The 115,344-nt window shown below is 38.4% G+C and overlaps 2 protein-coding genes across 15 annotated transcripts; one reads left to right on the top strand and one right to left on the bottom strand.

Moving 5' to 3' along the window:
- The first annotated feature begins 480 nt into the window (after positions 1 to 480).
- On the top strand, positions 481 to 56,896 carry LOC134826394 (high affinity cAMP-specific and IBMX-insensitive 3',5'-cyclic phosphodiesterase 8B-like). 12 transcript variants are annotated; one of them, XM_063838737.1, is made up of 20 exons: positions 481 to 569; positions 21,387 to 21,451; positions 23,741 to 23,812; positions 37,108 to 37,164; positions 37,315 to 37,505; positions 37,650 to 37,709; positions 38,406 to 38,463; positions 38,573 to 38,716; positions 38,913 to 39,001; positions 39,171 to 39,249; positions 42,297 to 42,395; positions 42,615 to 42,751; positions 42,869 to 42,938; positions 43,198 to 43,335; positions 50,325 to 50,492; positions 50,595 to 50,663; positions 50,839 to 50,890; positions 53,371 to 53,442; positions 54,347 to 54,473; positions 54,759 to 56,896. In XM_063838737.1, the coding sequence occupies exons 2-20, from the start codon at positions 21,392 to 21,394 to the stop codon at positions 55,711 to 55,713; spliced, it is 2,697 nt and encodes an 898-aa protein (XP_063694807.1). In that variant the 5' UTR covers positions 481 to 569; positions 21,387 to 21,391; the 3' UTR covers positions 55,714 to 56,896. The 12 variants fall into 12 exon arrangements, 10 of the variants coding, with proteins under 10 accessions (XP_063694807.1, XP_063694806.1, XP_063694813.1 ...); XM_063838736.1 differs by having other exon boundaries at positions 23,729 to 23,812; XM_063838743.1 differs by lacking the exon at positions 38,573 to 38,716.
- A 251-nt stretch (positions 56,897 to 57,147) lies between these two features.
- On the bottom strand, positions 57,148 to 96,244 carry LOC134826396 (solute carrier family 12 member 9-like). Of its 3 annotated transcripts, XM_063838748.1 has the most exons (20): positions 96,093 to 96,244; positions 95,620 to 95,713; positions 91,342 to 91,463; positions 90,640 to 90,840; positions 69,441 to 69,596; positions 69,022 to 69,114; positions 68,748 to 68,839; positions 62,796 to 62,930; positions 62,248 to 62,338; positions 61,557 to 61,686; positions 61,184 to 61,296; positions 60,796 to 60,957; positions 60,353 to 60,508; positions 59,946 to 60,129; positions 59,576 to 59,703; positions 58,938 to 59,101; positions 58,658 to 58,818; positions 58,320 to 58,475; positions 58,025 to 58,128; positions 57,148 to 57,737 (listed from the first exon to the last, which is right to left on the bottom strand). In XM_063838748.1, exons 2-20 carry the CDS (start codon positions 95,705 to 95,707, stop codon positions 57,537 to 57,539), a joined length of 2,637 nt encoding a protein of 878 aa, XP_063694818.1. In that variant the 5' UTR covers positions 95,708 to 95,713; positions 96,093 to 96,244; the 3' UTR covers positions 57,148 to 57,536. The 3 variants fall into 3 exon arrangements, with proteins under 3 accessions (XP_063694818.1, XP_063694819.1, XP_063694817.1); XM_063838749.1 differs by lacking the exon at positions 96,093 to 96,244 and having other exon boundaries at positions 95,620 to 95,716; XM_063838747.1 differs by lacking the exons at positions 95,620 to 95,713; positions 96,093 to 96,244 and adding an exon at positions 92,021 to 92,175.
- Positions 96,245 to 115,344: the final 19,100 nt, after the last annotated feature.

The raw sequence follows: 115,344 nt of genomic DNA, 5'->3' as shown, positions 1-115,344 counted from the left end.
CATCATATCACACAACTTAGAAATTATGTTATTGTCCATCCATAATATTGATTTTCAAAATAACACCTAAAGCTCCTCCACTCAAACGGTACTTGGTAACTGAACTGTGGTGTTTAGTGTATGCTAGATTGGACTCCTCTGATATTAGTAACATCATTTCAAATAATGAACCTACTCTGCAACCTGGTAGCTAAAGTGATTTAGCTATTATTATTTATGTATGAGCCTGTAAATCAAACCAATTTTTCCATGCTTTTATCACTTAGACACTTATTATTATAAAACCAATTCAGTGAAATGATAATTTATTAACTATGAATATTTGAACTTAATGTGTATTCATTGTGGGTATAAAATAAAATCTTTTTTTACTCTGTATCTCTTTCACCATCACCAATAATTCATGATATTATATAATGTGTAATAATCGACAATTTATTTTGACCTAGATGATTGCTGTAGTATTTTCTAATCGCAATTTTCATTCAGAAGATGATAATGACATAGCAATCTACTTTACAAAGATCTCAGACTGGTGTCTGCATACATGTCTTAAGTCAACAGTCTCGGTAAGCTACTTTATACTTCTACTTGGGGTCATACTAGTAGTATCATAATTAGTGCATTATATAACTTAAGTTTTTAGTAACGTTTCAATCATTCATTGCCAGATAGAGGATTCTGTTGATCAATGTTCGTACCCCTCGACGGCCCTCCGCTCCTCCCCTGGCCCTCCTCATCCAATACCATTGGATCTATACCTGCTTGTTACGTCATCACATAGAATTATAACTCATTTCTGCATCGTTTTGTCTTCTAAGCAGTAAGCATATCATTTACCTTTACAAACTGAGCTTGGCAAACATCTGAAAACCTCCATATTATTGCTATAATTTCATCATCAAAATGTGCAAAAATATCACATGTAATAATATATCAGACGAAGGACTGCCAAAAGTGCAAGAAATCAGGTCATTTCTCATACGATAACTTATAAAGCACTCCTGGTGTGATAAGTCTGGTCTAAAGTTCACGTTTCATAAACACACCACTGTTATAAGAGGCTATATCTGGAACTCTTGTACAATCTAGTGCACAACGAAATGAATTTGGCGTTGCGTTATCTATAAGTCTGTATTCAGAGAACTAATTATATTTAAGAAATATTGGGTGTAGCACACATTGCATCATTGCATTTCAGGCACACGATTTGTAATAGAATTTAATAGAATCGAGCTAAACGATTTTGAAACAACGAACAATCATTTAATTTCTCGTTATTATCATTGCAATAGAAATTGTGGTCACCTCTTTTCTAAGGTCATTTGTCATACAGCTGCTTGTGGGCATGGTGGTATTTATAATGGGTTACCCATAATACCGTTTTCTCACACTCTGTTGGTAATGGCCTTGCCTGCACTCGGCCCAGCGGTCGTGTGTTACTAAACGGTTGGGAATAATAACTGTTGCTTTTCCTAACCTCGTAACCCGTTTTACAATGTCTATTATATTGTGAGGTCTAGATCCAGTTTCATTTTAAGTTCCATCTCTGTTACCTGACCTATGGAGGAAATTAATCGTATTAAAGCCTTATTTGTTGCTTTAACGAGATTAGAAGCGCTAGATGAAGAACTACAAAAGCTCGTTCGTCACATTATTTACCAATGGGATGTGGTTTCCTGCCGTAATTAAAACAGACTTTAATAAATATCACATACAAGATATAGTAAAATTAATTCATACCAAAAATTCTGCCAATTTCCACATTTCCAGAGTTTAATAAACTGCTCCCAGTGTAATTACCAATATTATAGCATACAAATTACATTCACAATATACCGTCAGAACTGCTCTGGCAAGTAGCCAATAGCCATTGCGATCCAATTATATGAAATTAAGAAATTACGTGGATGTAGCCGGGGTAAATTCTTTTTGTTCTGGCTCAGATATACGGAAATAAGGAGCTGGGTGTACAAAGTGCAGGTTGCACTGTTGTAGGGTGAGGAATACTGCGGTCTGCGATATTATCTGTATTACCACATTATGACACAACTGTAAAATAATGGTGATATTGAGCGCAGCTTTGGAACATATTGTTGCATTTTATGATTATGTTTGTCTTGAAATTCTTGGAAAAACAGTGGACCACGCAGATTGTGCAGCAGATTGTTTACTGCAAATAATATTAATATTATGTTGTGTCGTCAGTGTTAGGATCAAGTCGTTCTTAGTGTTACGATTTATATGAGTTTATGTACCTTTTTAAATTTATCTTTACTGCATTATTCTTGGTACTTTAGTTCCGTAATTCTAATTACTCAGGACTAAAAATTAAGATCTTCCAACCTAGTGACCCTGACTTTCCTAACTAAAATACGTGACGTCACAGAATAGCCATAACGCACTGTTTACAACTGTATTCAAAGACAAGCGACAGTGTGCTCGTAGTAAATTACCACTGCAATTCCACACCCCCCACCGTTTAACTTTAACAAAATACTTAGAGAATGTGTGCGTGGTTATTGCTCGGTAGTGGTCCTTGTGACCACTGTTCTTAGCCTGCAAATATGTTTTAATCATTGTTTTTGGTAATGATCGTCTCCTTCATGCCAAGTACTGTTGTGACATTTGCTAATGAAAACGGCCATAGGAACGCAATTAACGAGGCTAATTGTAAACTCTCCATCTGTTTCACTGTTCATTGTTGTAATTAATTATCATGAGTTTGAAGGCTAATTATATATAATAAATAAGGACCAGTTGTTATGATCATGATAAATTCCTTGTCAGTCTAACAATTCTATTAAGTTCTTGTAAGAGCTCCAGTGCATTGTGCATGTTATTGTTACATTGTGTTTGAACACTGATTAATGACTGCAAGGAGAGAAGTCCAAACTTTGGTAGGTAGGTAGTAGGTACGGGACTGTATTTAACGTAACGCTGAAATTGAAGTATCAGTCAATCTCAATGAAAAGGAAGTAATCTGAGTCGGATTGAAATTCTGGACTATTCAGTAGAAATACACGGAGTGCTACCAACACAGTACGGGGTGTTACCGAGCTGATACTGATGATTAATTGTATTAGATAACAGACACTTTCCTGCCCAACTACATAGTGTTGTAACATGTACATATTTAGTACATCTCTTATCTACACTGTAGACTATACTACAAGTAACTAGTATACACCTAGTAACTCCTCCCCCTTCTTCCTCCCAGCACTCCTCTATATCCTGTATCTCCTCTGTGTTATCTCCTCTATTATACTCCTCTATCTATTCATAGCCTCTTACCTTTACTTGTTATAATAACGGCACTGATATGACTGTGGACCTCAGATTAAGTTGCAGTCGTTCTGCAACACTAGCCTAACATTATCTTACTAAACTAATTAAAATACACTAGCTATAATTTACTAATTTAAATATACTAATTAAGATGAAGCTAAGGTCATGGGTTTGGTGGCTCTTGACCTGCAGCATTATATAGTTATATTATTTGACTTAATACTAATTAAAAAAGATAAGGGTTTGGTCGTTCTGCGAGACCGGCACTGCATTATCCTTCTACGATAATTCAAATGGAGCCGAAGTGATGTACCGTGATAGTTCATCTTGGTTTAAATCCAATCACAATCCTATGTTAATGTTATAGCCAAGTTACTTTTTTCTACGATCTATTGTTTATGGTTCCAAGGCCCTTCTTAGTTTGACAAAGAAGTGTTTAATTATTTCATTGTGTACCCGCTTACTTATAACCTACTGTTACTAATCACACGTGTTTTGAGCTGTGAGTTGGTGGATAATTTCATAATAATGACGTAGGACACGTGACTTAGCAGTTAACACACGTGATTCAGTGACGTAAGACACGTGACGTAGGACACGTGATTCAGTGACGTAGGACACGTGATTTAGGACACGTGATTTAGGACACGTGTATCCACAATTTAAATTGTTACATTGTACACTCTCTATGTCTATACTCATCACGTACGCGATTAAAACTGGGCTTAACTCCCTCGCTCTCGGTATATTTAAGATGACCTGATCTGTTATTAACCAGCTCTAGTTTCTAGTCTTACAAAGTCTGAATATAACGGGCCCAGTTCAACAATATTTTACATTATCAGACTGCTAAATAGTATCACATTCAATAGAACTATAGTTGTCGTACAGCTGGCGGCGGAGGCTGGAGTCCCTCTACACACCATCCTACACTTACTGTCTACTTCACGGGAGATCACCCCACCACACCCCACCAAACCACACCTCCCGACTAAAGACACATGATTACTTGTGGGCTGCTGGATTACAGCTGCCCGGGTGTCTGCATGAAACACATTGTTACTTATGGTGGGGGGCTGTGCACATTGTACTCTAACAGAAGCTGTGTGTGTAGAGTTTCTCAGGTGTGCGTCCTGAACATCATGTGATGTTGGAGCACTGGGCGGGGTAGGATAGTATATCATGTGATGGTGGAGCACTGGGCGGGGTAGGATATAAATTACATGTAGTGTGCACCAGCTTGATGATATATAATAATTATTGATTATGTAGCTGTTACTTAGTTACTTATCGCTAATAATTATCATGGAACTACTCCTCTCATTTGAAAGATGTTGAGACATGTTTAGTTAAGATACAAATTTGAAATTGATCTGTATTCTGTAAACGTGTTCCATTTTACCACTGCCACGTAGAACAGACCTCGCACAGCGGGACTTATTGAAAATTTGGGATACAAGTTTCAGATCGAGGTAAAATATTTTTAAGGTGCTGAGTTATAGCTAAAGGTCTCTGGAATCTGAGACCTACACATTCAGCTATAATTGTAGCTTCGAGTGTAGCTGCAAATATGGCCTAGTCAAGTAGCTGCTGTTATAATTGCAGTGTGTAGCTTCAAATATGGCCTAGTCAAGTAGCTGCTGCTACAATTGTAGTGTGTAGCTTCAAATATGGCCTAGTCAAGTAGCTGCTGCTATAATTGTAGTGTGTAGCTGCAAATATGGCCTAGTCAAGTAGCTGCTGCTACAATTGTAGTGTGTAGCTGCAAATATGGCCTAGTCAAGTAGCTGCTGACTTGCATTTCAGATAAAAACCATGTAACCATCAAGCACTCGGTAGGATTAGTTCTTATATGGTCTAGGTATTCAGTATTCTCAGGCTGGGTGGTTGTCGTGCTGCAACAGTAAATAAAACAGGCCCATTATTTATATAGCTTATTGATTATGTTAAAATTGCAACTTTATCTTTACCCTGCGCAGTGCGCATCTGCAAATTATTTTCAACAATAAACTGGCGGAACAAATCTCAGATCAGTCACCCTATCATTGGAGTAGAGTATTGTAGAGTGTAGATTTTAAATATTATGTCAGTTGACAGTCTGGGAACGGAAGGTTACTCGAAACTAGAACTATGCCTTTCCTTGCATAATTAGCAGCGACAAGATCAAGATTCCCTAGCATAATTAGGTTGAACGAGCAGACGCGGACGGCTCTTTAAATATCTCTTAGAGCAGTTTAAACCTGCTCCAACATGTTCAACATGTCCAGCATGTTCAACAACGATGTCCGCTCCTTGATGGGGAGTGTATGATATTTCATCAGAACGTTATTTTTCGTGATAATAATAAAATGCCGTACGTAAGTGTTTAGTTTTTACTGAGTAGCAGCATACAGTACACTGTACAATACGATGCTTATAGCAGTATAAAGTGAGGGTCCTGCTATAGATTATATATAAGTGGTGTTACTCACTACAAGATTAACAGATTGAGATAAAGAGTGTCAATGTTGCTCAGTGTACACCAGTACATCTGTACTTGTTGTCATGGCAATCAGTTGGGAAAGATTGAAAACTTGCACTGACTTAATTCTTACTTATTATATGGTATGTGTCCATGTCCACTCGAATATTTCTGGCTTGTAACTTGAGCTTACCTTCTAGGGAGCGAGCCAATGACTTCCTGATTGGTACGGTACAGACTGTACCGTCCATTTACTATACCATTTAAACAATGGTTTAACTTCTTCAAATACTCTGTTACTCTCCATATTTCTAAATCTTGCAGGTGGATAACCTCCACAGCCTAATATTCAAGTTACGACTTACGATGCAGTCTTGTCTTCCAGAAAGCTTGCAGCTCTTGTCAGACTGCATTTAAAATGGTTCATATTTTCTTGGCGATTTAATCTTGTAATTGGCGAGACTTCTGTCGATGGCAATTTTTCTACCAACTTATAGCAAATAACGCATTTCCCGGTATTCTCTTGTCGCAATGGCATGGTAATGTGTATTTTAAAATTTGATTTCGAATTGGACTATACCATTTCCGAGTAAATCTTCGACAAATCAATTAGTTGGAATAAACTCTGCACTGGTGTATTCAGGGTTTCCTTGGAGGATGTAGTAGTATATATTTGCAAATGACATGTATTGAATGATTATAATAATTAATAATCTTTGATCGGGTTTACTGAGCCAGTATTGAGTATGATACCAAGATTGTTTTTGTCATTACGTCCTTTATACCGGACATTTAGTCTTCTACAATACACAACCTCAAATAAATTTAATGTATATAATATTTACTGGGCACTTATATATATCTAGTGTCATTGTCTATATTATGTAGTGTGGTCAGTGCGTGGTGGACGAACTTAGATTTAACGCTGTTAACATTAATGATAATACACAAGGTGGACCTACCCACGCGTCGAGCAGCACTATTGCACCACTTGATTACTCAACAGTGTAAATTATTAGATCTTAATTAACCTATGTACCTTAATTAACCTATGTACAAGCTAATTAATTAAAGCTTAATTAACCTATGTACAAGCTATTTGAATCGCTGACTGAGCCGGTTTGTAGCCCTATACCTGGTCTCATGGACTCAATTATTATTCAAACTAATAGACGTGTGTAGACTGTAGAAGCCCATGGTGGTGAAAATTCCTTATTTTATCCCATAGTGTATACGTAATAATATGTTACTGAGGTAAAATGTGAGCTTTCCTTCAAGACTACTTGGTGAACATTTTCTCACGAAAAAACGAAAGTCATGAGTCATTTTCGTTTCTAATTATTGTCTATTGTGAACAAATTACTTTGTTGAGACTGAAAGGATTATCAGTAGACTCGTATGTACAAACCCCAGGGGACACGGAGGGGGGAATGCAACGTCAATTAATGTCAGTATTCCATAAAAACCCCAAACTGACATTGACATTAATTGACATTAATTGACATTAATTGACATTAATTGACATTAATTGACATTAATTGACATTAATATGTCTTGAAATTTTAGATTATCATTATTCGATAAATATTCAAGATATTCACGTCTATGTAAGTTAGACCGGTTCAAAAAAACAAAATGTCCTTGAATAATTATGATTATGTTCTTATCTGTTGATCCTTAGGTTCAAAGACCACCAAAAAAAATTTCGGCTTCCAACTCTTCCATCTTCGGTCCCCACCGGCCACGCCCATATTTTATTGGTTTCTTATACAGGTAAAATATCTAGAATCGGCTTTTTTAGTATGAAGGAGTAATGTAGCTGTTGACGTTGCATTCCCCCCGACACGGACACATTATAAGAAGATAAAGCTGCACTCCAATCCCATATTATTATCCATTATTTTGATACAGCTAAACTCCTCTATTATAGTCTATTATAGTCTATATTATCTATTATAGTCTATATTATCCAAGGTTACCTCATCAGTCTGTGACCAACAAAAAGCCTGGCTCTTAGCTCTGAAAACCACTATTACAAGGCTCCGCAGTGAGTGAGCTACAGGTAATTAAATTGAAGGTGATAATGAACAATTTCCCCTACAAAATTTAGATCTGCACCATTTCTTGCAGTCCACTGTACCATTCCCCTCAGCTCCTTGTTTCCACTCCTTTAGCAGCTCCTTACAAATTTATTTAGAAAAGAAATTATTAGGCTGTCATTAATCGAAGCAATTGGTGCGGCTACCGACTCGAAATTTTAACGAGAGAAATTAATTTTACCACCAAACTTTTGCTCCTCATGATCATCGTGTACCTTGCTATTCATAGATTTATAATAATCTCGTAACTCATTTAATTTTAAATTTCAATTATCGCTATCTATAATTGTCCTAAATTGATGAGACGCATTATAGCACGAATTTATTAATACACAACCTCAAAACAATACTTCTATCTTGTTAATTAGTGTGTAATAAGGTCAAGGACACATTTACACATTTAATACCAGCTCGATAATTATGATATCTACGTCACACCATAATTAATCAATTAATGAAACAATTATCGAGTGAGTCGATTTTGAGAGAATTATTTTCATCCGGCGGAAAAGCACAGTATTCTTCAGAATGAAAGTTGATTGCTAAGACAAAGGTACCTTTGAGTTGTGTAGGGAGGCTTTTGTTCATTACTACAAAACACGTGGTATCAGCTGTATGATTGTATTAGCACACGCATTGTGCACACTTCACATGTGTACATCTCCTTAACACGCTTCACACTCTCTGTATCCACTGTCTAGCTAGTACCTACCTGTGTACTACAGTACTACCAGGTAGTATCCAGTACCTACTTCTTACTAGTAGTAGTGTACTACATTAGCCAGTACCTACTACTTACTAGTGCACTACAGTAGACCAGTAGCCAGTACCTACTACTTACTAGTGTACTACAGTAAACCAGTAGACCAGTACCTACTACTTACTAGTGCACTACAGTAGACCAGTACCTACTACTTACTAGTGCACTACAGTAGACCAGTACCTACTACTTACTAGTGTACTACAGTAGACTAGTAGCCAGTACCTACTACTTACTAGTGTACTACAGTAAACCAGTAGACCAGTACCTACTACTTACTAGTGCACTACAGTAGACCAGTACCTACTACTTACTAGTGTACTACAGTAGACCAGTAGCCAGTACCTACTACTTACTAGTGTACTACATTAGCCAGTACCTACTACTTACTAGTGTACTACAGTAGACCAGTAGCCAGTACCTACTACTTACTAGTGTACTACAGTAAACCAATACACCAGTACCTACTACTTACTAGTGCACTACAGTAGACCAGTACCTACTACTTACTAGTGTACTACAGTATACCAGTAGCCAGTACCTACTACTTACTAGTGTACTACATTAGCCAGTACCTACTACTTACTAGTGTACTACAGTAGACCAGTACCTACTACTTACTAGTGTACTACAGTAGACCAGTACCTACTACTTACTAGTGTACTACAGTAGACCAGTACCTACTACTTACTAGTGTACTACATTAGCCAGTACCTACTACTTACTAGTGCACTACAGTAGACCAGTAGCCAGTACCTACTACTTACTAGTGTACTACATTAGCCAGTACTTACTACTTACTAGTGTACTACATTAGCCAGTACTTACTACTTACTAGTGCACTACAGTAGACCAGTAGCCAGTACCTACTACTTACTAGTGTACTACAGTAAACCAGTAGACCAGTACCTACTACTTACTAGTGCACTACAGTAGACCAGTACCTACTACTTACTAGTGTACTACAGTAGACTAGTAGCCAGTACCTACTACTTACTAGTGTACTACAGTAAACCAGTAGACCAGTACCTACTACTTACTAGTGCACTACAGTAGACCAGTACCTACTACTTACTAGTGTACTACAGTAGACCAGTAGCCAGTACCTACTACTTACTAGTGTACTACATTAGCCAGTACCTACTACTTACTAGTGTACTACAGTAGACCAGTACCTACTACTTACTAGTGTACTACAGTAGACCAGTACCTACTACTTACTAGTGTACTACAGTAGACCAGTACCTACTACTTACTAGTGTACTACAGTAGACCAGTACCTACTACTTACTAGTGTACTACAGTAGACCAGTACCTACTACTTACTAGTGTACTACAGTAGACCAGTAGCCAGTACCTACTACTTACTAGTGTACTACAGTAAACCAGTAGACCAGTACCTACTACTTACTAGTGCACTACAGTAGACCAGTACCTACTACTTACTAGTGTACTACAGTAGACCAGTAGCCAGTACCTACTACTTACTAGTGTACTACATTAGCCAGTACCTACTACTTACTAGTGTACTACAGTAGACCAGTACCTACTACTTACTAGTGTACTACAGTAGACCAGTACCTACTACTTACTAGTGTACTACAGTAGACCAGTACCTACTACTTACTAGTGTACTACAGTAGACCAGTACCTACTACTTACTAGTGTACTACAGTAGACCAGTACCTACTACTTACTAGTGTACTACATTAGCCAGTACCTACTACTTACTAGTGCACTACAGTAGACCAGTAGCCAGTACCTACTATTTACTAGTGTACTACAGTAAACCAGTAGCCAGTACCTACTACTTACTAGTGTACTACATTAACCAGTACTTACTACTTACTAGTGTACTACATTAGCCAGTACTTACTACTTACTAGTGCACTACAGTAGACCAGTAGCCAGTACCTACTACTTACTAGTGCACTACAGTAGACCAGTAGCCAGTACCTACTACTTACTAGTGTACTACAGTAAACCAGTAGCCAGTACCTACTACTTACTAGTGTACTACATTAGCCAGTACCTACTACTTACTAGTGCACTACAGTAGACCAGTAGCCAGTACCTACTACTTACTAGTGTACTACAGTAGCAAGTACCTACTACTTACTAGTGTACTACAGTAAACCAGTAGCCAGTACCTACTACTTACTAGTGTACTACAGTAGACCAGTACCTACTACTTACTAGTGTACTACAGTAGACCAGTACCTACTACTTACTAGTGTACTACAGTAGACCAGTAGCCAGTACCTACTACTTACTAGTGTACTTCAGTAGCAAGTACCTACTACTTACTAGTGTACTACACTCAACAGTAGACCAGTACCTACTACTTACTAGTGCACTACAGTAGACCAGTACCTACTACTTACTAGTGTACTACAGTAGACCAGTAGCCAGTACCTACTACTTACTAGTGTACTACAGTAGACCAGTACCTACTACTTACTAGTGTACTACAGTAGACCAGTACCTACTACTTACTAGTGTACTACAGTAGACCAGTACCTACTACTTACTAGTGTACTACAGTAGACCAGTACCTACTACTTACTAGTGTACTACAGTAGACCAGTACCTACTACTTACTAGTGTACTACATTAGCCAGTACCTACTACTTACTAGTGCACTACAGTAGACCAGTAGCCAGTACCTACTATTTACTAGTGTACTACAGTAAACCAGTAGCCAGTACCTACTACTTACTAGTGTACTACATTAGCCAGTACTTACTACTTACTAGTGTACTACATTAGCCAGTACTTACTACTTACTAGTGCACTACAGTAGACCAGTAGCCAGTACCTACTACTTACTAGTGCACTACAGTAGACCAGTAGCCAGTACCTACTACTTACTAGTGTACTACAGTAAACCAGTAGCCAGTACCTACTACTTACTAGTGTACTACATTAGCCAGTACCTACTACTTACTAGTGCACTACAGTAGACCAGTAGCCAGTACCTACTACTTACTAGTGTACTACAGTAGCAAGTACCTACTACTTACTAGTGTACTACAGTAAACCAGTAGCCAGTACCTACTACTTACTAGTGTACTACAGTAGACCAGTACCTACTACTTACTAGTGTACTACAGTAGACCAGTACCTACTACTTACTAGTGTACTACAGTAGACCAGTAGCCAGTACCTACTACTTACTAGTGTACTTCAGTAGCAAGTACCTACTACTTACTAGTGTACTACACTCAACAGTAGACCAGTACCTACTACTTACTAGTGTACTACAGTAGACCAGTAGCCAGTACCTACTACTTACTAGTGTACTACATTAGCCAGTACCTACTACTTACTAGTGTACTACAGTAGACCAGTAGCCAGTACCTTCTACTTACTAGTGTACTACAATAGATCTTTACTTTGTCTTTACCGGATATTCATTGTGTAATGTGTATATTATTCTTCCTTTTCAATGGTCTCAATTCTAAAGCCGTCCTTTTCTGTCACGCACTATACGAGGAGCTGAAAACAGGGTATTGTACAGCGTGTATAACATTAATATAAGGTATCTTGTTTAATGTTTACCTTGCATTCCTGCACTTTCACTTTCCGATCAGAGTCGGGCAAATACCAGTGAGCGTGTCATTAGACCTTGTCAAAATGAACCGGTCCTATTAATAGTAACAGTGCAAAATTGAAATGCTTGATCAAGCTCTCGCTCCGCTCTATATCTTAATGGACTCAAGAAATAAAGAGGTCGGAGAGATCGTGACGTCAATTTAAACGAGAAGCATTTCAAGCATGGAGCTGATGTATCTAATTCATTAATCCTCATGTTAAAGCAAGGTCTGGAGTTCTACTTTCAGACTTGATATACATCAAACTGGGTAACTAGGACTGGTATGTACTGAATCTACTGATGTATAATAATTATATTCCCTGGTACTTGTGTTGTGTAAGATTTCAGCTAGCATCAGTTTCGTGGATGCAATCTTAGTTTTGCCATCCTCGAGTTCAATAAATTCCGTTTATATGTACATAGTTGTGTCACGCGTATATTAACATTCATTATTATATACAAACAGTGAAGCGCTACTTGTAGTTTTAAAATGTTCCATTACGGACAAATGAACAGAGATATTTACAAATAATAGGGGCATATAGATAGAAGTAACTAGGGATAGAGATAGAACCACGCAATCTGAGAGTTTAACATGAAATTTGGGCCATAATATCTAGACAAATTGTTACAATAGAGGTAATATTAGCATATTCTCCCAGGCATTCCTTCCACTAAAATATGAGCATAGTGTATGATTTTAAAACTCGTGATCACTGCTACAAATAATGTGTTATAGCAAGGAGCTGGAGGTGTTTGTTTTGACACGTGACATTGGCTGACCAACCAGTTTGCGGCAATGCAATATCAACCAGAGTGGCTGTCACGTGTTGGAATAAACACTAAGGAACAAGGGGTAGCATTTCCATAATATCACAGTCACCTCTCCACATGCCATTACCATGACCGGAGATAACGCTGGTGTGTGGTTGTACAGTGGGGGACCTGTGGAAAAGTACACATTGTCATTGTGTATATTGTATGTATACATATTGTATACATACAATACACCCCTATGCAATAGGGCTCCAATGTAAGTTTACGGAGAATAGATTATAATTTTTATAAGCACAGTGTTGCACAAGATGATATACTGAAACTCAATGCGTGGGAGAAGGAATGGCTCCTAAGATTCAATGTGAAGGATGGCAAGTGTAAGGTACTACATATTGGGCGTAACAATCCAATGCACGAGTACTTCATGAATGGGGAACGCCTCCCCCAAGTGAAGGCAGAAAAGGATCTTGGAGTTCTAACTACCAGAAACCTGGACTGGAGTGATCATATAGATAAGTCCGTGAAAAAAGCAAAGTCTGTTATAGGCTGGATCAAACGAAGTTTGATCTGCCGTAACAAATTTGTTATGCTAAATGTCTACAGAACTCTAGTTCGACCTCACATCGAATACGCTGTGCAAGTGTGGAATCTACCAGCAGAGCACGGAAACTGGAGGACTATTAAGAAGATAGAAGACGTTCAGAGAGAATTTACACGAATAATCGACGGGATTGGTATCCTACCATACGATGAGAGACTGAGAATCCTCCAGTTAACAACACTACTGGAGCGCCGTATGAGGGGTGATCTTATTGAAACCTTTAAAATAACGACGGGTAAAGTGGACTATGGACAAGATCTTTTCAGGATATCACGTAGCGGTACCAAGATCCTAAAAGATAAAAGAGGAAATCAGGTCCTCAGTAACCGTGTTGCCAATTACTGGAACAAAGTACCAAGTTCGGTTAAAGAAGCCAGTTCAGTAGACGCATTCAAAGCTCGACTTCAATGTTATAAAAATGAACTGATAGCGAGTGGAGCATCGTCAAAGGGTCACTTCTGGGATCTCAGCGAAACCTTGATGTCAAAAATAAATACATGTGAGCATGATTCATATGCACATTTCATGTCTAATAACCCATTGATTGCTAAATACCGAGGAATCAATGTTTCTTGATTGTTAAATTCAGAACTACATGTTAACGTCCTAAAAATAATTAATCATTAAATGTTCCGGATAGGAACATTTTTCTTTTTGATAATATTGTGCGAACTGCAATAGCGTAGAGTGCAGTTGGGTTTCAAGTTTTGTCGAGATGGCCATGTGGCCATAATCCTATTATTACTATTATTATTATAATTTACACATCTTGCGATGGTACAGTGACACAGTGTACGGGGGAAGCTGGCTGGTACATTTCACACAGTGTACGAGAGAAGCTGGCTGGTACATTTCACACAGTGTACGAGAGAAGCTGGCTGGTACATTTCACACAGTGTACGAGAGAAGCTGGCTGGTACATTTCACACAGTGTACGAGAGAAGCTGGCTGGTACATTTCACACAGTGTATGAGAGAAGCTGGCTGGTACATTTCACACAGTGTACGAGAGAAGCTGGCTGGTACATTTCACACAGTGTACGAGAGAAGCTGGCTGGTACATTTCACACAGTGTACGAGTGAAGCGGCTGGTACATTTCACACAGTCTACGAGAGAAGCTGGCTGGTACATTTCACACAGTGTACGGGGGAAGCTGGCTGGTACATTTCACACAGTGAACCAGAGAAGCTGGCTGGTACATTTCACACAGTGTACGGGGGAAGCTGGCTGGTACATTTCACACAGTGTACGAAGAGAAGCTGGCCCGGGCCCCCGTAATCCGTGTTGACAAGTGAGCTCGAACTGGGAGATGCAATGAGTCTATAATCTAGGTGTGATCAGGGCCCACGCTGTCTAATATTATAGCGAGCATATCATATCCTAGCGACTGTAATTAATTGTGTCGACCTGTTAACACACACTGGTCTCGGTGTTTCCCCTCTCGTAACACTACTCAGTACAGCTCTACAAGTAGCAACATACGCTCTCACGACTCACAGCTCCTGCTGTACCAAACATAAGAATGGTAGGGGCCGGGGGAGGCAGTTTCGATTTTTGGAATTGGAGACTTATTTAACTTTCAAATATTGGTCAAAAGTGAGATTGAAAAGGGTTACAATTTGAGACATGAGCTGCACTTAAATCGGCTTTTTTGTTGCTGTTAAAAAAATGGCTCCCGAGGAAGCTAGATAGTCAAAATGACACCCCACCACCCCCCCCCCCATCCACCCCATTTTATATTAGTTTAAGTTACGACAGAATTTAATGAGAACGTGCTACTGCTCCCGGTGATACTGCTCCTCGTGCTCAATTTCCTGCAGCCACCGAGCAATTTCCCCAAATTTCCCCGTGATGAGGATTTAATCAACTCCAACCCATGCTCTGATCAAGTTTCATGTTCACATGTACCAAATTGATTATCCAAGGTGTCGTGCAACTCTTACTCCGTTGTGGATCTGAGCTGAGACGAAGTGCTAACCTGAATCCGCCACATTGGACGTGGGCGCTGTGTTCTGTGCTTCATCACTTCTGATCATTGGCCAGAACTGTGGTCACATCCAACCGCACCATCTTTTAATGTTTTCAATATAATATGTGTTTTACTTTCATCTTACATCTGATGTCACTCTTATATATTAGATCATTCGTGCTTTAGTAATAACAAGCGGGATAGTTATAGTGGTCAGACAAGGAACAGCGTGCTAATGACAATTGCAATACAACATATTGTTGTGATAATCAAGTTTATACATCACTTGTACTGATGCTAGTAGAAATGTCAATAATATGTTATATGACCACTTCAGGGAGCACTCAAGTACTAGTACCAGTTACCACTGTCCCAGTACCGGTGCGGTGCTAGTACCAGTATTAGTACCAGAGAAATATAGCCCGCTCTACTATATAATATAATATATACTGGCTATATTATATAACAGTACTATAATTTTGCGACTAATACTATGTAACCACATCGGAGATGAGCTATCTAAATACTAATGAAGCTCAGAGCATTATTTATTATTAGTATTTAGTCCTCACCGTAGCTTAGGCCAGTACTAATAGAAAGTATAATAGTTGTAAAAGCATATGGTGGCTGTAGAGGGTGGGGTAGAGAGATAGAGCGGAGAGAGAGAGAGAGGGAGGGAGGGATGGAGGGAGGGAGGGAGGGAGGGAGGGATGGAGGGAGGGAGCAGGGGCGTGCACAGGATTTTTGAAAGGGGTAGGCGAGGAGTCGGCGCGAAGCGCCGGCTCCAAGGCTACCACCGCGAGCGAAGCGAGCGGCGGCAGGGGCCCGGGGGCGCAGCCCCCGGAAAATTTGTTGACTAAATTATAGAATTATATGCTAAGCCAATAGGATTAAAGGATATCATTACAGAAGGTTCAAAGCAGTTGATACACACTTGGTCATTAGAAATTGCTGAACTTTATCAGCCTAGATGCCAAGTGGATATCATCAGCCATCTAACATTGTACATGAAGATACTAGATCAAAGTAGATACTTTAGCTCCTCTTTCCCATATTAATCTGCCTCTCTCTAATCACTAATGACTAATCTCTTGACTCTTTTAAGCTTGAACTGTTTCTTAATGTGATTCCCACCCAACCATGAAGGAGTGGCTACTTAGAATTAGGGCAGCCATTCCATGGAAAATGTATGCACAAGGCATATGTAACGGCCTTATTCAATTAGTTCGAAATTAGTACATATGTTTAAAAAGTAATACTTGTGTTTGATGTCGTTTAATTTTTTTGTGAAAATTTTTATAAAATTTGTTATAAAAATATTTTTTTGCTATATAAAGCAATTTTCGACAAAAAATTATAGGTCAACATTTCAAAAAGGGGGCGGCGACCGCCTCCATCGCCACCCCCTGGGCACGCCCCTGGGAGGGAGGGAGGGAGGGAGGGAGGGAGGGAGGGAGGGAGGGAGGGAGGGAGGGAGGGAGGGAGGGAGGGAGGGAGGGAGGGAGGGAGGGAGGGAGGGAGGGAGGGAGGGAGGGAGGGAGGGAGGGAGGGAGGGAGGGAGGGAGGGAGGGAGGGAGGGAGGGAGGGAGGGAGGGAGGGAGGGAGGGAGGGAGGGAGGGAGTTGCAATATTGTTGATGATATTGTTGTATAGTAATACAACACACATAACCCCGGCATGCGCAGGGATTATATTTCAATTTTTCCCGCGACGCGCGGGAAAAATTTATAATAATTTCGAGTGCGGAGCACGAGGGATTATTATGAAAATAACCCCGACGTGCTTTAGCACGAGGGGTTATTTTAATATAACTTAAGCGTGCCGGTGTTATGTGTTATAAACCCCTCCGGGTTAGTGCTAGGACCAACAAATTTGACATTTTACTCTTAATTCTAGCTATATGAGATCATCATGGAAAATATGAAATGGAATTGGGGACTTCCAAATAAATACAACTAAGGTACTATGACTTTTGAAATTGGCGTTATATCTAAACATTATTCCTCAGTCAGAACGTTGAATGAATATGAATATCGATAAGGGGCGTCGAGTTAAGCCTGGCAAGCGATAAAAGCTAATAATAATATCGTGTCATGAAGTTCATCAAAGTAGACGACTATAATACATGGCTTATATCAAACTCGACAAAATTAACCGAACCGGACAAAATCAAATGTAACCGTCGAGACAAGTTTTGGAACTGGTCCAATTAATGTAAGAGTTTAAGTAATGTAGTGTGCTGGAGTTTTGCCAGCGCCTGCAATTAGACCGATACGTAGATCGAGTGTATTTATAGTTCTTACGTTAAGCCATAGGTCACGTGACATTTTTTACCAATGCGCGTCGTAGTAGTTAGTCACGTGATACACGTCATCAAAACACGTGACAGTACGCGGTTTAAATTCTCATGGAATATCAAAACAAAACAAATCTTGTTGAGCCAAATTAGCGGGGCGGGATTATAAAAGCTGTGCCGGGGTTATTTATTCAGCGGGAAAAAACTAACAGCGGGAGCCGGGATTATCAGAATCTATTTAGCGGGAGCCGGGATTATCAGAATCTTATTCTATCCCGGAGGGGTTTATAATTAGTTAATAAAGAACTAAAACAACTTTTATACGACTTACTTTGCCGTAAAACGGATACACTGTGAAGAATGATCCAGGATCTTCTAAGAAGCATTATATTATATTCATTATTATATACTGGTAAACTCGCAGTAAGCGTAACGCCAGTAGACTAAACTGATGTGCGGAAACGGAATGCTTTATAATATAGTTAGTGATATCGTTACCAGCTGGGACGCGATATCAGCATGTTTTATATCATTCGTGGTGGCAGAAATCTGAAGCAGGAGCTTAATCTTAAACCCAACTATATTTCTTGGCTCTGGCACAGACAAACTTGGCGGGTAGAATTACAAAACTGAAGTTATACGCTCTTTAAATTTATAGAGCAAGTATTTTAGTGACACTGCGACCAGCTCTAATCCTGACAATTAACTTCATCTTGATCTTGGAGGATGTGCATTGACCACTTGGTTTGTTTTATTGTTGGTCTGTATTATGTACATAGCTACATTTTAAGTATTACATTTATGAAGAATTAGTTGCAAATTCATTCAATTTTCAAATCCAACTCAAATTGTACAATTAGCAGTACAATGTAGTACAATGCAGTATAATTTCTTACGGAACAAAATTGAACATTTGCACGTGCAGTGACGTACGAACAAACAATGCTTCCCACGCAGATTCTTTCTCTTCATCTCTTGCTCTTCCTAAAATAACTGGAAAAAATCCCGTGCCTTGTAAAATATAGTTATAGTGAACACTTACATCATATAGTTAATTTTGCTTTTGCCTGATAATGGGAGGAATCTTGGAATCTTTTTGATGCGCTATTCAATATGTCTTAGATTTCATACAAATTGATAATTTGTTGGAAGCCATTTTCTCAGCACACTTAAGCACGGAGTCTTCGAGACCAAGTGAAGCTTGTAGATCTGGAACCTTCTAGTCGGTCAATTTTTGACATTCTCGGCAGCTAAATTCACACTAACATGACAAACGTTTATATTATGCGATTTAAAATGATTGTATTCTCAAAACAATCGCGAGGAACAGCGCCTGATACTATTATATATAGTATTGATATATAGTATTTATTATATATTAGTATTTTCAGTGAATCAATTTATTTTTAAGATTGTAAATTTTCGCTAACATTGTTATGATTGTTCGGACAGCTGGGTAGGGACAGCTGGGTGGGGACAGCTATGTGTTATTCCACATCCAGTTAGTAACCATAGTAAACAGTTAGTAACCATCCTAGTAACCATACACCAGTTTTTCTCAAGACCCGTCTAACATTCTTTCTTTCTGTTCAGTTCTACAGTTCGGAGATAAACATCAGATTACGAGCTCATTTTAACAAAGCATTGCTTTTTCTCCGTTCTAACAATCTAACCAGTTTTGAGCGTGACTAACTAGTTCCATTATACGTGTAGTGACCAGCCGGTTCTGTGACGTCATCAGTCAACTTCATATCATCCGATCTATATAGTCGGGGTTTTTGTAACTGGGGGTTTTAACGTACGGGATAATCCACCTTAGTAAAACAATAAAACAAAAAATATAAAGTCGAAAACAAAACGTTTGCGACCACAAAGTAAACTATCATTAGTCATCACCAACAAGAAATACTCAATCCACCACATTAACCAGTCCTCTAGCCAAGTATTAAAATGATGATAGCCCAGACTGCGCTCCCTTTGTGGGACCGGGCCCGATATTTTCTCTATAAAAGTGACGTAAGCGCCTCTCTTTTTAGTAGATCCCTTTGTTGCTGCCCAGTGGCTCATGTAAGCGTGTCAGGGTACATTGTTTTCCTGGTAGAGAGTAATCCAGCTGATCCCTCTCCCTGTCTGAACACAGGTCCCTACTCCCATTATTATTATCAAACCTTGATATGATCACTTCACAAGTTGGTTCGATTTAATTTCAAACGCTTATTATTTGATGAAGCTAGCAGTCTAAGTAGTTCTTAGTACTGTTTTTTGCGTATGTTTGAAGCTTCCCTAGACGTTTACAAAATCGAGATTACCCACTGGAGCACTGGATAACCGCAGTCACAGTCACTGTGTCAGAACTGTTTAGGGTTCTGAAAACTAATTTATTGTTCAGGAGCTTTCGAAAATCGTGCGATTAAAAAATCAGGCGTTTCTGGTTGAAGACAAAATTAGGAAATTGTGTCCATGAGTAATTGATGACTTGAATTTTTACTGGATTTTAATTGGTTCATGGTATTTTTGGGGTCGGTATTAAATTACACAAATTTAGAATAATGAAAATTTAGGGATAATTCAGGGTTGCAGGATACCTACTACACCAGAGAAAAATATTGGGTCGTAATCTCAATCATGAGATTTACCTCGAGCCAATCCATGCCTCACAATATCTATCGTGTTATAAGTCCAATAAGGGGTTTGAAACCCTAAACCATTCCAATTCACATTGATATAACTGACGGCAAACAACATATTAACGGAATATGCTATGCAATGTTCGTCATTACACAGAATTCCGACCTGACTTGAATTCCAACTACTCAGCTTGCACATTTTGGGGAGAGGTAAGGTTGTGATGTAAAGAGAAGATATTACTTATTTTAGGCGGCATTCTGTCGATAGTAGCGATATTAGACACCAGAAATAGTCCTGATGTAGTTATCACATATTACAGTTATTATAAGTTTCTTAATCGTGATCTATTTAAGTTACAGTTCCTTTTTGTTTCTGATCAGACTGTTTACCGACTCATTTGAATATCTTTCTAGTTTAGTATAAATATAATCAGGAACAGCCAAATATTTGCCTTGGAACTATTTTCTTAGTATTATATAATGTCCACGTCCCCTTTCCTTCAAGATAAGATAGGGTAGAATGACTGGGCGTGTTATTCTGATGCTTCACAATCACTTTCTAGAATTTTGTCTCACCACAAGATTTTGGAAATGCCATTGGGAGTGGTGACGTGATCTAACAATTAATTCATCTCATTTTTTCAAACCAAATCCTCGTGGAATCCCTTCTTCCTCCCTTCTTAATATCTTTCGTTATATTTATCTGACTGGCGCTGAACATGATAATCTTGGCCTCTCTTTTGTTTCACTTGCAATAAACGAATATTAACACTATAACCTTTTCTCATAAAACCTATAATAGAGAGGAATATTAGGTCAGGGGACCCTTTACTTGTTTGTGAATTAATCGTTTATCCAAATTATAAATGTTTAGATCGTTTTTGTGACTTTTCTCACCCAGTCTATCTTTACAGGTCACATGGGGTGTGCTGCAAGTGTTCACGCAACCGACAGCCAGTGCAAAGATCCTAAACACAAGGTAATATTATATCCCGCTTGAATGTCCTATCATTATCAACACTTTGTTCGTAAAAGCATAAAAATTGATAAAACTTTTTATTAATAGCTCCTGAAACGGTGGTCCAGATTTCTAGGAATTTAAAAGCCATTAAAATGCAATGGTTGTACGTGTGAGGGGTGAGAGTCAAGAATTTGCATCACTTTAAGTTACTAAGATACTGTGATGATACACAGAATTTCAGTGTTGAAATTCTGAAATTCACTGTCTCATAGATCTAGAACTAGATACACAAATTACAAATGTTGTATAAAATATTCTGTGAGCTCATTAAGGGGTGCTGTAGACGTGTAGACGTACTAACTACCACATAATATTACTTACAATATTATGTTGCCCGTCATAATTATCAGCCGGCTCTTTGTAGTCTGTAAATGTAATGTAGTCTGTTTATATGGCAAATGTGTGGACAAAGGTCCCTGCCGTCTGCCATTCTTATGCTTATTATTTTACACATGATGTTGACCGCGAGCTCCGGTTTGATATATTTAATGAAAGTGGGACAATGTCATTGTCTCAGCTACATTTCAATAAGGATTGCAGTATAGCAGACTTGTGACGTTCTTTCACATTGTTAAGTCGCTTATTTTGATGTGTTGACGTAGGTTAAAACGTTTTCGTGTCTTTCAGAAGCATTATAAATTATAATACGTCTCTTAAAAGCATAATTATAATAATATGTCTCTCAAAAGCATAATATGCCCCTCAAAAGCATACTAATGTCTCTCGGTAGATATAATTGTAAAAAGCAATCTTCCTTCAAATTCTGTCAATATCCTTAAAACTGGGACCCCGAAATGCCCTCGTAAAGACGTCATGCTGAAATGAGTACAGCGACTATGAATTTGAATTGGTATCCACTATAATAAACGGAACCTCTAAATTTTTGATTGGATTTTACAGCTGGTTAAAAGTTTTAAGCATGATCTCGTACTTAACACTTAGAAGAGTGACCAATGTCTGGCTTTTACATGGCTGTAAATATAAGAATATAGCTGCTACCTCCGGTGCATAGCTAGAGAGATATTTTGTGGTTGACACTTTACTGGGTCAGAATTGCAACAATAAGAAAAGCATAATATTCGTCTACTTGATTAAGTTCAACATCATGCACGTATATAACAAGCAATCACGATTGGATCATGAAGAGTAAAGATTAAAGTTTTCGTTATTAGGCTCCGGTTTGTTTTATTAATTGGTGACCGACTGTTCAGTGTTCATGAATGCATCATTGTGATGATGCAATACCGGAAACTAATATAAGTAATAATACAATTTTTAATAGAATGTCTACGATTTCCCAGACAAGAAAAGCCGTTAAACTTTTAAATTTTCACCAGCTAACAGTTGCAAACAGCTACAATGCATTTTTAATATTCTGAAAAATGCGAAGTATTGCATTTTTATCGGCATTATCCATAAAAGCTTCTGGTCAGTGGGACAGTGGGACAGTGGGACAGTGGGACAGTGGGACAGTGGGACAGTGGGACAGTGGGACAGTGGGACAGTGGGACAGTGGGACAGTGGGACAGTGGGACAGTGGGACAGTGGGACAGTGGGACAGTAAAGCTTCTGGTCAGTGGGACAGTGGGACAGTGGGACAGTGGGACAGTGGGACAGTGGGACAGTGGGACAGTGGGACAGTGGGAAAGAAGGAAAGTGGGAAAGTGGGAAAGTGGGACAGCGGGACAGTGGGACAGTAAAGCTTCTGGTCAGTGGAACAGTGGCGCAGTGGGACAGTGGGACAGTGAGACAGTGGGACAGTGGGACTGTGGGACAGTGGGACAGTGGGACAGTGGGACAGTGGGACAGTGGGACAGTGTGACAGTGGGACAGTGGGACAGTGGGACAGTGGGACAGTGGGACAGTGGGACAGTGGGAAAGTGGGAAAGTGGGAAAGTGGGAAAGTGGGACAGCGGGACAGTAAAGCTTCTGGTCAGTGGGACAGTGGGACAGTGGGACAGTGGGACAGTGGGACAGTGAGACAGTGGGACAGTGGGACAGTGAGACAGTGGGACAGTGGGACAGTGGCTAAAAATGGCCTTAAGACACGTGGACAAGTTTGGAAAAGCTCGTTGTGTCGGTAAATCGATTTTTCAGACGTATCTGTCTAAAATACTACATACAGCAGTAAACTGTTAATTCGTTAAATAAATGACTGTTTTGACATTTTGTACATTGTATTAAATGTTTTAGTTAAATGTTTCAGTGATAAGCCTCTGTGTCACATCATTTTAGTACAAATTGCAGGATTACGATAACACTATACGTGCTGTGACGGAACAGTCTCGGAAGGAGAGTGAGGAACCACCCCAGAAACAGGTCAGCTACTAAAACCTCACGAAAACCTCACTAAAACCTCACTAAAACGTCACTAGAACTTCACTAAATCCTCACTAAAACCTCACTAAAACCTCACTAAAACTTCACTAGAACCTCACTAAAACCTCACTAAAACCTCACTAGAACCTCACTAAAACCTCACTGTAACCTCACTTCAATAACCTCTGTTTTGATACACTTTGATTATGCCCATAATTTAAGTATTAAAGTAAACCTCTATTACTTTGATTTGATGATTTTTTGAACTGGTAGTCGTCTCAGGAGTTGAATCTAACTAAACTGAACTTTTCAAGAACCCCTTGTTGATAGTATTTTCACGGGTCTGTTAAGTATGGTAGCCTCAGCTCAAAGAATTTTCAAATTCCAAGAGAAAATTACGGTCTCTGTAAAATGAACAAAACCGTTTTAATTGCAAATTGACGACGTGTAGTAAATCATCCTAAAAACTGTTTATCGGAATCAAATTATACCCTGGAAGTACGAAACACCCTATTGTTTGCAGACAGAAATTTATATAATTTATTTGTAATATCTGCATTCTGCAAGGATATCCAATCTTCTGACAATTTGGTTAACAGGAAGCCGGTAACGCCTATACTACTTTATATAAGATATGACTACTTTGCAACATTCGCAGACGTTTGGATAAATGCACTGCTTAGTTCGTGATCTCCGAACCGTTTACTTAAACTTGTGACCAGCATTATATATGTAAAGCTATATGCCCTCTTTAAATGCTCTATGTTTCTGATACCTACGCTAATTTTCAGTTTGTCATTGAGCGCCACGTGACGGACCACGTGGCTCACGCGTAGGGTGCAGCATTAGTCACCGTTATTCAGATTGTTAGTCACCTTCTTCTTGTATTATCAGGAGTGTTTTCAAGTTCTTTGTTTCGTGAGGTGCGATGTGTTAGTTTTTGTAAGTGAGCATCAGCCTTATTTTAAGTTGTTGAGGGCAGGCTAGGGGGAGCTTATCTTTTTTGGCATTTTAAAAACTTACTTTGCCTCTTGATTGAACTCATTTTTGGTCATCCCATTTTATTTGTTCGATTTTTCAAAAACTTGGGTTTCGACCTCAAATTTCCGAACTTTTTAACCTGAAATGAAATAACGATGTCATTTTGAGAATTCATGACAAGGAGAATTCCATTAACAAGTCCTATTAATATATTAACACTAATTTGTCAAAACTGACAGCCGATAAAATATATAAAACTGCGGAACATGATCAACAATTGCACTATTAAAACTATTAGATTGTCAAATCGGGTGATTACTAAATATCCTACCTTTTATGGTAATTACAGCTTGACAGGCGACAGCACAACTATAACAATCGATATAGTGAGCGCATATTTAATTACAACAATCCAATCTTATGACGGAGATAAAACTGCCGTGAACTGCTGAAAAGTTCTCCTTATTACCGGTATTTTGAAAACACAAATAACGCGCTCTTCTGAACATGATATCGATTATCGAACTAATATCATTATTATCATGGTGCATGTGCATTAGATTGTCATTTGCTTACATCGCATGTTCTCTGCTGTTATCCGAAGACTTAGCACTTGGTTTGCTTAAATGTTGTAAGTTCTGATTTGATGTGTTCTATAAGGAGCTCGCTGCTCGGGGTTACTTTTAATCAAGGTGCCCTTGTGGTATGTGATCATGCAGGGGTTATACGCAGTTACAGTAACAGGCCCCATCTAGTCGTGATTGTCCCCTGACCCCTATTAAGCTATTATGGTGGAGGCAGAAAGTTGCTGTTTTGTTACAATAATTTAGTGTTGAATATCACCGGATATTTACTTTGTAAAGACTTTCTTTTCAATTGCTGATGTCTTAACCATTTTTCAAGATACCAACGTTCATTTTTTAAATTTCTTTAGTGCCAGTGGAAGTTAAAATTTGTCAGGACACGAAGCTAAGTGATGTATTTTGTCACGAAATGGGAGGGAGGGATTGATCGAAATTTAGAGCTATTGAGTGACGGAATATCCAAGTTTGGATTGATGTGCCACACAGTGCTCATTTCAGTTGTTTAAAATTATTATTTCATCATAAAACTTTTATGATGAAAACATTGAAACTGCGTGATTATTGTTAATATGATATTGCCACGAAGTACTATAAATAGCTATTTGTGACCTATCTAGAGCATATAAACCATATTACAACACAGCTTTTGTACAGTATTTTTATGGCACTATTGTATGCCGACTAAATTTTGATGCATGTTCGAAAATTTTAAAGTGCCTCTGTAAGTACACACAAAAATCATTAAATGGTGTCATGGTGTTGGCATGGTGTTTTTAACAACGAAATTTTGACATTGAGGCATTTTATTTCAGATGTCAAGTTTTGAATCAAATTTATCTGAATTTCGTCATTTAATTTGCGTCACACTGTGAAGTTCCGACGTCACAAAAATGTTGAAAATGTTTTGACGTCGCATATCGGCGTATAATTTGCGACATCAACTTAAACCTGACGATTCAGAAAAATGGTTGAACTAAACGCTCTTTTACAACATGCAATTCCAAAGTCTCCCATTTTATAATCGTCTCGTCGGTCCTGTCAGAATTTAAGAAGTTTTCAGAGGTTTCAAGCCTTATTTAAGTTATATCCAGGGGATAATGAATATATTCTGAATATATTCTGATATAGATATTTTGGACTATAGTTCTCGATCAAATCGTAAGAAGATGAATATGTCATGGATATTTCCTCATATCATTGTCGTCTACAGTGCACTAAAATAGGTTTTGCGAATGATAGATTCCATCATTGACATGCAGTTTAAACCCCGGAAGAACCGAACATCCGTTTGCAGTGATTTGTGTCACATCTCTGTGTCCATCACTTTCCTTTGAAGTCTGTCTGGGAGCAGCTCGGTTACAAGCCATGTCTGTCAAACAAGAGCCCGAACAGTTAATATGAAACCCTGTACTTACAAATTAATTGAACACAATGCAAGTGTAGTGTACGGTATGGTAACCCCTGTACTAGTAAGCCACAGCTGAATCCGTAAGTTATACTCAGCTATTATACCCGCCAGTACTGTGTTGCCATACATACTCAACTACAGTATTATGACGTAATTAAGGAACTGTGATGGTAGTATCCTCTTCCTATTGCTAGTTTTGTGGGCCGTAGCTGTATGGAAAGCGTATATCGTGCGGTAGCTACTGTAACAAGAAGGCGCCGCGCGCGCGCGATCATGCACTCAATTTAACTTAACCGTAATCTATAAAGTTAATTGGATTACCGTATCCAATCTTTCATCAAGAATGCGACACCTCGGTACGTATCGGGTAACAATTACTGGGACAGTCTACATCCGTCCAGTTATTCACGAATGTGCTTTAAAATCAGCTATGATAGTTTTTAAATAATCGATTTATGAACTATGAACTCATCAGATCAGTGTTGATTTCAGCGATATTAATTCATCAAGTAACTACCGATGCCGCGGTAAATTAGACGAGTTGGTAAGGCATTTAATTTGTATACTGCTTCCTACTAGTGCTCGACCCGGCCACCATGGGGTATTTCGCCGTACTATCTATATCTTAATCCTTTTAAAATTCCTCTGAGATGGAATCTCGTCAAGACGGGCTTAGCGCCGTTTGAGATTCAGTGGAATCGGACCATCACATCAGAGTTAACCGACAGAGTTCATGATTCATCTGTAACGATAGAAAATGTTTTGGAATACCCAGAACCATTGGTAAAATTTCGGGAGGTAAGTGACCGGTACGATTTCGATCGCATGTTATTAAGTCCTATCTACATCCTGATTTAAAGTAACGATGTTAGTTTTAGTGATATCTAAATGCTGGATAAGACTCATCAACTGCAGTATTTATTGGTACGCTAAAAGTCGGTTAAGTTTGAAAGTCAGTGAGAAAAAAGGGGCCAAATGGCCAAAAATGGCATTAAATCATAGACAGAACTCAAACCAATCTGTGTACGGTGCTTAGAAATTCATTTTTGGAATGAGTTGATAATTTGTCTGATACTTCCTGCAAACAATCCCTAGTAAGTTAATATCATCATTCTAAGATTTTAACCAACCGACATAGTAATAACGTGTTCTTTTTTGTTAATGTAAAATGATTCTGTTGAATTTATTCTGTTGTCCTCCCCCGCCCCATTCAACTACTTTGCCACTGGATATATCTCCATCATCGTCGAATCAAAACTGATGCTTCGTGGCTCGCTCTTAGAGAAAGCAACAAGCAATACAACAAGATCCTGTCCAACTCTCAGCGCAATGCGTGGCGGAAATTCTGCGCAGACACAGAATCGGTTAAGGAATCTGGAAGGATGAACAAGATTCTGAAAACCTGTACTGACACCAATAACAAACTTGAAGCCGTTTATAAACCAAATGGCGAACTCACCAAAAACACAGAGGAGACACTGGAGGTCATGACACAAACCCACTTCAGGGAGAGTGTTACTGATCCGCCAGTTCCGCCTCTCGGCCCCTTACCCATCTCCACAGACTTACTAGACAAAATCTACAGCCCTGAAAGAATCGAAAAGGCTCAACTATCCTTCGATCCCTTGAAGGCTGCAGGACCTGACACTCTTAAACCTATCATATTCCAGAAAGCCTGGGCTCATATCAAAGTCATAACAAAAAACATTATGACAAAAAACCATGAAACGCAACACATCCCAACTTTGTGGAGGGACTCTCTTGGAATCTTCCTCCCTAAGCCTGGAAAAACCGACTACAACAAAGCTAAGTCATTTCGAACGATCACTCTTTCGCCTGTGATGTTAAAGTTGCAGGAGAAAGTGATCTTATGGCATATGCAACATGACCTCAACATAGCTAATGATATCAACAAACGACAATTCGGCTTTAAGAAGGGCTGCTCCACAGAAGCGGCACTTCATAAAGTTACTCACACCATTGAGCGCAGAATAGCCAAGAAAGGATATGTCCTAGGTGTATTTCTAGATATAGAGGGCGCCTTCGACAATGTCTCGTTCAAGGCTATCTCTGAAGCAGTCAAGGCTACGAAAGTGGACTTGGCTACAGCACAGTGGATCATCAACATGGTAACCAATCGATTCATCACACTAAATCATAAGGATAAGTCGAGAAGGGTACGGATCAGGCGAGGTTGCCCCCAAGGAGGCATTCTCTCTCCTTTTCTCTGGAACCTGGTAGTCGACGATCTCCTTACCTTTACCGCAGGAGACATCCCGGGTTACCTGCAAGCCTTTGCGGATGATCTGTTGTCTCTAGCGGAAGGGGATGATTTAGACATCATCTGGGACCGAACATGCAAAACTATAAAAACGATAGAAAATTGGTGCAGAACCAAAGAGCTATCTATTAGCGCCCTTAAAACTCAGATAGTCATGTTTACCTGGAATAGTAAGTGGACTCTAAGACCTATAACAGTTGGCAACAACTTTATAGGTCTGTCCAAGTCTGCTAAATTTCTAGGAGTGACCTTGGACAGCAAACTCAACTTCAATGAACATATCATCAACACCACCAAAAAAGCCACGGCATCCCTCATGCAATGTCGAAGAGCTGTCGGCCCCACATGAGGTATGAGCCCCAAAACATGCAAATGGATGTACACTGCTGTTATCCGTCCAATCCTATCCTACTGCTGTAGTATATGGATCAGGGCCACTCAAACGGACTACAACGCGAAGAAACTCAAACGTGTTCAGGCATTGGCACTCAGAATGATGTCTGGTGCCATGCCAAGCACACCTTTTATCGCATTGAATCACCTCACCGACACTTCTGACATCATACTGTTCCTGCAAGGTGAAGCAGCAAAGGGTGCAGCCAGGCTACAAGCTTATGGCAGCCTCACTCTTGAAACTATCGCCTTCAGGAAGGGAACTATCAAAAATCATACCACTATCAACAAACAATTCATGGCAGATCTCATTATCCCACCTAGAGCAACTAGAGACCTAACAACACCAACCATGATGCTGGGACGGCACTTCACCGTCACAACTCCTGGAACCGATAACACTGAATATAGAAATTTACTTCAAAACACCATTGACAACGTTACCAGTGAAACGATCACCTGCTACACTGACGGGTCACTCGCAGACTCAGGATGCGGGGCTGGCTATATCATCACAACTGACAACAATAACACCACTCTTGAAGAAAGATCATTCAAGCTCCCTGATTATTGTACTGTTTACCAAACAGAGCTCACCGCCATCATTGAAGCTTGCAAATATCTCTCTACCTATACCAACACACATATCATCATATGGTCTGACAGTCTCTCATCTATACAAGCTATCTCTGCGCTTTCAACGCGTAGTAGAACTACAAGAGACTGTTACGACTCTCTTAATGCACTCGGATTCAACAACACGTTAGAGATACGATGGATTGCAGCACACATCGGATTATGGGGGAACGAAAAAGCAGTTGAGCTGGCCAAGCTTGGTATAATCAGTGAATCCACTTTGAAGTGTCCAATTCCACAATCCTACATCAAGCGTCAAATCGACAACAAAGTCAACAGACTGAATCAGGAAACTTGGTTAACTGACGGTCCCAGACACACCAAACTGACACTCGGCCACAAGCACGCCAAAATCATCAAAAACCTCAACACTACACTCAGCAACAACAGACAAGATTACAGAACTGCAGTTCACCTCATCACGGGTCACTGCGGCTTAAACAAACACCTTCACACCATTTGCAAATCAAACACCAGTGCTTGTCCTATGTGCGGCGACGGAGAGGAAACTGTCTCACACTTCCTTGGACAGTGTCCGGCTATTGCCCAAATTAGAGGTCAATATTTCCAGGACTACTACCTCTCTGTCAATGACATATTCGACAACCAACACATCACCACGATTGTCAATTTCGCAAACCGCACCAAACGCTTAATTGTGCCGGAAGAGCTGGATCAGACCGGGGTGACTTAAAGTATTATCTCAAATGCTGTCTCGTCTCGTTTTACTTTTCCAAACCCAGCTGGCATTTAAGCGTATCATTTTGACTCATATCACTTCTTACACCATCCTCCACCATGCCATTCACTCTGATTTCACCGGCAACTTTCCCCAGGGTTGCCACACCCCAGAGGTAGGCAGAGCATCTCAATGCTATCCTCTCGTGGGCTATCTTGGCCCAGCCTCTCTTTTAAAAAAATCTCCATCATTAAAATAATCACGCACGTGCTGAGCGCTGAGCAGTCCCTAGTCAGTAGTAACCTTATAATTACTCAGTAGTAACCTTGTAATTACTTATAATTACTTGAAATTATATGATATGATTTGATTTATTGTGCAAATGAATTTTATCTTCACTGCAATTTTCTCTCTGCTGATTCTGCAGAAAATTGTGCTGAGTATTGACGTAAATCCCATGGTGTCGAGTACTAGTAGGTGGTTCGGTTTCGTTTGCTAAGTTGTTTGTGTGTTGATTTGTTGCTATACCCTACTAAACACATTTAATTGTAAGCATTTGCAAGGTTGATCTGGCTTACTATGGTGTTAGCTTGATTAGCATATTTATCAAAATTTGGGTCATGTGTCACCAAGTGGGTCAAATTTCAGGTTTCGGGTGGGTACTACTTACCAGTTAACTGTGACAGAACCTACAACTCAATAAAGTTGTGACGTATACTCAGGTCTTCGTAACCGTTATACTTGATCATCAAAGAATTGCATTATGTTCAATATACAATCCTAGATGTTATGCATAATTTTGAGTGCAATTAGACGATTCTAGATATGCCCGAGTGGCGTATCTAGATATGGATCTTGAGCACCCATGCTAACCAAGCGGTCGGCTGTCGTAAACACCTATTTTATTAATGGTAACATACCTATATAAGGTTGAAATGTCAACTCGGATTTATCTCATAGATAATGATCAGAGATAACAGTTATATTAATAATCTAGTTGAACAGTAGTCCCCACTACAAACCGGGTGCTTAGCCAATCAGCCTCCACGAGACGCAATTTCCCCGAAATATTGCTTAAAATGTTAAAGAAACTGGTTATCGAATATTGAACCCACTGTGTCCGGTTAAATGTCTCTGTGTTCTCGTATTATGGATATAGCATGATTTAACCCGTTAAGTAAGTCACGTGATGTAGACAAGACCACCCACAAAGTTACGGTATCAGCTGAACCAGTGCCGTATGCTTCGTTTCACTTACGCATTCCGAGGGGGTGTCTAGCGAAAGAATATTTTGAACGTTATTTATTTGATAACGCGGCGACTACATTTGAGTTGGCCGTTGCTTTATTGGACATATCGGCACGTGAGAGCGTTTCTAATCAATTAGTTAAAGGCAAAGACTTGACAGCCTGGCAGCAGTATTGCTTTTTTCGGGGATTTGGTTGCTTCATTTCTGCATTAATATCTCGATATAAGTCTTTGAAGACAGAGTGTCGTAGGAGAACCGTGCATTAAGTCCGTGCCACGTAATCACACACAACGCTTTCTCGTTATTAAACAGTGGAGGTAGGATCAGGCTCACCTTTAGGGATTATAGCTATATGGTGTAAGACCAGACATTAACCGTATTAGGGCAGATTATTATACATGTATATAGCTATGCCGCTCACATCAGAACAAATTATTGTTTAACTGTAACACCTTTCCCAAGGAAGTCATTCTCTCCAATATTTCTCTCTCTCCAATATTTCTCTCTCCAATATTTCACTCGTTTCTCTCCAATATTTCACTTTGACCTGGCACCGTTCAGTAGCACCACATAACCCGCGCTGCTCTCGTTCTGCCGCTCTGTTTTACCATAATATATGTCATGTTTATGATTATTACATGTAATTATATGAGTTGTGTTCCTTGCTTTGGTTTGTGAGCACTGGCCCAATTCGACAATTCGTGTTAAAAGGCTGAGGGTCTTTTTAAAAATTGCGATAATCATTACTGGGATACTGCATAATATGGTGATATCAAGAAAGCGCAAATCATTGGTTTTACAGTTAAGGTCGACGATTTCCCCCCCCCCCCCCCCCCCCCCGTAATTACTAACATATTAGAAAACGCTGTTTTGGGGACCCATAAAATCGTTTTTCGTTAGCCTCTTTGTCAGAGCATGAGATCCTAGCCGTTTATCCGGCCTTTCTCGGAAGCCCTGGTTAGATCCAAGTGATTTATTTACTTGTTGGGGCGATTACAGAGTCATAGAATTCCTATGGCAACCATGTTTTCGATATCATCTCTTAAGGGTACCTTCTCAAACACAATTGCTCAATCGTGAAACCTATGACAAATTCTAAATTCTGGCAATCTTTCGTTCCCACGGTTTATCAATCCGTTATCAGTTGATAATGGTACAATAAGGAGACTGGCTCCTACTAGACTTCCAGGTCTAGCAGGGACGAGTTTTGGGCAGGGCCTAATGCGAGGAACATGTTTTTGTTTGGTGCGACCGAGAAAATGAAAAAGAAACCGGCTGATCAGGTTGCTGCAAGTTCGCAAACCTTCAGACTTCAGTAGTCTAGTGCCTTGCTCACAGCAGTCCGTAACACAATACCTCTACACTGTGCTGCGTCGTCTCACATTCATAAAGCAACTTTTGAGGTTCATACCTCTGACCTTAAGGGGAGATACACCAAAACCGTTTTTGCTCCGAACATCGATTTTATTTTATATTATTTTTAAATAGACAAAAAGAATAAGATTGTACACCTTCAAAAATTTTTAAAAATATTCCCTCATCGAGAAAAAAAATATTTTTCTTTTTCGAAAATTTTTAAAATTTGGAGAAGTCTGTCACTGTAATACCGATAGTTCGGCCATTTAAAAAGTTTTTTGGCTGATTTTTTTACTGAACATTACTTACACCCCGTACTAGAAGCCATTGAAAGGATTATATAATTGAACAATAAATGACCAAGTTACAGACCGAACAAGGTGAAAAAAGAAAAATTGGGATTTTTGCCTACCACCAAAGTTGTACATTTCACCACCCGCCCAGGTCATCAGATATCGCTTCAAAAATTCTTGTGAGTGTAGTTGATGATCATGGCAAGCTTTTTGGAACCGGATTTCTCTCAATTTTGAGTTTTAAGCTATGCAATGTGGCCTCAAACGACTTAGTAAAATTCATCGTAAAAAAGGGCAAAAAAGGCAGATTTAAGGCTTAAAATGCCTATAACTCAAAAAGTATCAGTTTTTTTGAAATAATTTTTACAGGATCGTAATCAGCTTGGTAAGACGAATCTTTTAGTACGACATTTATAATATTCAAAGCCACAAAATTTGTAAAAAAATGTGTACAATTTGTACAAAATTTATACAACCCTTGTGTTCGAGCTAGAAAATTATTTAAGACAATTTTTCTTCTAAAAGCACCTATTTGGTACTAAAAGATTCGTCTTACCAAGCTGATTACGATCCTGTAAAAATTATTTCAAAAAAACTGATACTTTTTGAGTTATAGGCATTTTAAGCCTTAAATCTGCCTTTTTCAAGCCCTTTTTTAAGATGAATTTTACTAAGTCGTTTGAGGCCACATTGCATAGCTTAAAACTCAAAATTGAGAGAAATCCGGTTCCAAAAAGCTTGCCATGATCATCAACTACACTCACAAGAATTTTTGAAGCGATATCTGATGACCTGGGCGGGTGGTGAAATGTACAACTTTGGTGGTAGGCAAAAATCACAATTTTTATTTTTTCACCTTGTTCGGTCTGTAACTTGGTCATTTATTGTTCAATTATATAATCCTTTCAATGGCTTCTAGTACGGGGTGTAAGTAATGTTCAGTAAAAAAATCAGCCAAAAAACTTTTTAAATGGCCGAACTATCGGTATTACAGTGACAGACTTCTCCAAATTTTAAAAATTTTCGAAAAAGAAAAATATTTTTTTTCTCGATGAGGGAATATTTTTAAAAATTTTTGAAGGTGTACAATCTTATTCTTTTTGTCTATTTAAAAATAATATAAAATAAAATCGATGTTCGGAGCAAAAACGGTTTTGGTGTATCTCCCCTTAAGGGGGCAGGGGGGGGGGTCTTCATGGAAATTTTCTCAAAATCGACTTTTTAGTTGTTTCTGATAGAGGGGAGTGATATCTATTAGATGCTTTTAATCCGATAGAAAAATATTGTTCCTAGCCGAAATTATCGCCGGTAAAAGGTCAGCGCTTGTGTGTAATTGTATTGCGCGAGCGATTTTTGATCGCGTGCCCTGAAAATCGAGTCTAAAAATCTATCTTCTCCTACATTTTTTGAGCAATCACCCTCAAACTTTCAGCATATGTTCTAGGGACCATTTAGAAGGGATTGTCCAGGCAAAATTTTGAGATAGGCCTTTAAACATTTTTTATACGATTTTGAAAATCTTGGACCTGGTTTTTTGACGATTTTTCGAGGTCCAAGATTTTTAAAATCGAATAAAAAATGTTTAAAGGCCTATCTCAAAATTTTGCCTGGACAATCTCTTCTAAATGATCCCTAGAACATATCCTGAAAGTTTGAGGGTGATTGCTCAAAAAATGTAGGAGGAGATAGATTTTTAGACTCGATTTTCAGGGCACGCGATCAAAAATCGCTCGCGCAATACAATTACACACAAGCGCTGACCTTCTACCGGCGATAATTTCTGCTAGGAGCAATATTTTTCTATCGGATTAAAAGCATTTGATAGATATCACTCCCCTCTATCAGAAACAACTAAAAAGTCGATTTTGAGAAAATTTCCATGAAGACCCCCCCTGCCCCCTTAACCAAGCCCTTTGTTTGCCCGAATCTATCCTTATTTTATATTATGCAAATCATACATTCTCCGTTTAGATTCCAATCGTTTTATTCTCCTGTAAAGGTTGATTTGTGGCTCTAAACGGTCGTGACCGGTTACGTTCCCAGACATTAATTATAATTGAGTTGTAAGCTCCCACGAACGAGATCCACTGATTTTACAGAATTTACCATTTTCTCCCAACCATTTTACCGAAGACAAATATATAGGTGGGAAATAAGAAATGAGGCTCCGTTGTGTGAGTTGCCTTACCATTGTTGTAGACATTCTTGGCAAGAAGCCACGTTCGTGGATTCTGCGTCATACCAACAGCGCGACATTACAACCAACCATAAAATATATCGCGCAGAGTATTTTGAAGTTTTGCACGTGAGGTGAAAGTGACGCAACTACGCAGTACGCAATGTCAGCCTTCCAGCCACTCTGCAATAGTCAATAGGGGAGTAGTCTAGTTAGTCTGGTATAAGCTCACGTATTGAGTATTCATGTCGACGAGATAATAAAGACAATCTACCAAATAAAATATGCCTAATTATAATTGTTAGTACTTATCTGCACAACTAATTAATTTGTTATCGTGATGACTAATAGTTTATTGCTATCGATATATTTTGTAATATGCTTATTGTTTCATAACTGAGTGGGTCAGCGTCATTGGAAATCTATCGTCCGTGGTGCAACCACACCAAACTTCGCGTCACTGTTACAGTTCTGTCATATTATTACGTCACTTTTAACCTGTCAATTTTAAATTCCCCGCCTAAGTTTTACCACCTAACCGTAGAAGTGACATTTCAATCACCCCTAGCTATATTTTCCCACAAAATACATTTGAACGCTTCAATGCCACAGCGAACGTCAAGGGAGGTAATGACGTAATAAATATGATTGATTTCGTCACGGCTTCCCCGGCGTCCAGTTCATTTTGTGATGTCCATATAAGCCCTCCCGGCTCTAATTAATGTCTCACTCAGCCCCATCTCAGCTGGCATTGGGGTGGTATTTGATTAGCAGGCTCGCTAAGTTTTGAACTCCTAACATTAATCTAGTTGAGTTCCAGCTCAGATATATCTATAAATACCTCCCCTCTGTTTCTCTCTCCATTCTCGGGGATCCATTAAGCGTTATGACGTATTTTTTCTAATGTTTTCTGATACACACACGTGTTTTGTATGGCCCTCATGCTCTGAGTTGATCAGATTGTTTTTTGTTACTTACGTCTGATCTCTTTTTCTTACAGTTTTTCTGTTTTTTGTAACCTACATCGTATAAAATCAGGTTCCGATGTCATTGTTCGTGCATCAACATCTTCATTAGCCCACGATAAAATGCTGAAGGTATTCAAAATATGTCTTGGCATCTGTTTTGGATAATAAGTTGTAATAACAAACCTCGGCCTCCAGATATATTATAATGACACCGAGTCCTACTTTCATTGCTTTCAATATGATACTCTTCATGCGGGTAATGTGTTTGAAACTAATTTACTTAACTTTCAGCCGGAAAAGAAGGAGATTCGTTTCGGGCCGGTAAAGCTACTACAGGAAATATCTCGGGTAGGATTTTAAGCTCTCGTGCAATAATTAGTGTTTTATCTTTGTTAAGTTTATTATCTCCTTTTTGAGGGTAAAAACACTTTCGAATCCGAATGGTAATTCTATTAAAACATGATAATGTTAATATTTTAAAATGAGGTATTTTACCAGGTGTTGCTAGTATTTCCTGTGGAGGATGGGCAGTCAGAAGCCTTCCTGTGGGCCTGTAGAAAAGGCGGGTTTGCGTGCAGTATGGCTAACTCACTGGACAACGCCATGGACACACTGGACAAAAGGAAACACCACATAGTGGTGATTGACATGAGGCTAAATGTCTACAGTATCGGGGAGCAGATTGTTAGGTTGGTGTTTTAACAAACACTTTGCTAAGATCATCACGCTATAAATTAATATGAGTAATATAATTGTAAAACATTGTATATAACACATTGTATAGAATCAGAATGTTTTTTGATGCAATCGTAATTACCAAGTTCTCCCCCCAGGAAGATAAGGTCCAGGCCATCATTCGCAAATGTGGTTACTTTGGCAGTGTGTCCCGCGATGTGAGTACATTATAACCACTGCTCCATAAGTTCCTACTCCATAAGTTCCTGTTCTCTATTTAGTTCACATATAATGGAGAGTTTCTCGTTCAACCGCGGGTGTTTTACTGATTTTTTAATGAATTGGTCTGGGTAATGCTGATCTGGATATTCATATTTCGCTGTAGTTTGATAGTTAAATGTTTATGAGTGGAAAGTATTAACATCCCCAGTATAAATACCGTATACCCCATTAACCCGGCCCCTTAATACTATACCGTATAACCCGGCCCCTTAATACTATACCGTATACCCCGGCCCCTTAATACTATACCGTATACCCCGGCCCCTTAATACTATACCGTATACCCCGGCCCCTTAATGCTATACCGTATACCCTGCCCCTTAATACTATACCGTATAACCCGGCCCCTTAATACTATACCGTATACCCCGGCCCCTTAATACTATACCGTATACCCCGGCCCCTTAATGCTATACCGTATACCCCGGCCCCTTAATACTATACCGTATACCCCGGCCCCTTAATACTATACCGTATACCCCGGCCCCTTAATACTATACCGTATACCCCGGCCCCTTAATGCTATACCGTATACCCCGGCCCCTTAATACTATACCGTTTACCCCGGCCCCTTAATACTATACTGTATACCCGGTGGCGCCATCTAAATACTATATAATTTAACTTTTCAGACCGCGTTGGTGCGAGGAGCCGTCAGTCAGACCGTACCTGGACATGGGTTTCAATAGGGTAAGCTTAGGTTATTGGAATGATTTAGTAAAACAAATTTTAGCAAACACGAATGATGCCATCTAAACTTAGGACCAACTAATAGCACCATAAATCTGTATTTTTACAGTGTTGGTTTGAAACTAGCAGACTAAAAACACAGTCATCACAACTGGTTAAAACGGAACAAGACTTTTCATCCCTCAACTCATTACCCTCCGACACTTGTACTTCATCACCGGAACTTTCACAAACAGACAATTCAGTCCCTAAAGTACGGCAGTTCATCCCGATTCATTCATGTCCCTTCATTCCCTGATGTTCAATGCCCATTGCCCACATTTCATCCTCAAATATGACATTTCGTACTTTAATGCGAAATTTCAACCCTCACTCCAAAATTTCATCTGCAAAATGACGAGGGACATAAGGTCACACAGAAAGTTGAAAAGTAATTGAATGCATTTCAGCGATTCCTGGAAAACCACGACCGAGGGGCGTGTCTTAACGAGATCGTAATGATGGATACTGGGGAAGTCAGTACCGGACTCAAACTTTCGTGAGTTCTCATCAAATTCCTCTCTATCAAATTCCTCTCTTAAATGTACTGTGACCCCGGACGGCAGTTCTCGTTAACAAGGGTCACAAACCCACATTATTTACAATGTGCATTGCGGGAATATTTATCATTCAGAGTATCCAGATGTTTTAAAGATTCCTATTTACAGGGTCGCCAACACTTTGTTCCAACTTCTGGAGGAAAGTCGTGATAGTTTCGATATCACTGATATTGATGGCATCTGCTCGGTAAATCCCTTAAATTAATTAAATTATTAAGGGGGCCGGGGGGGGGGGGGGGGGGGGGGGGTCTTCATCAAAATTATCTCGAAATTGATTTTATAGTTGTTTCTGATAGAGGGGAGTGATATCTATCAGTTGCTTTTGGTCCCATGGAAAAATATTATTTCTAGCCAAAATTATCGCCAGTCAAAGGTCAGCGCTTATGTGTAATTGTATTGTGCGAGCGATTTTCAATCGCGCGCCCTGAAAATCGAGTCTAAAAATCTATCTTCTCCTACATTTTTTGAGCAATCACCCTGAAACTTTCAGGATATGTTCTAGGGATCATTTAGAAGATATCTGTTGAGCCGAATTTTAAGATAGGTCTTAGAAGATTTTTTATTCAATTTTGAAAATCTTGGACCTGGAAAAATCGTCAAAAAATGAGGTCCAAGATTTTCAAAATGGAATAAAACTTTTTCTAAGGCCTATCTCAAAATTCGGCTCGACAGATATCTTCTAAATGATCCCTAGAACATATCCTGAAAGTTTCAGGGTGATTGCTCAAAAAATGTAGGAGAAGATAGATTTTTAGACTCTATTTTCAGGGCGCGCGATTGAAAATCGCTCGCGCAATACAATTACACATAAGCGCTGACCTTTGACTGGCGATAATTTTGGCTAGGAACAATATTTTTCCATGGGATCAAAAGCAGCCGATAGATATCACTCCCCTCTATCAGAAACAACTATAAAATCAATTTCGAGAGAATTTTGATGAAGACCCCCCGGCCCCCTTAAGTATATTGCACTATTGTAGCTTACTGAATATCGATCGTTTTATCGGTTTGCATTTAATGAGTTTTTTCAGCTTGACTGGAACCTGAACGGATTTCAATTTTGTAACCAGAAACGGTTCTTTCCTTAGATGGTCAAGTTCGGAGACAACCTGTACATTTTTTACTTTTTTAGAAGTGTGTGGTGGAGCCAGCTCAACACATACTGAAACTCCCTGATTATATGGCTGACAAGACATTTTTCAGGACTTTCTCTGAGTAAAAAAAAAATTAAAAGGTTGAACGGTTGAGCAGATACAGGTGGTATTAAACAAACCCTTAAAAGGTGGAGATTTAAGGTGGAGACTGGCTCTGGTTGAAGAAACTTTTGATTAAGGTGGAAAAGGTTATTGGTAACACAAACTACATCAAATTTGCAATCTGATGGTTTTATCAATATTTTATTTAAGTGCTCAACCGAGGTGGAGAAATTAAATGCACTTTTCAAAGCTGCTCAACCGGGGGTGGAGAAAGGTTTAGAGAGTTCTAGGTTAGCTAGAAAGTTGCTTCTCGGCCTTTTCTACTTCCCGTTAAATTTTGTTTTTTCCATTGACGCTCAACAGGGTGGAGATCTTTTATTAAGAAACAGTAAAAAGCCTGTCAAACATGCCTAAATTCATTGGTTTTATCACTAATTCTAATCTGCTCTGTTAACTGCTACTGTAGGGGATCATAAAACTGTTACCCCTTCTGTCTTAAAGCAAAGTGTTCTAGCAAATGAAAAAACTATCAAAGTTGTGAAAAGGTACTCAACAAGGTGGAGAAATTGTTGATTAAACATCAAAACATTAAAAAATGCATTAAAACTGGCCCCACCGGGTTGAGTTGAGCTTTGGCAGTTGATTTCTGGAAGAAATAACATTGGATGACCCTTTAGCATGTATACAACTCATCAAACTAGCCATCAACCACTCAACCGCGGTGGAGAACCTTGACTTCTGAGGTCAAATTTACGCCCAAATTTGCCAAATTTGAGTCTCCACCTATGTTGAGTGTACTTTTCAGCAAGGATGCCTTGTAATATGAGTTGGTAGATGATTTAGAATCATTGGTATTGCAAATGGACTGCCACAGTCACTCTACAGCTCCTAAACTACAGAATAACAGATTTTGAACTGCATGTTATGCTGTCTCCACCTCGGTTGAGCCGATTCTGAGGATCCTATTCTATGAAATATGATTGCTATAACCCATAATTTTAAATATTAGGACTTTGGAGCAATTAAAAAGCATGAGAGGGTTAGTTCTAGTCACTTATATTAGCTCATGTAGTCAGTGAGCTGCTCCACCTGTGTTGAGCAGACAAACCTGCTCAACCGGCACTTTTTGAGTACCCACCTGTCTTACGTAACTTTAAATTGTGAAATTTGGAGTAAATATTTATTTCATAAGTGATTTACAGCTCCTTTATTTTTGTAATTTTCAGGTGGCCACTGTCTCCACCAAGGTTGAGTTATTTAAATTTTGTACCCAGATATCATTATAGAAAGGTTTGGAGTATAATATCTGAAGAACCTGTACCCCTTGGACTTTCAGAGGAATTATAATTAATTTTACCGTTTATGGCAGTGAAATGAGTGTAATTAGTGACTGATTTTATGTACAGGTTGTCTCCGAACTTGACCAGAACCGGATTTGTCTTTTATGCGACAAAACTTCAACCCATTCCCTAGCAACAAATTTCATTAGTTCATGACGTAGATTTATAAATTACGACAAACGGTTTAGCTCGATAATTTAATAAATAAATGAAGGAATTCCCTGTGAGGAGAGTCCAGACACACGATTTGTTTGCGTCATCTTCATGATAACGTCATCAAAACGCCAACACCTCGTGTCTGGACTTTCTTCACCGAATATTCCTGTATTGATCGAGCTAAACCACTTGTATCATGTAGTAAAATAGTTTGTTACTTGACAATGCGTTGAAGATTTGTCATATAAAAAAGCATATCTGGCGCAATCTGGATCTAAGAGAAATGCTGAAAAGGACCGGTTTCGGTCCGGTTCTAGATAAAAATTGAAATCCGGTCTTGTTCTTGTACGACTAAAAAAGCTGATTCGGTCGGTTCCTTATCAATTCCTTCCTATCAATTTGAAGTTGTCCCCGTAAGGCCGTAATGGTTAACTACAACTCATGCTGCAACCGTACACCCACACTTCTGATGAAAAGAAATACAATTAGAATATATGCGGAGTGCAGATAGTGAATTTTAATTAACATCATTATTTCCACAGTACGTGAATCCTGCATTCGAAAAGTTGGCTGGTTTTAAGAGCATCGACATGGTGGGAAAATCTACCGATGTATTGCTGAACGAAGAAAAAACCGGCACAGTAAGATTTTTCTTTCGTTTTTAACTTTAATGACTGTTTTGTAGAATGTAGGATGTCAAGAAAAATCGCTGCCCATACCGTTAACTTCGGACTTTGGTTTCTGAGCTATGCTATAAAGTATATTGCCAGTTGGGGCACAAAATTGAACTTTCAATATGCACATTATCTACTGAACATGGTTTATGAATATAACCGCTTTAAAGGTACTAAACACCGCAGGGATTGATCGAAACTATGCAGCGCTGCAAAGCTGAGGGGAAAGTATGGGAGGGTGTAGTTGTAAATAACAGAACTGGACTGGATCCCATATCTGTGGAAATGAAAATCATGCCTGTTTTTGATGCTGAAGGAAATAAGTAAGACTATGTTTTTATCATGCCTTGTCTCTGACTGTGTTTAATGGTTATTTAATAACTTCAATTATTAATTCAAGTTTAATCCACCATAATATTTATTTGATGATCTACTTTCAGTGTACCCTCACATTTTGTAACGTGTAGATTGGAGCTGAACCCCACACTTTGTCGCTCCTGTCTCAACAAGGTTGGTGCTGTAACGGTACATCTGTTGTGTCATAGAACATTTGCTTACCCCTAACCCATGGCTCCCTACTCATCACCTTTTACCGTTACCCCTTACCATTACCTCAACCTTTTACCGTTACCCCTTACCCTTACCCTTACCCTTACCCTTAGTCCTTACCCTTACCCTTACCCTTACCCTTACCCTTACCCTTACCCTTACCCTTACCCTTACCCTTACCCTTACCCTTACCACAACCTATTACCTTTTATCCCTACAGAACCAGTTCAATTCCACTACAAGAAGGATGAGTAACGGACGGGTTAGGACTGAATCCTCCAACACCTCCATCAATAGCATCAGTGTTAATAACACCTCCAGACGACTTTCCAAACAAGTGGATGCCCCAATTATCAAGGTACCACTAGTTACTGATTTGTTATTGATTATAGATCACAGTAATTTAATCGGGCCGGGAAGTGGTGCAAACTTTGATTTCTGAATTTTTTCTGCTGACAAATTGTCAGAAGCACTAGAAGATCGTTGCTCAGCATGGTATGATGATATAACATGCAATGATGGTATTTGATGGGCATAAAATATCCCTACAGAAAGTCAGGGGGTCAATAAAATTGCGAGCTTAAATCCAATTCTCAACATCTTGCCAGTGAATCACTCTCAGAATGTGATCATGGTTGTATTGCTCAGACACAGCACTTATTACAGCTGCATCCTGTATAATATGCAACTGCTTGCATTTTATTTTAAGGAGAATATACCCGAGGCCGTTACAATGGTTCACAAAATTAGTCAATTATATATGACCATTGTTCGATGCTAGGATCTACTCTAGTAGCAGAGCATAGTTGAGTGTGCACTTCGATGTACACGATTTCTGACAACACAGGGTTGTTTGTTAGGTCATTCTAAACCAAAATCGTTTAGGTGGACAATTTGTTTCGCTAGAGACAACCCTACAGGGCAAATTTTCTAAATTACCCTCAGTCGCGTATACGGGATTTTCGTATTTCGGCTCCTGAAGGTCATAAAGACTTCATTTTTAGCTTAAAATTACCGCAATGGCCACATTTATATACAACTTATTAATCAATATATGGTCTAAAATTGTTTGTTTCCGAGATATCTGCAAAAAAGTAATTTTAAGCTCAGGCGTAGGCACAAATTTCATCAAATTTGTATCTCAGCTTCTGAAGGTCTGGCAGCAATAGCAGCAAATCTGGGGAAACTTTGAAATACACCAATTTGAAGCATTTAACCCCCCCTTAAAAATCACAGATTATGAATTTTAGTAATCTGAATATTTACATAGGTCCAAAAATGTCATAGCTTCATGATACTGCAACGAAAAAAATCTCAGAACATTTTGGTGCTGAGTTAGGTGGTTAAGTAGTCGAAAAATGACTGATTTGTTAGTGGACATTTTTTATACCTCTAACACCCAAACCCTTACTACAGTGAAGATATAAGTACTACAGTTAATATTGATGGTCATTATTGAACAAAAATGGTTCATTGACACATAGTTGAAGAAGGAAATTAAAAAAATTAATAAATGTGGTCTGTGGAGTGGTTTATTTGTTTATGTTATAGTGTACGCGTGCGCGCGCGCGTGCGCGTACTTAACCATCTGTAGGCCAACATATTTAGTCTAGGCTTAAATTCTTTATATATTATGTCACCACTATGGTGCCCAATACTTTTAGTGAAGGTTTGATGTAGAACAGTTAACCACCAACTGTGGTATATCAAAAAAACCATGTTTGTACGCGTGCGCGCGCGCGTGCGCGTACTTAACCACCTGGTATGGCACAGCATTGAAATATCACCATAATTTCAAAAGCAGAGGTCACCATTCAGGTGCCCAAAACTTTTGGCTATGGTCCCAATACCATAAAACCTTAGATGTGGCCTCAATGTGGTTAAAACATGTTTATTTTGGACTTTCGGTCAACAGAAGCCATCACAAATTAACCATTATTCAGCAACCTCCGAACTTTTTGTGCCTTATTTTGTTTTGAAATTTGATTATGAGAGATAGCTGGAGGATAATAAGTGATTTTAAAGATAATGCAACAAAATGTGTGGCCGTATGGTGGTTAAAACGACCAAAAACACTGATTTTGGTCAATTTTAGACCTTTATTAACTATGATGGACGCAACATAGGACTCAGCAATGTTTCTGGTCATATAAATGAGCAGGTAGTAATATCTAGATAATGTAGCATGGCCAGCTATAGCTTTACAAAACTAATATGTGCTCTAAAAATGGTTAATTAGTGCAAATATAGGGTATTTTGGAGACATTTTAACCACCTTAGCTGCACATTGATCGGAATGCATGAACTTGGGGTCAATTATGCATTTGCAAACAAATATACACTCATTTGGATAGCAAACCATTATCTGAAGTTCATATTGTGGTTAATTTTCACTTTAATAGATGCCTTGTTCAACAGCCTAGCAAGTAATATAGCCCTTTTAACCACTTTTATGACAACATTTCTTGATAACTTTTATCAAGACCCTTCAAATGTCCTTTTTTGACCATAAAATGTTGACTAAAATCATTAATAATGTTTTAATGATTTGAACTTGGGGTCAATGCATGAACTTGGGGTCAATTATGCATTTGCAAACAAATATACACTCATTTGGATAGCAAACCATTATCTGAAGTTCATATTGTGGTTAATTTTCACTTTAATAGATGCCTTGTTCAACAGCCTAGCAAGTAATATAGCCCTTTTAACCACTTTTATGACAACATTTCTTGATAACTTTTATCAAGACCCTTCAAATGTCCTTTTTTGACCATAAAATGTTGACTAAAATCATTAATAATGTTTTGATTGGTGGTTAACAACAAATTTTGACATTTTAACCATCTTTTTAGCACTTTTTACGAATATTAACCACCTCAAATCAACCATACTATTAAATTGCACATTTGTGATAAAAAATTATCATCCATGCACAAATGAACAACCACCACTATACATCTATAATCAGAGCAATATTTATAGCTCACCGTTCATCTTCAATTTAACCACCATTAGGACCACAAAATGCTCCCCATGAGGTTTGAAAACTTTTGTGATAGTTGCACCATGATATGATCTCAATATAATGACTACTCAGTTCATAATATCATATCTCAAAATGGTGGTTAACCCTAAAACTGGTATTTTAACCACCGCAGTGGCCACATAGATGACCCATTAACCACAAATATTCAACATAACCGTACTGTAGTGTTTTGTGCACCAGAAAAACATCACTCCAACATTGAGATTAACCACAATGAGCTGCAACATAATGTTGAAGTCAACATACTCAAATTTTGTGAAAAAAGTCAATGTCCACCAAGTTTCCCCAGATTTGCTGCTATTGCTGCTTAGAGACTCAAACTTTAGCTTAAAATGACTGAAATGCACATGTTTATATTGACACTATAAAGGTCATAAAGGCCCAAAATGCTTACTTCTGGAAAAAATCCAGAAAAACCGATTTTCACTGGGGCAATGAAAAAAATCTACTCTAGAAGCTAACTGAAATCGAGTATGCAGTTTGGTGTCGAAAACTTTTCTAGAAACCAGGTCCTTTGTAAGGTAATTCTGGATCAGAATGCAAATATAATTTTTGTATCTCGGCTTCTGAACGTTGTAGGGGCCTCTCTTTTAGCTCAAACCAACTGCAAAGGCCACATTTACATACAAGCTATAAAGCAACATAGGGGTTATAGTGCTTAGTTTTGGAGATATTCATTAAAAACTGTTTTAACTTTCGTGCATCCTAAAATAGTAACATCAAACATGTACTTAATTTTGGTATCCCGGGCTAAAAAAGTCTTACAGACACTTTACTTGCAGCACAGCAAAAGTTCAGCATGAACACATTCAGATAATATTTATGAAGCAACACAGTTTAGTTTCAGAAGCCCCCTTCAGCTATCTTGTCTTATCCCCAAATGTATACGTCTAACCATGTCTCTGGTTACTTCGAACTACTTCAATACCCAAATTTATACATGAACATCTAACTATCTCGTTATAGCTACCAAAAGTTGGGCTCTCTCCAGTACTGTTTGACTATTATGGCTAATCAACTTCAATCCCACCTCATGAAGTAGAATGTACTTTTAGTTTCCTTTAATTCTGCTACCTCTATGCCATGCCTATTCTACCCAGCTACCACCAACATGTTATAATTGTAGCTCTTTCTAGCAACCTCTGAATGCTACCTCCTGCTCTATACAGGTACCATCAGTGGGCAGAAACCACCAATTCCAGCTCTTTTCACATCTACATCTATTTAGCTACTACTGCAAGGCCGCCTGGCCCCTCCAACTTCTGCTCTTTCTAGCAAACTCAACTTAAGCTACTTCTTGCCTTTTATAGCACCACCAGCAACAATTTATTCTGGCTCTTTCTGGCTGACTCAGCTGCATCCAACAATTTCCAGTTCATTGAGGAAGAGGAAACCTGCTATTTCTAGCAAATTCTGAATGCTACTTTCTGCTCTATCTAGCTTCCACCAACACCCACTAATTGTTGTTCAGCTACCACTAGCACCTGCAAATTCTAGCCCTATCCAGCACACTTAGACTACCTTATGCTATATCCAGATAGCACAAGCACCCTCAAATTCTAGCTGGAGCCTGGAGGTAGCCTAAATTAGATAAAAACAGATAGAATTTGAGAGTGCTCAACCAACTGAATAAGGATGGATGTAGCCCGAAGTAGCTAGAAGAAGCTAAAATTTGTGGGTACCGTTTGCTAGTGTTAGCTGGATAGAGCAGAAAGTAGTCTGAGGTTGCTGGAATAAGTGCTAGAATTTGCAGGTTCTGGTGATCCGTGATAGCTGAACAGAGTAGGAGTAAGTCTGAGGTTGCTGAATAGGGCTAGAATTTGCAGGTGCTAATAGTAGCATAACAACAATTATTGGATGTTGGTGGAAGCTAGATAGATCAGGAAGTAGCATTCAGAGATTGCTACAAAGAGCTAGAGTGGGAATAGCAGAATTGAAGGAAACTAGAAATAGATTCTACTACATGAGGTTGGATTGGAGTTGATAAGCTATAATAGCCAAACAGTACTGGAGAGAGCCCAACTTATGTTAAGACTGGGATCCGGGCTTAATCCCGATCCCTAATCCCGGTCCCGGTCTTAATCCCGGTCTCGGCACTTTTTCCCAGTCCCAGTCCCGGCAAAAAAAGCGGTCCCGTTCGAGCCTTGGCTTTAACGAGATAGAAGCAACAAGAGAGATCGTCAGATGTATAAATTTGGGGATAAGACAAGATAGCTGAAGGGGGCTTCTGAAACTAAACTGTGTTGCTTCATAAATATTATCTGAATGTGTTCATGCTGAACTTTTGCTGTGCTGCAAGTAAAGTATCTGTAAGACTTTTTTAGCCCGGGATACCAAAATTAAGTACATGTTTGATGTTACTATTTTAGGATGCACGAAAGTTAAAACAGTTTTTAATGAATATCTCCAAAACTAAGCACTATAAACCCTACATGTTGCTTTATAGCTTGTATGTAAATGTGGCCTTTGCAGTTAGTTTGAGCTAAAAGAGAGGCCCCTACAACGTTCAGAAGCCGAGATACAAAAATTATATTTGCACCTGAGGGTAATTTAGAAATTTCCCTCCTAGGGTTGGAACTACTGATAGAAATTGCGTACCTTATCAATTCTGATCCAGAATTACCTTACAAAGGACCTGGTTTCTAGAAAAGTTTTCGACACCAAACTGCATACTCGATTTCAGTTAGCTTCTAGAGTAGATTTTTTTCATTGCCCCAGTGAAAATCGGTTTTTCTGGATTTTTTCCAGAAGTAAGCATTTTGGGCCTTTATGACCTTTATAGTGTCAATATAAACATGTGCATTTCAGTCATTTTAAGCTAAAGTTTGAGTCTCTAAGACCTTCAGAAGCTGAGATACAAATTTGATGAAATTTGTGCCTACGCCTGAGCTTAAAATTGCTTTTTTGCAGATATCTCGGAAACAAACAATTTTAGACCATATATTGATTAATAAGTTGTATATAAATGTGGCCATTGCGGTAATTTTAAGCTAAAAATGAAGTCTTTATGACCTTCAGGAGCCGAAATACGAAAATCCCGTATACGCGACTGAGGGTAATTTAGAAAATTTGCCCTGTAGGGTTGTCTCTAGCGAAACAAATTGTCCACCTAAACGATTTTGGTTTAGAATGACCTAACAAACAACCCTGTGTTGTCAGAAATCGTGTACATCGAAGTGCACACTCAACTATGCTCTGCTACTAGAGTAATCAGTTGTTTTCTAATTCCACCACATTGACATAATTTCAATATGTTAGCTGTAGTCAATACCGAGCCAAGTGGCGTTGAAAGGGGATTGGAACCCATTTCTATCATCTCATTTTCTATTTAGAGTGCAGTGCCCTAGTGAGGGATTATTCTTATTGGTTTTTAATTATGTTTATCAAACTAATTTGTGCAACGATTAAAATTTATCAATCACCGCATTTTTTGTAGTTTTTTCGGTGCAGCTTGCTGTGCTGAGTCTTCTAGAAATTTCACATTTTCTGTTGAGCTGTGATATAGTTTTTGTAAATGAGCTTTAACTTTTAAGTAGAAAAAACATTTGGTGTGATAATTGTTGGTGCTCGCTTGCAAATGCGAGAGTGCAATCCTCAATGTTTACTCCTTGTGCTTCTATCAAACTCAATTTGCTCTTTGCCCTAGCGTTATTTAAGCGCTCAATATAATCATACTGCACTGAAATACACACATTGCGCTCTGAGCTCAAGAGGACATTGTCCATTGAAAGCCAGGTGAGCATGTGACGCTATATTGATATAGGCGCAATAAAAACAAGTCTATCAAATTAGTGCCAAAATTGCCTGTTCTATTGTAAGCTCAACTTACTGGACGTTCTAAATCTTACAGGTTTTATTGCGTTATTCGCCAAGTTGTGACTCTGGCTTGGTGAGCACCATATCAGTTCGCACTAAACTTTATAAAGCTCAGACTGAAATTTGCTGTAAACCCTTAAAACCCACCTCTATTAGAATTATATCGTAGATTTAAACTCTGTCTCTACAGTTGATATAATGATATTATGAAATATTCCAGAATCACTGTCTCCGGTCACATGTCTGGACAACCTTGCGCCACGTATCCCCCGTATTCATGACTATTGTCATTTGCCATTTCTTACTTCCTTGTAATGAAATGTCATTATTTAAATAGTTAAATCGTTATGCTTATCAAAGTTTGATTGATTTAACTTGAAAATCATGAGTTATTCCACTCATTTCAAGTACCTGAAATTGCTTCGGGTATATTAGTTGTCTCACGTAGCCGCCCACTTGGAAACTGTATTCTACTCTCATAGATTCTAACGATGTTACGGAGTATCCAAGACACAAGTCCCCAGCAGCTACCTGCTCAGCTTATTGAGAATGTGATGGCTATGCTCCGGTCCTCAGAGCTCTACAACCCTGGTTCCAACAGCCTAACTGAGGATCCTGAGGCTCTTGGCTTTATGGACGGTCTTATGGAGGTTTGGTCCTCATTTTTCTTACCCTTATAATCATAAATCACCTGACCTTCTCTCGACCCTCAACTCACATTTTGATATTCCATTATCCTCTTTCGCTTTCAGATGACAAGTATCCACTCACATTCATCACATGACATTACACAATCTCACAGCTCTCACACCGATTTGAAAGTTTGTTAATCTTATAGTAATGACTAAATTCTCGATTACTCATGAATATTGAATTTATTACTTAGATTTAATTTTAAATCATTAATCGCCATTCATTTCGCGTTTTTATATATAAGATATTCTTATATATAAGATATTCTGCACAGTTTTCACTCTTCACACCTTTTTCTTCCAGGGTAGAGGAACAAGACCTTCAGTGACGGGCGACACCATCCTCTCACATCGAGGTTAATAATTAATTACTTATCCATGTTACTGAATTATCTAGAGTTATTTAAAGTTGATGGTCAATTTTTCAATCCCACATTTAAAGGACCAGTTAACTGAAAAATTTGTGGTCTCAAATTTGGCTAAGATTTAAATCAGCTGTGACAAACCGGTAAAGAATCGTATCGCCGAAAGAACCAGCTCTATAGCGTACGTGTAACGCGTGTTATTGCAATAATAAGCTGTGGCCTCGTGACGTCATAAAGTCCCTCAGTGCGCGCTGGCATAGCGTAATACGTTGCAAATGTTTATCGTTGTCAATAAAACACCTGTAACTCACTCAAATTTTAGAATTATGACTATTTCCCTAGTTCTCCAAAATCCTTATAGTTTTGGCTATCATCCTAACTAAAGGAATAGCTGATTGGATGTACAGTGCTCACGTCATGATTTTAAACAGTGATATAGGTTCTTGAACAGTGCCGGGTGAATGTACGGTTAGAAAGTTTCTGCTATTACAACTTATATGTCATATGTGATAATTTTGGATTGTTTTCATTGCTAGTTACACAAGCAGGGAGACTGTACTGATTGTTTTTCCCCAGTCCATGAAACTCTAATGAATTTAGAAAGGATCTAGATAAGTAGGAGTTTGTTCAATTCCGAGAGCAATCATATATTTATAGCATAGCGAAATTTCTAACTTTAGTCCGCATGGCATGTGTCAGCCAGTATAGGAGATAAGAAGTCTGGCTACTTTACGGCCGTTCCTCTTGGACCATTAGTAGAAGTAGCTTCTATCAGAACAGTGCCATGGGAACAGAATTCCCGCCAAAATACCCGGTCTACCAAATAGTAATACTGATTGGAGTGTACGCGTGTGCGGTGTGTTTTGAATTATACTTACGGCTTACCTAGTTGTTATCCTAATTGCATTATCATCGGTACATAACATAAATAAACTACTGGTAAGTTTAAATACCAAGTGCAAACGTGTTCAGTCAATCGACCCACTGAACAACTATAGAATTTCCAAGACCCTATTATTCTTTGGCCATATATTACGGCACGATCGATTGTTAGATGGCTAAACGACCAACGTTAATCTATACAATTCTAAAACTATGAGCTAGCAGTAGCACTTTAATCTGAAAATACACTTTTTATATTACTCCTGATTTTTACATTTCACGTAAAACATTGTCGCCATAGGTTGATCATGGACACTAACAGCTTAATTTGAGATAAATGACTTATGAGTTTCTCTAAAGTTAACTCTAAAGTTGTGTAGTCCAGTCATTTATGGACATTTTAAATGGAAATGAACCCGCAAATGTTCAGATACTCGCGAAACTTTGCACAGACCTTCCCGAAGGTATGAATAAACGATTTTCGTTTGGAGATATTTTTTTTGACCGCGGAGAAAACCCAGGAGGGCCACGCCCATATTGACCCAATAACTTAACCGACCCCTTGCTTCTGAAGGTCGTAGAGACTTCAAAATAGGCTTAAACGAAGCCGCATATGCATGTTTATATAGGAGTTATTGAGCAACACATGGCCTAAAATCCTTACTTTTCGAGAAATTCGCCAAAAACCATTTTGGGCGTGGTGCTGAGCCCATTTTCGATAGGATCGTGATAGAGTCTTTAGACAGGGTGCAAAAGAACCGCAATTAGCATATTAATATATGACTTACGAACAAACATATGCCTTAAAGTGCTTACTTTTTCAGTTATTGGCCAAAAACTGATTTTCGGTTCCAGAAATCATGCAAAACTATGGGTATCTGGTAAATTGGGCTATGAAGGCCCTAAAGGTTTTTGGATGTATGCAAATTGTGAAGAATGGCCATGTTTATGTACAACTTATGAAGCAACATGTACCCTAAATTATTTACTTTTCGAGTTATTCGGGGAAAAACATTGTATTATGTCCATTTTCTACCTGTAAAATACAGTGTCACGAGCTCCTCTGCGCGCGCAAGGGACTTTATGACGTCATCGCCAAAATAATACAAACTTTATTTACACGCGTTAGAGAGCAGTTAGAGATTTAGGAATTTCGACTCGTTGCTTAGTTTGCTATTTGTCACAATCTGTCAAAATATGAGGATAATTTTTTTTCAGTTAACTGGTCCTTTAAAAACGAATTTAACTCTTAACGTAAACATTGTAAACTCCTGCGATCATTCTCGAAAGTTTGACCTCTAAAAAGATTGAAGATGCTTGCGTACTTCATTCTCATAACAGCTGTACACTATAGTGTATATTGTTGGGAGGGGGGGGGGGGGGGGCTATTGTTGGAGCCTGTGCACTACATTTCCGTCCACCAACAATCTCGTTAACAATTAATCATTATGAACATTTCTCTAGGTTCGAAATAGAATCATAGGATCCACCGTTGGGTAATTTAAATTTGGTGGGAATCAAACCGCAAACTGCTTTAAGTTAACGTATAAACGGTCCCTTATTGGAAAATTCACAACTCGGTTTTTCAGACTCGTGTGAGTCACTTGATTGTCCAGTGTGTCACATGATTGCCCACCTAACAGAGTCCACTTATCCCTCAGGTCTATATCGAGTGCTCTGCAAATCATTTCTTAACTTCTCATGCCAGCCGATCCCTTTACTTTGATATTTTTCTGAGTTTAATCTACATCTATATGGACACATTCATATCAGTTGAAGTTGAGGATATTAGTATAAATAAAAAATTGCGTTTTTTCATAACTACAATAACAAGTGGCATAACTTAGCCGAGCATTACCAGAAGTTCTGAAATCAACCACGTGATTTATTAGCCATACTTCCATATTATGGACTGCTTAAAATAGTAACTCCATTGTTGTTGGGCACCATCATGTTAAAAATGACACATTTTTGTGACTTTATTACAATGATTTGCCTAATTAGCATTCCTTGGTGTGTAGTAGATTAGGCCAATCTAACAATTATAATACATAATTAATTAATTGTCACACTGAATTTCAGATTTAGTGAACCTTTGGTTTTATTTTATTTGGAAGTTTGGGGAAACTAATAATATCCTCAAATGAAAATGTCCATATATTATATATCTTGTCTACTAATCACTTGTCTGTTCCAACATGTGCACACTGCACTTAATGTTGCTCTATATTATATGTATATGATCTGATTTTAGCTCTGTACTGAAGCTGTCTACTGTTTTTCAGTGCTCTACTTTACAACACAAAAGTTTAAATCAATTAGTTTAAGTTTTAACATGCGATTGAGATGACTCATGGTTGCTAATAAACATTAACGAGTTATTTTGCCATCACTTACCTTACTTTAATGTACTAATATAAACAGATCATGATCAATTTTATAAACGATTTTTGCCATGATCGGGCCATTTTGACAAATCGAAATGTTGGTTTTCCAGCCACATTTCTAAAGTTGTTGGTTGCCCAGCCATATTTCTAAATTCGAATTAATTCAACCACCTTCCAGAATCGACTGCGGCAATTAACAACATAACGTTGAGCCAAACCTTGCCGACGCTGATAAAGGAGAACTTAACCAGAAGAAAGGAGTGGGATTATGATGTAGTGGAGTTGGAAAGATTGTCTAGTCACAGGTAAAAACACCCTATTAGGATCCCGTTAATATTTAATCAATTAACGTCATGAATGTTATCAAATGTGAACGCTCCTTATACTTTAATAGCATTGTTATTTGATAGTTATTGTATAGTTATTGAATAAGTATATTAATCTAACAAGTGCTTTTAAATAGTATTATGAACCAATTATAAGATCAGGTTGGTTGATGAATTATTATTTTAAATATTCAGTTTCCACTGTAGTGTCAAGACAGTTTTTTTAAAAGTTTATCATCGCACTAATTACACTATTACTTTCAGGCCACTGTTTTATCTCGGTTTTGATATCCTGGTCGAGTTTGGTATCTTGAACCTCTTCAAGATAGAGGAGACCACCCTGAGAAACTGGCTTGGATTAATAGAATCAAATTATCGCAGTTGCAACACATACCACAACTCCACGCACGCGGCCGATGTTCTCCAAGCGTCCGCCTACTTCTGCAGGAGCCAGTGTATGGAGAATTTTTTGGACCCAACAGACTTCCTGGCCCTCCTAATCGCGTCTATCTGCCACGACATTGATCACCCGGGCCGAACTAACGCTTTCTTGTGCAATGTTAGTCACGAGCTAGCTATAATGTATAATGATAGCGCAGTGCTTGAAAGTCACCACTCTGCGACAACCTTCAAAGTCACCTGTCAGGCGGCCGAGAATAAAAACGTTAACATATTCCAAAACCTTGAACCGGAAAACTTTAAGATGATCAGAAAGTCAATCATCTCGATGATCTTGGCAACGGACATGACCCAACATTTCGAACATTACAATAAGTTCCTGGCGGTTAATCTGAAGTGTGGTTCCAGTGAAGACGGTGAGGAGTGTATGGCCCAGGTTCCCGTCAGCCAAGACAACAAATCTCTCATCCTCAGGATGGCTATCAAGTGTGCGGATATTTCTAATCCCTCCCGCAGTGTCTGTCTAGCCAGAGCCTGGGCTCACAGGATTGTACTCGAGTACCGGGATCAGATAGCGGAGGAAAAGTCACGTGCACTACCCCAGTCACTGCCTCCGTTCGACGATATCCCTAAATCTCAAGTTCTCTTCGTGCACTTGTTTGCTAAAGACCTCCTAACCGCCTACTATGAATTTTTAGAATTCGGCCACCTAACCGATCAGTTAACCGAGACATTTGACTATTGGGATAGTTTTAACGAAGAGAACCCCTACCCGCACGCACTGACCCTCTCAATCTCTACCTCCTCTAATTCTACGTGATTGTAACACTTCAGAGTCAAGCGCAACTCATTGCGTTCCTTCCGTTGCAGTGCGCTTTCCGGCTAGGTTGACCCATCGAAAACATTCTCACAACGTGTTGTGTAGTTGGACTAAACCATCATTCCATCCATAATGCAGCAATTCGGCCGGAGCAACTGCAATAATGCTCTGACGGCTGACGCCCCCTGAAACCTGTCACTTACTCGCCAAGAACAGTTTTTAAGAATTAATGATATTAATTACACTTTTTAAGAATTGTTATAATAATCAGAGTCCTTACATCATCCTAACATGTAACACTGATTAAAATCAGACTTTGTTCAATTAATGATAGAGAGCTGCCTCCACCGTGACCAGGTCCTAACGACTCACACAATCTACCTGCTGTATATTTATAATTTGTATAATGGTGTACAGTGTATCATTCACTGGGAGTAGTTCCATACCAGCTAGGTACCAGTACCATATCGCTATGGTACCAGTACCATGCGCATACCAGTACCATATCGCTATGGTACCAGTACCATATCAGCTAGGTACCAGTACCATACCAGCTAGGTACCAGTACCATATCGCTATGGTACCAGTACCATACCAGCTAGGTACCAGTACCTCAACAGTATGGTACCAGCAATATACTGGCGACATTTCAGTATAGTCCCGGTACCATAGCTGCCAGCGCATGTTACCAGTACCATACGGCTATGTTCTGTGGTATCAGTATCATACCAGCATGGATACCGTGCTGGTACTAGTACCACACCGTTCCCGCTTGGTACTGGTACCAGTAGCTTCCTGGCACAGTGCCATTCTGGCTTGGTACCACTACCAATACCTTCCTGGCACTTGTACAATATCGTACTGGCATGGTGCTGGTACGATATTTGTTATGGCATTCCGATCACGAACGTGTCGAGACTGACGTATAATATCCTGACCAAATTATTGAATTTATTTTCATGTTCTGTTCAATAATGCATTCATAAATTGATTTACTTCAATTATTCTTCTACTGGCAATGTAATGTCGATATTATCAATTTCAGAATTACTTTTACCTTTTGACTGGAATTTGGCGGTTGGAATTTTATTTTTGTGGCAGTATGGGTGACAGAATGAATGACTCTGCATTTTGAAATAGAGGAACTGTTTCACTGTTTTCATTTTGGATTGTAATTTTCAAATTGGATGCCTTTAAATTGTGTTACAGATCGTTCACGTATTACGTAGCCATTCCATATCCCGTAAGCCAATTTAAACACAACTATTTTATTGTGTGGAATTGCACTTAGCTTTTTCAAAACCTATCCCCATTCCCCTTGGCTTACGTAATACGAGAAAGATTCCTATTAGTTAAGACTTAAGTTGTCGTTGTAGACGATCAATTGCAATGGCTTCTAAAATTATTCGTAAAATTAAAAATTAAAACTAAAAATTGTAGCGAAATTTTGAATCACTTCATATAAAATCGTTAAACAGTGATTATATAACAGATTATAAGAAATAACTTGCGGTTATGATTTCGGAGTGGAATGAAGCCTAGCGGCTTAAGAGAAATAAACATAGATAAAATTACGCATTTTGCATCATCAATAACTTGCAAAATCAAAAATAAGTTAAATGTGCCCGATTTTTGGTGATCTATAAATTCAAAAAAAGTACACAATAAAATATTCGAGCTTAAGTTATGCTCACAACAAACAATAGTCATCATAAACAATAAAATCAATTATTCAAATAAAAGAAAGTACGTTTATACATCAATATCAATTAAGATCGTCACATCAGTTTATATCTATGAACAACATCTAATCGGACCCAATGCTACAACTCTGTAGTGGTTACTTTACTTAGTCCGCTGACTAGCAGTGTTGGCGGCAAATCCTCCGATAAAATGGTCAGTTTTTCTAGATAGTCTAAGTTTCGGTCCTCGGATTGCGGAGGGCGTGGAAGGTACATGAATGTGACTACCGTGTTCTGGGAATTCTCTCGTACCGTCTGGTTCAGGGACTGATACTTTTGCACCTGATGGAGAAAGCTTTACTATTAGGTTACATTTCGCAGATTTTGAATTTGTCGACTATTTCTATCTCCAGCCAAAAAAAGGACAACCGCAAACCGCGACCGGAGAGATTGTCAACACAATAGCCTAATGTGATGAACAAATACGGAACATGCTAACCTGCGAGTGATATTTGACACCACATTACTACGCCGGACTCGATAACTTTATCAGTTAATAGCTATCTAACCCTATTAACATGTAGAAACTATACAACTGTACAGGTGAAAAGATTTGCTAGGAAACGTACCTCTGGGAGAGTTTCATAATCCTCCGGTTGAATGACTGTCTGCACGTGGGCTTCTATCCTCAGAATCTTCAGAATACCTTCAAGCTGCACTCTTTCTGTGGCTCCTAATGGTAATTTTAATGAGATGATTGTATATTAAGGGCGAGGATATTAACTCTGAAGATCACTCTCCTGATGCAAGAAAGTAATCAAATTAACATCATGATTGCTTCCAATTAATAATAATAATAGGCCTGAAGTTATACACAGAATCAATAATGGAGTGTTACATACAAAATGAGGTTCAGTAACTAACCCATAGTCTGACTAGGACTTATAGCCATGACCCTTAACCGGGTGCCGCCCCAACTGCCCACCATATGGAGGATACAGCTAAGTTGCAACAGGAACATTGAGGTAGTGTCATCCTCTATGTGCGTCTGGGCTGGGTGTGGAGGCACCGGCCACACGTCTGAGAGTGGGGTTTGTTATCCGACAATATACAGGGTGTGGTTTACTGAGTGGATATTCAACTAAAAGTTAAGCATAAGTCCATTACTAAGCGACAATATCTTTGATGAAAATTATCTGTCAATATTATTTGACGTTTACAGTTTATCATAATGAAGCACCTTAAGGTTAACTTAAACAAACCTATAAATAGTGCAGAAGAGCTAGCAGATGGACGTTTTAGCTTGTCGAAATGTCTCAGAATACAGAGGTTCTTTCTGAGCGCCATTACATCTTTGATAACACCAATGTAGCTGTCTACAGTAATCCTACTGTTGTTTGTATGGGTTTCTATCTCCGGCAACCTGTAAAAATAAAGATATTTGCTCTAGCTAGCTCACCTTCGTTTTTCACCCGTCATGTAGTGTGAATATGTAGTATATGTATGCAGTATGTCCTCAATGAAGGATAAATTAACTCTTACTTATCAATATGACCGCGACTGTCAGATTGATTTCGGCGAAGTTTGGAGAAAAGGGGCTTCTTGCAGGGCAATCCATCTGGCTCACTGACAAAATCTTTTGATTCTGAAGTATCGTAGAATCCAATAACTACAGTATTAGGGGTCATGCCACCAAGTCCTGCCGTCTGAAATGAAAAAGAATGTTGAGGTTTGATTGTACGAAGTTCTCTGTTATGTACACGGTCATGTACATTCCTACATTCCTAAATACATTTTCAATTTCCAATACTATCGTAGTTGTGTAATTATTACTATACCAAACATTACAATAATAAACAGTCAATTTTAGTTAAGTCTCTTAGTTCTCGAACAGCTTAACACATTTAAGCTGATAATATTATTTTTAGGATGGCACGAAATACAAATGAGCAACAATTGTGCAAGTTTCATGTGCCCGCATTGTTTCAGCCGGCCATGTGAATTCAGAAAGTCTATGAAAACAAGATAAAAAACTCGCGTGCGCGTTCAATAAAATGTCGCCGCGTGTTCCAAGAATACATAAAATGCGTTCACTATTACCAATAGCCACAAAATATTTTCGTATCATCTGCCCAATCGGGTAAAATAACGTCACCTGTCAGGACTGATTGTTGCCTTACCATGATTAAATTCTGAATTCCGTTTCGGACGTCGCGATCAACTGTGGTCTCAACGAAAGCTTTAACACCCAAAACCTGTACCAAACTTAGCCAGGCCATATTCTGATCTTCGAGCTTGGAAACAAATCCTGAAATATCAACCAAGGTAAAGGAAGTAAAAGACATCTGAAATGTATACCAGGATGGAAGATTCCAAGAATTCCATAGGACGATTCTTAGAAATGAATGGTCTACAGTATGTGGACTTATTCATTGTTATTGAAATTGTATACTGCAAGCTGATCCATTAAACGCTGTCATGACGTGTCATTACATGTACTGCCTCCCCAAAATAAGTAATATCTTCTATTATCATCTCCCAAACTGTTACCTGGTTCCCTGAGATCACCAACTATGTTAGTCCCGATTACATAAAGTCCACCTTTCTTCATATCGTTCAGGAAACTGATGGAAGGAATACATGTCCTCGGGTTTTTACACAAGAACAAGATGCTAGGTCGCCAGAACTTCACGTGGTCCTTCCTCGTGTCCAGCATCAGCAGGTATTTCCTCACCTGGTATACATGTGTAATATTATTTACATGTTATTTAATATCTGGATACGAATTGGTAGGAACTGGCTTACATAGAATATTTTAATGCTGGTTGTAACATTTGTAGTGATATAGTTAGTAACGATCCTATGCACTTTGAAGTTTGATCTTCTATCCAAATACAGAATAAAGAACTATAAATAATGTGGAGTTTTAAATAACTTTAAACTAAATTATATCTTACCTGATGGAAGATGAGAGCCTGACTGATGTAGCCCCAAGAAGAACCCGGAGTTCTGAACATGATGAAGACAAACAACATGACAGATATCCCAAATGAGGTACTGGCATACACTGGGTTAACCACGAACGCCATCACTATACTTGACACAAACCCCACCTGGGAATAACAATTCGTGAGAACCACGTGCGGTATTTAATCAAATAATTGCAGTGCGTAATAAATCTACAGTCTACACTGTGTAGTGTGTACCTGCAATACTGCTATCAATGTTTGGAGATAAATTAAAATTTAATAGGTTACGATAGTTCAGCTTCAACGGAATATCATGTTGGAATTGACGAAATCCTGTTTGTTTCAGGCCACTGTAGAAATGTGAGATTGAAATGTGATACTTATTACTGATATTAATTATAAAACTAATCAAACATTAAAAGTTAACTAACCAAAGAGGTGTACTTGTTGAAGTACACGAAAGTAGGTCTGAAGTTGGGAGCTCCAGCCAAGTCCAGAGCTAGACACGCCATGTTTACAGTGGCGTACGTGAGTAACGAGAAGGTGGCTACGAAGGGAGCGATCAAGTTAAGGGAGCCAACAAACAGCAGTGCCTGGGGAGTTTAAGAGAAATGTTAGAGAGGAATCGTCAGACCTTCCCAGCCTTCGCTAGAAGCGAATTGCTACAAGTTATTATATACTTCACACTATTCATATTGAACTTTTAGAATGTGTATCATATAATATAGTTTGCTCTGGTCATTTACGAACCCAACTCAGTCAAACGTGGGCGAAAACCCCTCAATTCAAACAAAAAAACAAAACAAAAAACAAACTTACCTGAAGAAAAACCCACGATACGACAACTGCAACCCACGGGTTACCTCTCCTCGATCTTCCTTTCTTCACCACACTAAGCAAACTACCCAGGATATCATCCAGAGCAAGCGCCTCTGAGAGAGTTCATACAATTGAAGATTATTGCATTTTAATAATTCTAACTAATAAATCTAACTGGGAATTTCCCGACCTTAAAGTCAAAAACTTACTTAATGATCAATTAATTTGCGCCAATAAAAGATGTGTAGTGGGTTAATATCATAACTTAAGTATCTTTTAGCCATAACTTGAATGCAGGATCAAAAATCTTTAAAATGCTCAAATTGTGATAGGGCAATTTAAAATCACGTAACCTGAAAAGACAATATTTTACCTAAAATGCGACTGGCTCCAATGAAAGCTCCGAGAGACGCGGAGAAAGTGACGCTGAATGTGCCTACAGTTGTTATCCCTGGAACCTTGCATATGTGCTCCAGGAACAGGTAGTCATTTTGTATCAACGTCTGGGGAAGTTTGAAATCAACCTTAGATGTAATTTGTGGCTATGTTCAGATTTGTTGAAATCTATTAATATGTCTTGACACCACGTTAGGGTTAATTATCGGTTACCAGTGTTCACGACTTTTTGGGGAAATAATTCCCGGAAATAGTTATAAGGCAGATTGGTGGTGTATGTTAACCAGGTGGTTAAATCTGAGCCATCTCTTTAAAGACAGTTTTAGTTTTAGTCTTTAGATAAAATGTTAATTATCACAGTGAATTCCAGTCTTTATTCTTATAAAAATAGACTGATCTCTATTTTTGAACACACAGATCGTTTTACACACGGAATTCTGTGTTCAAGTCATATCTCATTCCTACTCAAAGTTAATATTCAGCATATCAACGCGCCTCAATTCTAAGAAATAGAGTTTTGCACAATCTTTTATAAAAGAAATTACATTTATATTCCAAACGTAGCCTAAAGTTTAAATCGTCAAACAATACAAATCTAGTGAGAAATTTTAAGTTGACAGCAGTTGAGCAGTTGAGCAGTTTGGCAAAGAGCCAATAAAAAGACTTACCCTAGAGCAGGTAAAGGCGATGGCGAGGGAAAGCATGATGTAGATAAAGTAGCTCACTATACAAGACAGGACCGTCCCAAATGGTATCGACCTGATGGAAATATAACAGTTATCTCATTTTTCACAAAAAGTTTCATTATAGAATTATGTCATAGTCATCAGAAACACAATTGTAAATATCTCACGAAGTTTGATAGTTACCAGCATCAGTTTAAAGCGGGCAGGTTAAATTGATTGAGGTAGCGATTAATCAACTAGCGATTAATAAACTTTCTGTTTGTACGAATCAAATTCAAGAATCGCTCCCGCGATTATTACAGTATACAGTTATACCGTTATGGAGTCACGAGGGATGCTCACCACTCTCCAGTCTCCATTTTCGTACTTCAGGTATGCTTTTATATTTTTCTATGATCATTGTAAATCAAATTTTTATGGCGTTAGTGCCAAGTTTACTTCTGGTGATCAATCACGTGCAAAACCAACTTGTCACGTGCTAACAAAGCAACAGAACCTCTCAGATATAATCAAGAACACACGTGACTAACTTGCTAGCGTTTTTGAGATCTCCTGACATGTTGGAACCCGCGAAAACACCAGTAAACCCGGTGAAAAGCACAGCAAATACCGTCTCAAAGGAAGTTGTTCGCTTGGTGGTGTAGTCTATTGTGTAGTTCTGAGCACTGAAACAAGGGGTGTTATTATAAATATGTTATGATGATGTACTTACTTACATCACTTTCGAAGAATATGTCTAATTGGAGCTATTAATAACCTATATTTGCTAAATTCTAACATAATTCAGTCATTCAGTGCGACTCTGATATTATGTTTAAACATAACGGCCAAACGCCTATTGATCTGTGCGAAATGAATCATGATATCCATGGATTAAGAAAATTACATCTGTGTGTTAAAAAAATTCTTAAAAAATGTGTGAATGAATCTATACAAAGTTTTTAGAAATTAAGCACGTGTGCCCTAATGGATCAATTGAACTTAATTAAATCATTCTATATAATTAATTTTCGAGTAAATAATAATCGGGGAACAAAAACCCGATTCCAAATCAGTGATGATGAAGCAAACGTTACTGATTGTCTTGTTGTAACTCCTCCATGATCGAGATATTAATAAAACGGTTAAATAAATAAACTTTTTCGTCATAAAGTCATGTATAGTAACTTTCTCATATATATATTGAGAGGTAGTAACATACAACAGTGGCGTAACGTTGCCTGTTGGCGCCCCCCCCCCCCCCCCCCGACGAAAAAGCGCCCCCTGTTGGCGCCCCTCCCCTTTTGGCGCCCCTCCCTAAAATTGAACAAATTAGGTGATTTTAGAGGATACGCCGGTAAAATCTCTAAAAAAGTGTGTATCTAGAGCAAAACGCGCAGCTTTGCTAGTACTTTAATTAAATTTTCGAAATTGTCCCACATTCAAACGACGATTTGGCACCCCCCCGCACAGCGGGGTCAGCGGGGCCCTTCGTTACGCCACTGGGTAGTAAACCTATCGACTGAATCTTTAGATTTTGAGTTTTCGGCTATAAAGCGATGTATATGAGGTAATTAATGTCTGCAGTGTCCCTTAAGTTAGACCATCACGTAGATGGACATCAAGGTTTTTTAGAAAGGACCACTTTGTATTTATAATTATTGCTGTTATGATATACGCGTACGGGATACAAATTTATTATAAATCTGCCGGTATTTGTGCGACTTAGACACCTTACTTACGTATTGAAATACCAATTTTGACTCTATATCCACAGTTATTCACCATGGATTCGTTTGTTATTATATAGTTTTCATCAATTTTTGGATTTAGATTAATTCGATGTATTGGGTCCAAGTAATTGCGGACATAGTTCACTATGCGTTTACCGTGCTTGGGTGCCCATCATATTTTATAGATGGGGGCGATATTTTGAACGATTCTATTTTATAATCAATTTTAATTTAAAAAAATAAACGGAATACAAAGTCATTATAAATCTGTGCATTATTTGTGCGACTTAGACACCTTACTTGGCAAGGTGTTCCCCAGACTGCGGTATCATATTGGAATAACTTTACGATATGCCATCCAAGTCATGTGACAAACCACGCACTGGGCATTATTTATAGTTGGGAGCTGGGCCTGAAAGATTCAGAGAAGGTTTGCCCCATTCTGAGTGGGGTCGGTGATGCCGGACGCTTTGGAGCCAGGACCTGTTACGTTAGGGTCCTGGAGAGAGCATTATCGTGGTCTGTAGTTAAGGGAGCTGTGCTCCGGACATTTTCTCAGCACATAGACAGGACCAGTCGGGCTTAAGCGTAGGGGGAGTTGACAATGGTTGACTCAGGAGAGCAGGAACTAGCTGTGTTGTAGCCAGGGTCAACACGGGTTGATCCAACGCGGGTGTGTTCGTGTCACCACAATCGGGCTCTGGAAGAGCAAGAAGCTATACTATAGGGGCATTGTTCAGCAAGGGCTGTAGTTGTTACGTAAAGGTAGATTAAGGATAAGACTCCGTTAGGCACGGTCAACGAGGCCATTAGGACTTATTAAAGAACATCTCACCCTCTAAGAAATTCTCATTTTCCTTTAAACTGCTTATTGGTAACACTAACGTCTAAAAACTATATATAGTTTTCGTATATATATACTATATATAGTTTTCGTATATATACGACAGACATGGTGGTACAATCAGACATCAGAATCTGGAATAAACTATGAGAGAAAAAAATAATCTCGACACATATTGGTTACCTTTATTTATTCAAAAGAATTTAATTAATTGAACTTCATTATACACTCTTCTTTATTTGTAGATCAAAACAACAAACACAAACTGTGGCCTGCATCCCCGTCAATACCAGACAATCATTTAATAAGTTGCTCAAAGGTAGTAGACCAGGCCATCAAATATTTAGTTAACTATCGCAGCGTCTTGTTACACTGCTTGTTTAACTAGTAGTTGTTGCTATGACAACTCAAACTTGCGTGGAACTGGAAGTTTCATGCTCACATATACGTATGAGGTTCATTTTTGCCAACAAATTGTCGCTATATTTAAATGGCAATTTTATTTGCTTAACCTTAACCCTTGAACTGGTACCATCAAGCTTCTCATTTAATCATTAGAACTTATTAAAGAACATCTCACCCTCTAAGAAAACTGGTACCATCAAGCTTAAATACAAAACAAGCAAATTTTATTTGCAGCAGATTGGTTAAACGCATATAATAATAACGATATCTCAGTTCCAAGTTCTGACCCAAATCAAAATTTGACCAGTTTCCAATCTGATAATCTTCTTGATCGGAATGTTGCTGCTAGTTCGTCAAATAGCTTTATTCTTTTTATCTTTTTACTACACTTACTAACACGTGCATTACAAAGGAGTAAACGTTTGCGGAGGCATTCTATAACGGTATATATTTTATGACTTCATGCACGGGTGCCATTCTGCTTATTTGGTTCGCAGTTTTTTCCTAGACTTTGTGATCGGACTTAAACTTTCTGTACCAGTATTTCGTTATCTTAGGAGTTATTCAGCTTTTATTTTATTCCCATTCTCGACCCCTCGCTAGCAGCCCGGTTAATTTAGTACCTCTAAGTACCTTCTCATTTAATCATTAGGACTTATTAAAGGACTTATTAAAGAACATCTCACCCTCTAAGAAAACTGGTACCATCAAGCTTAAATACTTCAAAACAAGCAAATTTGATTTGCAGCAGATTGGTTAAACGCATATAATTCATCAAATAGCTTTATTCTTTTTATCTTTTTACTACACTTACTAACACGTGCATTACAAAGGAGTAAACGTTTGCGGAGGCATTCTATAACGGTATATATTTTATGACTTCATGGACGGGTGCCATTCTGCTTATTTGGTTCACAGGTTTTTCCTAGATAAGACTTTGTGATCGGACTTAAACTTTCTGTACCAGTATTTCGTTATCTTAGGAGTTATTCCGCTTTTATTTTATTCCCATTCTCGACTCCTCGCTAGCAGTCCGGTTAATTTAGTACCTCTAAGTACCTTCTCATTTAATCATTAGGACTTATCAAAGAACATCTCACCCTCTAAGAGAGATCCGTTTGGAGATATTTCTTATTACGCTCTATGTTATTAATTTTCCTTGTGTTTGAATTCTGTCACTTTTTAACTGTTTCTAGTCTTTGTTATTTTCGGCCGATTTCTGCACTTTTTCACTGGGTCATCTTCATATTTTCTGGGATGGAGACGAGCAGCATTTAAGGAACAGTTTGCTTGTCTGACTTACTAATACTTCATTAGACACTTCTGGTCAGGAACTGAACAAGAACCACATTCGAAGACTGAAACATCTGAATGACTCTGCAACCCAGGAATCAACTACTCAGTTATCATCGCTCAATAATCGGTTTGGTATCGACGTTACATATTTTATTATTTAAAAAAAATAAGCTGATTTTAGAAACCAGGGAATTAAAGTTACCGTCCTAATAAGGCTAACATTAAATCGCTGATTTTATTTATATATATCTTTTTTTTTGGTTCTTTCTTTTCCTTCAAAACATTCCAGTACATTGTGCAGAAAGTTGGAGATAAAGCCGTAGTACGTACATGTAGCATTGCACTGGATCGAACTTGCAGAGTGTAGTTTCCTTCAGTCTGCGCCGCACGCTTATATAAACATACGCGGCGCAGATCGACTGGAGGAGATTGCACTGTGTAGGCTCCGGTGTAATGTGATATGTATGTACTACGGCTTTACAAAATTTTGGAAGCATGTAGGGATATATATCTGATACCAATCGTATATATACTAAAAATATATATACTAAAAATACTCTAGCACAATTGTAACTGCAGTTTTAAAGAACTCTAAATGCTTAATGAACACTCTTGCAGGTACCACCCGTATTCACACTCAGACCTGAGTTTAGTCATTTTCCAATACGAGATTGGGGACGGGTTCTATAAACAAACAAACAAACAAACAAACAAACAAACAAACAAACAAACAAACAAACAAACAAACAAACAAACAAACAAACAAACAAACAAACAAACAAACAAACAAACAAACAAACAAACAAACAAACAAACAAACAAACAAACAAACAAACAAACAAACAAACAAACAAACAAACAAACAAATAACAAGAATTTTCCCTACGATGTACTTGTATACCTTTCATTCTTTCGAGTGAAAGGTGTGACTGGAAAAAAGTACAACATATTTACATACTATATTATTTATAAATGAGTGGGATTCGTGCATGGTAAAAATTGACGATTTATTTGACCAATGTAGCGCCGCGCATCAACAATAAATGAATCCAGATAATTGCGGAAAATAACTTTGCGAAGGAGGAATTTCACTGTAATTAATTAACACATGGCTACCGTCGCGGGCAGCATAACATACGCTTCCTATACACATAATTATAGGGGAGTGGTCTATATTGCGAAGGAGCAGACTTTTGTCATCACCGCAGGTCCATCGGGCCACCTCATATATCCAAACCCGATTACTTATTCCCTACGATCTTTTTGCCTTCGGCAAGAGTAGGGAAAAAAATGAGTGGAAAATATAGTGGAGTGCTCCTTCATTAATGTTTTTATAGACATTTAAAACCGTTTCAATGAATCGGTTGCGCAATATTTGTGCGATTTAGAACATTCAGTTGGCAATTGGAATCGAATTATGATAGGTCGTCCAAGTCATGTGACAAGACGTTTGAACCAGTAATCTTGGTTAAGGTCAATTTATTAACATTTCTGATCGCTATATAGATAAATGGCATGAATATTGAATAACCCTCTCCATATTGTATCAGGGTTCGCAGTTCGCAGTTCCCCTCTTACTGTCTTAACTTCCCCTTTAGTTATCTAATCCGTTAGTTATATACATGTAATAATATGTATGTAGCTAGTTTCATAGATGATTTAAATACTTTCATTGCACAGAATTCAATCAAACCATATATTATAATAACGATATATAAGTATAACTATTAAAATGAGTTGGTAACGCGTTTTATTATTTATCTAAATTACGTGTTGATTAACCAGTATCGACGTTGCGGAAAGGCGACACTAAATCTAACTCGTGTGTTCAGTGTTTGGCGAAAAATTGATTTTCATATTTTTCAAATCTGCGTTGCTAGCACCGTATCATTAACTTTGCAGTTTGTAGGATAAAATATTAGGTGCCTCTTGAAAAACGGGCCGCCAGCCTGCCCAAGATAACATTTACAACGTCCTTTGTTATATGATATTGTTAAGCTGTACATACTTCCAAACAACAAGTAAGAATGCGGAGAAGTTTATCATTCACGTCAGTATTCTACACATTCTGTGGAACGTAACTAGATATCCAAGCAACAACAAAAAACGGTTATAAATCTGACAAAAGGACAACAATATTAAACTTAACAACAAGTGCAATAATATCAGTTGTGTCATGTGTGAGGGTAATATGAGAAGAACTATTAATTAACTAATTAACTAACCGGTTTTCAAGGAAGGTTTCCCTGCTCCAACTGGTATATGTGAGGTTAACAGTGTGGTTTAGCATTGAGTTATCTGACGGTGGGTGAAGGTCCTGTAGTGGGCTGCATGTTATAGTGTGAAGTATAACAGATAATAGTGGTAAAATAAAACAGAACCTGGAATTCAAATAATCATATTGAGGGTAAATTTGAAATTATTCAATCTGTAAATTAATTGATTGAGGGTAAATGAGGCTAGTGTTTCGAGAACACCTTCTAGATCAGTGTTACTCACATTAATAGGTTTTTGGATGATAAAGTTTACGATGTTAATAACTAGGGTCACAGCCACAATAGCGAAGATAACAAGGTTTGTCTTTGCGAACATCTGTCGGAATGTAAAATATTATTAACTGTTATATTTAGTTAACAAGTACCAGATAAACTAGACACAGTCATTAGTGTGTTACTGTACTGAGCCGCCAAATTAATTGTCCATACATAAGTATGTAGTATCAATGTATGCTCATGTAAGTATGTAGGCTTTGCTGCAAATTAAAGACGTATTATATATCTCGTCACTTTATTTTCAATGAGAACTACGAATAAAATAAGGAGTTTACTAATTGTTCAAAATCTACATAATATTCACATTATATCGTTCGCGAAATTATGATTAATAATTGTATACAGTCATGCACATATAATGCTGACCTCGGCTCCAATGAGCACCACGAATAACATGATGAGCAGAATACAGGACCCGTACAGGTTCTTCCAGTGACCGTGCTCCGGTAGAAACTTCCCAAAGTTGCCGCCATCTTCCCCAAACGAGTCCACAATAGCGTCCACAAGACCGAGTAGGTATACCTGGACACAGTTAGGTTAAATTAGTGGACACGGTGGACACAGTTGACACAGTGGACACAGTGGACACAGTGGACACAGTGGACAATGTTCACCTGGTTTAGTGGATGTTCAAGTAGAATTCATAAACTTCAATTAGTAATACGAATGTCAATGATAGCAAAATAGTACTTTTATACTTAGTAATTTTGTTAGTGAAGTTTGAGCACTGTGGGTCATAGTAATGAGCGTCCTGATTTCACTGTTATGTATCTTATGATGGGGTGGTGCTGCTACGTAATAGCTATTATTACAGCCGACAAACAATTTCTTCATGAAATCTAAAAGTGCCACAATACGATATGTATTATCGCTAGAATAACCATTTGAATACCAGCAACATGGTACAAATACCCAGTGTTTAAAATTTAGCCATAAAATCAACCATTTCCTCTGCCATCATGAGTAGGTACATGACTTTTCATAAGGAAGTCAAGTTTATAATGCCGTACGCGTAGGTTCAACTTAAACCTATAACATGTATAATACTTCTAATTGTATTACTTTTAAGTTTTTCGTTTCGGAGATCTGGGGGTCCTTTCCGAAACGGTAGGTACTTAAGTGAAAGATGGGAATTAAGTGTAAAGTTAAGCAAAAAGTATATCTGAACAGATACTTAAGTGCAAAAACTTCAGTCAATTTTTGTAATTAAATTTTTTTCACTTAAGCCGATATTTTTACTTTTAAGTACATACTTAAGTACGCTGTTTTTCACTTAAAATGTAACTATGGTACGGACGTTACTTAAGTGCAATAATTATACTTAACTCAAAAAGTATTCGAAGGGAAACGAATAATTATGTTATGTTTGACATATATTGTCAAACGTAAAATAATTAATATTTTAAAGATCATTATTAGTTCACACGCACTGCTATTTTAGGGACCGTAGAATACTCACAGTCACGGCAATTATAGATCTCAAAGAGGGTGCAAAAAATTAATGAATTGTAGCAAATGCTGAGGACTTTAAATTTGGAATACTACATATAAAAAGGGTTGACTATGCAGACAGTCTAAATGTACATTTTAATTCATAAATTTAACTGCGCATAAATAAAATCCTATTTTTAAAATATCATTGTAGGCTCCCAAGTGGTCCTTTCTAAAAACCTAGACTTCCATTCACGTGACCGTCCAACTTTCTGACTTCTCGATGCAAATAGTTTAACTGCACTGGCAAGTGCTTACGCTTTATTTGCTCTAACCCATAAATATCCTCCAATAGAAGTCAACAGGACCCTATAATTTAAATATCATTGTAGGCTCCCAAGTGGTCCGTTCTAAAAACATAGATCATGTCAGTCTACGCGACGGTTCAACCTTATTGGCCCCTCACTGTAAAGTGCAAATAGTTTATCGGTATCATCACTATCACTGCACGCGATGATATCATTGAGAAATTTGGATGTGCTGGTAGAATTGCTCCGTGAAGGCAACAAGGTTTTAGCATTTTACTACACCTGTGTTAATGGTCAAAGCCTCGCCAATTCCTGTTTTATATATTAGTTCACACGCACTGCTCTCAAACGTACAATATGAATACTAAACCGCGCGGTTTATAACAAAGTACAAACGTAACTGCGCAGCATAAACTGAATTTATGGAAGAGTTTCAGCGCGGCTCACGCATGTGTTGATCTCTTGCGTACTTAAGTTATGTTTCAGAAATATAATAATAACAAAATACGAGACGAAATTTGGGAAATACATATAAGTATAGTTTCAGAAACACTTCTCCGAGATTTACATATCACTTCTCCGAGTCTACATATACTTCTCCGAGTCTACATATCCACTAATAAGTATTTTTTCGGAAAGGACTCCCTGTACATTGTTTGAAGTGTCTATATGGGCGGCCGCGGTATAAACCGTAACTGTAAGATACCGTTTTTATTGAATCGAGTTCTAGGCTTCTGTTAATAGGAACCGACCGGTCTGGGGTTTTGGATAACGGCCGGATATCGATATCTTTTCCTGTTAGCCGGTTTTTTTGCCGGGACGGAACTGGGTGTTTAGAAGAGAAAATTTTAGGATGCTGGCAAATTAATATCAATGTCGTTGTCGTTTACTTTTGATTCCGGATGTCATCTCGTACGACTTTTTTATCAAATTTTCAATTGTTATAAAGAATATCTGCGGTTTTATTTTTGAGAATGAGTTATAACGTCAAAAACCTCAGTAAATCTTTCCAATCCCATATACCTCTGAAGTTTTGGGGATGAGTGGCGAATGGTTCCCCTAATCATAACCACATTCTAGAAGATTTTCATCGTAGTCGACAAAGCACATATTTTTATACTACTGCCATACAACAATATAAACTGAATACTACGGAACTCCATGAATCACAGACTTCCCAAGTTCATCGGATTTGGAGATTCATTTACACATATATTTTACATTTGAATTATTTGAAGCATTTGAAAACAAAAATTTGAAGCATTTGAAAACAAAACAATAATCAATTCAGTGAAAATTAGGAGATGGTCTAGACAGCTATACTACGCGTACGGACAGCCGCCAGGTGTGTTACTGGTATGATTATCCCGATAACCTTTAGCATTCTTGTCAGTTTAAAATTTACTAGTAGGTGTGAATTGCTATATATTTGGTTTATATATTTATGATAGTCGATATAATATTATATACTAATTGTGTTCTATTTCAGAATGTGCCACAAACATGTTGTCTGTGGGGTTTGATAATTACTTGTAACAACTGGTGTGTTTCATTGCATAGTGATCCATTTAAAGTTAACAAGTGGTAGCAGAGAAGGACGCAATGGCACCCCCAGAGACAGTTAGAGTAACTAGTAATTACAAAGCCCCACGGCCACCGGCATACAGGACTACTGATCAGGACTACTGCAATTGGAAGTTAGACCTGCAGCTGTGGCAAGAGTTCACGGGTTTAGAGCAAAAGAGACAAGGAACTGCGTTGCTCTTAGAATTGAAACAAGGGAAGATAAAAGATACAGTACGATCATTAGGGAAAGATGTCCTAATTGCAGAGGATGCAATAGCAAAGATTTTAAGTCATCTTGACAAAATCTATTTAGAGGACTCAGCTCAAACCTGTTACCGAGTTTATGGTAAGTTTGAAAATATGTGAGACCAGAAGGGTTGTCTCTACAGAATTACATATCTGAGTTTGAGAAGTTGCTAGCGGATCTCAGGAGACACAAAATCACTCTTCCTGAAGCAGTTCTGGCCTACAGATTCCTTAACAGCGCTAACCTCCCGTCAGAAAAATATGATCTCGCTTTGGCAACTGTAAAGGATCTTACTTATAAAGATATGTGTGAAACGATCGGGAAAATCTTCTCCGTCCAATCGAACCTTTCCACACCGCCTGCGTCAATATCAGTGAAGGTGGAACATGAGGAATGTAACTATACATGTACAACTCAACCCCAAGAAGTGGACGAGGAAACTACAAAAGGATGTCAAGAGGACGTGGGAATCATCATCATCCGTATAATCGACAAAAGAGTGTGTATACTGGATGCTATGCTTGTGGCGCTAAAAACCATATTGCGAGATGGTGCACAAGCAAGAACAGAGCTTCTTCAGGTTCAAAGGTTCAACAGATAATGCACAGTATTTCGCACAAGATGGTGCTGAGAATGTTACGGCCATGGAAGCAGAGAGTGCATTCTTAACATTCATGGTGGTGTTAGAATCTGAAAATATTGTTGAGATTCCTGAAGAGTGCCTGATGAGTGATACAAACCTTGGTTCTCTTGTGTATGAGTCATTAGCATGTGCAGTTATTGATTCTGGATGTACAAAGACAGTTGTTGGTAGGAACTGGGTGAATCACTACAGAGAAACTCTGGAAGAAAAACAACTGAAAATGATGGTTAGTGAACCTTGCTCGACGCCTTTTAGATTTGGGATGGACTCGAAGTCATTTCCACAGAAAGACTATCATCCCTGGGCGAATAGGAAAGACAGATGTTCGGATAGAAGCAAACATTGTTGAGAAAGAACTGCCGTTGCTTCTCAGTAAAGCATCGTTAAAGAGAGCTGGTGCTGTGTTGGATTTCAAAAATGATACAATGAGATTCAGTGGAGATTGTGTTGATTTGTTTGAAACTAAATCAAAGCACTATTGCGTTCCTCTTTGTAATAAAAGACGCATGACCATTGTGCCGCCAGATCGAAAGACCCCACATCTGGTGATGACAATCAGCGAAGAAGGTTTGTTTGATACTGACGAAAAAGAGATTAGGAGGAAAGTGCAAAAAATCCACAAACAATTCTTACACCCTCCTAGTGATAAACTGAAAACATTGCTGAAAACTGCAGGATTTAAGAGACCAGAATATATGAAAGCAATTGATGAGGTATCCAGCAGTTGTAAAATATGTCTGATGTACAAGAAACCTAAGTCAAGACCAGTGGTGGGTCTCCCAAGAGGAAAGGTGTTCAACGAATGTGTTGCAATGGATCTTAAGAATGTTCCTGGCACTGCAAATGTGTATATCTTATGATTGATTCGGTGACAAGATATTCAGCAGCTAGAATAATCTACAATAAGGAGAAAGAGACAATCATCCAAGGAATTTGCTCTGGATGGATATCCATCTTTGGAAATCCAAAGAAATTCATGGCTGATAATGGTGGAGAGTTTGCCAATGAGGAGTTTACTGAGATGTGTCAAAGATTCAATGTGGATGTGCAAAATTCAGCTGCCGAGAGCCCTTGGAGCAATGGGATTGTAGAACGTCATCATAAGATGCTGACACAGATGATGGTAAAAACGAAGGAAGATTCAAAATGCAACTGGGAAGTTGCATTGTGTTGGGCACTAAGTGCGAAAAACTCCATGCAGATGTTTGGTGGGTTTTCTGCAAATCAGTTGACAATGGGCCGTAACCCTTCACTTCCGAACGTCATCGATGATAGACTGCCAGCTTTAGAAGAAACAACGGTGAGTAAAACCGTGGCTGATAATGTTAATGCAATGCACAGTGCAAGGCAAGCATTTGCAAAGTGTGAAAGTAGCAACAAGATACGTAGAGCTCTGCAAAGCCAAATTCGGACAAGCAATGATGAGTATTATAGCAACGGTGAAAAGGTGATGTACAAGAGAAAAGGATCTGCAAAATGGAGTGGGCCAGGTGTTATACTGGGGAGAGACATTACTCATTTATATATATTAAAGCATGGAAATCAGTATTATAAGTGCAGTGCGTGTCATCTAACCAGGGATACAACAACAGGATATCCCGTTACCTCAGAGTCAGTTGTTAGGCAACCTAACCCGAGTATTGTATCAAGTTCACCAAAATCCCCATTAGAGACGCAGAGAAATTTCCTAGAGGATCATGATCAACCATCTTGCTCTATGGAAACAGCAGTTTCTGTAGTAGGAAAAAACGTTGGGTAATTACAAAGAAAGCAGAAGGTTCCGTTAAAGCTCGTTTAGTGGCACCTAGTTATCAAGAAAATAGTAGCAACATACGAAAGGACTCCCCAACCTGTAACAGGGACTCTATAAGACTGCTCCTTACAATAGTTGCAACAGAAAGTTGGAAGTTACAACACATCGATGTTCAGGCTGCCTTCTTGCAAGGCAAGAAGATTTCAAGAGATGTCTTCATTATTCCTCCGAAGGAAGCTGAAACGAGGAAAATCTGGAAACTGAACAAATGTATTTACGGGTTAGTAGACGGACCTAGAATGTGGTATGTTGAGCTTCGTGATACTCTAGTGAAGTCAAATGTTGTGGTATTGTCATATATGATGAGTCATTCATGTTCTGGTATGATGAAGGAAAACTTGAGGGTATCATTGCTGTGCATGTTGACGATCTGATGTTCAGTGGAAGCAAGAAGTTTGAAAGGGAAGTTATTGGGGAACTGAAGAAGAAGTTTCGTCTAAGTACGGAGGTCGAAGTTGAATTTGCTTATACTGGTCTTGATGTAAAGCAAACACAATCTGGAATTCTGGTATCACAACTGGGATATGCAGACCAGATTTCAAGAATAGAGATCGACCCCACCCGAGTGAATCGAAATACGCTCCCAATCAACGAGGAAGAAAAGCAACAACTGAGAACTGTGTGTGGACAGTTGTTGTGGGTATCAACACAGACACGGCCAGATGTAGCTTATGCTACATGTACTGTTTTGCTAGTAATTCTGTGACTGAAGGGACCATCGCAGATTTGAAAATGGTAAACAAAACAGTAAAGTTCTTAGAAAAGAATCCTCTAACACTCAGGTTTAAGAAACTACTGTTGCCTGAGTCAGTCTTAGTGGTTTTCTGTGATACATCGTATGGAAACTTGAAGGACGGTAGCTCTCAGGGAGGCTTCATAATTTTCCTTGTTTCGCTTACAGGAAAATCCTGCCCCATTACATGGCAGAGTAGAAAAATCCGGACAGTATGTAAAAGTACTTTAGCAGCGGAGAGTTGGGCAATGATCGAAGCAGTGGAAACATGTGAGTTGATCCAAGCTCAGCTGAGTGAGATCATGTTATCTGGAAAACTTGATGTCATTGTAATGACTGATTGCAAGTCTCTACATGATGCTATCCAAACCTCGAAAAATGTTGATGACAAGGGATTGAGGATACCAATAGCTTGCCTGAGACAGCGAGTGAACAATAGTGAAATGACAGTTCGTTGGATTTCAACAAAGAACCAGCTTGCAGATTGTTTGACTAAAGCTGGAGCTCCAACTTCACTGCTACGGGAGGTATTGTCGTCAGGAGAATTTGACAATGAACTGTTTAGAATTGTATTCCAATAATAAACATTGTATTCAAAGTTTTTAATATCGTGTGTGAAGGATTTTAATAATCTTATTAATTTGAAACTTGAAGAAGTTAAAAGAGTGAATATATTGGTATTTGTGATTTATATAATGTGTTCGTTTAAAACGATTTTCTATTACATGTTGTGCATGTATCCACGAAGAGGGAAGTTATATTTAGAAAGATTATAGTCTTTCTTGTGACACCTTTATTTTATAGTTAATATTTTAAATCTTTCAAAGCCTTTTTAAGAAAGAACGGGAGATTGTGAATTGCTATATATTTGGTTTATATATTTATGATAGTCGATATAATATATACTAATTGTGTTCTATTTCAGAATGTGCCACAAACATGTTGTCTGTGGGGTTTGATAATTACTTCTTTACTTGTAACAACTGGTGTGTTTCATTGCATAGTGATCCATTTAAAGTTAACAGTAGGAACCCCGGAACCCGTCTAACCCTAAGGTGGTGTCAAGACTCGAGAGAGTAAAATAATTATTACCTATTCAATTCGAGTTGTTGACACCACTTGGGAGTCCTTAATTTGGGCAATAAAATTCTTATATTCCTTGGCCAATTTTTAATTTTTTATGCCGATTAGAAGGCCATTAAAGCATTTGACCCAGTCAAAAAAGTTTCAGTTGTATATATCTTTTACGGTTTTTGCGGAAAGTTGCGTTGATGCCGTGGTGTCAGTAAAATGTATATTATATATAATATATAGCCACTAACGGTACATAAGCCACTAATATATAACGGTACATAGGTAACGTACATAACGCGTTAAGTAGCATCTAGCCAAGATTTTTAAAGTTTAGCTCTTTTTTAAATGAGACCTCATCCTTAAAACGCTGTTTAAGTATGACGTAAATGTTGTTGAATACGATTATACAGGGTGGCCCATAAGTGACTACCCACACGCAACCTCTTAATAACTCACGTAATTCGTCTCCAAATTGCACCAAAATTTCAGAGATTATAGATATGGGTCAAACTTAGATTTCCTGAAAGTTTCGTAAGCCACGCCCAATTACAGTGGGCGTGGCGTGACACTCCCTCTTTTTCACTATTGTCTTCATAAAATGAGAACGCTTTAAGCTAAGAACTCAAAATTTTTTGCACACATTTGGCTTGATAATTGAAAACCTTTCCCAAAGTTTCAAGTTCATTGGTTAAAATATGGCTAAGTTATGACCATTTCAAAACTCATCGGATACGTGATCCGAGCACTCAGTCAGTGATCTCGTCACTTGGTTAATGGCCTGTTTGGCTCACATGCACCGCTTGATTGGTTGCAGCCTGCTTATGGGCCGGCCTATACAGCCCTATACAGCTGACTGCACCTAAAACGCTATCACACGAATTTATGGTGGTGTCACCATTTCAGGGCTTGTTAGCCCTGCTAGTCACAGGTTCCTTACAATCAATAAAAAGGAATGAACCATCCATTGAATCATCGAAAATGGTTCACTATCCTCCCTTTACTGCAGAACAACGATTGTTCGTCTACCTGAAGAAAGAAAATGGGGAGTTCTACCCTCAGATTAAACGACAATTTCAGATGAAATTCAACCGACCACCCCCTTGCCGGAAAAGCTGCTTTGACATTCATCACAAGATTAAGTTTACGTTTTCTGCACACGATCGGCGAAGAGTCGGCAGAAGACGAACTGCGAGGACTGTAGAAAACATCACGATGGTTGTTGGTGACGTGATGGACACACCTAAGATTGGCACCCGGAAACGAGCTCCTGCCTTAGACATCAGCAGAACCCTTCAGCGAATCCTAAAGCAAGACCTTTCTAACCGGGCCTACCGAATCACAAAGAAACACAAACTTTTGAACCGTGATTTCCAATCGAGGATAGATTTCGCCAACACATTCCTGTCCAAGCAGAATGTGGATCCCTACTTTGAGGACGAAATCTGGTACAGCGACAAGGCCATATAAACGGATATGTCAAGTCCCAGAATGCAATTCACTGGGGCTCTACTAGACCGGATGAAGTGGTGGAGAGAACGGCTTTTCTTGAAAAGGTCATGATCTGGTTTTTATCCTCAAAATTTGTGTTTCCCTTTCTAGCAAAGTCATCATCGGTATCCAATCAAAGCCCAATGAACCTCATTAATACACGCTAACGCCTTACTCTTGATCAGATTGGGTGACGAGATCACTAATTGAGTGCAAATATCACTGACTGAGTGCTCGGATCACATATCCGATGGATTTTAAAATGGTCATAACTCAGCCATATTTAAACCAATGAACTTGAAACTTTGGGAAAAGTTTTCAATTATCAAGCCAAATGTGTACAAAAAATTTTGAGTTCTTAGCTTAAAGCGTTCTCATTTTATGAAGACAATAGTGAAAAAGAGGGAGTGTCACGCCACGCCCACTGTAATTGGGCGTGGCTTACGAAACTTTCAGGAAATCTAAGTTTGACCCATATCTATAATCTCTGAAATTATGGTGCAATTTGGAGACGAATTACGTGAGTTATTAAGAGGTTGCATGTGGGTAGTCACTTATGGGCCACCCTGTATAAAATCGAAATATTTTATATATCATATCATTGTCGTACTTTAATTCCGTCTAGACATGTATACTACGGACAGCCGCCAGGTGTGGTATGATTATCCCAATAACCTTTAGCATTCTTTTCAGTTTAAAATATATAAACCATTAACGGTACATTACGTCATAACGCATCACTTGATGGGTTAAGAAGCGTCTAGCTAGGATTTTTAAAATTATCAATTTAGCTATTTTTAAATGAGACCTCTGAATCCTTAAAACGCTGTTTAAGTATGACCTCAATGTTGTTCAATACGATTATATAAAATCGAAATATTTTATATTATATCATTGTCGTACTTTAATTCCGTGATCGACCCGGTGTCCGAGTGCTCAGCATATATTTGGATGTCTCTCGATTCTCATAGGTTTTTAAACACTATATAACTCAAAGACAATCTGATTTACAATCAAGCTTCATAAACAGCTTAACTCTTGAATTTCAAGGCTACGAGGAGAAACTTCTTTTTCTAGGCTGACTACTATTTTCAGATAACGAAATATGTGAACGACCCCTAAGTTATAGGGACATTTCATTATATTTGTAAATACGGACGATTTGTATAGTTTAAGAATATATTAGCCTCTGATAGAGCAGGATTGAAGAAATTGTTTTAGTTTATGATCCGTATTTTTTATATTCAGACTACTTATCAGATCGTTAAGATGTTCATTTATGTTCTATCTTTCTATTTTTATTTGAATAAAATTACATAATAATTAAGGATTGGACAAAGGACGCTAGAGGCTCATTATTTACTATTTAGCTTCATAAACGGCTTCACTCTTGAATTTCAAGGTTACGAGGAGAAACCTCTTTTTCTAGGCTGACTACTATTTTCAGAGGTTACAGACTGTTGTTCACTTATTTCGCCATAAAATAACACACGAATTCGGTAGGGTTTAGTTTTACAGCTGATACCTTATCCAACTCATTATCTAACCGTATAAGAATTGCCGAGGCTAGATAGTTTCAATGATGTTGACTGCAGCTCAGGACAGATGAATTTACTGTAATTACCGAGTACAGTCACACGACATTGTAAAGACAAGGTGCTGAAGCGGAAGTTTCCATATTACCATTTTGAGAGCACTTACACAACCTTTCAACGTAGTTCGGACATAGTTGATAGTTGTTACCTTCAACCGGTCGGGAAATAGTTTGATTTGCACCCTTGATTAAAATCCTATAATAAATAATATTATTATATATATAACCCGGTGATGGTATATCGGGCTTTTAACTGTAGTCTTGAAATACCTGTTATTTCCATCTCGCTCTGAATATTGTGATTCTAACTCTTGCTGATTGATTGCATAGTATCTTGCTCTGAATATTGTGATTCTAACTCTTGCTGATTGATTTCATAGTATCTTGCTCTGAATATTGTGATTCTAACTCTTGCTGATTGATTTCATAACATCTTGCTCTGAATATTGTGATTCTAACTCTTGCTGATTGATTTCATAGCATCTTGCTCTGAATATTGTGATTCTAACTCTTGCTGATTGATTTCATAGTATATGAAAATGTATAAAATATGAATAACTAGAAAGCCCGTGGTAACAGGGACGAAGCTAGTAGTATTCTTTGAAAGAAAGTTTTAATCGCATCAAAAAATATTCATCACAACGAAGGATACAGTCGATTTAAATATAAAACACTTTATACACAACGTAATTACTACAAAACCGATCAAAATGACGTTAAAACAATCTTTGCACGTGCATATGTGCATTAAAACACCGTTGCTATGGAACGTTTTGGTTGTTACCTAAATTCCTATTTTTCATTTAATTTACACGTGGGCGGTCGTACAGTGTACAGTGTACAAAAACAATTCTCTGAATTATAATATAGACTAGAAAGCCCGTGGTAACAGGGACGAAGCTAGTAGTATTCTTTGAAAGAAAGTTTTAATCGCATCAAAAAATATCCATCTCAACCGAAGATACAGCCGATTTAAATATAAAACACTTTAAACACAACGTAATTACCACAAAACCGATCAAAATGACGTTAAAACAATATTTGCACGTGCATGTGTGCATTAAAACACCGTTGCTATGGAACCTTTTAGTTGTTCCCTAAATTCCTATTTTTCGTCTGATTTACACGTGGGCGGTCGTACAAACATTATACATTGTACAAAAACAATTCTCTGAATTATAATAGAGATGTATAAAATATGATTACGCTATTAGCAAATTTAAATAGTTCTATTAAGAAATTCTAAATAACTCTTATCTCTTTACATACATTTAGAACAGCGACACAGGGTCTGAAGAATGCGCGGTGATATTTTTATCTTTGTAAATGACAGTGAAATTGCGCAGTAGCGATAGCATTGTAAAAATGCTTGAAGATAGTCTCATAGTCATATTTCGTTCTGAGGTAAAAGTTTTGTTGCTCGTCACTATAATTAACGTAAGTTGTACCAAGTTATTCAAGTTTCTAAAAGTACGAAATTTGAGCTGTTCCAGTCCTTGTCATCCGGGTTAAGTGCTTGTGCAGTGAGCACATACTTGTTGACTGTAGACTTGAATGAATTTGAGAATTTGTCTTGTAGGCAAGTCGTGTCCTTGTTAATAAAGTTGACCGTTTTGTTATATAACTTAGGCCCAATATAAGAAATGCTCTTGTCTGAATTACATAAACGGTTAAATGGTACTGCAAAGAACTGAGGTTCTCTTCTAGGTGCGTTTAAGTTTGAAACAGTGAACATTCTTATTATATTTGGTGGTGCAGTGTTAGAATATACTTTGTGCATTAAGCATAATATACATTTATCTATCACGTTCGGTAAAGCTAATACTTCTAGTTTATTGAACATTTCCTTTGTGTGTGAAGGTGTACTGTTCATATCTTTGTCATAAAAATAGCGGTGGTATTGGTTGTCTGCAGCGCAAATGCCCTTTTTCTGGGCCGAGAAGACTCTCTTAACGGAGTTTAGTGATCTTGTTCCCCAAGCTGTGCAGCAGTAGTACAAGTGAGACTGAACAAAGCTGTTGTATATCAACTTAAGTGCTTTGTTAGGTACTGTGCCTTTGAGTTTGTAGAGAATGCCCGCATTTCTAGATACTTTAGTGGCTAAATGTCTAATGTGGTGGGCCCAATTTAGCTTGGTATCAATGATCACGCCAAGAAACTTTTCGTGATCACTTTGCTTTAATCGTTCACCTCCCATGAAGATTTCTATATCCTCAGTTTTCTTATAATAATAATAATAATAAAATTTGGTAGCTTAAACACAAACTCTAAGCCCAGTGGATAAACCACAAAACCTATGCTCTATTATGTGAAACAAAGATACTAGATCAAGATGACTATCAAGGAGTGTATGCATAGGACATAAAAAGTTTTGGAACGAAGATGACATGCTTATGAAGCGAGCTAACAGTCTAATTGCTAATAAGTTCAAAAAGATCAAGACATTAGGTTGCATCCTAAACAGTTTAAGCAAATAAGATAAAGTTATTTTGTCGATTAATCGCTTATGCCATAACTTTTCTTAAACAGGTGAGTTTTTAATAATGTTTTGAACAGATCAACATCAGAACAAGTCTTAATTTCAATTGGTAGTTGGTTCCAGATTTTCGGAGCAACAGTCTGAAACGCTCTTGGGTGCGATCTTGTAGATCCGACAGGTAGGTGTAAGGAGGAAGTTCTTCTGCTACTCGAACTAACAAATGTTGCTAGATCACACAGATATGCAGGAGCAACACCATTGACTGCTTTGAAAATCAGTAAACATAACTTAAACTCAATCCTTTCCTTCACCTTGAGCCAATGAAGGGATTTGAGCTTCTCCTCGACTGAGTCTCTCTTCTTTAATCCAAAAACCAGACGGCATGCTCGGTTCTGAATGTTCTGCAGCTGCGTAATTGAGGCTTGACTACAACCATAGTAAAGCGCATTGCAGTAGTCAAGCGATGAGATTACAATTGCTTGAGTCAGTGTTCCCATCTGTTTGGTTGTGAGGAATGTTTTCATCTTAGCAAGGTCTCTTAGTTTCAGAAAACACGATGTTTTAAGTTGCTTGATTTGCTCACCAAAGATTAGTTGAGAGTCGAGACGAAATCCGAGGTTCTTTGCAACAGGTGACAGCCTGACACACGTCTCAGAGTTAACAAACACGCCCCCTATAGACAGCTGCTGGAGAACAAGCGGTGTCCCAAAAACAAGAATCTCAGTTTTTCCTGCATTGAGCTGTAGATAATGTTTTTTCATCCAGTCATTAATTTCTTGGAAACATTTGGGAACATCGTTGATAAGGACGGTGGGCTCCTCGTTTGGCTTGAAACTTTTATACAGCTGATGATCGTCGGCGTAACCCTGGATGGAGAAGTTCAAATCATGTGCTGCTGAGTACAAAGAGCGAATGTAGATGTTGAACAGGACCGGACCCAGCACAGAGCCCTGTGGGACTCCGAACTTAATCACTATCTCATAAGATTCCTCATTTCCAACTTTAATCGTTTGACATCTACCTGTGAGGAAGCTGCTGAACCATTTCCAAGCTGTCCCTGTTATTCCCAACTCATTTCTGAGGATGTTCAGTAGTTTGCAGTGGTCAACTGTATCAAAAGCTGCGCTGAGATCTAGGAGAAGAACAACAGTTGCCTTGCTTTCTGTAGATGCAATGAGCAGATCGTTAACAACTCTCACAAGCAGAGTCTCGGTGCTGTGTTTTGATTTGTATCCAGACTGCTGTGGGATGTTCAGGTTGTTGTTTTCTAGATGTTCATTTAGACGCCTGAGCACTACTCTTTCTATCAACTTGCCTACAAAACTAAGGTTAGATATTGGTCTGTAATTCTTGAGATTATCACTATCTAATCCCTGGCCCTTGATCAGGGGTGTGATATGAGCTAGTTTAGCGCCATCAATACTGCCAGAAGATAATGAAGCATTTACTATGTCAACTAAGACGGGTAGTAGAACCTCAAGGTTTTCTTTAAAGATGTTTGCAGGTAGAGGGTCAATTGAAGAAGACTTGATCTCAGATGCCTTGATTATCTCCTCTAGTTCTTCTAGAGTAGTTGGAGAGAACTCAGCTAGTTTTTCTCCGCAGTAAGAGGGCGTTTGATCATCAGACTCCACATGATCAAAGTTATTACGTATTGCCTTTATTTTCTCCTGAAAATATACGTTAAAGTTTTCGACTGTGTCCTTGAGAGACTCCGACAAAGGCAACACAATGCTTTTATCCCGATCAAGAAAGGTGTCCACAAATCTAAAAAGACTCTTAGAAGAATAGGAATGCTTTATGAATTCGACTTTGAAAAACTCATGTTTCTTCCTGTCTGAGAGTTCTGTGCACTGCTCTTTGATTGATTCATAGTGTTTCTTGTCAGTTAAAGATCCGGAGATTTTCCACTTTGTCTCAGCTTTTCTTCTTTGGCTTCTAAGTGCTTTATATTCACCATCGAACCAAGGGGCAGACTTACGTTCTTTGATTTCCTTTGTGAGGAGAGGAGCATGGTTATTCAGCACAGTTAGGCACTAAGACTTGTATAGGCTGATGCGGCTTTAAAATGACGGCATTTCAGCTTGTGATAGACCCTCAGGATCCATTACAGTAACCAATTCCTCAGCAAGATTATCCGCAAAACAATTTTTGTCAATTTCTTTGACATTTCTGAATGTGATAACTTTTTTCTTGTTGAGATTGCTTGCAACTGTTTTTGTGAGGCTAAAAGTAACCGGGAAATGGTCACAGTTTGGGAACATTTCCGAGGTGTGCGAGTCTACTGTGACACTCTTTGGATTGACTATCTGATGAGAGGAGATTACAACATCCAGAATATGTCCTTTGTTGTGAGTTGGATCTCTCACGTATTGATGCAGTCCATAGCTGGCCAATACTTCAGTCAGTTTGGCCGTGTTTCTTGATTTATGTTCATCCAAATGAATATTAAGATCACCACAGATTAAAAACTTCTTGTATTTCATGAATATGTTCCCAATAAACTCATCCAAATCTTCAAAAAATACATCAGTCAATGACCCTGGTCGGTAAACACAAGCACAGAGGACAGTATCACCCGATGAGTCCCGAAATTTGCCTAAAACTGCTTCAAACGTATCTCCACACTTATCAAACACACGTGAGTAAGGTTCAAATCACTTGAATTGTAAATAATTCCAACTCCTCCGCCTCTGCATTTAACGGAGTCTTTCCTGATGTAGTGAATCAAGTTATAGCCGTAAGACTTGATGGTAGCAGTAACATCATTCTTCATGCTGGTGAGCCAAGTCTCAGTGACAAAAAGGACAGAGATTCTTTGGTCGATTATAGATTCCATGATTGGTTGAATCTTATTATTGAGAGATCTCACATTCCAGCAACAGCCAAGAATCTCTGTCGGAGAGGATTTCAGACCACTGCTTACAAGTTTTTTGAACTGTAGTAATTGATAGTGAAGATCATATATTTGAAGATCATATATTTGTGAAGATCATATATTTAGTTTTGCTAGCATTTAATTTAAGCCCGTTATTAGTAGCCCGATCAATTATCAAAGTCAGAATCTCATTCACCAATGCATTAAGTTGTTCAAATGTATGATCTGTACTTATTATAAATTATTAGGTTTGCGTCGTCAGCGAAATAAATATGTTTAGCTAAATTACTAATCTGAGGAAGGTCGTTGATGTAAATTATGAACAGAATTGGTCCAAGAATGGAGCCCCGTGGAACTCCGTAGTTAAGTTTAAGGTGAGAGGACTTACAGTTGTTGACGCTCACGTATTGCTCTCTATCGGTAAGATATGAGTCAAACCAAGATAAAGCCAACCCCCGAACTCCATAGTGCTCAAGTTTTCTTAAAAGAATACTGCTGTCAAACATGTCAAAGGCCTTGCTGTTGTCTAAAAGAAGCAGCGCTGTGACCTGCTTTCTTTCTAGTGCCCTGTGGATATGGTTTTGGGCTTCTAATTCTAGTAAGCATGTTCGCAGCTATGCCCAGCCCGAAATCTGTATTGGGAGTCAAATAGGATTTTCTCTGTCTTTAAGTGATCTAATAGTCGCGCTTGCATAATTTTTTCAAATATTTTTGAGAAACATGAGAGTAGTGAGATAGGTCGATAGTTTGAAACTTCAGCACGTGACCCACCTTTGTGAAGTGGAATTACTTGAATCGCGATTTTCAATTTATGTGGAAACTTCCCCTGATGTAGAGACGCAGAGACTAGGCATCTAAGCACTGGTGCAAGTATATTGCTCACTTTTTTCAGGGGAAGTATACTCATATCAGAAGTCGACTTAATTTTCAGACCTTTAACTATTTCAATTATTTCTGATGCGGAAGAATCTTCTAGATTCATGCTCCGCTGGCATTTGCTATCTTGAGTTTCTGTTTTGATAGTCCGGCCCTCGAAACATACGAGACCATTTTCTCTCTTAAGAGTCTCAGCTATATTGCAGAAATAGTCATTGAAGCTATTCGCAATTTGCTGAGAATCTGTTATCTCGTTCCCATTATAGTTAATTTTGTTTATCTTAATTTTGCCTTTTTGCTTTCTGTTTAACAAGTTCTTAACCATTTGCCATTGTTTTCTGCTGTCGCTAGAATATTTTGTAAAGTACGCGTTGTAATATTTGTTTTTGGCCTTATATTATTATCCACGTGTTTATTCACAAATTTCTTCATTTTCTTGTACCTGATATCATTTTCAGTGGTTGGGTTAGTGAATAATTCTTCATAAAATTTATTTTTGCGATCACATGCGCACCGTATTCTTGGATCCACGGCTTTGTGTTTTTACGGCGGCCTGGTTTAATCTTTTTTGCCTTAATTGGGAAATTTCGGTCGTAAAGTTCACTATATTTTTTCCCAAAAGCCTCAAATTTGTCATCTGCAGAATCATAGTTATTAACAAAGTTCCAGTCTACAGCAGAAATGTCGTTCTCGAACTTTTGTGTGCTGTCATCGTTTATTACTCGAGAAGATGTTTCTGTTGTATCTTCTTGAAGTTTACAACTGAGCCTATTCTGATCAACCATGATTGTAACAAAGGTTGCCAAGTGATCAGAGATTGATTCAGAAATTACTCCCGATTTTGTAACAGCGTGGCAATTATTGACGAAAATATGGTCAATGATAGTCGCACTGTGATCTGTGACTCTAGTTGGTCTTGATATCACAGGAGCGAATCCATGCTCTGCTAGAGTGTCCGCATACTTAGTAACAGAGTCTATTCTCCCGTAATCTAGTAGGTCTATGTAAGTATCTCCGGCCAGTATGATATTTTTGTTTCGATGTCTTGCTAAGTTACGGAGGAAAATTTTTAATTGTTCAATGAAACCATTCAAGTCCCCACTTGGAGAGCGATATATATATTACAGATTAACGCGTTTTTGTGCCCTTTCAGGGTAAGTTCTGCAACCAAGAATTCTCCTATCTTAGGATTATCGTGGCAACATAGAGCGCTTTTAACGTTTATGTCAGATAATTCACATAGTTTTTTGTTAACATATGGGGGGGGGGGGGGGTCAACCTCATTTTACCTCATTTTACCTCATCCCAATTTTGCCTTTTTTGGCTGCCCGAATGAGGTAAAATGAGGTAAATTTCGACAAAAATTGTATAGATCATGATTCTCGTTCTTAAATAATTTTTCCGGTAATCAGGTTAGTTTACTCAAATCAGACATCCTGAGCTACTTGCCAAGGATTTAGTCTTGTGGGAACGTATTCATGGTTCTGGTAGAGCACATCAAGGCCGACCAAGACAAAGCTACTTGTCTATGTTACTGAAGGAAATTGGGACAAACTCTAAAGAGGAACTGCGAACCCTGATGCGGGACAGGGATATAGAGGGGGTTATCTGGCATTATAAGGCGGTTCACAAAACCACTTTTCGTTCAAATATTCAGAGATCACCTCTAATTAGTTGCTCTATAGGGTCAGGAACAACCAAAAAAATTGTGTCTCTAAGGTTTCGTATAATACTGACTTGGGCCACGCCCATATTTTTCACCAATTTTTAACAGGTAAAATTATCTAAATCGTCAATTTAGTCACGAAGGAGTATGGAAGAAGTTCTAAATGTGTGCTCCTCTAATATAAACAGTAGGAAATGGTTAACTTTAGTCGAGGTTTCAGGTCTCTACAATGCAATGTCGGGAAGTTCCTGCAGGAATTTGCGCATTGCGCTGAAGCGCAAGATTCACAGCGCCAAAAGCGAAGGTCGTAGAGACATGAGACCTTGACTAAAGTTAACCATTTCATACCATTGCTATAAGAGTATGCCACTTTCAGAGTCCTGAACACACTCCCATATCTCTTAATCGTCAATTATATGAATTTTACCTGTTACATATATCATCTTTAACTGATATCAATTTAGTTTAACACTGTTATTTTTTAAAAAGACCATAATACTTCACACCAAACTAACACACAATATGAGACAATATAACTCTTGGTGATTGATTTCATAGCATCTTGCTCTGAATATTGTGATTCTAACTCTTGCTGATTGATTTCATAGCATCTTGCTCTGAATATTGTGATTCTAACTCTTGCTGATTGATTTCATAGCATCTTGCTCTGAATATTGTGATTCTAACTCTTGCTGATTGATTTCATAACATCTTGCTCTGAATATTGTGATTCTAACTCTTGCTGATTGATTTCATAGCATCTTGCTCTGAAGTTGTGTTTCAGGAGCAGTTCATTATATCGTCGATAGCAGCAGTCCAACTGTAACTTCCACAAAGTTTTAGAATATCTTATAAATTGCCCACTTACTTGCAACAGAGAAAGGTGGTGCAATTAACAAATAAAAACAGGCTGCTAAGTAACACCTATATTAATTGTAATAGCTCTTTTAATGGTTTTGTATCAGATTGTAAAAGTTTAGTTCGTAGAAAAGTTTCAATATTGCTGCCTTACGCGAACGTTTTATTATATCCAAGTATAATTGTTGTTCAATTGTTGCTGTTGTTGTTGTTGCATTCAAGTAGAAAGTATTTGATAAACTATTACAGGTCCTTTAGTTCGTAACCTTCACCATATTTTATCAGTGGTGACAATGTCCTACGAATACTCTAACTCAACCAGGGTGCAAGACAAAGCAGGGACTATCGCTTACACAGCCTGGATCTTCATGGTTCTTCTAACCTCATCCATCGGCGACTCTGTAATCCTGATAGCCTCTATCAAATACAACGCTATCAGAGTCCACAGGATTATCATAACTTACATAGAACAAATAGCTGTGTGTGATATCATATTGTCTGTGTTCTGGGTGTTTCCTAGTTTTGTATCTGCCGTCATGGAAGACTGGGCCTTTAGGGAACGCATCTGCAGCCTGACAGTTTACATTAGCTACTACGCTCAGACAACTAGCCTAGTCTTTGTGTGTGTGATGACAACCAGCAGGCTCCTCATTTTGAAGTATCCTGCTAGAGCCAGAATCCTGGCCGGAAAAAGAGTGCATGTTGTAGTAGCAGTTTGGATACTTTCTTCGAGCGTTCCTATTGCTTTCCTCATCACAGACAAGAATGATACTTATTTCGACTACAGAGGTTACATATGCGAGTACGGGTATACATCGAAATCATTGCTTTTGGACATAGTCATTGTAATCTATTTTTACATTCCACTTGTAGTAGTAGCAGTAACAACAACCTTCTTGATACACCATATGCGTAAAGCGGGAAGAAATGCAAGAAGAATCGGAGCCAGGGTACCTTGAATAGCATTTTAACGGTCACACTTACCGCAAGTTTAGCTCTAGTTGCCATTGTACCCTCCAATATCTACTTTCTAGTCTCCAAATCTGTTATAATCTATAACTCGGGGGAAGGTAAACTAGACACTGCTATCAATAGGGGTTTAGTCATGTGCTCTCATTTCTATATAATGGGCAACTTCTTTGTTTACTGCATGGCGGTCCCAAGTTTTAGGTCTTTCCTCAGGACCAAGGTGGATAATGTGGTCACACATTTATCACAGTATTTCCGATCTTATCTTCCAGTTTCGCCCACAGGTAATTATAATATAATGATAACAAGCTAAGTTTATTCGAATCACGTAGTTTTGTGTTACTTATTTATCTTTGACAACTGTTCTGATTAATTATTCAACTATGATAATAATTAATCAATAATATAATTTTTTGAATGAATTTTTCCCATTGCCAGATTTTCGGTGTAGTGAAAGTTTAGAAAACCAACCCACTAGTGCAGCACGAAACGGCAGTTTGATTATGAAACAAGAACTCAGTATATCTAAGTCTAACTTAGTAGTTACTAAATACAGACAGTGGAATCAGATGAACTAGTGCAACTAATCTTGATAAGATTTTGAGTTTTATCGGATATTTTTCTATAATGTTTTCGTGTATTTGCTCAGCTGACATTTTTTAAACAAAAAAAAGTACATAATCTATAATACATATATATACACAACATAATGCCTCATGATGTCGTTTATTTTTAATTATTTTTGTTGTATTGTATATGTATTATTTGTAAAAGTTTCAAATAAATTAAAAAAATATTTTCCGGTTTCCTTTCGGTTCAAACCAACAAATGAAAATGGCGAGGATAATTCTAGATAGTTCTAGAAGTTCCATTTTACATACTCACCAGATGTTATCAGTCTTAAAATTCTCACAAAATAAAATAAACATAACCGAGACTTACAGTAGAACCGAATATCTGAGCGAAGAAGAAGATGATGCCCATAGCACCCCCAAACTCAGGTCCAATAGAGCGACTGATCATGAAGTATGCTCCTCCACCCTCGATAGCGCCGTTAGTGGAGATAGCGCAGACAGAGAGTATGGTCATCATCACGATGAAGAAGGAGAGCGTGAACATGATGAGCGTGTCTATCACTCCACCCTGGGTTAATTGATTATCAATTAATTAGTCTAATTAGTGAACATGATGACTGATGAGTGTGTTTATCATTCCTCCGTGAACAGAACTCTTTGATAGTAATTTTACTATTTTTCAGGTTATGTTACAATTAAGCTCATGATAGTGGTGTGTAATCAGAAACACGTTTCAATAGCTGAGTCGCAGTTGACCAAAGAAAATTGATCTCAGTTCGTATACACAACCATATAAGGCACCTAATCATATTATGTGATGAGCATATATTATAATAAAAGATTGAGTGGTCTTATTACGCAATAATCTAATAATTGCAATTTAGTACTGTGACTGGTGCTGTGTAAACTCATCACATAGGATTATCATCAGAAAACAAATATATAATAATAACAAATTGTATTATAATTCCAGCCGTCAGCACAATATGTATCCCTAATATATAATATATTTCCCTACAACTAAACCCCTAAAAACAGACTTAAGAAAAAACGAGTACAGGAAACTCACGTATCCGACGATGTATCCCATACGTAGAAAGAGAATAGCACTGAACATGCTCAAAGTGCACGGTACAAACACACCGGAGAATGTTCCCAGAGTCTTGCGACTATCAGCTGCTGCTCCAGGTCCTGGGGAGAGATGGGGTTATATTGGGGGAGATGGGGTTACAGTGGGGACTGGGGGAGTAGTGGGGACTGGGGGAATAGTGGGGACTGTGGGAATAGTGGGGACTGGGGGAATAGTGGGGACTGGGGGAATAGTGGGGACTGGGGGAATAGTGGGGACTGGGGGAATAGTGGGGACTGGGGGAATAGTGGGGACTGGGGGAATAGTGGGGACTGGGGGAATAGTGGGGACTGTGGGAATAGTGGGGACTGGGGGAATAGTGGGGACTGGGGGAATAGTGGGGACTGGGGGAATAGTGGGGACTGGGGGAATAGTGGGGACTGGGGGAATAGTGGGGACTGGGGGAATAGTGGGGACTGGGGGAATAGTGGGGACTGGGGGAATAGTGGGGACTGGGGGAATAGTGGGGACTGGGGGAATAGTGGGGACTGGGGAAATAGTGGGGACTGGGGGAATAGTGGAGACTGGGGGAATAGTGGGGACTGGGGGAATAGTGGGGACTGGGGGAATAGTGATTTTTAAAAAACATTTAAGTTTTAACACAAAGTTCGTTATAAACCTAAGTGGTGAATTTTAGAGGAGAATGACTCGTAGCTGTGGGAAGGGAAGAGAAAATCCTTGGTAAAGGATAACATTGCTGCTAGAGACTCTTTGACGGTCTGATTACCCCCCATCATCTAGCTCGATAGACTTCCACAACTTGGTCTACATTCTATAATTTCAAATGACGTAACAAAATGAATTTAATCACGTTTACTTTCTATATCACACAAAATAATAGGGAAAAATTAAGTTCACAAAATAACGAGCAAGAAACTAAAATGACAACGTAATTGTGGTGGACGCCATAACGCAGTGATTAAGTGATGCAGGATTGTTATTTTGGCAGTATTTACTACAAGTATCAATTGACCAATGAGCACCAATCTCACGGGCCGATTTCGTATACAGTAATACTTCGAATTCCGATATACCAAGCCCCGATTTACCGTTAACCCGGCTATATCCTTTCCCCACATAGGGCTCAACAATCAACATTCAACATGCATTATGTAAACAACAAAACCCTAATATACCGCGGATTCTGATTTACCGCGGATCTTTCATTTCCCCAAAACTCCGCGGTAAATTTAGGTTTTACTGTAATGGCACTATAGATGACAGCGATGCGGTCATTATATAACACCACTATAGAGTATATCTGATTACAGGATGAAATACAGATAAATAACAACTGCATAGTTTTAAGATACAGATAACTATTGCGTAATGGAACAATAATTCTCAACGAGTCATTCGATACGAGCTATATTTGGGCATAAATTCGCAGAACACAGAAAATAAATTATAAGTTGAAAATGAGTACATTAGCATACCCACTCTTCATGTGGCGAGTAGCTCATAATAGTATCATATCACTTAATTTAAATTGGTTTGTGTGGCCACACCCTGAACTTAAACTGAACACCAAATTAAGTCTTTTAAGCAAAGTGAAAATCTCCTGGATTACTCCTCGAATTAAGGAGCAAAGGAGGAACCGTGACGATATGGCAGAGAGCGAGTGAAGGAATGAGCACACAATAAAAAGACACTGCTATGTGTACAATGCTGGGCGAGACAGTGCACGTGCCATTGTATACAAGTATAAACAATAGCTCTTCCAGGTAGTAACACACTACAGTGTGTGGACTACATTGCGCACAAATTATACTAAAAGGAGAAAGAGGAGGAGTAGAAGGAGGAGGGGTACTGTAGAGTGCAGCTTGATATCTCTAATCGATACCAGAAACCAGGTGTTCTCTTTAAATATATCTAAATACCAACACTATCAGACGAAATACCAAAGGTGTTAAAAGTTACATCCCTCACGCACACACGCACAGCAAACTACAAATGTAAGGCTTGTGTAACAGAATGAATGGGAGTGTAGTTAAATCACATGAAACACGGCTTATTGTGTGGGTTAAAGAGGAATTTAAAGAGTTCTCGAGCACCTGTGTTATAAAGTTAATTATCTTGTTGCTTTCTAGTTTAGGAATGTGATGCGAATTGACCCATTGTCCTCTTGCGGTTTGCGTTTAAGGGGGTTCACCCTGATTTTTGTGAAATTAGACTTCGACCAACAAATTAGGGCCTGTGATCGAACTTTTGAGGGAGTCACGTACTCCAGGTGCCCACCGGTCCCAGCCATGCCCATATTTGATCAAATTTTGGCTCAATTGTGCCAAATCACCGTAACATGCCCAAATTAGACAAAAATTTGCTATGTTATGAGCCAAAACCTGTATTCAAGACCATATTTGGGAATACGAATCAGATTTGATAGATTGTGGCCTATAAATTGGTCAAATATCAATATTTTATGAAACAAGAGAAATGCCATCTTAGAAACGAGGACAGTTAAGACAACTAACGGCTGACGGACAACTTTACCCATTTATAGCTTATCTTTGACAATTGAAACACTTGAAACTCAGTCTATCCTGTTAACTTTTAAACAACAACTTCACCCTTAGCTTCACCCATATTGTTATCTGGATATAACAATGGAAATTACTCTTGTTCTATTGTCATGTGACCTGGGGTAAGTGGTTTTTTTCTTAATGGACGGTGCCAGCCTGTCTTTCTCCATCGCATCTTCTATTATTCTAAATTTGTATGTTTTAAACAATTAAACCTTAACGTTGTGAGGGAGAACAAATTAACTTTAAATTATAACGTTTAAGAGAGTTTCACCTAGTATTGTTTTCACCAGCCTCTTTCTACTAAATCTTAAGTTCCCAGGTAAGTTTAACCATTTACTGCGTCGTTGCGTAGCACAAAAATGAAGACATTCTGCACTGAGAGCTGATAATTTGCAGATTTTTTCCTTTTCACCCTTTTGAAAAAAGGCAATAGTGAAAGGTTACGAATGGAGGTTTTTGCAGAAAAACGTGGATTTTGGAGAACGAGATAGGTGGGCCGGGGTTTAAATATGTCGTGTGTCCTTCCTTCCGTTCGTTACCATGCAACGAAAAATTCTTGTTCCCGCAAGGAACCGAAGGTATTATGAGCACATTCTGCGAGTCACCTCAGACTGGCTGGCGGGAAGTTTCATAACAAATAACAGTGGTGCACTATATATTACACACTATATTGTATCATGCGCACGTATCACATTACACATCTTACAGGAGCCACCGTCAATAGTTATAACAAATAACACCTTCGATTCTTCGGGCCGCAAATTCCCTCCAGCAAGCTGTCGGGAATTAGCCCGAAGAAGCGAAGGTATTATTGTATTATAATGTCAGTATCTGAAAACGAATACATTTCAGATATAAGCGGGTTCACAGTCACAAAAACACGTGACCGCTGTTAAACATCGCCTACATAAGCCTTATGCTTCTTTTGATAGTAATGAAATGATTTCAATTTTTCAGACGTGGTAAAAGTTTCAACATAGTTTCAGTACATACGAATTTTTAGAAATATGCACATTGCACATAAAAGTATATATATACTAGTGTAACCCGTGCCTTCGGCCGGGAATTTACTGTCACAGTTGCAATGTAAAAGTATACAACCGCATTATATATTTGATATCACGCATAATGCTGTCTTATGAAAGTATGAAATCTCCCTACAGTTAAAACAAAGCGGCCGCAAGAGTGAGCTCTGATATTACGTGGGGCTAAACTAATTACGGTACATGTTATCCTCCTCGTTCTCTCTCCCATCCATTTATGTCACATTTCTGGAACAAAATCATCAATTAAACCACTTACCACCGGCCGATTTTTATAAAATTTTCTTATGGGCTTCATCAGAGTTTTGTCGGCACTATACCGAAAAAACAAGTCCCGTAACTATTACCGTTTTTTTTGTATAACTGTTCGGAAATTACACACAGACACACAGACACACAGACACACAGACACACACACATTCTGGTGTTATTAAGTTGATATACTTTTATATAATTTGATATATTATATAATATATATCAAATTCCAGCAAATTGATACCACGTCTATCAATCTATCTCATATCCAAGATTTGTCTTGCAAATCCCACGCAAATCTATAAAGAAGTATAATTTTTAAATTTGGGATTTAAGGTATCAATATATTTCATATTAATATTTTTCATTTTTATATAACTAATAGAGAAACATACCAAGTCCAGATTCAACTCCATAGCGTTGAACTGATTTAGATAGGTTCTGTATCGACGCACGTAGCAAGCTCTCCTTCTCTTCTGACATGAATCCCTAATGAAAAAGAAAAAGGTTAAGGAATTGAAATCTTTCTGTGGACCTATTTTTATATAGGATTTCTTAGGACCATGACAAATGAAATACAGGTTTGCTATGCTGGGGGACTACGAATCCCCTCCAGCTAGATTTAAGCTTGTCGACATCGTCCTGAATACATAGTGAGCTGTATGGTAAATCGATTAAGTAATTTCATTTTTTTAATTTGAAAATTCAATTAAATATTATCCATACTACGAAAGATTATTTCTGTATGTCTGTATGTCTGTATGTACGACCGCCTGGATATGCAAATAGGATGAGAAATAGGAATGAAAACACACACGTGCAATGATTGTTAGAATGTGATTTTTGTCATTTTCTGGTGATTACATACATGCTACATGCTACATGAAGAGGTCTCCTCCTAGTCGTTGGAGTGGCCTGCGCCCTGCATCACACACATCTCTTCTACGGCGTAACATGTTCCTCCATTCCACTCGCTTTAGAGCCAACTGTTTTACTGCATCTCTGCTGATGTTATCGACACCTGTAAATACAGCCGCATCCTCGAGTACACAGGCCATCCAGCCTTTGCAGGGTCGTCATCTCAGTCTCTTTCCATAGTTTGGTTTCCAATCCAGTAAGAAATTGGGAAACCACGTCTCTGGCATTCTGACAACATGTCCGTACCACCTTAGTCTAGCCGCACCGATGAAAGTTTCGATAGACTTAATTCCAGCACGCCTGAGAACTTCTTCATTGGAGACATGGAAGAACCACTTTATCTTCAAGATTCCTCTCAGGGAGGTCAGATGGAAGACCTCAAACCGTTTCATCTGCTTCTTTGTTGTGTTCCAGACTTCAGACAATAGTGACTTTAAATATATAATCAAGAGTACTAGCCTGCTGATTTATCACGGCTGTTCTCATCTGAAACTATGCTTGGTGTAGCTTGTTAGGATAGTATAGGAATTCTAGTTCCTATAGTTGGGAATGAGGTAGTTGTCTGTTCACAGATCGCCCTCTAAAAACTTACAAGAAAATATTTCCTGTAGATCTTTGGTATATAAGCAACATTTGACAGAGCATTGTGTGGAGTGAGCTATGTGCCCATCCTTGGAGAACCCGGCGAATGTCCTTGCTGTACGGCAGTGTTAAACAAGGAACTGAAACCGAGGGGTTCCGTTCAGGCCCTTCACACTTTGTTTCTGTCTAGTTCTAATGTACCGTCACAATAGTGACTTTAAATATAACAGAATGGTAATAACAGCAGCCTTGTAGATACGGATCTTGGTAGGCGTTCTTATAGTTCGACTGTTGGAACGCACCATTAGCACGCTGGATCCTGATGTCAAGATCTCGGTCAATAGTACCATCGCCACTGATGTTGGCACCAAGATAAACAAAGTTGCTGACCTGTTCAACAGGTTCTCCCTCCACAGTTAGCTTTATACTGTCTCTTTCGGTGTAAGGTCGCTGGGACACACACTTGCTGATCGCCATGCATTGAATCTTTTTAGCGTTGATCTTTAACCCAGCATAAGAGGTGTAACAAGTTATAAGATCAGTGGACTCTTGCAGCCCTTCTTCAGTATTGTCCATCACTGCCAGATCATCAGCGTAGTCACTATCCATGATAACTTTTTCATCTGCACCCTTTAGTTTCTTTTGCAGTACAGCACCATGACTGATTGCCTTGTGAACCTCTGCCAAAAAGATTCCAAAGTTCAGACAAAAATTAAATAGGGGAGGGCCCTGGATATCACCCTCCTTAGTGCCCGAATTAACAGAGAACCAATCAGACATTTCACCATTAACCCTGACAGCACTCATGGTTCCGTTGAAGAATGCCTGAAAGATTCTAAGATATTTCTCAGGAAGTCCATAGTGTCTCATGCTTGACCAAATAAACTCTCTTCTGATGGAATCAAACGCTGCCTTTCTGGTGATTATGTTGTATTTAATCTGTTTTACATTATAATCAGCAATATCGGCCTCGGTTGGGATGGACGTTTTTTGATGGAATAACAACTGACTACCAAAGAATATCCAGTTGCGAGTGCTTGCCCATCGAAAACATGATTCGTGATTGTGGATTTTATTGATATTACTGATTATCCATCATATTCAGTATTTATATTATCCATTATTTATTTATTGACATCCTTCAGTCTCCAAAACAAGGTATGAAGGTAAATTAACTTTGAGCCTTGTTTTGGCAACTGCTTAATCGGTGGGCAAGTAGGTATTTGTTTTTTAGCAGTGTTGAACATTGAAACAATTATAAAATGTTTATTTTTATCTTATATAACGTACAATATGAATGACATATGCTATAGTGACGTAACATAATATAATGCAAAGAATTAGTAACTTTCTAGATGTGATTTAAGTGCAATTGTTAATTGCAAAATGTTAACGTCGATTATTACTAACATTTATCTGAATTTAATACAATTACATTGTACATGTCACATATAAATTGGGTAGCTGAATGAAACTAGTGCCACAGAATTTTTCGTTATTAGCATTGCAGTATCCACGCCCTGTACTGCGTTAACGACCGAAATTTTCCCAATATGCAATAATTATTTTGCTTCTAAAATTCTCTGATAATTAATAATATATCGTGACATGTAATTGTAAGATAACAAACCTCGCGCGCGCAGCGCTTACATCTGAACCTGAGAATCTCTCAGCAATGTGTGGCTGTCTGCGCGGCGGGCTGTGTATTGTGTATTGTGTATATAGCTGAATTTAAATTTAAATTTATTTATAAATGTATAATAATATTAAATATGTATTGATTGTTTTGTGGTAAATAAAAATTTTGTTTTACTAAATATTGTGTTTTACTACTCCCTGTGACCACGCGCTTTCTAGTATTATATAATATGAGAATCAAGCATTACATTTCAGTCATGCAAAATTACACAAACAATTAATATTATTTTGATGTTTCAACTAATGGAAGAAATGGTATTGCAATATAAGTTGCATAATGCGTGGCCGGATGATAACTAAGGGGTCGTTTTTATTTGAAAGTTCAATTAATTATTATATATATAAATCAAGCGTTACATTTCAGCCATGCAAAATAACAATGACATATTTTGATATACTAATTGAAAAATGGTGCTGCAAGATAAGTTGCTTGTTGTGTGGCCGGATGACAACTAACTAGAAAAGAAAAATAAACTTGATAATAATCCTTCTTCTGAAATCTTAATGTTGCACTGAACCAACAAGGACAGTTTGATAGTAAGTCATTTAAGTGTAAAGTTAATTATGAAAGAAAAGTTACACAGTGTATGAAATATAATACGAAGCCATTTTATGCATATTTAAGAGGGAAAAGAGTGTTAAAAAGTTGTGTATCATCCCTGGAAAAACCGGACGGATCTTTGACCAAAAGTAATTTTGAAACTGCCGAAGTATTGGCTGATGCTTTTGCTTCAGTTTTTGTCTAAGAACCAGATGGACCTTTGAACAGAGAATGTTATTTTATTGCGGATGAGTTACACATTGAAAATATTGAGATAACAATGGATGATGTTGGCAGAGAACTAAAAGAATTAATATTAGTAAAAGTAAAGGGCCAGATGGCATTCATCCTAAATTATTAAAAGAACTTGAACATAATTCAAGTTTTGTTTCTGCTGTGACTAAATTATTTCAAACATGTGCTTCAAGTGGAAAAATTCCAGAACAGTGGAAGACAGCAAATGTTACATCTCTTTATAAAAAGGGTAGTCGGAAAGATTCCCTAAATTACAGGCCAGTGTCACTTACATGCATTTTATGTAAATTATATGAAAAATTAGTAAGGAGGCATATTATTGATTGTTATTGAAATAAATTTTCGTGAACATACAGAATGAATGGTTAATAATTCAATATATATATGTAGACCAAGCTCTGTGCACGGGATGTTTCCTGGAAGAATCCAGTTCTTTTAGCGGGGCACCCTACCTAAAGCCAAATTGAGATATAATAATCATATTCCTAGGGAAATAATCAGAAATCGAATACCAATCAAATAATATGATATATAGGAGTAGTAACCATATTTACTATGCAAAATGCCCCAACCACATAGTGTAAATTTATATAAAATTCAAATTCCATATCATCATTAAACCTCAATAGTCAATATAATAGCCCAAGCAAAATTAAATAACTTCTTATATACCTTACTGTCATACTACAAATTAATTAAATCTGTTAACCAGAGAATAAATTTCTAAACCTAATGCAAGTGAAATAATTTAGATGCAATAATGAATGCCTAATGTGAGTATCATCTGTCAATGTCCTTGTAAAACAGTCTGTACAAGAGATATGAGTGACTAATATAGACGAAAAAACAGGAAGTTGTCGTCTGTTGAAAAATAAATAAAATATCTAGAATATAAATTAGAATATAAAATAACATTCAGTCAATGTGTCGTCAATAAACTGTATAATTATAATAAATAATAATAATAAAATTTGGTAGCTTAAACACAAACTCTAAGCCCAGTGGATAAACCACAAAACTTATGCTCTATTGTGTGAAACAAAGATACTAGATCAAGATAACTATCTAGTCCAGTCATTTATGGACATGTGCCTGCAAATTTTCAGATACCCACGAAACTTTGCACAGACCTTCCCAAAGGTATGAATAAACGATTTTCGGTTGGAGACATTTTTTTTACTTTGGGCAAAACCCAGGAGGGCCACGCCCATATTGACCCAATAACGTAACTGACCCCTTGCTTCTGAAGGTCGTAGAGACTTCTAAAGAGGCTTAAACGAAGCCGCATATGCATGTTTATATAAAAGTTATTGATCAACACATTGCCTAAAATCCTTACTTTTCGAGAAATTCGCCAAAAACCATTTTGGGCGTGGCGCTGAGCCGATTTTACTAACTTTTGATAGGATTGTGATAGAGTCTTTGGATAGAGTGCAAAAGAACTGCAATTGGCATATTTATATATGACTTACGAAGAAACATATGCCTTAAAGTGCTTACTTTTTCAGTTATTGGCGAAAAACTGATTTTCGGTTCCAGAAATCATGCAAAAATATGGGTATGTGGTAAATTGGGCTATGAAGGCCCTAGAGATTTTTGAATAAGTGCACATTGTGCAGAATGGCCATGTTTATATACAACTTATGAAGCAACATGCACCCTAAAATGCTTACTTTTCGAGTTATTAACATAGAACGGGAGGCAAAAATGGCTGATATACCTGATATAACCAATTTTGCTCTATTTTGTGCAAATTTTCTCTGTTTTTCCCCCAAATAACTCGAAAAGTAAGCATTTTAGGGTGCATGTTGCTTCATAAGTTGTATATAAACATGGCCATTCTGCACAATTTGCACTCATTCAAAAATCTCTAAGGCCTTCATAGCCCAATGTACCACATACCCATATTTTTGCATGATTTCTGGAACCGAAAATCAGTTTTTCGCCAATAACTGAAAAAGTAAGCACTTTAAGGCATATGTTTCTTCGTAAGTCATATATAAATATGCCAATTGCAGTTCTTTTGCACTCTATCCAAAGACTCTATCACAATCCTATCAAAAGTTAGTAAAATCGGCTCAGCGCCACGCCCAAAATGGTTTTTGGCGAATTTCTCGAAAAGTAAGGATTTTAGGCAATGTGTTGATCAATAACTTTTATATAAACATGCATATGCGGCTTCGTTTAAGCCTCTTTAGAAGTCTCTACGACCTTCAGAAGCAAGGGGTCAGTTACGTTATTGGGTCAATATGGGCGTGGCCCTCCTGGGTTTTGCCCAAAGTAAAAAAAATGTCTCCAACCGAAAATCGTTTATTCATACCTTTGGGAAGGTCTGTGCAAAGTTTCGTGGGTATCTGAAAATTTGCAGGTACTAACCCAAAAATGTCCGTAAATGACTGGACTAATCAAGGAGTGTATGCATAGGACATAAAAAGTTTTGGAACGAAGATGACATGCTTGTGAAGCGAGCTAACAGTCTAATTGCTAATAAGTTCAAAAGGATCATGACATTAGGTTGCATCCTAAACAGTTTAAGCAAATAACATAAAGTTCCACTGGCATCCTCCCACAGGACTGCCATACCCCAGAGGTAGGCAAAGCATTCATATGCTATCCTCTCGTGGGCCAACCAGGCCCAGCCTCTCTCTAAAAAAATAAAAAAAATAAAAAAAAATAAAGTTATTATATTGTCAATTAATCGCTCATGCCATAACTTTTCTTAAACAGGTGAGTTTTTAATAATGTTTTGAACAGATCAACATCGGAACAAGTCTTAATTTCAATTGGTAGTTGGTTCCAGATTTTCGGAGCAACAGTCTGAAACGCTCTTGGGTGTGATCTTGTAGATCCGACGGGTAGGTGTAAGGAGGAAGTTCTTCTGCTACTCGAACTAACAAATGTTACTAGATCACACAGATATGCAGGAGCAACACCATTGACTGCTTTGAAAATCAGTAAGCATAACTTAAACTCAATCCTCTCCTTCACCTTGAGCCAATGAAGGGATTTGAGCTTCTCCTCGACTGAGTCTCTCTTCTTTAATCCAAAAACCAGACGGCATGCTCGGTTCTGAATGTTCTGCAGCTGCGTAATTGAGGCTTGACTACAACCATAGTAAAGTGCATTGCAGTAGTCAAGCGATGAGATTACAATTGCTTGAGTCAGTGTTCTCATCTGTTTGGTTGTTTATGAGTTTTGTTAGTAAGAAGATCCAAACCAGCATGGATTTGTAGAAGGTAAATCTTGTTTATCTAATCTATTAGAGAGTGTAGAATGTATCATCGAAATATTAGAAGATGGTGCACCCGTAGATGTGTTTTACTTAGATTTTTGTAAAGCATTTGATAGTGTTCCACATCATAGACTACTTACAAAAATGAGAAATTTGGGTATAAGTGGTAACACTTTAGATATTGTGAAAGACTTTTTATCTGGAAGAAGATTTAAGACATTCGTTGGTGGAGCATATTCCTACCTTCGTGATTTTTTATCAGGCGTCCCACAAGGTTCTGTTTTAGGTCCTTTATTGTTTGTCATTTTTATCAATGACTTGCCTGATTGTTTTAATGGTATATCAAAACTGTTTGCAGATGATCTTAAAGTTATTATGGATGCCAATGACACTGAAAGCACTTTCAATATGTTAGAAAGCTTGCAAAACTGCCAAAATGTGTGGCTGTTAAAGTTTAATCCTAGCAAATGCAAAATAATGCATGTTCCACTTAATGAAAATCCCTTTCAAGAATATGTATTTAGTGGTGTTACACTTGAATGTATTGAAGCAGAGAAAGATCTTGGAGTTTTAACTTCTTCAGATTTTAAATGGTCGAAACATATTAAAAGTTGTATTAGTAAAGCAAACAGTATGATTGCATGGGTTACAAGGAATCTCTTTATAAGAGAAATTAACGTTATGAGAAATGTTTATAAAACTATAATAAGACCCCACTTGGAGTATTGTGCTCAGTTGTGGTCTCCACCTGCCTGTCATGGGAATTGGGCTACTATCTATATCATTGAACTGGAAAATGTCCAGAGAAGGTTCACACGCCTTATTGATGATATTGGAACACTTCCTTACAGTGAAAGGTTGAGTATGGAAAAGATATTTTCAATTTAAGTAGATCGGGAGATAAAATTGTTAGCACTAAATCTAACAATATTGATAGAAATATTAAAACCTTGTCTAATAATTTTTTATCAGAGCGTGTTATCAGCTTTTGGAATAAATTGCCATCTTTTGTTAGAAATTCAGTGTCTGTTATTGATTTTAAAATTAATCTAGAAGAATTTAAAAAGACTAATAATTTAGTAGACACAGGCAACTTTTGGGAAGTGTCAAATATAGTTTTAACAAAAATAGAGGGTGTAAATTATATCGAAAAGAAGAAGCAACAAGTCCAATATTTATATAAAAATCCGTGTGTTGCCAAGAGAAAGGGAATAAATATCTCATGAGTAAAACAAAATTTTTTTTTAGTAAAACAAAATTTTTATTTACCACAAAACAATCAATACATATTTAATATTATTATACATTTACAAATAAATCTAAATTTAAATTCAGCTATATACACAATACACAGCCCGCCGCGCAGACAGCCACACATTGCTGAGAGATTCTCAGGTGCAGATGTAAGCGCCGCGCGCGCGAGGTTTGTTATTTTACAATTACATGTCACGATATATTATTAATTATCAGAGAATTTTAGAAGCAAAACAATAATTGCATATTGGGAAAATTTCGGTCGTTAATGCAGTACAGGGCGTGGACACTGCAATGCTAATAACGGAAAATTTTGAGGCACGAGTTTCATTCAGCTACCCAATTTATATGTGACATGTACTTGTATTAAATTCAGATACATGTTAGTAACAATCGACGTCAACACTGTGCAACTGTAAACTGCAAAATGTTAACGTCGATTATCACTAAATCACATCTCGCAAGTTACTAATTCTTTGCACTATATATGTTACGTCACTATAGCATATGTCATTCATATTGTACGTTATATAAGATAAAAATAAACATTTTATAATTGTTTCAATGTTCAACACTGCTAAAAAACAAATACCTACTTGCCCATCGATTAAGCAGTCGCCAAAACAAGGCTCAAAGTTAATTTACCTTCACACCTCGTTTTGGAGACTGAAGGATGTCAATAAATAAATAATGGATAACATTAATACTGAATATGATGGATAATCAGTAATATCAATAAAATCCACAATCACTAATCATGTTTTCGATGGGCAAGCACTCGCAACTGGATGCTGAAACAAACGGCGCAAGTCTTGCACCGTTCATGCAGCATACGTCGCGAGATATCATGAGCTCCGCTAACTCTGCGATTCTAACGGATGAATTAGGCTACCCCGACAGAAACACAGGTAACAGGGGGTTGTGGAAGGACACGAACACTGTTCGTTAACTCGTACCCCGGGTACCCCCTATATAGATTTATGTCCCGCCGGAGAGAGCCCACCACCAGTCATATCGAAAGCAGCTTTTAATTCTTCATTATAAATATCGCGTCGTCATAATAAATAATATGCATTACCACTACACACTTGTCACTACACACTTTTATGCACAGTTCAGCTAAAATATTAACAAGAGACAGAAGAGTTTTACATCGGCTCAGCACCGCAAGGACGTTGGCTATACACGTGGTTCATAAATTAGTTTGATTTGGGTACTGTTCGACCGGGAAAGTGGTCGGGATTAGTTCTCATAATGAGTGATCACTGTCGTCAGATATATTAGAGCGGGAACTCCCCCAGGTTCCGGACGAAACGCGCACAGTATATATTTAGAGTATCAGCGCGCAATGCTGTGCGCGTTCATTCCCATATTGTTTTATCATTCGGCGATCGCGTTCAACGTGACTGGTGAGGAAGTGCTATGTTGTTTACCTAAATTCAAGCATGGTATCCATAGATAAGATTATCAGTCAGTAAGTGGGAATAACAGGCAAGTATCACTTCTCACTCAGAATTCAGTGAAATTTTTGTCACACCAATCAGTTCCATACCTGTTTTGAGCTCTTAGAAGTGACTGTTTAAGCAAATTCTTGACAGAGCTGCAAGGGGAGGTGAAATTCATCGGCCCAACTTTACGAAATTCGTTCCACAGCCATGCAGATTTGTACATAAATTGATTAGTTGGAGAGGGCGTGATTAACAAATTATCTTTCCTATTTGATAAGCCGAATAGGTAGTATAACGAAATTGGTACTCGTGACTTAATGATCTTAAACAATTCCATTAAACAACGGTATCTGTATAGGTTCTCTATAGCAAGTAGTTCGTGTTTTGTGAATAGAGGTTTGGTGGACTCTTTAACATAGAATTCAGATCCTAGACGTTGAGAATTAATTGGTCTTGCTCTAGCACATGTCTTGAACTTGTCTACATAGGCTTCAAAGTCTCCAAAGAGAATCCTGATACACTTCTTTTGAGTAATAAATAGCGGTTTCAACTGATTATTGGGAATACCTCCCCAGACAGAAATAGCATAACCTAGGTGTGATTCAAAGAGGGAATGATATATTTGCTTATATAGTGATTCTGGCAAGCATTTCTTAATACGGTAGATACGTCCACAAGCACTACTTAGTTTCTTATTGAGAGATAATATGTGTGGTTTCCAGCTTAGTTTATCATCAATGATTACTCCAAGAAATTTTGTCTGACTTACACGTTTAATTATTTTGTTATTTATGGACAAGTTTTGGCTATCTATATCTGCATTTAATTCGCTATTATCACGTTTAGAGGGAGAAAAGTACATATAACAACACTTCTTTACATTAATGTGCAGTAGGTTAACTCCCATATACTTGTTTACGGCCTGTAGTACTTCATTAGCCAATTCGTATGCTTTATTTTTCGAATCGGCAGCGACAAATATATTAGTATCGTCTGCAAATAAGACAAATTTACCCTTATTAGTTATATTGCAAATATCATTGATATACAGTAGGAAAAGTAGAGGTCCTAATACACTACCCTGAGGGACTCCAAATTCGACCGGTAATTCATCAGATTTGGTATCTAGAACATTTACAAATTGTTTCCTATTAGACAAGTAACTAGAGATAAGATTCAGAGCATTCCCTCTTATACCGTAGTTTTTTAATTTAGTAGTTAGTTTACAGTGATCTAGAGTGTCAAAGGCTTTTGAGAGATCGATGAAGACCCCTAGGACATGTTGCTTTTTACTAATTAACGATTCTATATGTTCTACAGAGTAGTTCAGTGCATGGCTGGTGGAGTGTCCTTTCCTAAAGCCGAACTGGTTTTCATGTATTATCCCCTTGGAAGTAAGGAAACTATAGAGCCTCTTATAAATTAACTTTTCTAGAATTTTCCCGAATACAGGTAGAGTTGATACTGGTCTATAGTTTTCTAATAGCTGTTCATCTTCTTTTTTGTAAATGGGGCTGATTCTCCCAGTCTTCAATTCATCGGGGAAGTGGCCTTCTTGCATGCATTTGTTAAAGTATCTAGCTAAGTACGGTGCAGTAATTTGGCTTGACTTCTTGATCACATGAATAGGTATGTCACTGGATTTCCCGTTTTTTAGTTCGCTTATGGTCTCTTTAATCTCAGTACAGTCAGAATCCCAAAGATAAATACTGGACGTAATTGATGTTGGCAGGTAGTCAGTAAATGAAGGCAGCGAATTTATTCTCAAATAGTCACCAGAGTATGCTTCGTTCAGGTTAGCTGCAATAGAGGCAAAGTATTTATTGAACTCATTTGCAATTATACGACGATTAATCACACGTTCATTATTTATCACGAAGTTCGGCTTGATCTCACGTCTTTTCTTACCACGTAGTTCGTTGATTATCTGCCAGGTTTTCTTACTATCTCCAGCGCATTCTGTAATCTTAACACCATGATACTTACGTTTTGCAGAATTGATAAGGTGGTTTAATAACTTCCGGTGTGCCTTAAATTCTTCATGACGTGTTACCTTATTTGTACAATTATAACAAAGAGTAAGACAGTCTGCATGGCTAGGTGAAGAGTTGCTGAGGCATTTCTTCTTAACTGCCTTTTTCCATAGGTCATAAAGCTCATGTTTTCTATTTATAGAGGCAATTAGGCCAGATGTAATCCATGGGTTGTTTTTAGCAGTACGTTTAGAACACTTAGGCTGGTCTAGTTTACATGCGTTGTCTAGTTGATGATTGAATAGAGTGAAAAAAGTACTGAAATCTTCTGGTGGATCACTTGTTAATTCATTGTCTAGTACTTCGACAAATTTGTTCACATTAGTTGCACAGTAGTCATAGTACTGGAAGTGCTTTTGTTCATGATCCTCAGCACTGACTAGGGGTGAGTTGAATATGTTAAATACAGCATGATGGTGACTGATGCAGGTACTAATCGTTCCAGAGCAGATAGAGTTTTCGATGTTGGTGGTGAGTATGTTGTCAATGCATGATTGGTTACATCCTGGTTTATGATGCGTAGACGTAGAAATAAGTGGTGATAAACCTAGGCCTAGAATAAGGTTTTCAAAGTCTTGAACGAGTTTACTGTTTTCATCATGGAGATTAATGTTGAAGTCTCCTAGTATGTAAACATTCTTTTTTGAGCATGATTCAATCATTTTTCTAAGTTCATTTAGTGCCTCTGAGGCGTTCCCACTAGGAGGACGGTACAGAACTCCTACATGTAGAGGTTCATCATGTTGAATGGTAATAAATAGGGTTTCAAGATTTTTGGTTACCCATGATAATTCTTCGTTTACAACTCCATTAAGTTCGTCCTTTAAGTACAATGCTACTCCACTTCCCTTCGCTTTATTGATATGTTTATCTTGGTAGAAACAATTGTATCCCTCTAGATGGTAAACAGTGCTTTCCTCTATTCCAATATTGGTTTCAGCAAGTCCAATAATTTTAAATTTTTCGGCTATTAGGTCTAGTTCCATGCTAAAGGCATCAAAATTTGTTTTATTGCCATCTATGTTCTGGAAAATCATGGAGCAGTTGCTTGCAAAACACGGTTTGATATGTGTGTTAAAGTCCTTAATTGTATAGGATCTACAGTTTTCCAAAACATCAGACATCTTTTGGAGACATGGGTCACAGTCATTAACTTCAGGATCGGTCATTACTTTAAAAGGATTATATTTTTTAGATATAGAATGTTTACATTTGATGCAGTAAAAGTTGTCATTAATAACTTGTGCTTTGGAGGGATTAAAACATTTGGCATGGAAAATACTGTTGCAGTTAAAGCATTCAAAGTGGGGAAGCCCTAGACCAATATTCTTCAGACAGTGATAACAAATTTCCTTTTGAACACGATTAACCATACCTGTTAACCGTTCCTCCCCATCCGCTGCGGTGCAGGCGGGTCACTAGCCACGTTGCTGTATAGCCGTCCATTAACTTTGCCGATGTGATGTCTTCTGTCTGCCCCGCCATTTAACCTAGTAAATACAGATTGTTTAATGAGTCCAGCAAGGACTCTTGCCCCTGACTTGTTAAGATGAAGTGTATCAGGTCGACCATTTCTGTCAAATTGTTTTGAAAGTTCGTCCGCAAGAACACGGTTGCAGGCGAACTTCATAAAACCCTGAACACGCACAACATCCTTACATGTAGGGAGCAGGTCAAAATGAATAAGTCTATTAAATGAGTCAACTTTAAAATTCAGCTGTAAGTCCCTAGTGGGAAGCAGCTGACAAACAAATACAGCTCTAGTGCTAGGGCTAAGCTTCTTAATTTGTTTTATTTTCAGCTTCAGTTTATTGTAGCAATCAGCAATATCATTCTCAGATTTAACATCAGGCTGTCTCACGTCATTGATCCCACAGTGGAGCACTACATTGGCGTAACCCATGCAGGACACAGGGTTGATATCATCAATTCTGGGAGCCCAGAATTTTTGACCTGGCATGAGCTCGCCAAAGGTACCCCTCTTGTCAGACCCAAAACGCAAGAGGCCTGTGTTTGAATCACCATGTAAACTTGTGCAATTTTTATTAGTCCAGCTAACAGCACGAAAGGTCAGCGAGTATCTAATGCCATCTGATATTGAGCCACGCTCAATCATATGGCTGTAAACTTCTTGTGATCTACGGCTCATTATGTACAAGGAGCGGTCTAAACATTCATGAGAAGATTCAGTTCCAGAGTCACATTCAGTGAACTTGATGTTACAACTCTGGCCGAGAGACAAAGTAAAAATTGAGGATTCCGGATGGATGGTCACTTCACGGTCTGAATGATTAGGCAGGTGACTATCAGGGCCATCATATCTGTTGATGAGACATGAGTTAATAACTGGGGCCGTCAGGTGGGGCTGCTCCGGGTAGCACTTATTGTACAGCTCAGTTTGTACTTTGTTCATTTCATCAAATAATGGTTTAAGTTCCTCAGGAATCGGTGGAACATTTTTTGAAGATTTAGAACCAGTGTAGTGGTAGGGATTGCCAAATGAAATGACAGAGTGACCGTTCTCTGATTCGAAGGAACATGACTGAAGAAAGGCAGTAATTTTATCAGATTCAGTTGACAGAATGAAATCTGGCTTGATTTCCGTTACAGGCACCTGGTCATGTGCTATATGAGGGGTAGGCTGGTCAGGTTGTAAGAGAGTATGTGGTGGAGGAGAGTGTTTCTCAGCCACAGGTGGTGCTCTGGATTGAGGAGATGCTTTAAGATCCTGTATTTGACTACCTAAACTGTTAAGTTGGGTCTGAAAAGTTGTCTCACTTTCGGTTAGTGCCTGGAGCTTGTCTTCTATCCTTTTCATTAGCTCCTCGTTCTTGTGAGATGTTACCTCCGGCTTATCACTGATCTTCTGGAGTTGTTCAACCAACTGATGTGTCTGTTTTACCATGTCAGTGATTGAACCATCCTCTGATGCTTTTTGCTTAGCAATTTCACTCATATGTTCCTCTATCTTACTCACTTTGTTTTGGTGATGCTTCAGACCTTCGTCACTGATTAATATATGTTGAACATGTAGCTCGAGGTTCTGTATGGCCAATAGTCCATCTTTGAGGTTGTCAAAGTTCACTTTGTTGAGCAGGTCACCAAATGATGCCATTTGTTCCAGCTTCTCACTTGCTATTCCTATTTCATGAACACTGTTGGCTTGCTGGATCGTGAGTGTGTTTCTACAGACATGGCAGAGGTCGAGGTCATGATTTATGGTTGGGATTGGTGCTACATAGCAGAATGGGCATAGATATTCTACCAGTTTGTTGATTTGGGACTGTCCCATGCCCTTCATGCTTAGACAATCCACATGCCAGAACTGGTGACATTTTGAACAGTCAATCTTCCATGCATCCGAAGAATTGCCACAAGGGCATTGTTCTAGGTCTCTGTGGTTGGTGAGCAAGGCAGGAGTATCTCCAGCTGGAATCACATTTGAATTTGTTTTTATTTATTTATTTTTTAAATTAACGGTTTTTAACTTTTTAAACTTTTTTATATGTAAATAAATTATGACAATTATGTTATAGAATTTGTTTGTTTTTTAATGACGAAGGCTGTGAAATGTTCACAGTTCTGATAATGAGGAAATCAGAAAGAATGTTTAAAACTAGTGATGATGTTTATGTCATTATTCTTAATCTAATCTAATCTAATCTTGATTATATAATAATTAATTCGGCTGAGAAAGCAGTAGTCCCTAGCTTGTCAACGTCCAGTAGCCAAAGGAATCAAACGATCTTAGACAGCTCATTTGCAGTGATGGGGCCTCGATTGTGGAACATCATTCCCGCAAACCTGCACCTTATCGAGGACCCCCTACGCTTCAAGTCATTGTTGACGGAGTTTGTTACATCTATTCCGGACGAACCTCCTGTTACTGGATATTGTTGCCAGAACGGGAATTCGTTATTGAACTGGAGCGCAGAAAAGACAGCAACTTCGCTGCACGGGTGGTCAGCTGTTCTGATGACCCGATAGAGGATCTATGAAGCAACCCCAATTCCAAGTAACCCGAAGTAGTGAACCAACACATAGCAAGAGCCACATTAACGTTATGACCGTCTACCAAATTTGAATGACAAACAATAACAAGAAATCAAACATATCATAAAAAATTATAAGTATTTTGCTCGTTACAATTCTGTCACAGCGAACTGAGCTTGAGAACGAGAAAAATAAGGGAGACAAGCGGACAGGAAATCGGACGGACAGTATTGTAATCAACAAAAATACATTTCTGGGAAACTAATCTGGCCAGACTGTATCGGCAGCCCAAAGGTACTTGATCAGTTTGGCCTTAAAAGTATAAATCCGCTCTTACTTCCGGTTACATACTGGTAGACTATTCCATTTCAGCATAGATCTATGAAAGAAGCTATTTCGGAAGGCATCCGAGCAGGGCACACCCGGCACAGTCTAGTAGTACTCATGTATGTTGAAGTATCCGACCTATCAATTATTTGAGCATTGTGCCTAGTTCACATTACATATTACGTTATCACTTTTTGGCCCATTTTTAACTTTAAGATATTGTGCCAAAATTACGCTAGAGCGTAATCATTTTAGAAAATCTATTGGAAACCTGTCAATGTGTTGGAACTGGTTCCCAAGGGGGCGCAAATTTCAGTAGGCCATATTTAAATTACCCGCGAGTATTCAATTTAGGAGCGTTTTATGATTACCCTAGAAGTTTATTATCCTCATGATGAAATACTGATAGTTGAATAATATCCAGTTGAAAAAAAAAAAGAAAAAAAAATAGACAAGGACAAATGAAACAGGAATGTAGACAAATTTTTGGCGTCAACGCCATCTTCAGGCTATAATTGGTACAAATGATAGTATAAAATTCTAAATGGTTCTACAATAGCGGTAAAATGATAAAATTACAATCACTGAATAAAGGTTACATCAAATGGTTTTACATTTGTAGCGCATCTTCTCGCAACCAATCTTCAGTAGATCGGCGAAATACTGCTTAGAGCAAGAAATACACCACTGGGCCTCGCTTGTATCACGTGGTGACCCCCACTGTCGCTTCACTATAGTGTAGAGAGTTTCTACGATACAGGGGAGCCGCGCACTCGTGCGCGGCGGGTCATACAACGTATGACAAGGCCTCGCCGAGCTGCGAAGGATTGACATTGTGAATCAAGTCTAACATATTACACAAAATAGTGATGTACACACATTTAACACTTTTCTTCTTACTATACGGGCAAAAAGACTTAACGGATGATACTCGTAAAATATTTGTTTCGTTGACGAGTCCAACTCGGTGCGCGTCCTGGTAGGTTATAAACCTACAAAAAATACGTGTTTTCTGCTATGAGTTTGAAGACCTAACCATTAATTGGACACAATAGTATGATGTGTAAGGATCGAGAATATGTTAAGAAATATAAATATGGCCTTATTAGTCAGTAGTCACGTGCTATAGCAATGCGCGTTTTATAAACTTTGACAGTCTATAACTCTTATGCCATGAACAAAGTAATTATATTCATATTTTGTCAGCAATAAGATCACATCATGTTTTCTATTTGGCATGGTGTGAAAATATGAGCTAGAACAGACACAAGACATAATTTGAAATCTCGCTGAGTTATACTTATGGCTGTTTCAAATTTATGATTAACGCGCGGGTGCCCATTAATAACAACTAAATGCTTTTGTGTGTAGTGCGCGAAAATTTGGCAAAAAGATTGCGGAGTGACAATATTTAAACTTCGATAAAGTATAATAATACGAAGTGGCCTGGTTGTAGCGCGATGCGTTACTGTGCCGCGCCGCGCACTCAATAAGGCTTCTCACAGCGACATTGGCTAGATCGGCGAGATGCGCTATATACTGTGCCGCGCCGAGCTGCCATGAATTGACATCGTCAATTAAGTGGCCTGGGTACTTTTCGGAAAGGAAAAATTTAGTGAAACACGATGTAACTATGTTTTGTCATACGTTGTATGACCCGCCGCGTTGTATGACCCGCCGCGCACGAAGTGCGCGGCTCCCCTATAGTGAAGCGACAGTGGGGGTCACCACGTGATACAAACTATGTTTGGGTTGATTTGATACAACTGCAGAAAATAATTCAAACTTAAAGCAGGGCACAATTTGACCACTTTTTTGGATTTTCACCCGGGGAAAAATTAAGGGATTTGTTTAAATTTATACCATTATGTGCGGCTATATTTCAGTTACCTGGGGACCTCAGGCTATCATGTTCATTAACAATAGAGATTCGGCGGAATGACAGGCTGAGCGCCGCCCAGTAATATTTCAGCTATCTTCATGCAAATTTTTTTGATATGCAAACGAAATTAACTTGCTCAAAAGTTCAAAAAACATAGTTTTTGGCCTATATTTGGCCCCAAAATCGGGCCAAGTTTTTTACGATTTTACCCGGGGAAACTCAGACTTATCATTTCAAAACCACTTTTAATCGATTCTACGGTCCAAAATACGTCTAGAAAGGTTGTATCACGTTTGACCACCATGGTCGTTTCACTATACCCTTATAGCGCGATGCACTACTGGGCCGCGCTGCGCATCCAATAATGCTTCTCGCAACCTATGCAGATCGGCGAGATGCGAAGGATTGACATCGTGAATCAAATTATACCCCTGTAGAGTTTCTACGATACAGGGGAGCCGCGCACTCGTGCGCAGCGGGTCATACAACGTATGACAAGTACTTGTAGGTTTATAACATACCAGGACCTACCGCTTACCTGGGGAGCTCAGGCTATCATGTTCATTTGGCGGAATGACATGCTGAGCGCGGCCCAGTAATGATCCGCTAAAAACGGTACATGCAGTGAAACGATTCACATAGCCATGAGTCTACGCGTACTGCGTGACGCGCTTGTGCAAGCGAGGCGAGAGGGCTCTGGATCTGGTTAGAGCAAGTGAAACGACAATATGGGTCACGACTTGTCATACCTTGTATGACCCGCCGCGCACGAGTGCACGGCTCCCCCTGTATCGTAGAAACTCTACAGTTTCACTATAGACATAGTGAAACGACTGTGGGGGTCACGACGTGATATAAGTCACGACGTGATAAAATACATGCGAGAAGCTCGAAAAAAGCGCCGCGCAATCTGCAGTCGCGCATTATGATGGTCGTGCCAGGTAAATTGCACCCAATTAGGAAACCTCACCGGCTGAGCCATCTATCTTGTATCTCCAAAGTTAAAATATTATATCGTATTCCGGTTTTTGGAAAAATGTCCGTTTCGTAAAAGTAGGACTAGGAGGGAAATTGGAAACCTTATACTTACAGATTGCTGCAGAAATTTTGACAGCAACTTTTTTGACCACAGAAGCCTGGGGTCCTATCCCCATTTACAATTTAATTGCCACTAATCCCTTGTCATACGTTGTATGACCCACCGCGCACGAAGTGCGCGGCTCCCCCTGTATCGTCAGGACGATACACCTAGTGAAACGACCGTGGGGGTGAAACGACCGTGATACAACTAATCCCCAGGTAAACAATATTGTGATTGCATATTTTACTGTTCGCCGTTACTTTGTTATACTTATATTTCCTAGTATTCCCAAGTCATGGGGATCCGGATGGCAGTTCTTTAACCAAGTGCACCCTGACCCTTGCTCTATCATCTATCCAGAGCCCTTACCTGGGGACATCAGGCTATTATATTTATGTTCATGATCAGAGATTCGGCGGAATGACAGGCTGAGAGCGGCCCAGTAACCATAGAGCCCTTGCAGTAGCGGGCGCTCGCCGGCCGACCCGGCTTGTGAAACAAGCGCGCCCGCAGTGGCGCGAAAGCACATGGTTGGTTACTGGGCCGCGCTCAGCCTGTCATTCCGCCGGATCTCTGATTATGAACATAAATATAATAGCCTGATGTTCCCGGGTAAGGGCTCTGGATAGATGATAGAGCAAGGGTCAGGGCTTAATTTCTTTAAAAATGTTCAAATCTTAAATTCGATCGAGCGTGCTAAATCACTTTTCAGTCGATCTTCGAAATTTTTCTAAAAGGGTCCCCGACAGTCTAGTTGAGAGCAACTTGAATCAATGTATTTTCGAATCACCCACATAACATACACCATACAAGATATTACTAGGCCGCGCTCAGCCTGTCATTCCGCCTAATCTCTATGTTGATGAACATAATCAA

The sequence above is a fragment of the Bolinopsis microptera genome, chromosome 2 (genome assembly GCF_026151205.1).
Source record: "Bolinopsis microptera isolate Bmic1 chromosome 2, MBARI_Bmic_1.0, whole genome shotgun sequence".
NCBI lineage: Eukaryota > Metazoa > Ctenophora > Tentaculata > Lobata > Bolinopsidae > Bolinopsis > Bolinopsis microptera.
The sequence above is the reverse complement of the archived record's forward strand: the minus strand, read 5'-3'. Positions and strand labels throughout refer to the sequence as shown.

What these genes read in the sequence shown, in the direction of transcription:
- LOC134826394 (XM_063838736.1), top strand. Translation starts at nt 21,392, where the DNA reads ATGGGGTGTGCTGCAAGTGTTCACGCAACCGACAGCCAGTGCAAAGAT. An exon ending in TACTACAGGAAATATCTCGG is followed by an intron (nt 37,165 to 37,314) that starts GTAGGATTTTAA and finishes GTATTTTACCAG; the next exon opens with GTGTTGCTAGTATTTCCTGT. An exon ending in TTTGATGCTGAAGGAAATAA is followed by an intron (nt 42,752 to 42,868) that starts GTAAGACTATGT and finishes ATCTACTTTCAG; the next exon opens with TGTACCCTCACATTTTGTAA.
- LOC134826396 (XM_063838747.1), bottom strand. Translation starts at nt 92,138, where the DNA reads ATGATGGGGGGTAATCAGACCGTCAAAGAGTCTCTAGCAGCAATGTTA. An exon ending in TGGTGCTCATTGGAGCCGAG is followed by an intron (nt 69,115 to 69,440) that starts GTCAGCATTATA and finishes ACATTCCGACAG; the next exon opens with ATGTTCGCAAAGACAAACCT. An exon ending in TATCGTGGGTTTTTCTTCAG is followed by an intron (nt 60,958 to 61,183) that starts GTAAGTTTGTTT and finishes TAAACTCCCCAG; the next exon opens with GCACTGCTGTTTGTTGGCTC.